At 34.4% G+C, this 105498-nt stretch overlaps 6 protein-coding genes and 4 long non-coding RNA genes across 11 annotated transcripts; 7 read left to right on the forward strand and 3 right to left on the reverse strand.

Annotated features, from left to right (window-relative positions):
• Positions 1 to 12097: 12097 nt before the first annotated feature.
• Positions 12098 to 17161, forward strand: LOC104649327 (uncharacterized). The gene is made up of 4 exons (XM_069289591.1): positions 12098 to 13548; positions 13718 to 14045; positions 14129 to 15266; positions 15354 to 17161. Exons 1-4 carry the CDS (start codon positions 12098 to 12100, stop codon positions 17159 to 17161), a joined length of 4725 nt encoding a protein of 1574 aa, XP_069145692.1.
• Positions 17162 to 26812: 9651 nt separating this feature from the next.
• On the forward strand, positions 26813 to 27467 carry LOC109121165 (glycine-rich cell wall structural protein-like). Its single transcript, XM_019215764.3, has one exon. It carries the CDS (start codon positions 26907 to 26909, stop codon positions 27249 to 27251), a length of 345 nt encoding a protein of 114 aa, XP_019071309.1. The 5' UTR covers positions 26813 to 26906; the 3' UTR covers positions 27252 to 27467.
• Positions 27468 to 33307: 5840 nt separating this feature from the next.
• LOC101264365 (glycine-rich cell wall structural protein 1-like) lies at positions 33308 to 33634 on the forward strand. The gene has a single exon (XM_019215765.3). The coding sequence runs from the start codon at positions 33308 to 33310 to the stop codon at positions 33632 to 33634; it is 327 nt and encodes a 108-aa protein (XP_019071310.1).
• Positions 33635 to 39656: 6022 nt separating this feature from the next.
• On the forward strand, positions 39657 to 40273 carry LOC138338208 (glycine-rich cell wall structural protein-like). Its single transcript, XM_069288954.1, has one exon. The coding sequence runs from the start codon at positions 39724 to 39726 to the stop codon at positions 40066 to 40068; it is 345 nt and encodes a 114-aa protein (XP_069145055.1). The 5' UTR covers positions 39657 to 39723; the 3' UTR covers positions 40069 to 40273.
• A 7353-nt stretch (positions 40274 to 47626) lies between these two features.
• LOC138338213 (uncharacterized) lies at positions 47627 to 51052 on the reverse strand. The gene is made up of 2 exons (XR_011211640.1): positions 50474 to 51052; positions 47627 to 47883 (listed from the first exon to the last, which is right to left on the reverse strand). It is a non-coding gene; the product is annotated as an uncharacterized lncRNA (long non-coding RNA).
• Positions 51053 to 61351: 10299 nt separating this feature from the next.
• On the reverse strand, positions 61352 to 64666 carry LOC112942173 (uncharacterized). Its single transcript, XR_003248205.2, has 2 exons — positions 63996 to 64666; positions 61352 to 61714 (listed from the first exon to the last, which is right to left on the reverse strand). It is a non-coding gene; the product is annotated as an uncharacterized lncRNA (long non-coding RNA).
• A 10759-nt stretch (positions 64667 to 75425) lies between these two features.
• LOC138338612 (uncharacterized) lies at positions 75426 to 77179 on the forward strand. The gene is made up of 4 exons (XM_069289592.1): positions 75426 to 75723; positions 75819 to 76109; positions 76440 to 76676; positions 76833 to 77179. Exons 1-4 carry the CDS (start codon positions 75426 to 75428, stop codon positions 77177 to 77179), a joined length of 1173 nt encoding a protein of 390 aa, XP_069145693.1.
• Positions 77180 to 86984: 9805 nt separating this feature from the next.
• Positions 86985 to 90672, forward strand: LOC112942116 (uncharacterized). Its single transcript, XR_003248066.2, has 2 exons — positions 86985 to 87137; positions 90250 to 90672. It is a non-coding gene; the product is annotated as an uncharacterized lncRNA (long non-coding RNA).
• Positions 90155 to 100572, reverse strand: LOC101264668 (transcription factor PIF1). 2 transcript variants are annotated; one of them, XM_004247061.5, is made up of 8 exons: positions 100211 to 100572; positions 99242 to 100124; positions 97102 to 97200; positions 96939 to 97004; positions 96767 to 96832; positions 91162 to 91548; positions 90661 to 90739; positions 90155 to 90531 (listed from the first exon to the last, which is right to left on the reverse strand). In XM_004247061.5, exons 1-8 carry the CDS (start codon positions 100297 to 100299, stop codon positions 90527 to 90529), a joined length of 1674 nt encoding a protein of 557 aa, XP_004247109.1. In that variant the 5' UTR covers positions 100300 to 100572; the 3' UTR covers positions 90155 to 90526. The 2 variants fall into 2 exon arrangements, with proteins under 2 accessions (XP_004247109.1, XP_069144842.1); XM_069288741.1 differs by having other exon boundaries at positions 90676 to 90739; positions 100211 to 100352.
• LOC138338109 (uncharacterized) lies at positions 99388 to 100868 on the forward strand. The gene is made up of 2 exons (XR_011211434.1): positions 99388 to 99525; positions 99625 to 100868. It is a non-coding gene; the product is annotated as an uncharacterized lncRNA (long non-coding RNA).
• The last annotated feature ends 4630 nt before the right edge of the window (positions 100869 to 105498 follow it).

Genomic DNA, 105498 nt, shown 5'->3' on the forward strand with positions numbered 1-105498 from the left:
AGGTGTTCATCTTGGCGGGTGTAGTTTTAACTGCAACCTTTTTTACAGTAATGAAGATTTTGTTGGAGAAATTGTTTCAGAGAGGTTCTCTGTATTGAGACATAAATTTTGCAAAGGAGATTATGGAGAGGAGAAGGAAGTTGTTGAAAATTAAGTGAAGAAAGTGGACAAATTTATTTTGTCAGAAATTCAGGCCAAGGTGGAGATTTGTTGGGTTATATTTGCCTTGATTTCTTACCATAAATAGGTTTTCCTTTTAGGAAAAGGTTTTGGATTGACTAATTCTTTTCTTGTAGGAAAAGGTTTAGGACTCTATAAATAGAGGAATGCACAATTTAGTCTTAACGACTTTGAGAGTTTTAGTTAGGGGGAGAATTTGTGGGTCACAAGCTTGATACGTTATCACTTGTGTAAACCTCCCATGTATTCTGAGTGAATTGGTTGAGGTTGTTTCTCTCTGTATTTTGTACTCTCATATTTATAGTGGATTGCTCATCTCCTTTGTGAACGTAGGTCGATTGACCGAACCACGTTAAATCTTTGTGTCTTTTGGTATATTTCTCATTGTCATCTTATTCGTGGTCTTTCGAGGTTTGCATTGCTAGCTTTCGCATTTACACCTTCTTATTTTCGATCCTAACACAAATAACTACGCCCATTATGATTGGTTAAGGACACTGTCTCCTCACCAACCACTGAGGTGACAACTTTCCAACTGTAGAGCATTTTGTCCAAGATGAACATACTCTACAGTAGAGCATTTTTGTAAGACTCCAAAAATGACTTAGGTGAACTAGAGTCTAACATGTTGATTTTGATGGTATAAGGTCCTAAATAGGTCTAATATATGGTATAGAGGTAGTAGCTAAAGTATTAGGTGCATTGGAAGTCAAACGTCAAGGGACGACTAAGTCGGTCGACGACTAAGCCACATATGCGCCTCATATATGGTTTTATATGATATTGAGTGATCCATGAGGTTTTAAGGTCTATAAATGATTTATTATAGCATGTATAGGAAGTTTATCGAGTTTCCTGGAGTTTGGAGGTCAAACGTCCAAGAACGTCCGTGATGTTCGAAAGATGTGCCTTGAAATGACCTTGTGTGTCTAGGTGTGTTTCGTCGAGTTTTACGTGTTAGTATTAGATTAAATTCATGTAAGAGGTGTTAAAATCATAGAATATTGTATTTGGGTTGGTAACGTCCGGAAAATTATCCCCAAGGACCATCCAAGGGTCCTTGAGGAAAAACCCAAACTCTATGTCAAGACTGTCCCAGGCAGCCCCAAACGACGGAGGCATCGACGGCTCGTAGACCAATCGACGCCCCGTCAATGGGTAGCATCGGTATAGACTTACTCTTGGGAGGAAGAAGGACCTTGATAAGTCTTTGACCCAACCAACGGATGGACAGGTCCACAAACGGTCTGTCGACTTACCACCGTCGTGGTCATGTCCCTGCAGGTAGTTTCACTACCAAGCTAGGGGTGAATCTGTAAATTCACCCCACTTCAAAAAATATACTTTGGCGGTTCCTAAGGGGTATATTGGGTATTTTAAATGTTTATATAAGTGTTAAACACATTGAAGACTTCATTCTTCAAAATCAAATTCCCAAAATCTCCATTGAAGTTCAAAGTGAAGGAACAACTTGGAGGTGACGTTTTGAGTGGAAATTCTTCATCAAAGTGAAGAATTATCATCATGGAGGCATGGATATTTATCCTTGAAACTCTCTTCATCAAGGAGCCCCAATTCTCAAGATGTTTTCAGATTTTCTAAAGTTTAATTGTCCAATTTCATGATTCTACCATGGGTTCTTGCATTAATGATTTCTAAACATTGAATAATGATTTAATTGATACTGTATTGATGATTTTAATCTAAGTTCCCTATGAACCCATGAATTGGATGAACCCTAGATTTTGACTATGTTATGGGTTATTTGATATTAACCTAATGTTGTTGAATTATAGTGTAGATTTCTATGAGCTTTCTAATGATGTAAGAATTGTGTTCAATTGATATTTAGGTTATCTTAGATTGTTGAATCTCTATTGAATTGACCTACTTTTATTGATTATCATAGTTTCTACATTGAATTATTGTTCATGGCCATTAGTAAGGGCCTTATGCTATTGAATTGGAGGAATTAGCATCAAGTTGAGGTGTTCAGGATGTTGAGGGGGTAAGATGTCCTATTTCTCTTATTTTGATGTTATTTATACTTCAATTATGTTTTAATTGGTATGGTCCACTTATGGTGGCGGTGTTATGTGAATTGTTGTGGCCTTGTCAACGTTACTTTATGCAATATGATGATCATGACCTTGTCGTCACTACTTGAAGTAATGTTGCTTTTTTGTGTAATTGATTATGTGAAGTATGATGATATATATCTACTTGTTAAGCAATGTGAAAGTATGTGTGATCTATTGATGTTATGTAGGTAATCATGTTAGACTATGACTATGAGCTTATATGTATAGTCTTAGATGTTTGATACATATTGTTCCTACTTGACTATATGAGTTATGATGGTTATATTGATAATGATATAGTAATGTATAGGATGACATTAAGAAGATATGGGTCATTCCTAAGTGCTTTAAAGAATGATATGCTATATGCAATAAAGTGAAAAAATGTAGTTTCTTGTTTGGTAGACTTGTGTCCCTTACTTGATATATGAATGAATGCTATGAGGTTGTTGACACCCAATTTTTGACCCACACTGGTATAAATTAATTATCGAGCTTCGTGAGTTTTTCAAATTGTTTAAGTTAATTAGTTTTATAAATCTTGCGAAAAAAATATAATAAATATATATATATATATATATGTGTGTGTGTGTGTGTGTGTATATATATATATATATATACATATATATGTATATGTATATATGTATATCTTAAGTTTAGAAAGTATTCTATTAAACTAGTTTACTTTAAATCACGACTATATTTTGAATCATTATTTTATAATTTAAATAGTTATGTTACTAAATAAATAGGCTCGTTAATAAATTTATACCAAATTCGTTTTTAAATCAATTGGCCATTAAATTTAACTCTTTTCCTTTAATCCTTTTTGAAGAACTAAATCCAGGCGGCCCATTTCTCTCCTTCTCCCAGCAGTCCATTCCCTTTACTTAATTCCCAGGCCCACCCGTTTTTCCCTCAGCCCAAACTAAAGTAAAGAACATCCCAAACTCCCAACCCATTAAATATTCTCATCCAACCCAACCCTTTAAAATTATAACCCGACCCAGAACCCGCTCCGACCCGACCCGAAGCCCTTTCCCCTTTCTTCCTCCCTCAGACCCCAAACGCGACTTACAGCAAGCAAAAAAAACGCAGCAATTAACAGACCCAAAAATGGAAACACGAACCCCCCACGCTCTCTCCCCCTCGCGTCTCTATCCCTCTCTCTCCCTCTCTCCCGCGCCCCCCTCACGCGTCCCCCTCACTCTCATCCTCTCTCCTACGCAGCTGCGCAACGGATCTTTGGAGCCGTTTCTCTTTCTGCAGATCGTACACTGGCAACTGTGAGGCTGGAGATTTTGTCCGTAGTGCCGAGATCGCGCCACGTAGCTCGCTAGTACCACGGAATCATCCTCACCCTTCACCTCGTCTCAAACTCCCTTCCCGCTCGAATCGTTTCGTATAAGATTTGAGGGTTTTGGGATTTTGAATTGGAATGGGCCTGAGTTGGGTTTCGTTCCAGCCCTTTTACCTTCAAGAACCCTAATCTCCTCTATAAATACCCCTCCGAAAAACGTTGAAGGGGTTGAAAATTTTTTTTTTGGAAATTTGGGGTGAGAACTTTATCAGCAAAGACTAAAATTCTGAAAAGCATTCCATTTGTCTTTCTTGTTTTATTTCCGAGGGCGTAAGGAAGAGAGGAATCGTATACATTTAGGTGTGAAATTTCGAAGAAGAGACTTCCGAAGGATCGAAGGTCTCAACTCTGTTCTCGCCGTTCACTGTTTCGTCCTAGTGCGTCGTTCTAGCATTGGTTTACGCTTGTTTCCGAAGTCGTGAAGTCGTCGCTTAGCCTGCTCGTCGGTTCCAGTCGCTGCTCGTAAACAGGTAACACCCATCTTGACTCTCGACTTCTAGTTGTATGTGTTGTTTACACTTTATTGTTTAGGTTGGTTTTAGCTGTTGTTGACTCGATGCACTGCAGAAACTGTTTGAAAGTTCGTGGTTATGTTGTTCCATTTCTGTTTGCTTACTGTTTTCCCCTTCCGAACACCCTCGTTCATGTTTGTTTTTGACGCGATGATTCCCTGCCACGAATAGCGTCTTCTCGAGTTACTAGTTCGAATCATTGTAGACGCCGCTGCTCGTCGACTGTTGTCCCTTTGTTTCCCCGCGAGTCAAGTGTATTTAGTTGTTATGTGTTAAGTCGCGTCCTGTTTTCGTTGCTAGATGAGATATCATATTTGTTGATTGTATCGTTCACTCTGTGAGTTTTTTGGTGTTGGTTCGGTGTTATTTTGAAGTGAAGTGGGCGTTTTAATCTCTGTCACATGTTAGCCGCGATATCGCTTTAAGGCTTGCCAAATTTATCTAGTATGATTGTTTCCATCGCTTTGTATACGAGTTGAGCTTAGATGCCATTTTACCTCGTGTGTGTGCTCTGTGATAGTTCTGTTTGGGTCTTGATTCTCTTTTCCTCCACCCCGAAATGGTTTTAATAGATGTTCAAGTGGGCCTGTATTTTTCATTTAGCCAATATGGTTTATCTTTTGCCTTAGCCTTCTCTTGTTCCGAGCTTGTTCCTTCTTTTACGTTCGAGAACGGTCTAATTTTGTAGAGTGTATAATGATTTTTTTTACCATAAGACGACTTGAATGCTTCTATTTCAGTATATATTGAATAAGTCTTAGGCTTAGTTGTTTCCTTTCAAAACTGCAACTCTCATTCTCTCATGCTTAGCCGTGCCTTTCTTTTTTTTGTGTTGTCTCTTTTTTAGCATCGTTTCTATCTGATTTTTGAGTTTGAGTTGTATGTTATCTGTTCTCACATGCGCCTAAGGTTTTAGAATCGACAAAGCCTAAAAGGGTTATATGCTTACAAGTGTTAAGTTACCTGTTAAATGTTAATTTTCTGTTTGTGTGCAAACAATCTTGGTCACTGTGTGTTTAAAAGTATTAAATCTGGCCTTAATTTTCCTTCAAAGTGGTTCACGCATGCAGAAACCTTTACTCATAGGAAAGTTAAAAGAATGGAACTTGTTAAAAAGATAATAATAAATAAATAAGTAAAACATAAATTTTAGCCCACATTGTGATTCTTGGAGTCGTGCTCAAAACATTTGTATGTATGTTACACCTGGAGTTTTGTTTCCTTTTTCTTCTATTCCCTTAGTGCTTATCATGAACTTCCCTCTAATCTATTGTTCAAGTATTATTTCATTAACAATGTCTGACGGATGTTAGTATTTTTATTATTTTATTTCCTCTCATAGATATTAACCACTTATCTTACTTTATGTGGCATGTAAAATCTGCTCGAGTTCTCCATGAACTCTCTCTCTCTGCATTTCGACAGAGTCGTAAAGACTCATAATTTTATCATCGAGTCAAACCTATAAGGCAAGCATATGAGGATCAAAGTTCCAAGAAGATTGAAGGAATTCGAAGGCGTCGGATTAGAATACCCTTTTTTTATTTTATATTTTTGCATTCTATTTGTAATGGACCTAAGCCCTCTTTTATTGTTATTTTTGTAGGTTTAGATTAGGACAGGTACGAAAGAAAAATGGGTCAAAAACCCAAAAGCAGGTGGGTCCAAGTTTCGGCCAAGGTGAACAGAAACCGAAAACTTGGACCCGAATCTCTCTCTCTCTCTCTCTCTTTATTATTTGCTTTACGCTTTTTACTTGAATGTTGTTAGTCTAGAATTAGGAAACTCCAACCTCATCGAACGTCTTTGTTTTATTAAGCTCAAGTAAAAAATATTTGAAACTTTGAAAGATAGATGTTTAAGTTAGGAAATCACTTAGAGTTAAAGTTTTAACTTCAATAAAATATTCTAAAAACAAATTGGAGAATTCGTTTAAAGTAAGTTTCTAATAAAGTTCTATAAACAAAAGAATTGCAAAAGTTAAAACAAAAATAGTCAAATATTGTTAATCGCCGGAAAACCGTAGTTAGCGGAGCGTCTTAGGTGCTTTAAACACCTTCCTAAGACGCTAATAGGAATTCCGAACTTCTTTAATATTTTCAATCGATTTTTTCTGTTATGTCTTTTGAAAATTAAAGTTTTCTTAATTTTCCTTAAAAATTAAGTGGCGACTCCTAAAAAGTCTAAAATAAAACAAACTCTTTTCGAAACCAATTTTTCGATAAAACAGAAATGGCGACTCCGCTGGGGATTTTGGAGGATTCTAACCTTAAGATTAACGTATTTGATTATTTGTGATTTATTGTTTAAGTGTTTAAATTATTTAGATTTTAACTGTTGCATGCATAACATACATGCTTCTGTCAAACGACACTTGTTACATTTTTTACTAAAGGACGATTATGCAGGTTCGCAGTCGTTCGTTAACCAAAAATCTTCTCGGGGCACCCTGACGAGTGTAGTTGACTACTTGATAGTCAACGATCGTTAATTGTCCCAGCCCAAGTAGTCCGCTTGGGTTACCCATTCCATTCTAAACACAACCCACTCTTAGTCAAACTAGGATAGAGCGAAACCAAATCCCGAAAAATAGCGCATTGGCCTAAGATGACCCGACACCCAAGGAGTGTTGGGCCCATTAGAAAAGTCCACCTTGAGTCCAAAGAGCCTACGGCTCGATTGGACGTTCATGTTTGTTGTTTAAATTTGAAGGATGTATTGCGTGTTTAACTAGTTGTTGTATCGGGGGGATTGAAAATTAACTAGTTGTATGTTTTTGTAGATGTCAAATCAATTCCTTCACTTCAAAATGGTCACCCAGGCACCCGACATTCTTCGAGTGTGGTGGGGCAATCTTAAGGAGTGTCAGAAGAGAGAAATCTCGATTTACTTAGGTCACCTACCTTCGATAATGAACTTCAAGGTATGACCCATGTTTATCGAGGTCATTACCCGATTTTGGGACGATAAGAAGATGGTCTTTCAATTTGGAGACGTCGAAATAACACCCACATTAGAATAGATCAAAGACTGCCTTGACTCGATTGGGACATGTGGCAAAAGATAAAACCTCCCGATCATCACATTCTCCTGCCAGATAGGCCAACCGAGGCTGAACTAAGAGACATATTATCCTTAGTGAATGCGAATTGGGTAGCGACTCACAACATTCCACTAATGAGGTTTTTCGAGAGGTGGGGGCACGACAATTATTTTAGACTGTTCCCGGATGAATTTCATGATCACAGTACTTGTAGGCAAACTCAAGCTATCGCTTTCTCTGCATGTCTTTTGGGAACTATGGTGTTCCCTAAAGACGAAGGAAAAAAGATCGACACACGGGTAGTAATGGTAGCAAATGCCATGTTCAGAGGAGTCGGCAGAAAGTCTGAAGAAAAGAAATACTACTGCTTGGCCCCAGTCATCTTGTCCGAAATTTATCGATCCTTGAGTCTGTGCAAGAACGGGTTCTCGTTTTTCCAAGGTTGCTATATCTTACTCCAATGGTGGTTGACAGAACATTTATGTAAAAGAGACAACCTCCAGCCATGGGAGTCGGCCGAACCGAGTCAAACAAGTCCTCTCGATAATTATGAGTTCTACTTGAGCATCCGTAAATTTCCAATTCACACCACCAGGGATGCGTGGGCAAGGGTATTTTATGATTTGAAAGAAGGAGATATACAGTGGGTATTACCGAGCTTCAAATCCCAGATGGTAGCAGCACAAGGGGCCAAACTCCCATTTTTAGTCCTTCCCGGCATCAGAGGGTTGCGTCCTTACAACCCGACGAGAGTGATGCGGCAATTTGGGAAAGTCCAAATCATACCCGTCCAAGGAGATGCCAACTCTTTCATAGTCGATTACAACGAGAAGGACAAGATACCTTTCGCTAAAATTATCCTCCAGGAATGGGCCGGACGTGTCAACATGAAGTGGGAGATTACCGAAGACAGGTATGGAGCTGGGTATATTGACGAATACAAGACATGGTTGCATAATGTTTTGCATGGTGTAGTGGATCCAACACCACGCACGGGTCGGAAAATCGAAGACGTGGAGACAAGGCTCCAGATTAATGCGTACCATTTTCAGCAAGAGTGGGACCGAAGGGAGCAGGAATTTCATAAGAAAGAACAGGAATTTCAACAAAAGGAGCAAGCGTACCAACTCCAGGAATTAGAAAATCAGAGACTTTTGGCGGTGACGTCACAAGAATTAGCTGACACAAGGACTTGTCTAACGCGTTTGGACACTATTCTGGATGAGCAGATGAACACCTTACGAGCCGTACCAACATCTTCGAAAGCTGCATTCGCTGAGCCATACGTGTTCACACGCAAGTGCATTATCCGAGAAGAAGTGGAGAAGGCCAGAAGAGGAGTTGGATCATCGACCTTTTGACTCCCCTGCGTGGGATTTATTTTATATATGTATTTGCACTACATCCCCTTCCCAAGATGTATCCCGTTTGATTTTGGTTGTGTAATGAACGCTATGACATCTAGTGAAATTTGTTTCGTGGGTAATATTACTTATTAAATGGCGCAATACATCCTTCAGATCGCTAGGCCTACCCTTGGCACAAAAGGGTCACATGCATGTTTAGGACACGATATATTTGTTTAAATGTTTGTGTGTTATGTTGCTTTGAATGAGGATATCATAGACCCACTCCTAGCCAAAATTCCAAAGAGTACACAGAAGTCACTATTCCAAATGTTCGACCAAATTCCCAAGTCTCAAGTTTCTCACGAAAAATCCATCTCCCATACCATAAATCCTAAATACCGTTCTATCATCTCAGGAAAGTTGAATCATCGCTATGGATAAAGGCAAGAACGTCCAGACGGAGCTCACTAAGGAGGAATTGTGAAGAAAGATCGAGCGGGTCACTCGAGAGATTCAGAAGGTTAAAGAGGAAGGACTCAAGGTAGAAATGACCACGACAATCTACAAAGCTGCGGTCACGACTTTGGATGAAGATCTGGCGTCGCAGATGAGAAGAAAGAAGGAGGTTGAAATGGAAACTGAAAGCCTAAGGAAAAGGTTGAACTTGCTTCGTTTGGAGATACACGAAGGAAAGGCGAGAGAAGCGAAGATAGATATTGAGACTGCCGTGTTGTCGGCCAGAAGTGCGGCACTCGACGAGGAATTGGCGACCCATAGCAACTTAAAGGGTGGAAAATACCTTGCCCGTGATCAGGGAGCAGATAATAGTGGCCTCAGTTGTGAGGTAATTGAGGGAGATGATGAAGAAGAAATCGTCTACAAGCCTCCATTTCCGACTGTCTGAAAGGAAAGGAATGACGCAGCCACAAGACAAGAAATCGCCAAAAGTTGTCTTCTAGAAATTTCAATGTTGTTTTTCAATTCCCTTGTAATCACAATGAAAGAATGAATGAAAATTTTCCATCCTAAAATCCGAACTACGTTGGGCCTAAATTCTCCCCGTGAGATACGTAGGCAGCCTTCCCGGCCCGGCCCCTATCACAGAAAATTTTCATTCTCCTCCATGTTTCGGAGATACGAAGATAAGATCAACGGGCATCGCACGATAGCTGCAAGAAGACCATAGCTCAACGTGATTCAACTTTACCGAAATAATGTCAAAACAAACAAATTCCTGTTTGTTCAAAATATATTTCCTTCCTCATTCGTGGGTTAAGATATCCTCAAACAAAGCGACTTGTATGTTTATCTGTTTTATGTGCGATATTATGCATTTTATACTCTGGATATGCACTAACAAATTTGCCTTTGAGTTGTTTTTACCTCTCAGGTACCTTTTACTGATCTGTGTCGATAAAGCTGGCAGATCACCCCTACTTCACCAAATCAAAAGGTCCCGCAGATTCCTTCCCCGGACCAAACGCAAATACAGACATGGGAGACGACAAAGAAAAGTCAGCCTCACGGACGTCGTGGTGGCTCAGCCTACCGCGGCAGAGTAGAATGAGCTTATTGCGCAGTTAATGCAACAGATAGCAGATCTGAGGGTAGAAATGCAGCAAAGGCAAGATACGCCTCCACCGGGGTTTGGCCCTAACTTTCTCGATGCAAGACCTCCTACGTACTTCCCCTCGTCCAACGCGGATCCTACTCAACACCGTCCATCGACACCCGTGCACAACCCGTCCGGGATAGATATGACCACCCAAAATCCCCAATACGCCTCAGTCTCCTATCAAACTCCCTCACCACTTCCAAACAATCCTCCACAAATGCCACCACATCCCCAAAATACTCAAGCAGCCCCACTACCCCAAAATCCTGCCGCCTTCAATTCCCAAACACCGCATCCCCACTTAAACCAAAATACCAATCCCTAAAATTATCCACAAAACTATCAAACCGCACAGAACGTCCCAAGCCCTTCCATAGCTCCACCCCTCCCCAAAAGAACCACTTTCCAAGTCCCTGTCCCGGCCGAGCATGAGGTGCACGGCTCCGAGTTGGACCATTATGAGGAGCAAGAAAGAGAGTGGAGGGCGAGGGAACAAGCGAAGGTAGACATAAAGGAGGAGATCAAGAGGGCAATGAGAGAATTGCAATGTACTCCAGACGTAGCCGGGTTAAGCTACGCAGAACTATGCATCCACCTAGACTTGAACCTACCTGAAGGGTTCAAGATCCCAAAGTTTGATACTTTCGGAGGGGTGGGCAACCCCATGGCACACCTAAGAGCGTACTGTGACCACCTCGTGGGAGTTGGCAAAGACGAAGCGTTGCTGATGAGGTTGTTCAGCTGAATCCTATGTGGTGAGGCCCTGGAGTGGTTCACGTCACATGAGACTCGACAGTGGCCCAGTTGGAGCGCACTGGCTAAGGATTTCATTGACAGATTTGCATACAACGTCAAGATAGTCCCTGATCGGTACTCCTTGGAGAAGATGAAGTAGAAACCCACAGAAAGCTATCGAGAGTTCGCGTACAAATGGAGGAAGGAGGCAGCGAGGGTGAGGCCTCCGATGACAGAGAAAGAGATTGTAGAGGTGTTCATACGGGTGCAGGAGCCCGAGTATTATGACAGAGTCATCTTATTAATCGGCGCCAAGTTCGCCGAGATAGTCAAGGTAGGTGAGACTATCGAAGATGGCCTGAAGTCGGGAAAGATAGCCCGGGTGTCTGCATCGCTTGGGTCTTCCGGACTGGTAAGGAAGAAAAGAGAGGAGGTTAACGCTATCTCACACGGAGGAAGAAAGGCCCCTAGAAGCTTACCACGTCCCCAAGGCCGCTCCAACCCTCCATCAAAGCCTCATCAAGCCTACCGTCCACAATCAAATCATTCCCGCCACTACAATGCTGCCCTCACTTATCTAGATCCCCATATATTGTCGTATCAGAACCCACCCCAAATTTCCCAAAACTTTCCCTCCGTATACCCAAACTACCCCCAAGCTTATCAAGTCCCTCCCCCTTATCACAATGTCGCTCCCAGCTGCGCTAATGTACAACCAAGTTATCGAGCGCCTTCTCCTGCATATCAAATACAAACCCCAGCATATCAAAGCTCCCATCCAAATTACCAAGCTCCAATGCCAAACTACCAAACAAAGCCCTACCCCAGAACCCAAGCTCCACGCCCAAATGCCCACAATTACCAACAAGTCCCTCCCCCTCAACAGAGCGGGTATAATTCCCCCCGCCCCAGGTTTGAGAAGAAGCCCTTTAGAAGCTTCACCGTGTTGGCTGAAAGCAGAACCAAGTTGTTCGAAAGATTGTTTGCGGTCGGATACATCCATCTCGTGGGGCCCAAGCCCGTGGATGTCAATTCCAGATTCTATAGACCGGAGCAGAGGTGCGCTTATCATTCCAACAGTGTTGGACATGATACAGAAGACTGTATCAATCTCAAGCACAAGATCCAGGACTTGATTGACTAGGAAGTGGTCTCCCTCCAGCCTGCGGCGCCAAATGTCAACACGAATCCATTGCCAAATCATGGGGGATGAAACGCCAACATGATAGAAATTGACGAAGACGGGCGTGAAGCCAAGAGAATTACTCCTGTTGTTCAGGAAGACTTGGAAAAGGCTGTCGCTTCTTTGAGCGTCAGGGAAAAGGGAGAGTTTGTCATTCTGGCACCTGCAAAGGCTGTTGCCTTGGTGCCCACAAAGACTCTCGCCAAGCCCAAGTTTGTTATTGAAACGGTCGTGGCTCAAGTCATGACCAGATCTGGAAGATGTTACACTCCTGACGAGCTTGCTCTCGGAGGACAAAAGAAAGATCATACCAAGAAACCGATCAGCGAAGCAGAAGCTCAGGAGTTCTGGAGGAGAATGCAGCCCAAGGACTACTCCATTGTCAAACACTTGGAGAAGACTCCAGCCCAGATTTCATTGTGGGCCCTATTGATGAGCTCCTGGTCACACAGACAGGCTTTGATGAAAGCCTTGGATAACACGTATGTGCCCTCAGGTACGAGCAGCGACAATGTAGCTGCTATGATTCACCGAGTCATTCAGGGACACCGCATCAGCTTCTGCGATGATGAACTGCCGGCCGAAGGGAAGGGCCAAAACAAAGCTCTACACATCACCGTGATATGCCGCGGAAAGATCGTCAACCGTGTTTTGATAGACGATGGATCTGGCCTGAACATATGCCCCTTGTCCACACTGAAGCAGCTGAGGTTTGACTTCGGAAAGTTGGAGCAAAATCAGGTCAATGTGAGAGCATTCGACGGTGTGCAGAGAGACACGTTGGGAGCTGTAAACCTGACCATCCAAATGGGCCCCATGGAGTTCGAGGCAAAATTCCAGGTGTTGGATATCGACACCAGCTATAACCTCCTTTTGGGTAGGCAATTCATTCACATGGCTGGATCCGTCCCCTCCACTCTCCACCAAATGATGAAACTGGTGTGGAAAAATGAAGAACTGGTTATTCAGGGTGAAAAGGGCCACTCAGGCAAGCAGGTGCCAATCTTAGACGAAACACCGCAAAATTTGGATTTTTACACGGTAGAGTTGGTAAATGCCACCGATGGGGGCTTGGCCCCACAAACTCCCATGCCGGCCGTGTACAGAATGATCGCCATGGTGATTCTACAGAGCGGATTCGAACCAGGTTTTGGATTAGGAAGGAATGCACAGGGGATCATCGAGCCAGTTCCGGTCCTTACTACAGGATCAAAGTATGGTTTGGGGTACATCCCTACAGATGATGATTTGAAGATAAAGAGGAAAAAGCACCAAGAGTTTACTAAGCCAATCCCGCCTCTCTATCAATCCTTTCCGGTCCAGGAGCATGTCGAGCCTGAAGACAACGGGGAAGGAATCTGTGGCCTTTTCAGGGAGATTAACGCTGTTATTGAGGAGGAGGTCGACCCAGCTGGCATTCGTGATGTGGAACCAGGGGAGATGTTGCAGAATTGGACTTCTACGCCAATCCTAATGTCCCGGACTCTTGGGTAGAAAGGACTTATTTCATGCATAGTAAAATCGGTGGTCGTCCAGAAGAGGCCCGAGACCCAAGTTCGCATTTTGTTTGATTTAAATGAAAGCCTCCTTATTTTGACTTTGTTTATTAAATTGCTTGTTATATGTTACTTTTCTAATTTTGTCTGTTTATGATTTCAGTAACGTAAGTTACAAGCCTGCCAATGTCACGTCATGTCATGAGCTAAACAAGCAAAATGAGGCAAATGACGATGAGGTTGACGACTACGAAGAAAGTGGGGAACCAGACCATGTTGCAGAAGAATTTCGACAGTTCGAGAATCTACATAAACCGAGTCTGGAGGAGACAGAAACGGTGAATTTGGGAGATTCAGAATGTGTCAAAGAGGTTAAGATCAGCACCCACCTGAATGAGACTCATAAGGAGAGCCTGGTTCATCTGCTTGCCGAATACAGGGATGTGTTCGTTTGGGAAGTCGTTGACATGCAAGGGTTGAGTACCGATGTCGTATCTCATAAGCTTCCTATCAACCAGGATTCGAACCGGTGAAACAAAAGACTCGGAAATTCAAGCCTGAATTGAGTTTGAAGATTAAGGAAGAAATCACCAAGCAGATAGAGTCTCGACTGGTAGAAGTAACGCAATACCCAACCTGGCTGGCCAATGTCGTTCCGATCGCCAAGAAAGATGGAAAAATCAGGATTTGTGTCGATTACAGAGATCTCAACAAGGCTAGTCCAAAGGATAATTTCCCGTTGCCGAATATCCATATTTTGATTGACAACTGTGCCAAACATGAGATGCAGTCATTTGTGGATTGTTACGCAGGTTATCACCAGATTTTGATGGACGAAGAAGATGCAGAGAAAACGGCCTTCATTACCCCTTTGGGGGTATATCACTACAGGGTGATGCTGTTCGGCCTCAAAAACGCCGGTGCCACTTACATGAGAGCCATGACGACTATATTTCATGACATGATTCACAAGGAAATTGAAGTGTACGTGGACGACGTCATAATCAAATCCCGCGAGAGTTCGGATCATTTGACGCACCTGAGAAAATTCTTTGAACGTTTGCATCGGTACAACTTGAAGCTAAACCCCGCCAAATGTGCTTTTGGAGTCCCAGCTGGGAAGTTGTTGGGGTTTATAGTCAGCAGAAAAGGTATTGAGCTCGACCCTTCCAAGATTAAAGCAATTCAAGAGTTGCCTCCGCCGAAGACGAGAAAAGAAGTGATGAGTTTCTTGGGGAGGTTAAACTATATCAGCCGGTTTATAGCACAATCAACAGTGGTATGTGAGCCCATTTTCAAGTTGTTGAAGAAAGACGCCCCAACTAAGTGGATTGAGGAGTGCCAGACCGCTTTCGACGCTATCAAGAGCTACTTGTCTAATCCACCAGTATTGGTTCCTCCACGAGAAGGGAGTCCTTTGCTACTGTATTTGTCGGTTTCAGATAGTGCATTTGGATGTGTACTGGGTCAACATGATGAGACAGGGAAGAAGGAAAGGGCTATCTACTACATCAGCAAGAAATTTACTCCGTACGAGTCTCGCTACACTTTGCTAGAGAGAACATGCTGTGCTCTGACGTGGCTTGCCCAGAAGCTGAGACACTTTTTGTCATCGTATACTACATATCTTGTCTCCAGAATGGATCCATTGAAGTATATTTTCCAGAAAGCGATGCCGACCGGGAAGTTAGCTAAATGGCAAATGCTGTTGAGTGAGTTTGACATCGTGTATGTGACTCAGAAAGCAATAAAGGCACAAGCTTTGGCTGATCATCCTGCGGAAAATCCCGTTGACGAAGAGTATGAACCTCTCAAGACATATTTTCATGATGAAGAAGTGTCATTTGTGGGTGAAGATATCTCTGAAGCTTATCCAGGTTGGAGATTATTCTTTGATGGAGCGGCGAATCACCAGGGTAAAGGTGTTGGAGCAGTCTTGGTATCAGAATCTGGTCAACACTATCCTATGGCAGCCAAACTGCGATTCAACTGCACAAACAACATGGCTGAGTACGAAGCTTGCATTCTCGGCTTGAAAATGGCCGTTGACATGAACGTTTACGAGTTACTGGTTATTGGAGATTCAGACCTCTTAATTCATCAGGTTCAAAGAGAATGGGCTGTGAAGAACCCGAAGATTGTACCTTACGTACAGTACGTACAAAATCTGTGCAAAAGGTTCCGCAAGATCGAATTCAGACATACTCCCAGAATACAGAATGAATTAGCTGATGCTCTTGCCACCATCGCTTCAATGATCAAACACCCGGATACTGATTACATCGACCCATTGGATATAGACTTGAAGGAACATCCAGTCCATTGTTCACATGTTGAATCAGAACCAGATGGTTTGCCTTGGTATTTCGACATAAAGAAGTACTTGGAGTCTGGAGCATATCCAGAAGACACTACATCTAATCAGAAGAAGTCGATACGTCGTATGGCCCTCAATTTCTTTCTGAATGGAGAAGTCCTGTATAGGAGAACTCCAGATCTGGGTCTTTTAAGATGTGTAGACGCTTCTGAAGCTGTGAGACTTATTGAACAGATGCATGCTGGAGTTTGTGGTACACACATGAACGGGCTTACTTTAGCAAGAAAGGTTCTTCGAGCCGGTTATTTCTGGATGACTATGGAGAACGACTGTTGCAAATTCGTGCAAAAATGCCACAAATGTCAAGTGCACGGCGATTTGATACGGGTGCCGCCTCACGAACTTAATGCTATGAGTTCACCTTGGCCATTTGTAGCTTGGGGAATGGATGTCATTGGTCCTATAGAGCCAACCGCTTCCAATGGGCATAGATTCATTTTGGTTGCCATTGATTATTTCACCAAGTGGGTGGAAGCAGCCTCTTACAAGTCGGTAACCAAGAAAGTGGTGGTTGATTTTGTCCGCAACAATTTGATATGCAGATTCAGAGTTCCAGAATCCATCATTACTGATAACGGTGCAAATCTCAACAGTCATCTGATGAAAGAGATATGTGAACAATTTAAGATTATTCACCGAAGGTCAACCGCTTATCGCCCTCAAATGAACGGAGCCGTAGAGGCCGCCAACAAGAACATCAAAAAGATTCTGAGGAAAATGATTGAGAAGCAGCGAGGTTGGCATGAAATGTTGCCATATGCTCTACTAGGTTATCGAACAACCGTCAGAACATCGACTGGGGCTACTCCATACTTGCTAGTATATGGAACCGAAGCAGTCGTACCTATTGAAGTCGAGATACCGTCACAAAGGATCATCCAAGAAGCTGAGTTAAGCAACGCTGAGTGGGTTAGCAAACGGATTGATCAACTAGCTTTGATTGATGAGAAGAGAATGATCGCTGTTTGCCATGGCCAGTTGTACAGACAGAGAATGACTCGCACTTTTCACAAAAGAGTAAGAGCCAGAAATTTTGAAGTTGGTCAGTTGGTCCTTAAGCGTATTTTTCCTCATCAAGACGAGTACAAAGGAAAGTTTGCACCAAACTGGCAAGGTCTGTACATGGTTCATAAAGTACTATCGGGTGGTGCTTTGGTCCTGTCAGAGATGGATGGTGTTGTATGGCCCAAGCCTATCAACTCAGATGCTGTCAAGAGATATTACGCTTGAAGTTTTGTTTTGCATTTTCTGTTATTTACTTGTAATCGTTCTGTTTGCTTGTATTTGTTCAATTTGAATTATTATCCCTCTTGTAACGAACTACGTCTGACCTGAATTCTCGAGAATGAGATACGTAGGCGGCCTATGTCGGCTTCGGTCATCCCATTTACCCTCTTTATTGTTTTTTTGTATCTGAACTACGTTCGACCTGAATTCTCAAGAATGAGATACGTAGGAGGCCTTTGTCGGCCTCGGTCGGTTTCTTTGTAAATTTTATTCTTGTTAACCTTTAAGGAGAACTACGTTTGACTTGATTCCTGCCTCAACGGGATACGTAGGCTCCACAAGGACTCGGTCATATGTCTCGTAAATACTATTTTCCCCTTCTACAATAGAAACTGGGATAGAATTTTTGAGAGGGACTCAAAAATTCTCCAGAAGGAACCTTCTCTTCAGCGGATCAAACTAAAGACATTTCGAATTTGCGACTGGGACAGAATTTTTGAGAAGATCTCAAAAATTCCGAGATCTTTTCGGTTACAATGGAAAGATGAGCAAAATACTAAACTGGGACAGAAATTTTGAGGATGGCCTCAAAATTTCATCATGGGTCTTCCCTACAAGTCCGGAATGCCTCTGAAATTCATTCAACAAGCGTCGGACTCAAAGAAGTTCGTTAAGCCTTAAATGACATGACTTGGCAGTGACTTTTTCGAGATACTATTTCTTAAAAATTTCTTCTTTCTCTTAAAAATTTCCCTTTTATATTTCATCTGTTTTGGCATAAGATATTTTCTTATCTATCAAGAGTCGGGAAATCTGGAAATCAACCGGAGATATCAAGACAAGGAGCAAACAACCGAAGGGATCGACACAGGTCAGTATGTTTAAAACTGACAATTTTTCTGTGGATGCAGGTTTATAGCTTTGCTTCGAAATCGACCGAATTCTTCCGACGGATGAATACGGAGAAGGAGAAAACTATCTCCAAAGCCAGTGATTTTATTGAAAGCAAGAAGCATTTCATATCGTTTATGCCAAGATGCTTGTGAATGTGTTTGTTTATTTCAAGCCATTCCCCAATATATGAAATTTACAAAGTGCCTGGCCATATTCAAAGGTGAATCAAATAGGAATCTCAGCGAAGATTTCACGATTTCTATAGAAGACGCTATTTGCATTGCTTTATCAAAGCAAGATGATTATTGTCGATCAAGACAATGCATTACCTCAGAAGAGACAGTTATGCAATTATTATTTTATCATTATCAATCAAGTCAATATATTATTTGGAGGTCGTCTAGTCGTTACTATCCACGGGGGCGATATAAATATTCATGCATAGCGGAATCATGCATCGCGGAATCATGCATAGCGGAATCATGCATCACGGAATCATGCATCGCTGGAAGTTGTGCATCACGAGAAGAATCCATGCCTCGTTGAAAATCATGCATCGCAGAAATCATGCATCGCGAGTCATTAATTATGCACGATGAGAAGATTTCATGCCTCGTCAAAATTTATACATCGCGAGAAGGCGGAATCATGCATAGCGGAATCATGCATCGCGGAATCATGCATTGTGGAAAATCATGCATTGCAGAAAATCATGCATCGCGGAAATCATGCATCGCGAGTCATCAATTATGCACAACGAGAAGATTTCATGCCTCGTCAAAATTTATACATCGCGAGAAGACTTCATACCTCGCTGGAATTTATGCATCACGAGAAGAATCCATGCCTCGTTGAAAATCATGCATCGCGGAAATCATGCATCGCGAGTCATTAATTATGCACGACGAGAAGACTTCATACCTCGCTGAAATTTATACATCGCGAGAAGACTTCATACCTCGCTGGAATTTATGCATCACGAGAAGAATTCATGCCTCGTTGAAAAGTCATGCATTGCAAAAATCATGCATTGCGAGTCAACAATTATACACGATGAGAAGGATTTATGCCTCGTCGAAATTTGCGCATTGCGAGAAGATTTTATTCCTCGCTGAAAGTTATGCATCGCGAGAAGATTCATATCTCGCGGGAATTTACGTATCGCGGGAATATATTCATGCCCCACAAGAGGACATACACGGAGAAAGAAAGAGCAGTATTTATCCATCGACCTCAACCACATTCTTTATTTCGATAAAAGAAAACATTAAGAAGAGCATCAAAGATAACGACAAAAGAGACATCAATATCGCATCAATATTTATTTATTTATTTTATCGTCAAACGAAGAGTGCACTAAAGATTTTATTTACAAAGCACAAGGCGTAAGATTTATTTGCTAGATATCAGATCGATCGAGTCAACGTCGAATATTGAGGAGAACGATGGAGTGTCGACATAGTAAAAAGACACTATCTCCCACCCTAATTGCATTCTTTAAGCTGACGAGTTTCATCTCAGTCTTTGTCGAGACATCCAAAAGGATGAATTCTCCAAAAAACCACAGGTGCGGACTACATCAAAAAGGATGCAGCACAACGTGGAACTTTTCTTAGCAGCGAACTGGGACATAGTCCGAAGAGGAATGTCAAACTCTTAGGACGCGAGCAGAGGAGCGACTTCCACCACAATCGAACCACCCTCTCGAGGCATGTCGGTCCTCCTTTAGTTCTGTCAGTTTCAGTCTCGCATCCGGAAGTATCGATTTATCGGAAGCAAGTTTTCAATCTGAGTGACAATGCGCCAAGAGCTTTGGAAATTATGTCCGTGTAAGTTCTTACCTATGGATGTGAAGAGCTCCACGTTCATTGTTAAGAAGTTACAAGCCTCTTTTGCATACTCGTTTAATTTGTCATTTGTCCAGAACCGAAGGTTATCTGGCATAATAGATATCCTTTTCCACTGATCGAGTCGAACTACACACAGCCTGATTCCGAAAAGTTTAAGAATATGTAGGCAAATTCAATGTTGAAACTCAGCTGTATTCCAACATTCGCTCTCGGATTCTATTCCCCGAGCATTTCGGCACCTTCATAATTCGGTGTCGAGGTGGCTTATGATTCTTCCAAAATCATGCGATAAATCAAGCTGATCGAACTACAAGTGGCCTGAATTCCCATATAGCCTGAGATATGTAGGAAACCCGTTTCAAGGGTTCGGCCATAATTCCTAATCCCTTTGTCGAATCCTTCCTTTAAAGCGAATGAGGTTGGCCAAAATTGGTTCGGTCAATTTCATTTTCCTCGAATTGCTTGCATCAATCCAAGTAAAATGAGGGACAGTTGTTCACACCCAATTTTTGACCCACGCTGGTATAAATTAATTATCGAACTTCGTGAATTTTTCAAATAGTTTAAGTTAATTAGTTTTATAAATCTTGCGGAAAAAATATAATATATATATATATATATGTATGTATATATATACATGTATATGTATATGTATATATGTATATCTTAAGTTTAGAAAGTATTCTATTAAACTAGTTTACTTTAAATCACGACTATATTTTGAATCATTATTTTATAATTTAAATAGTTATGTTACTAAATAAATAGGCTCGTTAATAAATTTATACCAAATTCGTTTTTAAATCAATTGGCCATTAAATTTAACTCTTTTCCTTTAATCCTTTTTGAAGAACTGAATCCAGGCGGCCCATTTCTCTCCTTCTCCCAGCAGTCCATTACCTTTACTTAATTCCCAGGCCCACCCGTTTTTCCCTCAGCCCAAACTAAAGTAAAGAACAGCCCAAACTCCCAACCCATTAAATATTCTCATCCAACCCAACCCTTTAAAATTATAACCCGACCCAGAACCCGCTCCGACCCGACACGAAGCCCTTTCCCCTTTCTTCCTCCCTCAGACCCCATACACGACTTACAGTAAGCAGAAAAAACGCTGTAATTAATAGACCTAAAAATGGAAACACGACCCCCCACGCTCTCTCCCCCTTGCGTCTCTATCCCTCTCTCTCCCTCTCTCCCGCGTCCCCCTCACACGTCCCCCTCACTCTCATCCTCTCTCCTACGCAACTCGCAACATCTCTTTGGAGCCGTTTATCTTTCTGCAGATCGTACGCTGGCAACTGTGAGGCTGAAGATTTTGTCCGTAGTGCCGAGATCACGCCACATAGCTCGCTAGTACCACAGAATCATCCTCACCCTCCACCTCGCCTCAAACTCCCTTCCCACTCGAATCGTTTCGTATAAGATTTGAGGGTTTTGGGATTTTGAATTTGAATGGGCCTGAGTTGGGTTTCGTTCCAGCCCTTTTACCTTCAAGAACCCTAATCTCCTCTATAAATACCCCCTCCGGAAAACGTTGAAGGGGTTGAAAAATTTTTTGTTTGGAAATTTGGGGTGAGAACTTTATCAGCAAAGACTAAAATTCTGAAAAGCATTCCGTTTGTCTTTCTTGTTTTATTTTTGAGGGCGTAAGGAAGAGAGGAATCGTATATATTTAGGTGTGAAATTTCGAAGAAGAGACTTCCGAAGGATCGAAGGTCTCAACTCTATTCTCGCCGTTCACTGTTTCGTCCTAGTGTGTCGTTCTAGTGTTGGTTTACGCTTGTTTCCGAAGTCATGAAGTCGTCGCTTAGCCTGCTCGTCGGTTCCAGTTGCTGCTCGTAAACAGGTAACACCCATCTTGACTCTCGACTTCTAGTTGTATCTGTTGTTTACACTTTATTGTTTAGGTTGGTTTTAGCTGTTGTTGACTCGATGCATTGCAGAAACTGTTTGAAAGTTCGTGGTTATGTTGTTCCATTTCTGTTTGCTTACTGTTTTTTCCCCTTCCGAACACCCTCGTTCATGTTTGTTTTTGACGCGATGATTCCCTGCCGCGAATAGCGTCTTCTCGAGTTACTAGTTCGAATCATTGTAGACGCCGCTGCTCGTCGACTGTTGTCCCTTTGTTTCCCCGCGAGTCAAGTGTATTTAGTTGTTATGTGTTAAGTCGCGTCCTGTTTTCGTTGCTAGATGAGAAATCATATTTGTTGATTGTATCGTTCGCTCTGTGAGTTTTTTGGTGTTGGTTCGGTGTTATTTTGAAGTGAAGTGGACGTTTTAATCTCTTTCACATGTTAGCCGCGATATCGCTTTAAGGCTTGCCAAATTTATCTAGTATGGTTGTTTCCATCGCTTTGTATATGAGTTGAGCTTAGATGCCATTTTACCTCGTATGTGTGCTCTGTGATAGTTCTGTTTGGGTCTTGATTCTCTTTTCCTCCGCCCCGAAATGGTTTTAATAGATGTTCAAGTGGGCCTGTATTTTTCATTTAGCCAATACGGTTTATCTTTTGCCTTAGCCTTCTCTTGTTCTGAGCTTGTTCCTTCTTTTACGTTCAATAACGGTCTAATTTTGTAGAGCGTGATGATTTTTTTTACCATAAGACGACTTGAATGCTTTTATTTCAGTATATATTGAATAAGTCTTAGGCTTAGTTGTTTCCTTTCAAAACTGCAACTCTCATTCTCTCATGCTTAGCCGTGCCTTTCTTTTTTTTGTGTTGTCTCTTTTTTAGCATCGTTTCTATCTGATTTTTGAGTTTGAGTTGTATGTTATCTGTTCTCACATGTGCCTAAGGGTTTAGAATCGACAAAGCCTAAAAGGGTTATATGCTTACAAGTGTTAAGTTACCTGTTAAATGTTAATTTTATGTTTGTGTGCAAACAATCTTGGTCACTGTGTGTTTAAAAGTATTAAATCTGGCCTTAATTTTCCTTCAAAGTGGTTCACGCATGCAGAAACCTTTACTCATAGGAAAGTTAAAAGAATGGAACTTGTTAAAAAGATAATAATAAATAAATAAGTAAAACATAATTTTTAGCCCACATTGTGATTCTTGGAGTCGTGCTCAAAACATTTGTATGTATGTTACACCTGGAGTTGTATTTCCTTTTTCTTCTATTCCCTTACTACTTATCATGAACTTCCCTCTAATCTATTGTTCAAGTATTATTTAATTAACAATGTCAGACGGATGTTAGTATTTTTATTATTTTATTTCCTCTCATAGATATTAACCACTTATCTTACTTTATGTGGCATGTAAAATCTGCTCGAGTTCTCCATGAACTCTCTCTCTCTGCATTTCGACAGAGTCGTAAAGACTCATAATTTTATCATCGAGTCAAACCTATAAGGCAAGCATATGAGGATCAAAGTTCCAAGAAGATTGAAGGAATTCGAAGGCGTCGGATTAGAATACCCTTTTTTTATTTTATATTTTTGCATTCTATTTGTAATGGGCCTAAGCCCTCTTTTATTCTTATTTTTGTATGTTTAGATTAGGACAGGTACGAAAGAAAAATGGGTCAAAAATCCAAAAGCAGGTGGGTCCAAGTTTCGGCCAAGGCGAACAGAAACCGAAAACTTAGACCCAAATCTCTCTCTCTCTCTCTCTCTCTTTATTATTTGCTTTACGCTTTTTACTTGAATGCTGTTAGTCTAGAATTAGGAATTTACAACCCCATCAAACGTCTTTGTTTTATTAAGCTCAAGTAAAAAATATTTGAAACTTTGAAAGATAGATGTTTAAGTTTGGAAATCGCTTAGAGTTAATGTTTTAACTTCAATAAAATATTCTAAAAAAAATTGGAGAATTCGCTTAAAGTAAGTTTCTAATAAAGTTCTATAAACAAAAGAATTGCAAAAGTTAAAACAAAAATAGTCAAATATTGTTAATCGCCGGAAAATCGTAGTTAGCGGAGCGTCTTAGGTGCTTTAAACACCTTCCTAAGACGCTAATAGGAATCCCGAACCCCTTTAATATTTTCAATCGATTTTTTCTGTTAAGTCTTTTGAAAATTAAAGTTTTCTTAATTTTCCTTAAAAATTAAGTGGCGACTCCTAGAAAGTCTAAAATAAAACAAACTCTTTTCGAAACCAATTTTTTGATAAAACAGAGATTATGATATGTCTTGACTAGGTAGGCTTAGTGCACCCTTGTAATGTACGAATGAAAGATATGTGAGACCCTAGAGGATTTTAAGAAGTTCATGTACGTGGTAAAGGTTATGTTATGAATGTTGAAGTCGAGAGTCGTAATGGTATCCTTCATGTATAGAAATGGTAGACTTAAGGTTAATTGTTGGAACAACATCATATTAATCGTTAGGAAAGTCATAATGATCTATCTTAGTCGTCGTTGGAAGGTAGCCCTAGTGGACCTCCTCGGTAGGGTGAATGTGATTGGGTTATGAACTAGATAAGGAACTCTGTTCATGTGATCCTTTAATGTCAATTACTCTATGAGAACCAAGGCTAGCACTGAGCAATTATGTAATGGGAAGTAACTCTACTTGAGAATGAGACTAGAGTACAATGTACCTCTACTTGAAAATGAGACTAAAGTACATAAAAGACCTACATACTCCTTAACCATGTGCCTACATGGGATGTGTCCTAGTTCTACCCTTGAAAGTAGAACACCCTCATCGGAGTAGGTCAGAACTCCGGATTCCATGTCTAGCTATCATGGTCTATGTCGGTTATTGCATATTCTCATCATGGGATACTTACTAGTACTATAGAAGTTCTATGAAGTTTAGGTGGTAGTATGGGACACTATCTAGACATTGCACAATAGGCTTTGAAGGTGTTAGTTAGAGTCCTAGGTCTTGTCCAAGATCATTACTTGAATTTCCTTCATGTGATGTATGAGTATTTATGAGTCTTTATGAACTAATGACTTATGTTATGGAGTATGTAAAAGGAATAAGTACCTATCTAGATTAGTTGAGGGTTGTCTAGTTGAGGTGTGAAGGGGGCATAGGAATGGTCAGTTCGTATCTTACCTAGATGAGTCTTAAGAATAAATCTAATTAGGGAAGATATTGATTATGGACATGATCCGAACTTAGGAAGTTTTAAGGATTATTTAGGTAGTCTTGAAGAGGTCAATCATGGACTTTATCTTCTTGATCTACTTAAGTAAGTTTTTTGATAGTCTTTGATGAGGAAATGTCATAGTGTCTGTATGTTGCTATATTTGATGTCTTGAAGTGTGTATGTGACTCATTATAAGTAATCTAAGGGTCGTTTAGGCACATCTAGAGAGGGTGTATATGCGATCTCTCTTTGGTGGCTTAAGTGAATCTTAGGATAGCTTTAAGTAAGAAGATTACATGATAAAGGGTGTCTTAAGTGAAGAATAAGCATCTTCACTGTGCAGTGAAATAATTCACTGTAACCGTCAAGGGTTCACTGTAAGGTGATCTCTAAAATATGATTTTTGGTTTAAATGTTATCTTATGTGATTCCAAGTTGTTAAATGTTCTTATGATTATAATATGATTTTTAAATGAAAAGATGCATATTTCCAATAAAAGTACGTTTTCATGATTTCTATGCATAATGTCATACTTAGTACATGTTGTTGTACTAATCCATGCTTTTATCTATCTTCTATATAGTTCTTGGTAGGTGAAGAGCTTTGAGAAGTAAAGACTTGGACTTAGAAGATCGTTCAAGAGAAGTTGAAGTATGTCTTCACTTGACTCGAGGGCTTATAATGTCTTTTATGTTTTCATTCAAAGTATTGTAATAGACTAAGTATTTCTATATTCGTATTTTGAAGTATGGGCCGCATCCCAGGTATTCTTGTGTCTTAAGATGATGAGTTTGAGACTTAGTATTTCCTATTACTTTTATATGAAAGAGATCTTGAAGACTATATTATGTTTTGTGAAAACTTTTAATTCCGCACTACTTTTCACTATGTTTATGCGATGAATGATATGAAAGGGCTTGTATAAGACCTCCGAGAGGTCGAGTACGCCGGTTACAATGAGATTGTACCCTAACTTCTAGGGTATGGTCTTGGGATGTGACAATTTTGTCCTGGACAAACATACTCTACAGAGGACCGGGTCCCTGCACTTGAGGAGATCAACAAAACTTAAAAGCATTAATACTTATTACCATAAGTTTGAAAAATTATTAAAATGCTCATAAGTCTGCATTATCATTTTAAAATGAAAATATCCATGAACAAATATAGAGGATAAGGCACAAGTACCCCCTAGACTATGCAGAAATCTCATAGATACACCTTAACTAAACTAAGATCCTATTACCCCCTCTCTCTCCTCCCAAACTCATTTTTTTGTAATTTTGTACACCTTTTCACTTATATGGCAAACTCCGTGATAATTGGCAACAGTGGTGCATGGTTGTGGATGGTGATTCACAGTGCTGATAACTGTGGGTCATGGATAAAAGTAGATAGAGTAGCAGTGAAATTTCATCTTTGTATAGATTCTTAAGTGAACAACTTAATGATACACAAATTTTGTTATAGATCTAATCGTTCGTTCTTATTCTTCAGACTTAATAATTAAGATTTGAACGGTTAAAATTCAGACTTTCAAAACAAATAGACTGAACCTTCATAGTGATTGTTTTCTCTTACACAAACAATATTTGCCTATACTATATATAAACACTTCTGAAAAAATATGACCTTCTACACTATCATATGTCAAATAGTCACTTATTATACCAAATATAAAATAAAATTGAGGAAAGAATTTTAATGGGAAAATATTTTTTTCCTTTGTCAAATAAACACAAGGTTTTCTTCAAAACTTCTTGAACCAGTGGTTACAAGATGTATATAGATAGAGGCATTGAATTCCATTTAATGTGTGTATTCATTCTTCCACCAACCCATTTTTTGCCTATAAAAAGAGACTCAAGGAAGCACCACTTCATCACTCATCACTCAACAAGTGTAAAGGCACATATAAGATAAAGAAAAGTAAGGTTATTTAGGCAATAATAGGAAGAAATGGCAAACAAGTTTTCCATACTTATCCTCTGTCTTGCTTTAGTAGTGGTTCATACCACAGCATCAAGAGACGTGCCAAGTGATAATGGTCTTTCTAACCAAAAGAATGTTTACGGAGGCGCTGGAGGTATCGGTGGCATTGGAAGCAATGGATTGCCTTTTGGTGGAGTTTTTAGTGGAGTAGGTGGGAATGTTGGTGGATTTGGTGCTGGAATTGGTGGTGGAGCTGGATTTGGTGGAGGAATGGGGGGTGGTGGACTAGGTAGTCTAGGAGGACTAGGTGGTGTTGGTGGCGGTGTTGGTGGTGGTGCTGGTGGTGGTGCAGGAAGTCTTCCACTTCCATAAAGCAGATTATTCATCATGTATCTAAAGTTTTAGTCTTATCTTTATTAGTTCAAGTTTGTTTCATGCATGTCGAGTTTGCTAGCTACTAGTGTGAGAAAAGAGTGATTTTGTTTTTCTTTTTTTGGTTGTTGATGTTTGGATTTATTCATATTTGTAATGTTACGTGATTTTTCCCATGTTCAATGAAATGTAAGTGTTATTGCACTTCTTTAATTTCTTTTTAAGTCTCGTGACCTTTTACTTTCTTTTGTTTACTTTGATATGGTTGATGTAGTAGTAGTATCTAGGTGCCCAGAAGGTGTAAAAAGATGTGGTTTGGCCGAGCTAACCACAAACACAACATAAATAACATGAAAATAATTATGTAGTCCAAAAAATAGCTGGTGACCGGAGGTCTTCCTGAACATAACAAATTGGATTAGATCTACAATCCATAAACAATTTTGAAATCTCTGCATGAAAAAAGGATAGACTATAGATCCAATGTAGTCATGATATGCATACTACATCAAGGGATAGTAAAGAGGATATTTAAGGCAAAGGAGAGTAACATGAAGTGACAATTATGGAAAAGTTTAGTACATGAAAGCTAATATATATATATACGCTAAATTGAGGGGTATTAGAGAAGACTAGTGTGTGATTAACAATGGAGCATTAAAATGAATTTTTTAAGAAAAAAAAAACAAAAAAACATTGCCATTAATGTGAATTACAAAAGAGGAAGGAGGACTTTACCTTGCCTTCTGAATGAGATTTGCATAATATATGAGCACAAACAGAAGCATCTAATTAAGGAGGTATAAAAAAATCATACTCACTTTTCTTTTTCAACTCTGAGGAGAGAAATTATCATTTTTCAATGTTCAGAAGGCCTCTAATTTGTCTTGGAATAGTGCTAGGTTGGAATGTTCATTATTCCACCACCTCTTGAATTTTCAACATATGAACCATCATAGTTCATTTTCACAAATTAAATAAGAGCAGGGGTTTCAATGACCTCACAGGTACAAAGCTAGTATCAGCTATGTTAAGTTTCATGAGCTTCAATAAATTTTCTCATGAGTTTTCAAGTAAATATATTCAGATTTGTAAGAAAAATTCTTCGACAATTGACATATGTTGAAAAATATGAGAGACATAGATGTAATGATGGAGGTTTTTTATTCCTCATATCTAGAGTTACACCTTGATCTCCACAGTTTTCACATTAAAATAGGAGGGAGAATTTCAACAACTTCTCCATTCCCGATTTCATACCAATTATGGTTCACTCGCAAGTTTGGGCTAGAAATTCATTTTCTTCATTAGAATATGAAATTGTGTTGTGAGATATTGGTGATGAGCAAACTTTGGATATTTGAAAATTTTTATTCCTTGCAAGATTGGCATAGGATGTTTGGGTGTATTCGGCCCCTTTATCTGCCAATGAAGAAGAATATTTTGCTTGAAATAGGGTTTGATTATAAATGATTAAAGGATTTCGGGTAACCTGATTTAGGAGCTCAAAGGGGTGGGAAGTGAGTAGAAAGAGTAAGAAACTCTGGATTTAGAGATGACATTGAGGACCGAGGTCCACGGTGAGGAACATGAGCTCTTCGGAATCTACTAAAAGGCTAAGCAACAGTAATTTTTTTTAAAAGAGAGAAGTATTTAATTTTCATCATGATCGATTGCATAAGTTTCATTCAATCAGTAAGAAAACAAATATGAAATAAAGAGTTCAATTCTATAAAACATATTTCGACAAAATTAATTTGCTTTAGTTTTATTATAGATGTACTTAATCATTAAGACTTAGAAAAAAAGTTTAATATCATTAATAAGTATTTTTGTGTGGATAATATTCACCATTATTCTATCCACAATTATCAACCATCATCACTAACCACCTCTGCCATCACAATCACCACCATTGTCAACCACTAGCTATTATCTATGACTACTACTAACCACTACCATTGCTAACTATTACTATCAGCTGCTACCACACTTACCTCCTCTATAATTATGATTATATATATCCATTTTCACCACTACCCCATCTCCCTAGCCACCACCACTATTACCACTATAGTCAATTCCCACTACTAATAAATTATGTCATCACAATTAGCACTGCTACCAACTATCACGTCATACACTCTTCAGTTATCATCAAGAGTACTGTCAAGTCCACATCCACCACAACTATCAACCACTTCACCACCATGACCAATCTCTACTACCATCGACTTCCGTCATCATAAGTAGAACACCCACCAACTATCACAAATACAGTACCAACCATTACACTTTCTTTGGTTATCACCATTAACACTGTTAACTACTAACATCAATCAATTTCATCATTATAACTATCAACACTATTACCATTCATCACCATTATGATAGTTATCACAATACCGACCACCTTCACCGTTACAACTGTCACCACCATCATTACTAATTTACTATACTAACAATAATTACTGTTATCAGCACCATCACTAGAGAGTATAAGTGTTTCATTTTTTATTAAATAATAATTCTATTTTTAAAATTTTATCTTAACCCATCGGTGGCCTCTTAAACTTGGCACGAAATTTCAGTTAGACACCTCAATTGTGCGATGTTTATTTTAGACATCTCATGTACGATATCGTTGTGTCATTTTCACACTTTTTCCTAATCAACAAATATATATAAGAGGTGTGTATTACACTCGCGAATGATGTATAAAGTGACAAATTAAACGATGATGTTTTTCATTTGTGTCAAAAACAATTCTTAGACAATAAATTTTGGGTAAAAATTAAAAAATAACCAATGAATTAATGACATGTGAATTTTTGCAATAACTTTTAAGAAAAATTAAGCCAATAAAATTCTCACGCCCACTCCCACCCCCACAACCTTCTTCTCCAAGCACCCTAGTCCATTTGCAGAAAATACCCCCACTCCACCCCGCCCATTTTGTAGAAATATTTATACACACACCGTTCTCTCCCCCCCCCCCCCCCCGAACTCCAACTTTCTTCTGGAAAAACATATGAGCAGATTCACAAGAAAAATTACTTCTATGTAAATATTTAAGTCTTTTGTGAAAGAATCTTATGAATTAATTTACTAAGTAAGTCTTGAAATGAGTATATTTCTAAATTTCTAAAACAATTTCCATCATTTTTCAATTGCTTATGGTAATATTTTGATTTACCATGGTTGGATGTTTGTGTTTCAGAACTGGTGGCTGGAGATGGAAAGAAGAAGAAAAGAATCAACTAAATAGGTTTTTCACGCGCGGTCAATGTGTGTATTACACTCACTAAGTCATGTATGCAAAAAGTGTTAAAATGACACAACAATTTTATATATTAGGTGTCTAATATGAACACTGCCCAGTTAAGGTGTCTAAGGCCTCATTTGTTGGCAATTAATGGAAATCTGAATTTTAATTATTCAATTCAGCCAATTAAGTACGTTTGGTTTTTAGGTCTGAATCTAAATGATTCATATTTAGCTCATTAAGTTCATTTGTTTTATTTTTTAAAAAAAAAAATCTTAATGGGTCTGAAGAGGTCTAAACGAATTAGATCTGTCGGAGATTCTTAACAACATTCAGACTCATTTGATAAGTTATCAAATAATAAATGGATAATGCACAAGTACCCCCTCAACCTATGCCCGAAATCTTAGAGACACACTTATACTATATAAAGGTCCTATTACCCCCTGAACTTATTTTACTTCTACCTCTTTTCGGCCTACGTGACACTATCTTGTGGGCCTAACACTGGTTGACTTTTTTTTTCAAACTAGTGTCACATAGGCTTAGAGACCACATCTTAATATCAGATTTAGAGACCACATCTTAATATTCAGATATGTATTCAGATCAAAACATCCAAATTTTAGTGCAAATCTTAATAACCTCTTAATCTTAATGAAAACAAATGAGGCCTAAGTGAAACTTTATGTCAAATTTAAGGAACTACCGATGGGTTAGACCATTAATTTTTATTTGATTTGTATTTTTATTATGTACGTATAAATAATATATGTACATTCAAATTTTTAAAAATAAACTATTTTAATTATTTAGTGTTTAGATATAATAATCACATCTTGATTATTCATATTCAGACTATTGAATCTTAATGAAAACGAGATCTAATTGAATCATATAATAGGTCACGTTCAATTAGCCACATAGGTGTGACCCCATATTCGACTTGCAGCAGTGGAATATAAGGTACTTGCAACAGTATATATTAAATTGATCTTTAATCATTATTTTTTTGGAAAAAAAATTATATTTTGAATTATCACTAATATTATTTGACTATCTTCTGTTATATTTTAAGGACACTAAAATCCTTGTCATCTAATTTTTGAAGTGTATATATACCATTTATATTAACGGAGAGATGCATGTCTCAATCTTAAAGACCTACCCAAAATTTATTGAATTTTTATCCGCAATTAAAGAGCCACCCAACAAATTCAAAACTCGACCCAAATAACTAAGATCCAACCGAAATTATAAGCCAAAATCTTCATATGCCCATTTCAAAAATAAAATTGATTTTAATTGAGCACTTTAAAGTCTATATTGATGAGAAGATTTAAGGTTTGTCAGAAATCTCAGTCAACTTGAACACTTTAATCTTTACCTAGGTCTATTTACATGACAGTTCAAGCAAGATACTCAGTCTTTTCACTCATCAACAATAACAAATCATTTCGAATCAAAGAAATGAGTTTTCCTACGTACAATACCCGATGGGTTTCTTCTCTTTTGCCGTTGCAGACGTCCAAATTTATTTTTGACCTTTTTGTGCGATTCCGTTCAAACTAAAATGTCTCATGAAATTTGATATAAGGTCTAATTTAGGGAATTAAATGGCTAATGAAAGTGAAGATTTTTGGGAATTTGAGTGTGGGTTTCAAGTTATTTGGGTGGGTTTTTGAATTTGTTGGGTGGGTCTTTTTATGATGGGTAAACTCAAATAAATTTCGGATAGGTTTTTATCATTATGACATGTGTTCTTTCGTTAGTTCAAAGGCTATATACACTTCAACATTTAAACCACAGGGGCATTAGTATGCTAAAAGTATGACAGAAGGTATTTAGATTCTATTTATAAAAGTTTATGATACATTTGTCCTTTTTTCCTTTTTTTTTTGTATATTTTTGATATCCTTCTTAGTGTTTCATATTCGTATTGATATTCAGCTAAATCCATATATACATGGATATGAATATGTTTTGTTAAAATTCTAGCTCCATACATATGTATGAATATGTTAGGTTGTTAGATTTAAGAAAAAAATAAATTAACCTTGGAAGAGTCTTGCTTTTGGTAGGTACCCGCCATATAATTAAACGCTCAGTTTTAATTCGTTAGGTTTGTGTAGTTGGAGCATGATAGGAAGAGTCATAATTATCATAGAATTCATGTTGCATAAGAAGGGAGGGATTAAGAATCTATTTGAATTAGAATTAAAAATTTATCAAACTTACTTTTAAGTTATTTTTTGCTTTAAGTGAATGCGATGCGATATCTTAACAAAAGCCAACAGCTTACTGGAAAAAGCATTTACTACTATGCTTCGAAGGGGTCTTCACTTATTAAAAATGGTCATTACCGATAATTAATTAACGACAATTACTTAATTATTGCTAAATATGTAATTTTTAGTGGCAATAAATATTTTTTGTACAAGTCCCTAAAGCGCTTAGGGATATTAGTGCTAATGACACTTAAGTAATGCTGATAAGTAAAGACTAATTTAGCACTCCTTATTAATGTCTTAATTTATTACCACTAATTCATCGTAGTGCTTCCTGATCACTCAAGAGAGCATTAGCTATCAGTTTTATTTCTACTATATGATCTCTGATGAACAATTGTTTTCAAGTATTTAAATGTTTGTATTAATTCTCCACCAACTCATTTTGTGCCTATAAAAAGAGACTCAAGGAAACACCAATATTTCATCACTACTCATCAAGTGTAAAGGCATATATAGGATAAAGAAAAGTAAAGTTATTTAGGCAATAAATATAGGAAGTGATGGCAAACAAGTTGTGCATAGTTATTCTTTGTCTTGCTTTAGTAGTGGTTCATGCCACAGCATCAAGAGACATGCCAAGTGACAATGGTCTTTATGACCAAAAGAATGTTTTCGTTGGCGCTGGTGGTATCGGTGGCATTGGCAGCAATGGCTTGCCTTTTGGTGGAGTTGTTAGTGGAGTAGGTGGGAATGTTGGTGGATTTGGTGCTGGAATTGGTGGTGGAGCTGGATTTGGTGGAGGAATGGGGGGTGGTGGACTAGGAGGACTAGGTGGTATTGGTGGCGATGTTGGTGGTGGTGGTGCAGGAAGTCTTCCACTTCCATGAAGACATGTTTTATTCTTATCTTTATTAGTTAAGTTTGTTTCATGCATGTTTGATCATGGTTAAGTTTGATAACTAACTAGTATGAGAAAAGAGTGATTTTTCTTCTTCTTATTTTTCGTTGTTGATGTTTGGTTTCATCCATATTGTAATGTGACATGATTTTTCCCATGTTCAATGAAATGTAATCTCTGTGAAAAAATTTTCTTATGGTTTGGTGGAACTGACACCACAAACATAGTACTAATAATGTATGAAAGAAATCGGGTAGTCTAAGAGCCTGTTTGGCTCAGCTTAAAAGCTGGTTAAACTGATTTAAAAGCTGGTTTTTGACTTATTTAGCTGTTTGGCTATACTCAAAACAACTTATTTTAAGTTAAAAAAAACTTATTTTAAGCCAAAAGTTAAAAGCTGGGGTAGGGGTGCTTTTTTATTTTTAGCTTATAAGTTGTTTTAAGTTGACCACATTTTTATCTTTTTGTGCTTAATATTTTTATACAATCTCCAAATTACCCATATAACCCTAACATTTCTTTCTTCCATTTTTCCCTTTTCACGTTTGACATAACAACTTCAACACTTTTATCCAAACGCATAACTGCTTATTTTAAAAATAAGTTTCAGCACTTTTAAAAATACTTTTTTAAAATTGCTTTTATTAAGCTCATCCAAACGGGCCCTAAAAATAGTTAGTGACATTGGATCCTCGACATAATTACTAAAATACTTTTAATATAATAATATATTTTAACATTGTTAATAAGAGAGAGAAAATAGCAATTTCAATACATTTGAATTTTGGTTGTCTATATTTGTTTCAAAAAATGATACTTTTTTTTTGTAACACTTTAATTTTAATTTTCATGTGGTATGTTTAAGATTACAAGATTAAAAAACATTTAATATATTTGACATAACATTAATTTAAAATCATAAGATTAATAAGTTCTCTTTCTTGTCTTATAGTCTGTTCCAAGGAAAATTAGATCATTCTTTTTTAAATGAGGGGTACATATTATTATAAATATGTTTCAATGCACGTGTTGAATATATAACTATTTTAAATATAAATGTATTATATCATTAGTGTATATAAATATACAATCTAATGATATTAAGAAGTTAATTAGTAGTGCTTTCATATATGTGTGTGTGAAGGTGTGTCATAAATGATAAAAAATATAAAATCATATTAAAAAGGATAATTAATCAAATGAAATATATTATTTAATTAAGAAATTCAAGATTAGTCATATTTTTAAATGAACACCAAAATCATAATCCAACCTCACTAAATCATGAATTGGACCGGATCGGTCCAAAGAATCTAGTTCATATTAATGATTTTATGAAGAATTTTTCTACGACAATCAAACCAAGCGTAATAATATCAATGAGGTGGTTGGTGTCTTATATATCCATCAATTGAAACATTAACTGAATCATATAATAGGTCACCTTCAATTAGCCACATAGCTACGTAGCCCTATATTCGACCCAAACCAACAGTAGAATATACAATACTAGCAACAGTATACAAAAATTCGTATTTATATACAAGTAATTTTTTTAAATTATCCTATTCAATGTCTACTTGTATTGAAATTCTATTATTATTAAAAAAATATGTTAAAATCCAATTAAATTCATACCTATATTTGAATATGTTTGGCTAAAATTTTGGCTCATTGCTGTTAGATTTATGAATAAAAATTAAGCTTAGAGGAGTTTTGATTTTGGTAGGTACCCACTTAAACGTTCAGTTTGAATTAGGGGAAGATATTTGGTTTTTGAGTCGCTTTTTATTAAATTTTGGTTTAATTTTTTAATTTTGGACTATGTGAAAATGTGTATCAAATATTAAATAAAATTTATTTGATTCGATTTGATTTTATCATTTAACATAGTTTGAATTTATTTGATTTGATGTTTTTACAACAATTTTCAGAGTAAACTAAAATAAATGAAAACAAAATCATGTTAAGTGATGATGGTCTCACCATAGAATAGTTATTGTGCTTAAAAAATATATTTGTCTTTCTCGAGAACATGTGTCACCAACGTATAGCTAAAGAGGAAAAAGGATGAAAATAGATTCCTTTAATTTGCACGATGTAGACAAAAATATGTTCTACCGGCTTCTCTTGGAAAGTAATACTCAAAGTCAACTATCTGAGTTTTAAATCTGTTTTATTCATGAATGATTCAATTATTAGTTGATATATATAATACAATATTTCTATGTTTAGAAAAAATTAATTCTTTACTGCATTGAAATTTTAAGATGTTATATCAAATTGAAAAATTAAAATATTTTTTAAAAATATTAATATCAAACTAAAAAATTAAAACTTCAAAATAATTAGATTCAATCAAATTTTTCGATATTTAGATTTACCTATCGAAGTGTAATCGGGGCATGATAAATAGGAAGAGTTGTAATTAGCAAAGGATTCATGGTGCACAAGAAGGGAGGAATTAAGTGGATGCAATTGTATTATCTTAGTTAATAGCCAGCAACTTACTGACAAAAGCATTTACTACTACCCTTTGAAGGTCTTACATTAGCTGTCATTTTTATTTCTTTGATCTCTGCAGAAGAAGAAAATGTCATTGGAGTTCAACTGTTTCCCACTACCCAATCATAAATTTCAAATGTTTAAATGCCTTTTAAATCGTTTTTATGGTGTTAGTTTCACAAATTAAGGGCAGTAAATGAATTAAGGGGTCGTTTCTATAGTGTTTTAGCAATGTTCATATTAGTTACTTCACATTTATATTAGTTATTTTAAAATTATTTCTTACATAATGTTTGATTTGATATATTGAAACATAAGAATTTGACTTGATGAGACGTTTGTTGAAAAATTAATTGAAGTTCATAAGAAACAATTTTATAACCTCTTTTGAGTTGTTGGATGTGAAAGAAAATGTCATTTCGAAGTCGGAGACATGAGAATGGTGAATCCTTTTATGGATCTGCGGGTGAAGCAAAGGAAAAATTTTATAAAATAATAAATTATTAATTATAATTAAATAATATAATCATAATTTGATTAATCCAAACACCTAGAAAATTATTATGATTCGTCTCTTTCTGAATTTTTTTATTATGACAAGGAAAATCCGAAGCCACTACACTTGAGGGTGTGCACAAGCTGAAACCTCCATTTCTATTTAATAGTTCGTAAATCACATAGCAAAGGTAACCCGCACCAGGCGACGAGCTCGATCCATGAACCCCTTGCTTTCGCTAGCAAGGAGTTTCAAACTTGAGACTGCCAACATGGAAATCCCAAACTCAAATCATTGGGCCACCCCGGCCCGAAGGATCCTCTCTCCTTGAATTTCTCGCTCGTCACTCTCATTTTCTTATTTCGCTATCTCTCCCTCGCCTCTCTCTCTCTCTCTTTATACAAACAAATGTATAAAATGTGTTTGTATTTAGATAAAGCGAAAGAAAACTATATATATACATATCTGATCGTTTTTCTCTCTCCCCAAAGAATCTCGCTCGCCACTCTCCTAGGTCTCGCTCGCCACTCTCACTTTATACATACATAAATGTATAAATTACGTTTGTGTTTGTATAACGCGGGAGAAATTGTATATACAAATACAAATACAAATGCAAATGCAAATTCAAAAACATATATTTTTATCCAATGCACTTATAATTATACAAATACTGATCTTCCCTGCCCGTTATCTTTTGTCTTTCTCTCTTTCTTGCTTTACACTAACACAAATGATATAATTGATTCTTTTGAATACGCATACCGAAATATATTATACAATTGTTTCTTTTGTATATGCATATTGAAATATACATAGTGATAGTCTTTGCAAACCTAAAGTTTATTATAAAACACAATTATACGACCTATAGCTACAAAATACAAATATGATTTTTATGTTTGCTAAACCTAAACCAATTTTTGTGATTAATAATTGATTTTACCATTATTTGTTTAATATTTTGTTTATTTTATTTGGAAATTGAAAAATTGGAAAGTGGAGTTGGAGAACATCTTTAAAGAAATTTGATAAAAAAAAAAACAGAAAATTAGAAGGAAAAAAAAAACAAGTGGTGTGAGATGACGCGGTGATTCCCACGTCAAATATTTGAAATACATCAATCATTCAAGAAATGACTTAAATATACAATTTATTTTATTAAATTTTTTAAATTTTCTGCCTTTTGAAAAAAAACCTTAAAAAATTCTTATATTTTTTTTATTCTTGTTATATCACTTAATGTGATGTATTAGTCGGAGCAATATGTTGAGACACTATGAATCAGGATAATTTGAAATGTATCTGAATTTTATCGAATTTAAAGAATTATTGTAATTTTGTAAAGAAATAAGAATATCAAGTAATTAACTCCTAACATTATAAAATTTACTAACTTTTATAATTATTCCTTTATCCAAGTATTATGTTTTGACATATTTCTCACATGTAAAATAAAAATGAATTATGTAAGTAGGTTCCAGAGAGGATCGATAGGCCGGTTGGCCAGTAATAACTACTCTAAGTAATTGACTTGACCATCTATTTAAATACAATACTTTCTTTTGACCTATACACCTTTCTGAAACATGACTAAAAACAAACTTCAAAATTTAATAATCAAAAGAAAGAAAACAAATAGACCCTCCCCACCCTAAAATAAGTATTTGTTTCAAATACTTTTTTATTTATAAAAAAAATATGCTATGAAGCTAGTGAAACTTTAAGAGAAAAGAGTAATCTAGATAAATACTCTTAATTATAATTAAAACGATCGTTTGATTTAGCTTATCCTGAGATTACTTATCGATTCACTATGTATATAGAATTACTTATGTTATCACTATAATATAATTAACTCGTGGGATAAGTTTTTCCAAATATGATAATAATAAGATATTAAAAAATTACCCCATTACTATTTTCTGATGGGAAAATTACGCTGTTAAGCAAACTTATACTACTTAATTACTCATTTTAGTTATAGTTTGCTATAATTATCATTCACGACTAACATTATACTTTAATTATGTGGGTTGACTTTGAGTTTGTATAATTAACCACGTTTGTATATGTATAATTCATCAGAATATAATGAATATACAATTATCTAACTGATATACATCTACAATTATCTAACTGGTGTACATATACGAATCACCTCTCTCCCACTCTTTGCCTTCTAATTTTGTTCATCTCTCTCCTCCCTATAACATGTATCAACGAATTGTAACTATGAAAGAGAATAATTAGACTATTTTTTAGTGACTATATATGAAAGTTCCTCAATAAAATAGTAGGCATTGTATAAAAATATTTATTTACAAAAATATCCACCACAATTGTGGTGAAAAAAAGTAAAAATATTTTTGAGGAGTAATTGTGTCTTTAACCATTTTAATGCATGCATTAAATCCTTTTGCATTACTAATACCTTGAAATCAATGGTATTAGTAATACATTTTTAATACAATAGAGTGTATATTAATTATACATAACAAGAAAAAGTATACCAAACAATGAACAACTAATACACAAAGCTAATACGTATATTATTTTTGCTAATAAACTCTACCAAACAACCCCTCGAGATTAAGGATGTCCAAAAGTTTAAAAGACAAACAATATAGATAAAGAGAGCGTTTATTACGGAAGAAAAATTTGAAAAACATTTCTTTAGTTAATTTGAAAATCTCAAAAATGTCTTTTCCATAAGTGTCAACTTCCTTTACTATCACCCCCAATTTATCTAAGATAATAATATTCTCTTTTTACCTATTAAAACTCAAAATAAGTTAGAAAATAGTTTATTTTATTAAAAAAATAAAAAATTGAGAAAAACATTTGTGTGGAAATATTTTTTTCATTGTGAAACAAAGTAAAGGTTTTCTCCAACTCCAGTAAATAGTAGCTACAAGCAAAGATGCATACAGATAGAGGCATTGAATTCCATTAAATGTGTGTATTCATTCCTCCACCAACCCATTTTTTGCCTATAAAAAGAGACTCATGGAAACACCACTTCATCACTACTCATCAAGTGTAGAGGCATAGGATTAAAAAAAATATAGGAAGTGATGGCAAACAAGTTGTGCATAGTTGTTCTTTGTCTTGCTTTGGTAGTAGTTCATACCACAGCCGCAAGAGACATGCCAAGTGACAATGGTCTTTATGACCAAAAGAATGTTTTCGTTGGCGCTGGAGGTATTGGTGGCATTGGAAGCAATGGATTGCCTTTTGGTGGAGTTGTTAGTGGAGTAGGTGGGAATGTTGGTGGATTTGGTGCTGGAATTGGTGGTGGAGCTGGATTTGGTGGAGGAATGGGGGGTGGTGGACTAGGTGGTCTAGGAGGATTAGGTGGCATTGGTGGCGGTGTTGGTGGTGGTGCTGGTGGTGGTGCAGGAAGTCTTCCACTTCCATGAAGATTAATATTAGTTGAAGTTTAATTTGTATCATGCATATTGTTTGGTTTTAGTATTATGGCTAGTGTGAGAAATTAAAAGAGTGATTTTTTTTTCTTTTCTTTTTGTTGCATGTTTGGTTTCATTCATAGTGTAATGTTATGTGTTTTTTCACGTGTTTAATGTAATGTAATTTGTTGCACTTGTAATGCTTTTTTCTCTCTCACTTTGCTTCTTTTAATTTTTTTACTTTAGTTCTGAAGTTTGATTTCGCTACTTAAACCTATCGCTGCAAAATAAAAACGTAACAACTCTTCTAGATATACACTAGCAGGCTTGCAACTTGAACTAGCCACAACAACTAACTCATCGTAATTCTGCGAATAAAAGATGAATAGAATAATATTTATTTAATTTTATTTCTATCTTGTGAAAATTAAAAAAATATATTTATAAAAAATTATTCGTTCATAAGAACAACTATAGAAGTAGAGCAAAAGAATTTTAATTTTGCGATTACAATGAATTATTGAAATATTAAATTTCTCCAAGAAAAAGTTTACTACTTTATATTTTTCACTATAAAGAGGGCATTCTGCTTAATTAATGGATATTATTTATTTTTCTTGACAAACATCTCAAATTAATCTCAATCTATATCAATTATTTCAACAACCACTTAAACATTTTATTCGTCCTTTAACAATAAATATATCACAAAAGGAGAACTACTTCCATACCCTACATCCACCTTGTCTCATTACCGTGTATCTTTTATAATAGGGTTAATTACACTAAATATTTCTGTAATATGACCCTATTTTGGATTCCTTCTATGTACTTTAGAATTAAACACTAAACATCCCCCTATTATTAAAAAATAATAATCATATTTACAGTACACTCTATGAGGTATAGCTATGAGGTATAGCTATAACTAAGGATGTGCTTGGTATGAAGGAAAATGTTTTCCTAGAAAATAAGTAAATATTTGATTTCTTTTTTTATGTTTGGTTGGTGAGTAAAATATATTTTAGTATTTGATTTTTGAATGAAAAATATTTTTGAAAAATATCTTTTATTTTTACTAGAGGTAGAAAATAATTTTTGAAGTTGATTTTTTTTTAAAAAAAATACAAACTTAAAATCTTTTTCGTGATAGGGGTGAGAGGTGGTGGGGTAGGGGGAAGGTTTGAGGGTAGGGGTGAAAAAAATAAAATTGTGTTTAAAATATTTTTTAAAAAACAAATTTAAATTTTTTTTTTGGTTTGGGGGGGGGGGGGGAGGGGGAGGCGAGGGTAGGGGTAAAAAAAGTATTTTTAAAGTTGAAAATATTTTTAAAAAACAAACTTAAATTATTTATTTTGGGATGGGGTTGGTAGGGGGTGAGTGGGAGGAGAGAGGTTTCGAGGGTAGGGGCGAAAAAAATAAAATTTTAAAGTTGAAAATATTTTTTTAAAAATATATTTAATTTCTTTTAGAGGTAGGGGTGGGTTGGAGGCTGGTAGGGGTTGGGTTGGACGCTGGTAGAGTGGAGTGGCCATGGTAGGGAGAGGTTGGAAGAGAGTTTTGGAAAATATTTTCCTTAAATTTTGAAGGTAAGTCATTTTCTTTAAATTTGAGATAAATTAGTTGATTTGAAAAACATTTTCCAAAACATTTGACCTAACCAAACATGAGAAAATTGAAAAATATTTTCCTTCCTACCAAACATACCCTAAGTATATTAAATTACTCCTATAATTATTACGAAAAGACAAATTAAATTATGAATACAATTTCCTTATGTATTTATTTTTTATGAAACTTCAAGAAGAGGATAAATATATTTGTTGAATTTTTTCACTCTCGCCTTTGATTTGAATTAAGAATAATATTTTTTTTTTGACTCCAATGAGGTAATTTGTGTTCATCTTCTATTGGGTAAATATACATACAAATTTTTAGGATCCGTTTAGCTATGTGATATGATATTATAATATGGAATCATGATATAATATCATAATATGAAATCATGAGATAAAACTGGAGTTTTGTTTGGACATGCGATATAAAATTTTAGTGTTGTATATTTTGTATAAACATAAAAGTTTCATAAGTTCTAGAACTATTAAATTAGCCACAACTATTTATTCAATCTTATCAAATAAACAAAAAATTATAAAATCACATAATAAATTATTCCAAATCTATTAGTTTTCACTTAAGTAATTGTTTCAATTTAACTTCAACCTATCTTCCACTTCTCATCAAAATATCTGAGTAAATATAAAACACTTTTCACGGGCTCTTCAAGATTTTGTTACTCAACAATCGAGAATTGTGAGCTAAAGTGAGTATATATTGGTGAGGATTATAAATTTTATGTTGGTGAGAATAATAAATTTTAAAAAGTAATGATGTCATTATAAATTTTATTTAGATGTAAAAAAAATGGTTAGTAGATATAAGTGTAGGGTTATTTTAACAAAATTTAAACTCATGAACAATTTTTATATTTAAATATCTCAAATCATGATATGGTATTCTCATATAATTCCAGATCATAATTTTTAAAGAATATAAAATCATATCTCAAAATATGAAATTACGAGATGAAATCAATATAAAATTATATATATAAAGATATCGTGATACTATATCACTATATATATCTATATGATATCGTATGATCAAATGCTTACTTAAACTCGACACTCAAACCCTCCTACATCATTATAAGTGTGCCTCTTAAGCACCTTAATTGATAGGAGCAATTGTCAAAAATATAATTTGTGTGCAGTTCACACACTTGTGACAAGGCATTATAAGCCACTAAGAAAATGACACATAGCTCTGAATTAAATATAAGCTTTTTGAGCTTTAAAAGAGCCTCAAAATTTTCGAAGTCTTGGAATTTTGGTTCTAGATTTGGTCTTTAGCTTCTTACATTTTGTAAAAATAGAAAATTGTGACTATTATTACTGCATTATCTTTTTTTTAAAAAAATAATTGTATACAAATCATTATATTGAGATGGTTTATTATGCCATTGGAGATGGTAAATAAGGTAGAAAAAGCTACGAAATGGAGCTCAATGGTGATGGAGGCAATAAATACAAATGTTTTCCATCCTATAATTTGTTATTAATTATTATTGCGGTGGCCATCATTTTCTCGAACCACAAAAAAATAATAAACTTTAACTTGTATAAACTTTAATCAATTGAATAAAGTAAATACATAAAATATATAAAGGTAAATATCACATGAAATTATTATATCATTTTGACCTTACCACATAATATTTATATGAAAATGAAAAGGGATCAATTATGTCTCAAAAAAATTGGATCCATAAATATCTAATTCGACCCATAGATAAACCTCTCTTTTAAATAAACCACCCAAACCTTTTTCAACATTTTTGTTTAATTTTTTTTGATAAATTTCAAAAATAAGTAATTGATTGATAAAAAATAGAAAAAATATCATAAAAATGAAAAATTAACGGAAAAAATTCACAAATAAATATAACTTATATTCAACAATTTTTTTTTATTTTTATTTTTTCGACAACCTGAAAATGAGTAATTGATTAATAAAAAATGTGATAAAATACAAAATTAATGCAAAAAATTCACAAATAAATATAGTAACCTTAAATTTAACAATTTCAATAAATTTTTTAATTTTTATTATTTTCTCAACAAATTCCGTAAATGAGTAATTTATAATAAAAAAGAAAAAAACATGAAAAAAAATTATATAATTTACACCAAAAATTCACAAATAATATAGTAACCTTAAATTTAAGAATTTCAATAATTTTTTAATTTTTTAAATAAATCTTAAAAATGAGTAATTGATTAATAAAAAAATAAGGAAAAATATGAAAAAATATAAAATTAATTTCAAAATTTCAAAAATAAATATAGTTACATTATATTCAACAATTTCAATAAATGTTTTTATTTTGAGTTTTTTTTCATATTTTTCCTATTTTTTATTAATCAATTACACATTTTCAGGATTTATCATAAAAAAATAAAAAATTATTGAATTTAAGGTTACTATATACATTTGTGAATTTTTGGCATTAATTCTATATTTTTTTTCATATTTTTTCTTAATAAATTACTCATTTTCGGAATTTGCCCAAAAAAATAAAAATTTTAAAAAGTTGTTGAAATTGTTGAATATAAGATTAATATATTTATTTGTGATGTTAATTTTATAATATTTTTCATATTTTTTATTAATCAATATCTCATTTTCGGGATTTACCAAAATAATAAAATTTTTAAACAAATTTATTGAAAATGGATCTGATAGTTTATTTAAAAGGGAGTCAATTTATGTGTTGAATTAGGTGTTAATGAGTCCGAATTTTTAGGGGCATAATGGATCCCTATCAATTTTCATATAAATGTCATGTAATAAGGTCAAAATAACATGACAATTTTATGTGACATTTAAAGAAATGAAAAATGAGTGGTATATGTCCAGTAGACCAACTAACGCTCATAAGGGCATATCTATCTCAAAAGTTGGATAACGAAAACATGAGTGCGTCAAACTTTAAATGGAGGGTATATCTAGACCTTTTGAAATAATTTTGGGACATATTTAATCATTTTTCCATCTTTGAATAAACCAATGAGTTCGAATTCGTGACTTATTTTTGATAAAAGAGGGCTTAACGTATAAAATTCACTAGCCTATTAAAAATAAATAATTTTTTCATGAAAAAATATACAGAGTATTTAAAAATTTTATACAAACAGCATAGTGTATATATCAAATTGTATAAAATATGTGTATATAAGTATCGATGATTCCATTTTTTGTTTAGTTTGTTTTTAACAAACCAAATAAAATTAAATATTATCAATGTACAAAGAATTAAATCGAAACCAAAACTAAAAAAAAAAATATTTATATACTTAAGATAATTCAATTTCGATTCAAATCAATTTTTAACCAAACACAAACACCCATTGACTCCAAACTTTCGTGTTATTTTGGAAGAAGAAAAAAAGAAAATACGTTATAGTTTCATAATTTTTAAAAGAAGAGAACTACAGCTTTTCAAATGAGTGTGTAATTGTTAGCAAGACCAAGAACCACCAACTTTATTGATTCCACTTGATTACTGCTCACCGTATTAATAAGTTCATAAATGAGTGCAACAACCACTTGTTTGAACCTATTTTTCACGCGTCTAACATGAACCTTCCTCAATAGTATCTAACTTTTTTTTTTATTAATATTTGAGTTCGGAGCTTAAATGACGAAAAAAATTGACAAAAATTCTAAAAGGACATATCACATTTTTTTAAATTAAAGGGGCAAACTCGCTAGGGGCAGTGATTTTGTTTTAATGTCGTTATTCCGTTAAACAATCAAAATCGCTGCTGACCTAGCGATTTTGTCCAAAAAAAATTTCCATTCTTTAAAAGAAAATCGCTGTCCATGCAACATTTTTGAGAAACATTTTTAAAAAAATTAAATCACTGCAATGGCAACGATTTTAGTAAAAAAAATTTAAATGACGACTTTGACGGAAAAGAATTTTTTTCTCTTTAAGTGATTTTCTATAAGCGAAAAGATAATAATAACTTACCTTCATTTTCACTATTTTTTTAAATCATTAATATGAATAGACAAAGGCTACTAAAAAGAAAAAAAAAGTTTAATGCTGCCCGAACAACGATTTACTTTTAAAAAATGAATTTTTTTTGGACAAAATCGGTAGTAGGTCAGCAATTTTAATTGTTTAACTGAGTAACGGAGTCAAATTAAAATTGCTACCCAACTAGCAATTTTGGCCCTTTGGTTAAGTTTTTTTTATATGCCTTTTTGAAATTTTTGTTATTTTTTTTTCCATTTAGGCTTCGGACTCATCAATATTCCATATTTAATTTTTAAAACTTCAAAATATAAGGGTTTGTTTAGTAACTTGTTAGAGTTATGCATGTATTAGTTATGTAGGATTTAGTTATGCGAGAAACGTCGAGGTGACTCAAAAATTAATCAATTACTTAAATTTTAAAAGAATTTAAAGAACAAAAGGATTTTAAAAGGAGTCGCCACCTAATTTTAGGAAAAACCTAGGAAACCAATTAAAATGATCCCTGAAACTGAGAAATTCTAGGTAAAGAGTTCAAGTTATTTTGAAAGGAAGGTTTTAGGCATCCTTCGAAATTCAAAATATGGGTCCCGACTAAATTTTCTTTTCAAATTAAATTGAGGAGGAAAATAAACAAATATACAAATATAATAAGCATACAATATGCACAAATAATAAAATAAAACAATAATAAAAAAAATCCTAAATTTTCCTAACGTCAATAATGTACACAATAATAAATAAAAAATATGATTCAAATTCCATTGAAATAGCTACAAGGGGAAGCGACTCCGAGTTATATGTAAACACATTAAGTAAAAGTGTTAGTAATAAATAAATAAAAATAAAAATAAATAAAATAAATAAATGAAAGTAAAACTCGTCTTATTAACATGGAAGACCTTGAAAATTGACGATAATTTCTTCATCGGTCAATTTTAACATATTGTATTTCCCAAACGCGAGATCATATCAAACAAAATGCATATTAATTTTAAACGGTGTGAAATAACAATGTAACAATAACAAAATATTAACGAGATAGTTTGCTGGAAAAACTTTACAAAATATGTAGAATTAATCTAAACAACTTATGAATAGTAATTTATTAATAAAAGTAAAGCCATAAACAGTAAATGAAATAAATGTAGAACTTATAGTCATCATAGAACTCAAAACAACTAAATAAATAAACAAAAAAATAAATGACATGTGAAATGATTAATCACTAACAAAAAAAATTAAAATAGAGAATCATAGAAAGGTAAATAAAATAAAAATAAGAAGAAGAGTTGCCACAAACATCATCTAACAATAAAATAATCTGTAAAATCATTAGTCAATTTTATGTTTTTTTTTTAAAATCAATTAGGAACAAATAAACTATAAAACATTGAAAACAACAAAAGAAAAAGGAAACAATGACGACAATGAACAATGACAACATCAACAAATATTATAAAAAAAAATTATAGCTAAACATCATTTGTAAAATAAAGTAATATTATAATCTAAACAAATTGAGTAATAAGAAACATTTCAATAATATCAAGCATGAAAATAGAGATACTTGAAAAAGTAGCTTTCATAATAAAATATTCGGAAAAGGGTCTAAAATATCCTAAAAGTATTGAAAATGGTACAAAATTATCCTCCATCCACATATTGGCTCCAAAATACATACCCTTGTCATCCACCTTTTGGTTCAAAATTGACTACTTATTTAACGGTTTTATATTTAAACTATTTAAATAATTTTTTAAAATACGGGGTGCTCAACTATTTGTTATAATTTAACTTATTAGTATAATATATGTATCAATCCATTATCCACCCATTACTATGTCACGACCCAAATCCGGGCCGCGACTGGCACCCACACTTACCCTCCTATGTGAGCGAACCAACCAATCTAAACCTTAACATTTCGATATAATATCAACAGAAAGTAATGCGGAAGACTTAAACTCATTAATAAAATCAATAACTATTATTATCCCAAAATCTGGAAGTCATCACCACAAGAACATCTATGATCAAATTACTAAACTAAGAGTATTCTAAGAAGCTAAAACAAATAAAAGCCAGTCCATGCCGAAAGTTCAAGGCATCAAGACATGAAGGAGAAGATCCAGTCCAAGCTAGAAGCATTAGCTCACCCTGAAGATCCGGTGTGACGAAGACTGGCTAGAGTTGCGGTTGAGTTGAAGACGATGACACGTTTGCTGCACTCCACAAATAACAAAGAAGAAAACAATAAAAGTAGGGGTCAGTACAAAACACGGGTACTGAGTAGATATCATCGGCCAACTCAAAATAGAAAACAGTATATATTAAGCAATATCATAAAATCAACTAATATCCTTAGCATGCAGCATTTACAGTTACCATAACCCTTGTTTACAACACCAAGCACATCAATGAGGACTCACGCCTCCTCATCATACTCATTTGAGAATTAGGTTCATTAGATTTGAATATATTATCATCTTTCAAGATTCATTATCTTTATTCCCCTTGTGTCGGTACGTGACACTCCGATCCTAATTCTATCCTGGTGTCGGAACGTGACACCCGATCCATATTCTATCCTGGTACCGGAACGTGGCACCCGATCCATATACTATCCTGGTGTCGAAACGTGACACCCGATCCATATACTATCCTGGTACCGGAACGTGGCACCCGATCCATATACTATCCTGGTGTCGGAACGTGACACCCGATCCATATACTATCCTGGTACCGGAACGTGGCACCCGATCCTCATATACTATCCTAGTACCGGAACGTGGCACCCGATCCCCTAATCTCACTACTTTCGTTCATCAAGCCTTCTTTTATACCAAAGCATCATCATTAACAAAGTAGATTAGGGTTTCTTTTTCAAGATTTAGGATTCAATAGCTTCATCATGCTTATTTTATCACAATTACATAATCACATTCATGCAAGCATACAATTAAGCATATAGAAGGGTTTACAATACTACCAATACATATCATTCGCTATTAAGAGTGTACTACGAATAGCATAAAAACCATAACCTACCTCCACCGAAGACTAGTGATCAAGCAAGAATTTCCCAAAGCCTTGTGTTTTTCCTCTTCGTTCGTCTCTCTCTATCGATTCTCCTTCCCTCTCTTTGTTCTTTCTATTCTCTTTATTCAAACCCTCTTTCTTTTACCCTAATTAGTATATAATTAAGAATAAAGATGGCAATAATAACCCACTAATTAACTTAAGGTTACCTCTTTTAACCCCAAGTAATTAGACTTATTAACATTAACCCTCTAACTTTATAATTAAAGTAGGAATAGTCCAAAACGTCCCTTAAAACGTATAAAGAAATCCGACCCAGACTGGGATTACGCAATCTGTGACGGCCCGTCGTGCCTGCGACGGTCCATCCTGCTGCTCCGTCACAGACTTCAGAGACTCAATTTCTCTGAAGGGTCTGTGACGGTCCGTCACACCTGTGACGGTCCGTCCTGCCATTCCGTTACGAAGTTCAGAGAGTCGATTTCAGTACCCAATTTTCAGATTTTCTAAGTGTTTTGAAACGAGACCCTGCGACGGTCCGTCGTGCCCATGACGGTCCGTCGTGCCCATGACGGTCCGTCGTGGGGTCCGTCGCCTCAGCCTGTTTTTTCCAGAAATAAAATCTGCTGCTCAAAACGACTAAACATGTCGTTACATACTAATTATCCTCTTAATAAACCGTCACATTATTAATGCAAGCTACTGCCAATTGATTGTTTTTAAAAATTATTGAAGTAAATTATCATACATTCAAGTGGCTAAATAAAAATCACCGATAAACTTAAAAGTCTGATTATGTTCATCTTAATTATTCTTACGTTTCAATTATGTGATGTTACTTCATAGGTAACTTTTTTTTCAAATATATTAAAGGTTTTAAAACAAATCTTAAATATTTAAAAATTATATTTAAAAAAAAGTGCATGAATTAATTCGGGATGTATTACTTGTTTACCTTTAATCATAAATTTTTAATTCAATCTTGAAAGAAAGTGTCGTCCTGAATAAGCGGCTCAACCTAAATTTAATTGGGGTTTCGATTCGGACTCGAATAATTTTGTATGTCATTTTAAGGAATCTATAATTTTAGTAGTGTTTATGACGATTTTGATATTATAATCGAATCATTGATTGAATAAGGTTTAGTTAGTAATGAGTGGGTAGTGGATTGATTTATAAATTATATTAATAAATTAAAATTATAATCAATAGTTGAACTCCAAGTATTTTAAAAAATATTTAAAGAGTTAAATTTTAAAACAATTAAAAAGTGGTCAATTTTGAACCCAAAGGTGGATGACAAGGGTATTTTGGAGCCAACAGGTGGATGAAAAGGGCATTTTGGAGCCAATAGGTGGATGGAGGGTAATTTTGTACCATTTTCAATACTTTAAGGGTATTTTAGGCCCTTTTCCGTAAAATATTTAGTCATCCAAAAAAATAGAATTATAACTAAAGCTAATTAAAATATAAAATAAAAAATAAAAAATAAAAATAGAATTATAACTAAAGCTAATTTGTTTTAAAAGAATTATAACTAAAGCTTAACCAACAAAACATGTGATAGAGTTCACTGAATATGACATTCTTCCGGCTATATCTAAAATAGTACTAACAACTATAAGCAATTTAGCAGCAAATAACAAGAAATTAAAGATGATCGCAGTCCCAAAAGCAATCCAACAGTACAAAGGAAAGAAGAAAAAAATCATCAAGCTTCAAATTATTAAACAGAAAGATATTAAAAAGAAAATGGGATAGAGAGTACTATACACTGTTTATGGTTTCATGGTAGTTTGGAGCTTTAAGCTGGTCGGATTTGTTGGAAATGTGAACCCGAATAGATCTGGTCGTCCTTACAGTGGTCACCGCTTGTTATTTCTCCGTAAGAAGAAGGACGTGAATGGAGGTGTTGGGCAAGATCTGGAAGGTGTTTGGGTGATTTTGTTGGTTGTTTCAGCTACTTGTTTGATGGTTGTTTCAGCTGGTGTTTCGTCACAGCCACAAGGAAAGAGGAAAAACAATAGCTTGAGTGTTTTGGGTGGTTCGTTTAGCTATTTAGGGTCAGGAATTTCACCCAAAACGGCAGAATGGAAGTGGTTGTTGTGGGTTGTGTGAGCTGGTTTCTGCTCATCTTAGGCTGGTGGTTTTGGTGTTCAAAGAGAGGAGAAGATGAAACAAAAGGTTGGTGGTTTATCTTTGGTGGTGGCAAGCTGATCGGAAAAAGAAAAGAGATGACAATAGGGTTTGGGCAGTGGTTGATGTTCACCGGTAGGAAGCAATGAGGTTTTGGGTTGTTTGCAAAAAACAGAAGAGGGTTTTGGGGGGTGGTAGTTCGCCAGATTCTAACATACACATTGAAAAAAATAAGAAACTTTTTTATTCATAAAAATCTGAAAATTCACCCTTAAAACATTATATTTACCCCCCACCATTTTTGACCTAATAGAGCCCTAAATAGAGTATTGTTATACTATTTACCTAAATTATGGGCTCAACATTGAGGCCAAAAAATTATTGGCTCATAAAATTGTATTCTTATTTGAATAAATTTTAAACTATGCAAAATATCAAAATGAATATTAACCGATGTAACAAACAAAAATGAATATTAAAAAACATATAATGAATGTAACTAATGACATTAAAAAAAAATAATTTTAATACTACCTAATAAAAATATTCATATTTTGATAAATAAGGATAGTTATCGATAAACCTATTTAAGACTATAAAAATGATTATTTGAACAATTAAATTAATAAAGTCACGAATAATGAAAGTGTTAGGCCAAAATTGAGTGTCAATGGCTGTCCCTTTCGTTAGATATGATTGATGAAAGAAATCGTGGACATCAAAAATTGACAAATCCAAGTTTGACCGAACACATGATCTTTTTTATAAAAATGTGATTGATATGTCGTGGAAGTCAATCCCGAACTTTCCTCCAAAAGGTTCCACGCTGTGATGTGTCCTTGTTGAAGTAGTTCCCACCTGTGTTTCAACTGAGAATGCATTCTCTATGATGTTCTCGAAAAAACAAAGATGAAAATCGTTAGTAGAGACAGAATGAAAGAAAAAGATAGCATCTCTTATGATAAGACAAATGAAGATGATCCATCGGTATGATATGGATACATGTCCATTTGTAGGAAAAATGAATATGATGATCCATCGGCAGGATTTTGAATGTATGTCCATCGGTAGGACGAATGAAAAAATATGATTCATCGAGAGAACAAAAAATAAAAAATAAAAAAATGATCCATCGCTAGAATGAAATAAAAGGTGATCCATTTGTAGGATCCAAATGTATGTCCATCGATAGGACGAATGAGAAAAGATGATCCATTGGTAGGATTTTAGATGTATGTCCTTCGGTAGGACGAATGAAAAAGATTATCCATCGGTAGGAATTTAAATGTATGTTTATCGGTAGGACAAATGAAAATATTATCCATCGGTAGGATTTTCAATGTATGTCTATTGATAGGATGAATGAAAAAAACGTGATCTATCGGTAGAATTTTGAGTGTATGTCCATCGATAGGACGAATAAGAATTCTTTAGACGCAAGTCTCCTCTACTTGAACGTGTAATATATAGGGTGCACATCCTTCACCTTTAAATAGATGCGAATTAAATGCAAATATCTTTCAACGCAAGTTGTCATCGACTTGAACGTTGAATAGACAGGGTGCACATCCTTCACCTCCGAATAAATACTACTTAAATGCAAATATCTTCCAGCGCAAGTTTCCACCGACTTGAACATTTAATAGATAGGGTGCACATCCTTCACCTTTGAATAGATGCGACTTAAATGCAAATATCTTTCAACACAAGTTTCCACCGACTTGAACGTTGAAAAGATAGGATGCATATCCTTCACCTCCAAATCGATGCGACTTAAATACAAATATCTTTCAAGGCAAGTTTCCATCGACTTAAACATTTCACCACCGAATATATGCGACTTAAATGCAAACACTTTCAAAGCAAGTTTCCACCGACTTGAATGTTGAAAAGATAGGATTCACATCATTCACCTCTGAATAGATGCGACTTAAATGCAAATATCTTTCAACGCAAGTTTCCACCGACTTGAACGTTGAAAAGATATGGTGCACATACTTCACTTTCGAATAGATGCGACTTAAATGCAAATATCTTTCAACGTAAGCTTTCATCAACTTGACCATTGAATAGATAGGGTGCACATCCTTCACCTCTGAATAGATGCGACTATGAAAAATGCATTGACCCTTCTGATAAATTAAAAATGCATGACCTTTTTGGTAAATAAAAAATTCAATGACCCTCTTGGAAAATAAAAATGTGTTGACCTTCTCAGTATATAAAAACTTGCAATGACCCTCTTGGCAAAAAAAATGCAATGACCTCGTCAGTAAATAAGAACATGCAATAGCCCTCTCGACAAATAAAAAATAAATTAAAAAAATATAATGAAAATGCAAATGATGGATGACCCAATGATTTTCCACTGTTACGAGGTGGATGGCTCGACGATTGTCCAACTGTAACGAGGTGGATGACTCAACGATTTTTCAACTGTAACGAGGTGGATGGATCGATGATTGTCTTGAAAGTTTCATCGCCCCAATGCTTTCACCTATTCTTGTACTTGAAAAAAACAATTAGTAGACACAATGTCACCTTAGCTAACGACTTAATTAAGAAATCTTGAGAAAAGATTTTTTAAAAGAGAATGTGTACAAAAGCATGACCACTTTAACACATGTGAGCAATCAATATTTTACTCTTGACCTTTTTATGTTTATTGTGACTCAAATTTTATTGAGGATTTGTACGAGGAGCTACTGGTTTCCATGACAACGTTGAAGATTTGCAAGTTGACTTTGAGCTTCAAGTGCTGAAGAATTTTTGAAGTTGTTATCAAGCTTCTCACAGTATTTATTAAAATATTTTAGGTCTTCCTCAAAAATTCTGTCCCAGTTAAACTTTTGGAAAATCTCAAAAATGACCTTAAATCTTGACTTGCTGAAGATAACACATTGTTTATTACAAGGAGAAATAAAAATCATACGGGGTATATGACCAAGCCGTCGTGGCGCCTACATATCCTGTTGAGTCAGGAATCAGGTCAAATGTAGTTCTACTTCTGTTGATGATGAATTCTGCAAAGAATCAAAGAGATTATCAGTAGAAAATGCACAATATGAACATGATAAAATATGAAAATGATATTCCTTGCTATATTCAAATTGTAAAGATAAGATATATCACATTTTTGGGACGGACAACCCCATGAAGTAAAATAGGACTCTCACACATACAAGATTAACCTAATGCCACTTTTTACAATAAACAACTTAAAAAGGCAATTTCTTCTTCTTCTTTTTTCTTTTTTAAATGGAAAAACTCTAAAAAAATGAAATAAAAAAAAATATTAAAGAGTGGATGCTTGCTCACTTTTTTTTTTGAAAAAAATAAAGAATGTGATGAGATAGTTAAATCTTGACTATAATTGGTACCAACAATTAGGATTGTAGGTAAATCTCTCATTCTCTTTTCTTTTTGTCTTTTTCTAATTGAGATTGAATTCAAGGTAATCTCCACATATTCAAGAGGTACCTCAAACATACTTAAGGATCAACAAGATTCATTCATCTTACTTCAAACATAAGTTTTCAATTGTACTAATCCTCATGTTTCAAGAGCCCTCACGACAAAGACTGGTCCAATTTCACACATATTTAAAATATTTGATTTTAGGACATTTCTCAAAGTGTACTCACACTCAGAATAATGTTCAATGCATACAACTATAATACCATATGCTTGACCCTTATGTAAATCTCCACTAATATGAGAACATTTGGAATGAGATCATGTAAGGCTTGTCATTGGCTTGTAATGTAGGCTTGGGCATGGGTATGATATTCATTTGGGATAAGAGTGACTTAATTCCTCCTTGAGCGTCACACTGAATTTATGCCCTTAATGATTGATATGTCTTTGGCGTCAGATCCTCTTCATTGTCCTCCCCTTTTTCGACTTCTTTTGAATTCTCATTTTTTTGGAGTTTTTCCATTCTTATTCTTTTTTCACCCCCTTTGTTTCTACTTCTTTTGAATACTTGTTTCTTACAGGTTTTCTTTTATTTCACATATTCCTTTCGACTTTTTTTAAGTCCTCATTTCTTAGATCTCTTCTTTTATTTCACTCATTTCTTTTGAATTTTTCTTCTATTTTGTTGGAGTATTTTTTTCTTGTCTTTCACTAACCATGTAGGGGTATTTTTGTCTTTGTATATTTATTTCAACTTTTCTTTCTTTCTTTCTTTCTTTTTCTTTTTCTACAAGCCCTTTATTTGCTTCCTTGACTTTGGAAGACTCGATATGTTTGCTTTTAGAAATATCAAACAAGGATCTTCTCTTATAATTTGCACATTCTTGGTGCACTCAAGAAGGTTGGGCTAAGAGAGGGATAGTGCATGTAAGCACTCCAAAGGGTAATGGCTAAAATGTGGTTGTTCAAAAAAAAAATTTAGGCTCAAAATGGAAAAACTAGGATTAATATCATTTGGTAAGCTTTACAAGGAACAATTGGGTCAAAAAAGGCCTACATTCCTCTAACTTATCGTAACTTGAACTAACTAGGAATAAGCTATGAAACCAAGAATAATCAGTTCTGGAAATAAGTAGGGAAATTTGGAAAAAATTTCCAGCTTTCAAATGTGAGTTTTGATCATTTTTAAACGGCCATACTTTCCATATTAGGAGTATTTTGGATGATTTCTATGGTTGGATATCTCTTGGGAGGATCTTTCCAATGCCGCTGAGTTTGCGAAAATTCGATGTCGTATGAGGAAGATATGTCTTTCAGAAGTTGGGCTGTTGAGATGAGAAAAAACCAATCCAAATTTTAGCAAGGGTAAAGTTATCTTTTCACTCTAGTATTTCCTAATTCGTTTCTAGTTTACATTAGGGACAAAACCAAGTCTCAAATCAGTTTTAGAAAAAGTAAGAACGCTTAAGGATTGGGAGAAAAAAGAAGGGGAAGATCAAGAATTGTCCAAGAACGTTAAGATCGTTGAGTGGATTTCGTCGGGGTGATTCCTATCGAGGTATGTAAGATCATTCGGTGTTGTGTCCTTTCACCCACACCCAATTTGTTTCAATTCAACAAAATAAAAGAGCATATGGAATGATGAATATGAGAATTCTTGATGAAAAATTGTGAAATTCTTGTTGGTTGAATTGTAGTTCATATCTAGTAGATTTGATCCATGTTTCTGGACGATTTTTGAGTCTAATCTGTTGAGTAATGAGGTATTTAGTTATCCTAAGTATTTGGGGTGAGATCCATGGAAGTTTAGGAGGTTTAGAGATAAAAAATGGAGAAGAAAAGTCAAAAATCCCGTCTGACAACCCCTAGGGCGTCGCGCCTACCAGAGCCCCTCCGGATAGTCTTTGTTTGACAGACCCTGGTGCACCGCGCCAACCAGAGCGCCTCAGACAAGAGTCTGTCCATCAGGCTGTGGCACTGCGCGCCTCTCAAAGCACCAAGGTCACCTTGAGACCCCGTTCTTTCCCTATTTTTTTGTACTAGTTCTTAAGTGATGTACCTATCATTCCTAGTTGATTCCAACACTCTAAAGTACATATAAACATCATGAAATCATCCACAAACGAAAGATCATGATCTTTGAATCTATAATTATATTCAAGGGAAGTTAGAATCAAGGTTAAGAAAGTTAAGAAGTCAAGTCCAAATCTATGAAGTGAGTTAATGTAATGTTTTTCAAAGTTCTTAGAGTCTTACTTAAACGTTTTTAATTTCATTTTAAGTGTCAAGTTCAAGCTAAGGAAAAGATTAAAGGTTCACTTCATTTCTCAAAAGGTATAAGGGAGCTAAGTATTCCCTAGGAAGTTATAAATGTTTTTACATTTAAGTCAAGAGGAAACTAAGAGTTTGAGAAGAGTTTTTATTTTGAATAAAAAAGGGAAACATTGATTCCACGATGAGCTTTTTAAAGCTAAAAGAGTTGAGCAAGTTATCATAACTCATAGGAAAGAGACTATTTTAAAAGCATGAGCTAAAGTATATTTTGGGAGTAGTATTGACCATCGATGTGGGGATAAAAGTTCAGATTAACTCAAGTCTCCATGTAAACTATATAGACATCATGGGTAATAACAAGTCATACTTTTTAGATGATGACGTAAGTTAGCTAGTGGATCTAGTTAGTTGAGGATGTCTTATGCGATGACAAAGTATAAGACAGTTTTGGCAGCACGGGCGACGATGTATTACCACTTAGGCTCATAGTAGTGGTTGTTGATTTTAGGCATATTTATATGCCTAGGTAGTCGATAATGACCCATATTTTAGTATGATTGAGGAAAATCTTTAGTTATTACCTTGATTTTGTGGTTATTTGTGTTGATCAAACACTTATACTCATGATTAGTAATTTAATGAATTCTCGAAGAATTTGGAGCTTGTGCAAAGAAAAATAAGGAGAAGAGACGAATGTGAAAAAAATGACTAAGCATTGAAGCACCTAGGCGAGGCACACTGGCATGGGCGCCGCGCCAGGGCTAGTCACTTAGAGACATTTTTGAGGCGCTCTGTATGGCGCGTCACGCCAAAGCTCTACACGCAGAAAAGGTCTCTAGGCGCGATGAAGGTGCACTGTGCTAGGATGTGCAGAGTATTAGATGCTGCTAGCCGCGCATCCTCACAAGAATTCCGAATTTTCCAAGTTTTAAACATTAAATGGGAATTCTAATTTGAATAGGATTTGTATTAAACTTTATCTACTACTATAAATAGATCCTAGGACTGCCATTGTGAGGGGTCAATCTTTGTTTAGTGTACAAGGGCAAGAATTAAGTTTGTAATCATCTTAATTCTTCTATTTTACATATTCATTTTAGAACAATTATTATTTCTTCAATAGTATGAGTATGAGTAGCTAAATTCCCTAGTTCTAGGCTGCAACTGCGAATCGATTGTTGAATATTTGAAGCTTTATGGATTAATCTTTGGTTGTCAATTCAAATTACTTTTATATTTTTGTTTTACTATTTCTTAACTGGCCATCTAGGAACAAATTTAGTGTCTAACCTCGAATTTATCATAGGAGAGGTTAGATAGATCAGAGAATATAGAGAGCTCGGTCAGCCCATTAACTTGAGGCGATTCGTGTTCAGGAGTGAGCCCAAAAGACGAACACCTTGCTTGGTTATAAAATAGGATGAAATATAAATGTTTGTCAGTTTGTTTATTTATCCCCGCCAAAAATGTAGTTAGATAGCTAACTGGGGTAGGAGGCGAGAGGTGCTTAACCCGGATCATATTATCAACCCTATAAACCAGTAATTTGACTATTGAAGTTTGATTTAAGTCAATATTATGATGCATGACATTCGTAATATGCCGTAGCTCTGGAATTCCTTTTAATCTTGCCTGAAACATTACATCAAAGTCATTCAATATTGTTTACATTAAATTCAATTCATAAAAGTTTTAGTTAATCATAAAACATTCAACCTGCGAAATAGTTAATTTTCTCTTTAGTTGTGGAACTATGTGTGGATATAAGTTGATCATAAGTACCTTGGTAACGATAACTCGTTACAAAAGAAATTATATTACTTGCACGATCACTTACACTTGATTGTATACTAGGGAGCAATAATTTTCGATTAGAGAAACTCCCATATAAATTGTATTACTTTCATATATACAAAAGTTGAGTTTAATATTGTTTTATCTTTAATGAGCTAAGTGTTTACATTGTTTTACCAATTTTATATACATTGCATATGTCTTTATTGCTTTATATTGAGTTGTTATCTTGTGAGTCAAGTAGAGCCAAGGTAAGTTGACCCTTAATCCGTTTCAAGCTTTATAGATGTATTTAGCATTCTAACTTGCATACTCGTACATTCAATATACTGATGCCACTTGGCCTGCATTGTCTTATAATGTTGATGCAGGTAACCAGGATTATCACACAACGCTTCATTGATCCCCTTCGAGCTCCAAAGTTAGTGGTGAACCTCCTTGCATTCTGTAGGACATCTTTTTCATTTGCTTTACTAGTTTAGTTCATTAATATGTTGTGGGGTTAGTCCCCAACATCCATCTCAGTCGATTTAAAGACTTCATAGACAACTAGTAGTTCAGTAGTCTTTACGTTTCATTTTTATGTTAAAGACTTGAGTTGACATTTTGGCCAGTTTGAATGTTTAAACTTTTAAAACATTTCAGATAGTATTACTGTGCAGTTCAATTAAGTTCTTTCATACTAAAGTATGATTATTGTCTTCCGCTGAGTTAAGTAAGTTAGGCTAATGGTTTGATCAAGGCTAGAAATGGTCATCGAATGCCGACCACGTCTAGGGTGTAGGCTCCGGACGTGACAAATTCTTTCTCAAACCAAACATTACTCAAGATTTTGCCTTGATAACATTCAGGACAAGTTCTAGATCAACAGCGCGATACAATTGAATTTTGATCTAAATCTCACCACACAATGCACATGAAACATAAAGTTAATTTTATTCTTATATTGAATATATGCAAGAGAATTTTCAAGCATCACAAAAGTATAATTGAGAGGTACCAAAAAAATCAACGGTCTACCACAAATTCAGTCCTCTCCATCATATCAAATATTTTTACACGGTCCTAACTGCGTTGGTCCCAAATGAGTTGAAGACATGACTCTTACGATATACGCACAATGTTTTTTAAAGAATAAATATCGAACCCAAAAAGATCTGCCTACATATCTCATTGATATGTAAATTAGGTGTGCTTAGTTCACACAGATATGACTTTGAAAATATAAATAAATTATTTTATTCTTTTTCTTTTTTGGGTTTAAAAGAATGAATACCGCACCCATGAAGAGCTGCCTACGTATCTCATCAAAATGAGAATCAGATTCTCATAGTTCGTGCAGATAAGATTTTGAAAATATGCACACAATATTACTCATTATTTTTTTTTTGAAAAGGGTCAAAATTGCCCCTAAACAATGTGAAATAGATCACTTATACCCTTCGTTATATTTTGGGATAAAAAATGCCCCTGTTGTTATCCTAAGAGACCACATATACCCTCAAAAGTTAACACCCCATATTTTTATGGGAAAGTTTCACATATAGCAAATAAAAAATTCATATTTGTATGCTATAATAAAGTTTGCACAATTGCGCTTCATAACAAACATATAACTGTATAATTCGCTATACATATACAACTGTATAATTCACTGACCTAAATTGTATAATTCGCTGGCCTCGCTATACATATACAACTGTATGATTCGTTGGCCTAAATTGTATAATTTGCTGGCCTATTTCGCTGCAATTGTATAATTTGCTGGCCCATTTCGCTGCAATATGTGTATAAAATTTGTTTTGCATACAATTGAATCGAAGTAAAATATTTGTATATTGTATAATTATAAGTGTATAGGAAGAAAATATATGTTTTTCTCTCGCTTTATACAAAAGCAGAAACACAATTTATACACTTATGTTGTATAAAACGAGAGAAAATTGTATTTCAATGCAATTGTATAATTTGCTGACCTTTTTTGCTGCAATATTTGTATAAAATTTGCATTTGTGTACAATTGAATCGAAGTAAAATGTGTCTAAATTGTATAATTAAGTGTATAGCATGAAGATATATATTTTTGCATGTGTATAAATAATTTTCTCTCGCTTTATACAAAACAAAAACACAATTTATACACTTCTGTTGTACAAAGTGAGAGAGGCGAGCTGAGGGAGAATGGCGAGCGAGAGTTTTAGGAGAGAAGCGACTGACAAACATTGGCAAACGTTTGCTATGAGGTACAATTAAATCAAACAGTAGCTACTCCATTTATTTTTGGTTATTAGTTTGCTATTATATACAATTATTCCTTTTTTATTAACTTTACAAGCCACGTGAGACCAATCCATCCACGTAAGCATTGTCAACTAGGATTCACTACAAAAGAACTAGACATTTAGCGACGACAATAGTCGCCACAAAAGCCTGAGAAATCATCATTAAAAGTTTTTAACATTAAATTCTAATTTTGTGTTTTTTTTCTTCATTGATTTTAAAAAACAAAAATGATATCGATTTAATAGAAGTTTGAAGACATTGTATGTTTTATTTTTATGTTATATGTAAACGTAAAAAATGTACAATGATGAAATGTATAGTAGAAGATGTGAATCCAGAAGTAATTTTCATGATTTTTCACAATAATATCGAGTGTTTTTAATATTGATATTGCAAGTTATTTATTTTAGAAAATTAGGTTGTAATCAAAAATTAATTATCTATTTTTTTGTTGAAAAATAAGTTTTACTAGCGAATGGTTGTTGGAGCCTTAGTTGTCATTAAAAATCACTCATAACCTTTAGTGACAATATTTTAGGATTTTGTGGAAACTTTGTCGCCACTAAAGGTCAAGTACTTTTGTAATATATCTTAGTTGACAATGCTTAGGTGGAGGGATTAGTTCCATATGGCATGTCACATCACTAAAAAATTGGGTTGTTAACTCTTAAGAGTATTTATGGTCTCCAAGGGTAACCACGAGGATATCTTTGATCCCAAAATGTAATGGAAGATGTAAGTGGTCTATTTTGCATAGTTCAGGGGCAATTTAACCCTTTTCCCTTATTTTTTTTACTATTCAAAAAATGTATACTGAACCCAAGAAAGGTTGCCTACGTATCTCATTAAAATGAGAATCAGGTACGCGTAGTTCATTCAAATATGACATAAAACATTTAAAAATTTAGACAAACTCGGAGCGAATCCTTGTGTCCTCTTAACTGTCGACCTTTGTAGTTTCTGTTGAATGTGGTCTATTATTTTTTTTATATTAACCACATGTTGTTGTAGTCTTTTTGAAATGTCTCTTGGAACTGTGTCTTCTACTAATTATTTACGAAAATTACGCATTGTTATTACCATCCCCAACTATTATCTGGGACGATTTTCCTACAAAAATATAAGAAATTGTGAAAGTTAGGCCATAATAATAATAAAAAATAAATAAAATAAAGAAATGTAACTTCATAGTCAGGACTCCCCTAATTTGTCTCTTTGACTTGAGATTAATGTCTTATTAAATACGAAGACTCAATTTCGTGAATCCTTTTGTCTTACGCAACTTCAGACAAACAATTACTTCTAGATTCTTACATATATCAAAAACTCAAAAGGTAAAAGTGTTAATTTTTGTTCATAATGAATAATGCAAAACATCATACAAAGAATCAATAAAAAAATATTATTTTGATTGAAGACAAACTCAATTATATACATCACATAATATACAAGCAATTATTGCACTATACAAATGTGACCCTTTTATGCTAAGGGCAGACCTATCAATTTAAATGATGTATTACGATATTTGACAACTAACAATTGTCCCCCAAAAAACTTAGTACAATTCTATGAATAATTCAAATAGAATTACAAAATAAGGGGAAAAAATACAAATAATCAGTCCCACACATGTGAACAATCATAAACTAGGCCTTTTGTGGAAAATATTTCCTCTTTAACTTATTATTATCTCTAATGCTAACACCTTTGGATAAAATGATAACTTGATCCCTCTTCGACTCGATTAAACTATTAAGTTCCCTACCCCGAGTGACAATGATTTGCCAAATATCGTATACATCCTTCAAATTTAAACACATACGTATGATTTGTCTTTTATTGATCAATAGCTCAAATAGACACAAGGTGGACCTCCAATGGGCCAACACGCCTTGGGTGTTGGGTCAACTAAATTCAAAATGCTCTAAATTCGGGATTTGGTTTAATTCTACCCTAGTTAACTTGGAGTGACTTTTGAAAGGAAACCCAAGTAAACAACGAAAGCTGAAATTTACGACAACCATTGGACGCATAATGAACCAATAAATTGTCGATCATTCCGAAAAAGATTGAGTATAAAAAAGTTCAATCGCGATTCCGTAAAACCATCCTTTAATATATTATACATACGATAGAAATATGCCATGAAGTGCAATGAACGTATACATACAATAAAATGAATAATAAATGAACAACAAGTATAATATACAAATAATCAACAAAATATACAAAATATAAGGTATAACACAATAAATTAAAATACTCCTCAATTTGAAAATAATGAATTAATATTGGTTAGAACCTCCATATCCCAGTGGAGTCGCCATTCTGTTTACATCCCTACTTTATTCAAATATGGAGAAATATTGTGGTGACTCAAAAAATAATAAATTAATTAAATTTTAAAAGAATTTAAAGCATAAACGAATTTTAAAAAGTGTCACCACCTAATTTTAGGAAAAAAAACAAGGAAATCAATTAAAGTGACCTACGAAATCGGAAAATTCTAGGTAATGGGTTCAACTTATTTCGAAGAGAAGATGTTAGGCATCTTTCGCAATCCAAAATATAGGTCCCGACTAAATTCTTTTTTTTTCCAAATTGATGAGGAAATTAAACAAATATAATAAACGCACAATATGCACAAATAATAAAATAAAATAATAATAAAAAATATCCTAATTTTTTCTAACGTCAATAATATACACAATAATAAATATAAAAAATATGATTCAAATTCCATTGAAATAGCTTCAATTGAAAGCAACACCGGCGTACCAGTAAACACATTTAGTAAAAGTGTTAGCAATAAATAAATATAAATAAATAAAAATAAAATACGTCTTATTAACATGGAAAGTCTTGATGATTGACGGTAATTTCTTCATTCGGCAGATTTTAACATATTGTATTTCCTAAACGCAAGATCATATCAAACAAAATGCATATTAATTTTAAACGATGTGAAATAACAATGAAACAACAAAGAAATATTAAAGAGATAGTTTGCTGGAAAAACTTTACAAAATATGTAGACTTAATCTAAACCATTTAAGAATAGTAATTTATTAATAAAATTGAATTCATAAACAATAAATGAAATAAACGAAGAATTTATAGTCATCATAGAACCCAAAACAACTAAATAAACAAACAAAAAAATAAATGACATTTGATGGAGTTCACTGAATGTGACATTCTTTCGGCCAGATCTAAAATAATACTAATGACAATAAGCCATTCTACAACAAATAATAAGAAATCAAAAATAATCATAGTCTAAAATGCAGCCCAACAATACAAAAGAAAGAAGAAAATAATTTATCAAGCTTTAAACTATTTAACAGTAAATTTATTAAAAAGAAAAATGGAAAAGAGAGTACAGTACACTGTTTATGGTGTCATGGTGGTTTGGAGCTTTCTGTTCGTTGGGTTTGCTGGAAATGTGAACCCGAATAGATCTGGTCGTCCTCACAGTGGTCATCACTTGTTATTTCTCCGTCGGAAGAAGGTGGGGAATGGGGGTGTTGGGCAAGATCTGGGAGGTGTTTGGGTGATTTTGTTGGTTGTTTCAGCTACTTGTTTGATGATTGTTTCAGCTGGTGTTTTGTCGCAGCCACAAGGAAAGAGGAAAAACAATAGCTTGAGTGTTCTGGGTGGTTTGATTAGCTGTTTGGGGTTGGGTATTTCGCCGGAAACGGCGGAAATGAAAGTGGTTGTTGTGGGTTGAGCGATGGTTGTGTGAGTTAGTTTCTGCTCATCTTTGGCTGGTGGTTTTGGTGTTCAAAGAGAGGAGAAGATGAAACAAAAGGGTTGATGGTTTATCTTTGGCGGTGACAGACTGATCGAAAAAAGAAAAGAGATGACAATGGGGTTTTGGCAGTGGTTGATGTTCATTGGTAAGAAGCAATGAGGTTGTGAGTTGTTTGCAAAGAAGTGAAAGGGTTTTGGTTGGTGGTAGTTTTCCAGATTCACGCATACTCATCGGAAAAAAAAGAAACTTTTTTATTCTTAAAATATGAAAATTCACCCTCAAAACCTAATATTTGCCCCCCACCATTTTTGACGTAATAGAGCTCTAAATAGAGTATTGTTATACAATGGGCCTAAATCATGAACTCAACATTTAGACCGAAATATTATGGAATAATTACTAGAATATACACCTTTAGTTTATATATTCACCATATTTCCCTACTATTTTAAAAAGATACAAAAATCCCTATTTCTCCCCAAATCAAAAACTACCGATACATTATTTTTTAGAATTCCAAACCATTACATTTCACCCCTAAATTTACTCCTCTATTTACTTCACAATCTTATCCTTCAATAACCAAACCCAATTTTCACTCCTAAATTTTCTCCGCCATATTTTCAACCGTTCCATCTTCTTAATTTTGAATTTCAAACTTGTTCTCTCTCTCCCATATTCTCCTCAACCAATTTCAAAGTTCGAAATAGATAAATTTTCATCTTCAAATTTTTCTTTCTTTTTTTCTTTCTAATACTTCATGGATCATCCGTCATTTAGTATTGCGATTACCCAAATAGTTACATTAAACACTAATTAAATCTCTATTTGTGAAGAATCTAAAGTGGAAGAAAACGAGTCTAAGAGCTTGCAATAATCTTCTAAAGTTTCAAGAAATTAAAAAAAAAACATGCAAAAACACCCAAGAAGAGAGGTAGAAAGAATGTCGTCTCCATTTCCAGATCTGCACCACCATCAGTATATTTTTTTTTTGTAATTTTTGTATTCACATGTAATGAGTTTTGTGTAATAGTAGAAACATTTTTCTAAATAATTTTTTATATATATATTATTCTTCATTTGATACACAAAACTCTAAATTTTGGTATATTTTGATTATTCTTACTACTAATGTATCAAGAAGTTAAAATGAAAAAAAAAATAAGTTATAACTGTTGATATTTATCATTAATTTACAAAATGTTGATTTTATGTATCATTCATCTTACTAGATAAAGCATATTTGGTCATTTTTTTGTTGTGAAAAGTGTATGAAAGTTTAAAGTTCAAATTAGAGGATTACATGTATGTATCAGAACAACATAATGTTTCATCAGTTGGCTTATTGTTTCTATTAAATATCAATTTGACTGATTTATAATCTGTAGTTACAATTATGTATCAAGTACAATTTTACTTTTTTTTTGTATCATATTAAAACTTATTATTTCTATTAAGTATCAATTTGACTGATCTATAATTTATAGTTAGAATTATGTATCAATTACAATTTACATTTTTATGTATCATATTAAAGCTTATTATTTCTATCAAGTATAAATTTGACTGATTTATAATCTGTAGTTAGAATTATGTATCAAGTACAGTTTTACATTTTTATGTTTTATATTAAAGCTTATTATTTATATTAAGTATCAACATCATTTTTTTCAATTGCAGAATATGAATTATGTAGTTAAATAGATGCAAAACATTCCTTTAAGTTTGACTCTATTTACAATTGAATATCTCAAGAGACTTAGCTTTGTTAATAGGGGATAAGGGTATCCAATTATTTATGGTAGTGGGTTATTTGAAAAGACAGAGAGAACTGATTGGACAGCTTTGAACGCATATAAAGACAAGAAAATCGAAGAACTTTTGGGTCCGCAATATTCGTTTGATGTGGAGTTTGCTCAAGATATCTCAAAAGCGATAGCCTGTCAGTATTGTATCATTTTTTCTCTATTATTTTTGTATCTAATTCATTCTTATCATTAATCTTCTTGTTTTTGTAGTGATTGTGAAATGTTAGCTGCATTTGCGAAATTTTTGAATGACGAAATCAACATGTGAGATAATAGTTTTGACGTGACTATCTTCGCAAAAGATATGTTGTTGTTATGGAAGTATGATCTCGACAAGGCCAATTTTGGATATGTTAGCGACAATGATGATCCTCCAAGATTGAAGAATGACTTAAAATCAGCAGATGAAAATGAACTTGTTAATGTAGGCTAGTTAGTTTTCTGTGTTCCTGTTCACAGACATATGTTGATGCTTATTTGTATTTTGGAGATCAAATAGTGTATTGGAGTATTTATTACCCTTACAATAATATAGTATTAAATTTGGAAGAGTTAAAATTATTTATTTTCGATTTTGATTTTCTGTTTAGTTCAGTTAGGAATTCAGAAAATTATATATCCAAAAAGTATGATAATAATGACGTTATTGTATGAGATATCTATTATAATAGTTACATTAATGAAATTTTATCACTAAAAATATCATATTAATGTATCTGATATTTTTGATACATATCATTAGAATTTTGTAAATAATTATTATGTACATGATACAAAAATGATTACCAAATAACAAATTTGTTTGTATCACAAATCGTGATATTATATTTTACACTAGATACATGCTAGTTATTTCTAAAAAAATTAAATATATTTTGTACAAATCACAACAATTGATATATTAAGTAATATGATTTATCAAGAAAGAATTTTATATATATTACACACAATAATTTGGTCTTCTAATATGAAAATTTATTAAGTATCTAAACATGTGATACTATATTGCTAAACTTAATACAATTAGTAAATATTTTGCGTCTTGTTTCTTATACCTTTGGGTAAAAATCTCAGCAATTAACAAAAATTAAATTTTGATGTAAACGTTATAAAAATTAAAGTATCAGATACATAAATATAAAATTAACTTTTGACAACTTTTAACAAATAAAAATTATAGAACATATTGATAAACGTTTCAATTCAATTTATTGTACCAAAATCTCTGTGTAACAGTGGTAACAAATGCTACACTTTGAGAATTATTAAACATGAAATATCCATGATACTCCGAAAACATAATCATCAAGAATTTTTTTTTTAAAAAAAGTACATGTTCTTCTATTGTAACCTTCTTGTCCAATTGTCCACAACAATTTGTGTTTGCGATTAGCTTTTCATCTGCATTTTTCTTTCCTTTTTTCCTTGATCTACCAGACCTTTTTTTGTATCTTGGTGGCAAGACAACCTCTTTCAAAACACTTTTCAGAATTGTCCAATCACTTTTGTCCGGCTTGGCTAATGCAACAGGTTTATTTCTACGTACAACTTCACTCCCATATCATTCCTGATTATCATCGGAGATGAATTACCTTCTATAATATATCAGATGATAACATTTTTTTTTCAATTATCAATATTCAATTCAATTGCAATGACTGAAATAAGATTCATATGTAAAATATTTTCCCCAATCACTATCCAATCACTTTTGTATCACTCGTATCTAACCTCACTCTCTCATATTCCTGAATGCCTTAACAAGATTGGAATATTCATAACGAATCTTCACAAAATCGCCTTCAAAGAAAATTATAAACCTCGTTTCTGAAACTTTTTTGGGAGGAACAAAGATAAACAATTCTAATTCTCTTAGTATTTTATATTGACTAAAACTGTTTGAAACAAATAAATTAAGGTGTAATTTAGGGGATTAGTAACGATAGCGACTTTTAGGGGTTTAGTAATAATTTCAATTTTTAATCCTCACTTTACGCATTACACTGTTAAACCTAAACCAAATATAATGTATCATACATCATAATATGTATCTGAAACTTACTAAAAATATGGGATTTTTTGTAATTTATAAAAGAGTAGGGATAGAAGGTAATTTATATTTTACACTGTGTGATTTGTATAATTTTTACAAATATTATTGGCTGATAAAATTGTATTCGTACTTGAATATATTTTTTAACTGTGCAAAATATCAAATGAATATTAACCGCTGTTACGAATAAAATGAATATTAGAAAAAAAATATAATGAACGTAACTAATGACATGTAAAAATGTAGTTTTAATATTATCTAATAAAAATCCAATTTTTGATAAATAAGGATAGTTATCGATAAACTTATTTAAAACTATAAAAATGATTATTTGAACTATTAAATGAATAAAGTCACGAATGATGAAAATGTTAGGCCAAAATTGAGCGTCAATATTAGTTATGCAAAGTTCAGTTATGTATGTATTAGTTATGCAGAGTTTAGTGATGCAGGTATTAGTTATAGGATTTAGTTATGTAGGTAATATTTAGTTACGTAGAGATTACATTACATTAATAATTAACTATTGAATATTGATTTTAATATAAATTAATATTAATATATATTATTTACAAATAAAATATGTAAGCAAATAGTATAAATTCTCCCTTAAAAAAAGAAAATTTCTCAATACTTGACTAATAATTCTATGTTTTTTCTCTTTGTTTTTTAATGTTTAAAACTTATAAAAAATAAAATATTATTAATCAAGTAAATTATACTATCCTATTTTATAGTGTAAATAAATTATTATCAATATGATGCATATGTTGTTTCAACAGTTTTAGTATATCAAATTTATAAATATTATATAAATTCACGTTCTAAAAAAATATAAATACATGATAATTAAATATGTGAATATATTTAGTATATCTAATGCAAATATATAATTAGCATATGCACTATCAAAATAATGCATTCCTATTCGTAATACTAATAAATATTTTTTTGATTCTAAATGAAAATAAATAGAAAGTTGTTTGTATAAAAAAATAAGAAATGAAAATAGTTGGAAAAATAGAATAGTTATGTAAATTTTTTAGTAAAAAAGATTTTAAAACAAATTAATAGGGATAAATGTGTAATTTATCTTTCTAATACATGTATAACTAATATCCACATAACATATTCCACCTTCTATCGTGCATAACTTATACATAGATTTCGTCATAAGTTATGTAGTTATTAATTATGTAGGATTACAAAAAAGGTAACCTAACACCTTTAATCATTTAGAAATTTATTTAAATATAAATGTATTAAATAATTTATATTATATTAAATTTATATTAATCCAATTAAATATTATGGATTAACATAATTAATTTAATTATTTAAATTCAGATAAATATGAATTTAACTAAAGTCTGCTCCATAAAGCCCATATGATATTTCACTTAAATCTTATTGGTCGAAGGGAGTAATGTTCCAATCGCAATTCCTCTATTCTAAAATTATAAATAGGGGTCTCATAATTCAGAAAAGAGGACCAAAAATTTTAAAAGAAGCTTGATAAAGTTCGTGGATCAAAAGCTGTAGATTTCTCTAAAAGCTCAAGAATTCAAGCATTCAAGTTTCAAGAACTATCAAGATCAAGAATGATAAAGATCAAAAACGATCAAGATCAAGACCGTCGGATTCAAGATCAAGCTCAAAGCCCTTGGATTCAACTAAAAGTCAAGATCAAGATAAAGTTCAAGTTCATATTCAAGATCAAGATAAAGTTCAACATAAAGTCAACTCCAAGTTCAAGTTCAAGCCCAAGATCAAGATCAAGATAAATCCCAAGTTCAATATCAAGCTTTAAAGCCCTTGAATTTATATTTGAAAAGGCGAATTTAGAGGAATCATAGAGATTGTAACACTCGTATTTGAAATAATAAATTGATTGTTGCTATAGTTTTCCCTTCCTGATTGTTGTTTTCTCGACGTGAATTTTATCGTCTACAAATTCTGGCACGCCTAGTGGGACAATTTCTACCTCTCATATCAACTTTAAATGCCATAAAGAACATTGAGATGACTTCCATGAAGAACAACTCTCAATCAAATGCCTCTAAGTCCACTTGCTCCAAGTTCTCTACTAAAGTTGAAGACATTCTGGGTGTTACCTTTGGAAGTTTTGGAGCTGTTACAAGGATAAAAGTTGTTGAGCTAGGATAACAAACGCTTCAAGTGTCATCCGCGTCAACTCCAATTTTTGGGTCTGCAACTCCAAGATGATCAACTTCCTCTACAAATGTTTTAGAAGGGGAAAGTACTGTTGCTGAAAAAATCAAGAAGACCTTATCTCTACTTGAGCAATCTGGTTCCAAGAACTCTACGACAAGGAAGAGCTGTGATTCAACTGGTGAATTATATCCTCGTGCATCATGTAACGTGAGTCCACTGAAGATCAACTTACACGATAATCCATGTTACTCTCCTACATCTCGAATGATCATGCAAACAATGGTGACTGCTGCTTCTTTCCCTAAGGAACAACTTTCAAAGTTGTCAAAGTTGGTTGAAGGATTGATAAATCATGTACAACACCAAAATTCTAGAATCGATAAGTTGATGGATCGAGTGTTAGGAATTTTAGATGGAGAAATGAGTCATGTTCCTAGAAAATGTGTTGAAGTTCAAGAGGTTGGAGATCCTGCAAAGAAGGCACTGCTTGTTACTGAGATGCCATTTTCATCCGAAGGAATGATCCTACTCGATCGCTTGAAGGAGTTCATTGAAGGGACTATCAAAGATAAGTATGAAGTCTCTACAAAGTCCTCTCATATGTATGTCAAGCGATACACTGCAAGAATTGATAACTTAAAAATGCCTGCTGGTTATCAACCTCCCAAGTTTCAACAATTTGAGGGCAAAGGAAATCCAAAGAAACACGTTGCATACTTCGTGGAAACATGTATGGAGACCACCTTGTCAAGCAGTTTGTCCGCTCTTTAAAGGGAAATGCCTTTGATTGGTATACAGATCTCGAGCCCAATTCTATCAATAGTTGGGAACAACTAGAGCACGAGTTTCTCAATCGCTTCTATAGCACAAGGCGTACAGTGAGTATAGTAGAACTCACGAATATTCGCCAAAGAAAGGATGAACTAGTCATAGATTTTATAAATCGGTGGAGGAATGCGAGCCTGAATTGCAAGGATAGGCTTAGTGAAACTTCTGCGATAGAAATGTGTATTCAAGGGATGCATTGGAAGATTCTTTACATCTTACAAGGAATAAAGCCAAAGTACTTCAAAGATCTCGCTACTCGTGCCCATGATTTGGAGTTGATCATGTCCTCCATTGGGAAAGATGTGAATTTTTTCCATGATCCTTGCAAAGGAAGAGAAAAGCAAGAGACCAAGAGAAGATGGAGCAAATTTGTGCCCAGAAGTGACAACAAAGAATCCATGAATGTTAATTTGTCGCCTGCGAAGTTTAATACGAAGGAGGGCATAAAGCAAAAAGTGAGAATAAATCTTCAAGCACGTTCTAACCAAAAGTCGACCCTAAGAGAGATGCAAGAAAAGGAATACCCCTTCTTGGATTTTGACATTTCTGATAGTTTTGATGAGTTAGTAGAGTTAAAGCTCATTGAGTTGTCGGAGATGAAGTAACCTGATAAAGCTGGTAAAGTTGATGACCCAAATTATTGCAAGTATCATAGACTTGTAAGTCATCCTCTTGAAAAATGTTTTCTCTTCAAGGATAAAGTGATGTGATTGGTTAGAGAAAAGAAGATTGTCCTTGATGATGAGAAATCTAATTCTAACCAAATCTCTGTCACATTCGGCTCACTCGATCCGGTCCAAATATGTGTCTCTAAAAAGCATAAAGATGACTCATTTGAAAAGAGCAATCTCAAGTTGATACAAATGCTGATGAAGGTTGGATTCTTGTGACACGAAAGGATTCATTACATCAACCAATTAGACAGAAGATGGTGAAAAAACTAGGGAAGCAAAAATCAATCAATCGCTCAAAGAAGGCAAAAGTAGAAGTGCATCACTACCAGAAACCCTGATATCCTGTAACTCTAGAGAAATTATTGCCAAGTTGGTTGCGCACAAAGTCTACTCAAGAAAATATCGAGGGATCATGCTTTAATGCCGATAAAGAAGAAATAACAAAGGTGGCTCCAACTGGCCAAGAAGAAGGAACAACGACAGAAGCCTCACCGAAAGTGTCTCCTAGTAGCAAAAAAAAGGCAACAAGAGAAATCTCGTCAACAATCTCTCTTTCATCTTCTGAAGAGTCTATTGAACATTCTTCTCAAGAAGCATATGTATGTGATACAAAAATCACATTCAGAAATGATGATTTTCTATTTGGTGAAACATTACATAACCGTCCTCTGTATATGGTGATCACGTGCTAGAGAAGAAGATAAATAGAATATTAGCAGATGAAGGATCTAGAGTCAACATTATGCCTATCCACACATTAAAGGAACTCGACATTGCGACTGAAGAACTTAATTAAAGTCGTTTATTGATACAAGGGTTTTATCAAGGGGGCAAGGTCTTTAGGCTCTATTAAATTAGAAATTCAAACGGAAGATTTGCAATCAAGCGCATGGATGCACGACATCTATGCAAAGACCTCATACAATATATTGCTTGGTAGGCCTTGGGTAAATGAGAATAAGATCGTCTCATCTTCTTACTGTCAATGTTTGAAGTATCTTGAAGGCAGAATTGAAAGGAAGATTGTTGCGGATAATAATCCTTTCACCAAAGCTGAGACACATTTTGTTGATGCAAAATTCTATTTAAAGGGTTATGTTGTTAAAGAGGCAAAACCCAATTACGTCAAATCAACCAAATATGAAAAGATCATGAGCAAAAGAGTTGATCCGGACACTGAAAAGGCCAAAGTTGACACTAAAGAACTTTGTCCTAATCTTACTGAAGGGAAGATCATGTCTCTAAAGAAGAAACTGACTTCTGGACTTTGCTATGTTCCAAAAGTAAAGAAAGAAGAAGTCAAATCATCTCACCATCAAGAATATATATTAAGAGGACTAATCTTCCTATCAGACAGATTGATGCAATAACCTTGTCTTCAAAACTACCAGGAAAAACAATCACTCAAAGTCAGGTGCGAGTTATGGCGCTACCTGTGAAACGCACAAGTGAAGGTTTTGATCCTAATGCTTACAAGTTATTTGTGCAGGCCAGAAACAACCCAAATAAGCCATCAGTGTTAGGGAAACTCCCATCAGAAGATAAAACTAGACAGGCATGTGAAGGATTAGGCTATAACCAACCACCACCGGTTCACATCTCCATAATAAGGGCAACCAATAATCATATAACTTTTGAAGATGATGTCACTGCTCCCAATAACAGGCCTTTCGTCTTTGATCGACTTAGGGAAGCGAATGCAAGAACTTCTATGTTTGAGAGGTTAGTTCCATAGAAGAAAAATCACAAAAATCTAAGAATTTATTTAAAAGTTACAAGGCCTACTTCACATTTAATTGAAAGTACTTTAGAAGTTTGATCCATTCTAAAATGAGGCAATGAGTAAAGCTTGTAGTTTCATGTAAAGAGGAACTCAAGGCAACAGTTCAAACAGTGGTTTACACTAAGGAGCGCGAGGAAGATTAAGAAAGTGTAGGTTCGTCAAATCATGTTACAATCCAAAGTGAGTATGATTCTTTGCCTCAAATGAAGATTGATGAAGAGTTAGAAGATATTGTCTTGTGTTGTCATATATCTGTCAATGATAATGATCCTTTGGAAAAGGAAGATGCTGGAGATGCTCCACCGGAACTTGAAGAAGGAGTAAAGACTATCATAGATCCTTTGAAAGAAGTTAACCTTGGCACTGATGAACACCCAAGGCGACTTACTTGAGTGCTTTTCTAGAAGTTGATGAAAAAGTTGCTTATATAAACATACTCAAAGAATATAGGGATATCTTCCCTTGGAATTATAAAGAAATGCCTGGATAGAATCCTAAAGTAGCGGTTCATCAGTTAGCAGTCGAAAATGGGGCTCATCCTGTTAAGCAAGCTCAAAGACGTTTTAGGCCAGATTTGGTTCCTTTGATCGAAAATGAAGTTAACAAACTCATTGAGGCAGACGTTATTTGTGAGGTCAAATATCTTATATGAACTTTAAGTATTGTTCCAGTGAGGAAGAAGAATGGTCAAATTCAAGTTTGTGTTAACTTTAGAGATCTAAATAACACATGCCTTAAATATGAGTTTTCTCTTCCAATTCCAGAGTTGATGATTGATGCCACCACTGGTTGTGAGGAGATGTCGTTCATGGATGGATCTTCTGGCTATAATCAAATGTGCATGGCACCAAAGGATAAAGAACTCACCGTATTTCGCAGCCTAGAAGGTATTTATTGCTACAAGGTGATGCCATTTGGCTTAAAGAATGCTGGTGCCACATATCAAAGGGTTATGCAAAATATTTTTGATGACTTTCTCCATAAAAATGTTGAATGTTATGTTGATGACTTGGTGGTAAAATCGATAAAGAGGGGTGATCATTTGAAAGACTTAAGAATGGTGTTTGAGCTGCTTCGAAGATATCAACTAAGGATGAATCCATTGAAGTGTGCCTTTGGAGTTACTTCTGGAAAGTTCCTTGGTTTCACTGTGAGACACCGGGGAATTGAAATCGATCAAGCAAAAGTTGATGCAATATCAAAGATGCCAGAGCCTCGAAATATTTATGAGTCAAAAGTCTTCAAGGAAAGCTAGATTACTTGAGGAGGTTCATCTCAAATCTAGCAGGACGATGACAACCATTTGGTCACCTCATTAAGAAAGGTTCTCTTTTTAATTGGGATGAAACATGTAGCGATGCCTTTAAAAGTATCATTTTGGCAGCCCCTATACTTGGAAAGCCACTGATACTCTATATTGCAGTAGAAGAAAGGTCCATAGGAGCCTTGTTAGCTCAAGAGAATAGTGAAAGCAAAGAAAACTCTCTTTACTACTAAAGTAGAATGATGACACCAAATGAGTTGAAATATTCGCCAATTGTAAAATTGTGTTTGGAACTAGTCTTCTCAATTCAAAAAATGAAGCATTATTTTTAAGCTCATGTTGTTCCTCTTATTTCTAGAGCAAATTTCATCAAGTTTATTATGTCAAAACATATCCTTAGTCACCGAGTAAGATGGTACATCCAATTTTAATAGTTTGAGATCGTGTACATCCCTCAAAAGGCTGTAAAAGGACAAGCAATGGCGGATTTCTTAGCAGACCATCCTATACCGAATGATCGTGAGTTAACTGATGAGCTTCCCAATGAAGATGGGATGTTAATTGAAGTGCAATCTCCTTGGAAAATGTACTTTGATGGGGCTGGACATCGTGGCAGAGCTGGTGCTGGCGTGGTGTTCATCACTTCGCAAGAAGAGATTCTACCATTCTCTTTTACTTTGAAACAATGTTGCTCTAATAATGTCGATGAATACCAAGCATTGATAATTGGACTTGAAATGGACGTCGACATGAATCAATTACATTTACAAGTCTTTGGTGACTCTAAATTGGTGATTAATCAACTCTATGGAAGTTATGAGGTGAAGAAGCATGAATTGCGCCCTTATCATGATTTGCTCAAAATTTGATAGGATGGACAGGAGATGTAACCCTTCAACATGTTTGTAGAATCGAGAATAAGAGAGCTGATGCATTGGCTGCTCTAGCTTCAATGCTAACCCTTCCTGATCAAACACAAGAAATTGTCTGTAAAAAATGGACAGTACCACCGCCAAATGAGGAAGAATATATTGAAAATGATCTTGATTATATTGTCTCTGTTGCTGAAGCCGTAAAAGAATATTGGAGACAATCTATTGTTGACTACATGTGCTATGGGATACTTCCAGAAAATCCAAGGAGAAGGACTGACATACGTCATCGTGCACCTCACTTCCTTTAATACAAGGACACATCATATAGAAGATCATTTAAGGGTGTGCTATTACGATGTTTGGGAGAGAAAGAAGTGATTCAAGCTTTGCAAGAAGCACATTCAAGAGTATGTTGATCACATCAATCTGGACCAAAACTTCACTTTCACATAAAGATGATTGGATATTACTGACCAACCATGGTGGAGGACTGCTTAAGTTATACTCGGAGGTGCGATGTTTGTCAATTTTATGCGAATTTCAGTCATTAGACGCCCGAAGTATTGCACCCAACCATGGCATCTTGAGCATTTGATGCTTGGGGACTGAATGTTGTAGGACCACCACCAAAGTCTTCTGGTGGACACTTGCACATCTTGGCTGCAACAAATTATTTCTCAAAGTGGGCTGACGTTGTCGCCCTTAAGGAAGTGAATAAAGAAAATGTTGTAAATTTTATCCAAGTAAATATCATCTATCGCTTTGGTATCCCTCGCTACATAATAACTGACAATGGAAAGCCATTTGATAACAAGTTAATGAACAAGATTTATGATTTTTTTGGCTTCAAGCAGCGTAAATCTTCTATGTATCATGCTGCCGAGAAAGTTGTCTCCAAGTCCAAACGAGATTGACATGAAAGAATGGAGAAAGCTTTGTGAGCATATACAACGACATACCGCACTCCAACTCAAGCAACACCATATTCAATTGCTTTTGGAGTTGAAACAGTCTTGCCACTTGAGCATCAAATATCTTCCTTGAAACTTGCTATTCAAGAAGGACTCACTGAAGAAGAAAATGCTCGACTGCGTCTTGCTGAGTTAGAAGCACTTGATGAAAAGAGTCTAGAAGCCCAACAAAACCTTGAATGTTATCAAGCTCGTCTATCTCGTGCTTTCAATAAGAAGGTTCGCTTGAGGTGTTTCGAAGTTGGAGACCAAGTTCTCATAGTAATAAGACCCATCATTACTTCGCATAATCTGGTGGCAAATTTACCTCAAAGTGAGATGGACCATATGTCGTACAAGAAGCATATTCAAATGGTGCTTACAAGCTTGTTGATGTTGATGGCTTAAGAATCAATCTTATTAACACCAAATTCCTAAAGAGGTACTACCCTTGAAGTAAGATGATGCTCCTTAAGGTACGAGCCTAAAATGCATGTCACTCCTAGCCCGCAAGACTATAAACTCTGTACGGCATAACCAAAAAAAACTCAATTCCCCAGAACTACGTTGTGACTTGATCCTCTTCACTGAGGTACGTAGGCGCTTAGAACCATATACTAAGTTGAGTTGCAAGAGTGTAAAAAAAATGCATATTCCCACTTAGATGTCACATGATTATTAAAAATATAAGTATTTTGTTTTATCTTTTGTCTCATCAAAATGTTAGACTTGTACGACGTATTGATTGGTCAATAGATAGGGGCAAACCCTTATAAAGTATCAGTTTCTTTAATAACATACTTGAAGTTTCTTTAAATTCACACAAGTTTACAAATTGAAGACTTCAAATCTTCCAAGTTTGAAAGCTGAATTCTTCAAAGTATGCAAAATAAAGTCTTCGAAGTCTCCAAGTTTGTGAATTTAAGACTTCAAATCTTCCAAGTTTGAAAGCTGAATTCTTCAATGTATGCAAAATAAAGTCTTCGAAGTCTCCATGTTTGCAACTTGGAATCCTTAAATCCACAAGTTAAAGTCTTCAAGCTTGGAAGTTCAAATCTTTAAGCTTACAAGTTGAAATCTTCAAATTCAATAAGTTTGCAAGTTAAAATCTTCGAATTCTTGTGCTACATTTGCAAGCTTTGATGCAGAAGCTTAAAGGAATGCTGAACTTTTTTATTGGCGTAAACGTGGACGTAGGTTGGATTGTTCAAATTTTAAACAAAAAGATAAAGAGCAAGTTGAAGAATGCGACTAAAGACATGTATAATGTTGGATATAATATGAAACAAAAGAAAACATTATCCTAAAAGAATGTCTAGCATATCAATCAAACTCTAAAAGAATTAAACAAATAAATAAAATCTAATCCAAGCATAGTTTGTAATTGATCAACTCTTGACGTATAGCCTCTAGATTCTCTTTCTTTTGATCTAGATCACTCTTAAAATCCGCGTCAAAGCATGCATCAAATTCCTGGGTTGCAAATGAGGTTGCTAGCTTGTCTTCTTGAACTTTCTCATCGGCATCTATCAAAAGGACTTGCAAATCTTGTGCTCTTTTGCACAATGCTCTTATCTCTTTCTTCATATCACCAAATAATTGACGAAGGGAGGACGCCTCCTCAACTTTATCTTGATCCCCAAACATAGAATTTGTAAGACGTTCTCCCGCTGCTACAAACAACTGTTTTCTGGCGCTTTCTACATCTATATCATGAAGGGTTGATCGTGCTTGATCATATGAAGCAGCAAAATCAAAGAAAGAGTTCAATAAAGTTTTCAAGAGTGAAACATCCATGTCTTGCAGTCTAACTCTTTGATGATTACTTGAATTTCATCTCTAAGAGAAGAAGCAGAATTTTTGTCACTTCTTGAAAGCTTGCCTTTAATGACTTTTCAAAGAGCAGCTTCCCATTAAATACAGACATAGCAGATGGCGGATGCTTCCATTCTTCATATCCAAAATCATCTATAACCTCATTGCGGGAGACATGAGGTGACCCTTTTTCCACTTGAGTCATAGAAAGTGGTTTTATCAAATCTAAATGAGATATGGATTCACCACAATTTTGTGACTCCTCTTGTTGTGGAGTCGTAAAATGGTTCTCCTACAAAAAAAATGAAGGAATAAATAAATAAATAAAAAGTACTAAGTTATTAGAGCAAGTGTCTTAACCACACCTTATTGAGAGAGGCTGTTATAGTTCTTGAAGAACTGCTTGCATTATCACAAGGCTCAACCACGGGTGGGGTAGCATCATCTAATACCCATAATCTCCTAAAAAAGACTTCATTGCTACTACTTTCACTCTCACCTTTAAGCAATCTCTTGGAAACATAAGCGGCTTGAGTAGGTGTATTTCTTTTTTATGCTACCAAAGGCAATTGATACTTCATTTTACATTTCCGGGGTGTCTTAACACCCAAAAGAAAAGGCACGCCATCATTAAAGACCTCATTATTTACTTCCCCAGAACCCTCTAAATGTATGACGGGAATTGGTTGAGCAGCATCCACTAAAGCTTGCAAATAATCATCAAGAAATTTCCCATGAGTTTTCTTCCACCAAGCTTTATAGTCAGATCCAAAAGACTTACCCACATTAGGTGTGATTGAAGGAAAAGTTGCTCTTGATGCAGATCGTCTCATAGCGCAAATACGCCAGAACGTAAGACCCTTGTTCAAGGAGGCACTACGAATATCATTCTTCATGATATCAGAGATGTTTTGGTACCAAATTGATGACTGAAGCGATGTGGACTACATGGTTCAATAATGAATGAATCTCTACATCAAAGAGGAAGATAGTTAAAGCGAATACTCATGAATTAACTTGACTCCAACTCTGGTGCACAATCATTATCCGCATGAAAGTAAGGGTACGTCTTATCCAACATAGTAGATGTCTAACTCACATTCTCCCCACCATGAATGAGTTTTCTCGCATCAATGTTATCAAATAACTTGCACCACCCTCTCCAGAATATATTACAACAGTAGGAATAAATGGGCCATCAGGAAATGCATAATGAGTCTTGAAGTAATTAACAAGCCAACCATAAACATAGTGGATGGGGAAGTACACTTTAATTTGATCAAGTTGAGGTAAAGAGGATATCTTATTTAAACCATTGTAATTGCTAGCTAATACCATAATTGCAAGATTAATATTCCTCCTGCACATCTTCAAGCTTTCCATCTTGAAATTCCCCGGACGTACAAACTCACCCTCTTTATTGGAAAGGACGAAAGCACACAACCAACAAGACAAAAAAGCATCTAGATATGTTTCATCTGTTTTGTCATCTCTCACTCTAAGTCCAGAGAACACCCTTTCTTCAGCATGTGACCACCTTCTTGTATCAGGTAAGTTCCCACTAGGATTATGGGTAGATTCGGGGCGAGAAGAGTTCTTTTCCTCCCTCGGTGGAGCAGCTTCATACCTCTGAGGTTTCTTACACCAAAAGCTTATCCACTTGCTATAGGATACTTCTTAACTAATCCCCCAAAGATGATGTAATGCCCCTAATAAATATTCACAAATCTGAGGAATGTACTTGGTCCTCTTTTCATCATAAACCATAAGTTCTTTGGCCTCAGGCACTATTTTCTCATAAAGTGAACCCGAAATAGGCAAACCCCCAAGAATATGTAAGTCCCATAGAGAAATAGATAATTCTCCGACAGATGTAAGAAGTGTATTGGTTTTTGGACACCAAGCCTCAAAAAACTCTTGAAAAATGTATGAGTTACGGTCATAAGTGAATAAAGATGCATAAACAACATCATAAATTTGGGTTGTAACCAGTACCTCTTGGCTTCTACCAAGTATATCCTCAGTCCATTCCCAATACCCTGGAATATGATGATATTCTCCCTCAACTACCATTGTGTTCCCGCATCGTATTTCACCTTGAATTATGCGACACCCTAAACTTGGAAGAGGAGTTGCAATGTAGCGTGGTGATGATCTGGCGCTTGAAGAGACCACAACTTGAGTAGATTATTGGAAGTATGAGTATGCATCGACTTCCAATTCGCCATATGAAATAGATTTTCCAAAGAAGGCCATGGATTTGCATATCGACCAACTAGTGGAGCATGAGTCAAAAATCGTGTTTTCTCTCTCCCTTCATTAGTCTCAACTATAAGATGCCCAAGTCTGGTGGACAGAGAAATGTATTCCTAAAAAGTTGTCATTTCTTCAAACTGCAAGGTATAAAAGGAGGTCGTTAGCAACAAACTTAGGCATATAATAGATATAAAAAAGTTGTCATTATCAATAAAGCTCTTTGTTATTCTTAAGGAGGGGATTTGCATCTATCCGCTTCCTTAAGAACACCATGAAGTTACCTTTCTTAAGGCGAAGATTTTCATGTATCCGCTTTCGCCTTAAGATTACCATGAAGTTACCTTTCTTAAGGCGGGGATTTTCATCTATCCGCTTTCGCCTTAAGAATACCATGAAGTTACCTTTCTTAAGGTGAAGATTTACATCTATCCGTTTTCGCCTTAAGAATACCGTGAATTTACCCTTCTTAAGGCGGGGATTTACATCTATCCGCTTTCACCTTAAGAATACCATGAAGTTACCTTTCTTAAGGCGGAGATTTACATCTAACCGCATTCGCCTTAAGAATACCATAAAGTTACCCTTCTTAAGGCAGGGATTTATATCTATCCTCTTTCGCCTTAAGAATAAATAAAGTTACCCTTCTTAAGGAGGGATTTATACAGGAGCAGCTCATGCATATTTTTGGCTTAAAGCAAAAAATCAAACGGGGCCCTAAATTTGAACTGTTAATAACTTTTATATAATTGATTTCTTCATTCATGAAAAACTTACTTTTTTAAAAAAAATAGTATTCAATATATGTTAAAAAATAATACCTTATAACCTACTATTATTAAAAATAAGGCCCCTTAAATTTGGGGGCCTAAGGTATATATTTTTTTAACACTGTCGAGCCACCCCTGAATTTATAACTATTCTTTTTCGTCTTAAGAATATCATAGTTACCCTTCTTAAGGTGGGGATTTATATATATCCTGTTTCGTCTTAACAATACCATAAATTTACCTTTCTTAGGATGGGAATATGTATCCTCTCTTCACACCTCAAAATAAAGCTCTTGTATTGTGACTCTCCATCGTGTAGCCTCAGTGAAACATAAATGTTGCTTCATGCGATTTTTATTAGATAATTTACTAGATACTTCAACAAGCCTTGTCTTCAATCATAACATATGTGTACTTCGACAAGATTTGAAGCAGAGGCATTTGTAATCAATTAAAAATTCATTTAAATATAAATGTATTAAATAATTCAGATTATATTAATTTATATTAATCCAAATAAATATTATGGATTAATATAATTAATTTATTATTTAAATTTAGATAGATATGAATTTAATTAAAGTCCGCTCCATAAATTTCATATGATATTTCACTTAAATCTGATTGGTCGAAGGGAGTCTTGTTCCAATCACAACTCCTCTATTCTAAAACTATAAATAGAGGTCTCATAATTCAGAAAAGAGGACCAACAATTTTAACAAGAAGATAGAGAAAGCTTGTGGGTCAAAGCTGCAGATTTCTCTACAAGTTCAAGAATTCAATCATTCAAGTTTCGAGAACGATCAAGATCGAGAACGATAAAGATCAAGATCGTCGAATTCAAGATCAAACTCGAAGCCCTTGGATTCAACTAGAAGTCAAGATCAAGTTAAAGTTAAAGTTCAAGTTCAAGTTCAAGATCAAGATAAAGTTCAACATAAAGTTCAACTCCAAGTTCAAGTTCAAGTCCAAGATCAAGATCAAGATAGAGATTAAGATCAAGATAAATTTCAAGTGCAAGATCAAGCTTTAAAGCCCTTGAATTTATATTTGTAAAGGAGAATTCAGAGGAATCATAGAGAATTTATCACTAGCATTTGAAATAATAAATTGATTGTTGCTATAATTTTTTGTTCCTGATTATTGTTTTCTCGACGTGAATTTTATTATCTACAACAGCGTATTAAATTAATACATGAATAACTATTATACAATATTTAGAACTTATCAACCAAACATAGTATAAGTCACTTTGACTTTTCAACCTAATAAAAAACTTTTTACCAAACATAATAAAACAAATACAATGTTTTATACATGAACAACATGCCCTCTTATACCATAACCAAACAGCCTGTAAAAGTATAAGAAATTGCGAGGGGAAATCACGGACACACATTGATATAGTTACTCGTAGATTTGATTATTAGCAGTTAATTATATTCGCTTATAAGTTAATCAAATATAAAATGAAGACATTAAAAAAATAAAGAAAGTCATATAAAGCAATAGAGCTATGAAACTATAGGTTTTTTCTCTTTAACCAAGAAAGTTTGAGTGTGATGGGTTTGAGATCCGGAGACGTTTCAGAATATAATTTTTTTGTCGAAAATACGTAAAATATAGAGAGCTTAGAGCACAAGAATATCAATATATTTCATTAGTACCGTTTAGTAACTATTACAAAACTGCTAAAAATAACGGACGTCATCGCACCAAAAAGCGACGAACGGCGTCGCCCCAAAAAGCGTGTCATATGTCACACAGTTCGTCTATTTTTAATAAAAATTATTTTTTAAAAAATTATTTTACAAAAAGCAAAGGACGATATCTCCTAGTGCGTCACTTTTTTCTGCAGATTTTTGCGTCAAATATATATATAATTAATAATTATTTATTTAATATATATATAGATAGATAGTAATTGTCCATCGCTTTTAATTAAAAATAATTATATATAAATTTAACAATAGTCACGCGGCCATCGCTTTCGAAATATTCTATTTTACTAATTATTTTTTTATGAAAGTGATGGGCAACATCTTTATGTCTGTTGCTTTTTGGTCAAATATTTTAAATAAGCGACGGATAGGGTCTCTGTGTCCGTCACGTTTTGGTCAAAATGTTCGATTAACTATTTAATGAAAAGCAATGGACTTAGAGATGTTGTCTGTTACTTTTCATTAAATATATGTCCCCCCCCCCCCCCCTTGTTCATTTGTCACATTCTCTTCTCTCCTTCTTCACTCCGTCACTGATGTCCCTCCGCCTATTGTGGCTGCCGGTAAGAGTCGTGAGGAGTTGTCGCCGCGAGCTTCACCTGTCGAAGCTGTCGCCACCACCTCCTTCCCCTCTCTCTTCATCTCTCCTTCTCCTTTTAAGGTTGAGTTTTCTTTATAAACAAAATTCAATTTGAACTATATTTGATGTTGTTTGTTATTAGATTATAATTAGTTTATTAATTTTGTGTTTATTGATTGTTAGTTTAAATTATGAATTATTATTTAGTGAATGAATTGAAAATTTTAATGTTAGGGTTATTTTGAATTAGGATATCTTAGGATTTGTTTGAATTTGAGTATTTCTTGAGTTAATTAGTTTAATTTTGGGATTGTAGGATTAGTTTGAATTAAGGTATTTAAGGAGTTGTTTGAATTTGGGTATTATTTGAGTTAGTTTGATTTTTGGATTTTAGGACTAACTAGAGTTTCAATTATTATTGAGATTTTAGGTGTAATAGTTTGAATTTGAGATTAGAAATAGTTAGCTAGTTTGAGTTTAGAATTTTAGCACTAGTTAGATTTTGTGATTTTAGGACTTGTTTGAATTTTTAATTTCAAGATTAGTTTTAATATTAAATTTAGGACTAGTTCAAATTATATTTGAGATTTATGACTAATAGTTTGAATTTGAAATTTTAAAAGTCACTTGAATTTGAGATTTTAAAGATTTGATTTACAACTTAATTAGAACTTATAACTAATTATAACTTGAATTTACTATAATTTGAACTTAATTAGGAATATGAAATTGAAATTTTGTTTACCTTAATTAATTAGAATTTTATTTCTATTCTTATTAGAACTTGGATTTTATTTGAATTTAATTAGAATTTTAAAGTATTTGAAAATCTTATTGACCTTAATTAATTTGAACTTAATATACTGATCAACAGTAGGGTTGGATGTTGCCTCATGTATTTGATGATTTGCGTTTGTATTGAAACACAAATAAGTTTAAGGCAATGTCTGAACAAGCCAAAAAGGCTAGAGGTAAAGGGTTGCTCGTTGCACACAGGGGTGCAAAGACCGCTGAAACAATTACAAGAGAGATTGTGAGTTCAAATTCAAATTTTTAATCAAATAATTAGTTACCTTGATTTTTATATATCGTTCTAAATTTTGAATTTTTATTTGTAGGAAAAATAATTGAGGTGCACTCCCATTGAACCGGAGGTTTTCAAGAACACTCAGGTAAAGAAGAAAAAATGAGTCGGATCTGGATGTGTGGATCGAGTAAAGGGCCGAATGAACTTTTTAAAGTTATTTAATGAATGATATATATTAATAGTGATTATATTTATAATATGTATATTATATTGATGTCAATTTTTATATTTAATATGAGGAATGAGTTACATTAGTACATCGCTGAGAATCTAGATAGTTAGGTTCAAATGACACATGAACTGTCCACCAAAATTTGGACAGAGAACGTAGAGGGACACAAAAGGGTAAAGTCTATGGTCTATGATATTGAAACGATGTAAGAAAACTCTAGTCAAACTTAGAAGGTATTAGATCGTCAAGTCAAATCGAGACACTTGATTGTGTTCAGATTGTTGCTATGTTGGCTCAAATAGCGCAACTTACATGGCACTAGCAGAGTCAACGGAAAAGAGTAGCTGAACGACAAAGCATGAGTGCGACCCTTCAAGAAATCAAAGAACAAGTATTGAACCTCGCTCGTCGGCTTACTACGTCTTCCCCTGCCGAGGACACCGATGACGACAGTGACGAGGATTATGATTTTGTACATCGCACTCCATAGTTTAGGTCTTTTTTATGAACTTTTTAAAACTAATTTTGAATAACTTTATAAGTTTTTGTTGTGATTTAGATGTTTTTGAAAATTGAATTAAGTTTGATGTTTTATATGTTGTGTGATGTTTAGATTGTTGTTTGATTGAGCTGATGAATATGAATTGAATTGAATTGATATGCATTTGCAAGTGGGTAGCAGAAATTGCAAGATTCTGCTGTCAAAAAATTGCAGAAAAAACGACACATAGGATGATTTTGTCAGTTATTTTTTTTGCATTATTTTTTTAAAAATAAACCCTGAAAAGCGACGGACACGGTCCTTTAGTCCGTCGCTTTTCTGGATATTTTTAAAAATTATTTTTAAAGTGATGAACAATGTTCTTTAGTCTGTCGCTTTACTGAGATTTTTAAAATATAAATTTCTACAAAGCGATGGACAATGTCCTTTAATCCATCGCAATTATGGGATTTTTAAAATATTAATTTCCAGAAAAGCGAGGGACTGCTTCGCTTATTGAAAATAAATAAATAAAAATATAAAAGAAGCGACAGACTGTGTCGTTTTTCTTTGGAAAAATAATCAAAACGCATTGCAGTTCGTCATTTTTTAACGACGTTGTCCGTCGCTTTTTGAAAAGCGTCGAGCCAAAAAGCGACAAACATAACTGCACCATTTGTCAATCGATTTTGACCATAAAAGCGACACAATCCGTCGCTTTTGACCGCCGTTTTTGACAGTTTCTTAGTGATGAATGTCCAATGCACAGTTGTGTTATAACTATTAATTATAGATAACAAAGTCATACATCAATCAAAAGAAAAGTTTCACTTGAGCCCTAAAGTAATATATTCAATTTTCTTATTCCGCGTGAAAATATCGTTAGTTATACTAACTAATATCTCTATGTTACTTATGTGATAACAAACACATATATCTAGCATATTTTTCCTTTGCCACATCATCGGCAAACAATCCTTTCCACTCTATGGGAAACAAGTTTCTGGCTTTTTTACGATGATGGTCATTTTACGATTTCAGTAATAAGTCGGGATTGAGATTCATCGAACACACCTTCAAAACTGTCAATTCATCACTCTTTAAATATCCTTGATTCATTATATATGTCACGTGTCTATCATTCGTCCTACCATATATGGTGGACAAGCTAAATATTTTACCCAATGTAGATACTTCCTTCATTTTTTGAATCAACTATGATAAAAAATTGAAAAATTCCCCAAAGACTATGTGTGACTTGGCTATTGGTTCAAGAAATGCCTCTTCGCCCAAGACAAGTATTAATACCCTTTTCTCACTTAAAAATTAAAGTTAATAACATCCTTCATTTTCGTTTGTCAAGTATTGTAAGAGATGAAGGGGAATGTCAAACATCATTCTTATAAGCGGGAGACGCCAATCACCGGAAGATGAACTTTCACGGTGTGAACTTTGACACGCGAATTTTGCTTATTATCAAGGAAAGGGTATGTCATCTCTCTATCATTAAATTTGTTGTCGTGGTTGGAAATCAAGATTGCACAACATTGTTTTGGAAAAAAACAGAGGCTACTTTGGTAAAACATAATTGGAGAAATCAAAAGATGAAAAATCTGAAGTTGAGTTCAATAATAAATAAATAAATAAAACTATAGCAATGTAGAAGGAATTTGGATTTTGCTATAGTTTTTATATTTCTATCAAATCAAACCAAGCAAAAAAGAATAACTACCAGTTTGGTTATTGTCGATTTGGTTCAATTTTTCTGATTTGTTCGATTTGGAAGTACTAATTCTTTTGAGAACGTATATATCTCGATAGACACAAAAACAATCTACAAAAAGGCTAGTATTGGTTCAGTCAAGCAATTAAATTGTATTAGAGTTATCATTACACAAACAAAGTGATTCATTTAAGAAAAAGGATAACTATTTTATGTATACAGTAGGTAAAGACTAAAATGAATATTGATGGACTTGGATTTGAGATTGTTATACTTGGGCTAAAGTGTTGTGCTTGAGAAAATGATAAAGTTTCACAAAATATTTTTAATTTATTTGTGAATAATATAAAATAATTATAAAATTTATATTTCTAATTTATTGGTTCGGTTTGGTTATTTTACGGTTGTTTTTTTAGTAAAACCAAACCAAATAGTTGAAAGTCAAGAGGGGGAGGGGGTGAATTAAAATTCCCTTAAGTCGACTTCCTGCTCTGGTAAGTCGACTCACCTGCACGTTAGTAAAACAGATAAACAGTAATAATAACTTATAGTAAGTAAATAACACAGAATGATTTTAAACTCGTTTGGATCATTGATGTGGTGCCTGGTCCAGTCCCATTGGGCTACAAGGGCTTCCTTAAGAGCTTGTTGAGAACTTGAGTGTTACAGAATGTTACGATTAAGAGTCCATCTGATATGCAAATCAGACCTTCTTCTCTGACACAACCTCTACTTGTATAATTTACACTCGGATCTTTCTTTTTCTTTTCTTTACAATTGTTCACTCAAAGGTGTACATAGTTTATAAAAGATAAAAGAAGATTACAATATAAGTTCAAGTAAAGTGCGTGATTTTCTTGGTCTTCTGAGGTCTTCATTTATAGGCTGAATATTAAGGCGTAGTTTAGCTCTATTTGGAAAACCCAAGGGAGTTTCCTTTGATCAAGGCTTTTGTAATGATATTTTGATTGAGCAAGATTTCATTTGATTTGCTTCGACATGCCAAGTTAATTTCTGCCTTGAATCAGAAGTTGGCTAGTTGTCATCTGCTAATTTCTTTTGATCTTGTTTAATTCTTTTTTCATGTGAGAATCTGCTTCCTTTGTTTGTGCAACTGCTTCCTTTGTTAAAGCGATTTTCCTTCCAGTCGTGAGATTAGAATTTTCGTGATTGGTTAGTTAATCACTGTTGATACTCCTTTCCATTGATACTTTGTTTTTTCTTTTTGAAGTTCAGTATCCATAGTGACTGAATTGTCCCTCATTTCTTGCGATGTGATTTGTTCGGTTTAGGATGTCCTTGATTGAGTCGATTTAGTTGATTTGCATTAATGCAGTAAATCGTTTTCTCTGCTTTCCTTTGCTAGTTTGATCTTCTCCTTAAAATATCACTAATTGTCTTTACTTCTGGCTTGATTCATGGTTTTCTCTTTTTCTTGTTGATTCTAATTTGATCTCTGCCCAAGTGTGCGAATGTTTTGTCTATTTTAAAGTTTCCTTGCAGTGTTGATCAGTCATATGTTCCTTTCCTTATTTGGTCCTTAAATTGATGTCTTCCATTCCAGTGCAGCTTAGACAATTACTCTTTTCCTTCTTGAAGCCACTTTTGTTTTGGACTTTTCTTTCTTGATTTTGTTGGATCTTGTCTGATCAGCAGATCTTGGTCCTCAACGATTTGCTTCTTCATCTTGCTTAACTTGGTTGGCTTCATTTATTTCCTTGTCTGGTCAGCATATTTTGAATCTTTGACTTAATTGTAAGAATCAAAATATATTGCTTTCCATGTTGGATCTCCATGATTGCGAGAATTGTGACTAGTGTCTTAATTGTCATTCATCATAATTTACATAACATTAAGAAGCTAACAATAGTATCAACTTTCAAAATTTTAAAAATCAAACCCAACCAAACTAAATCGAATATCAATTTTTTTTAATCGGTTTGATTCGGATTGCGGTTTGGTTTGGTTGTTAACCATAACACTGAACCACCCTATTTCTAATTTCAAAAAAATCAAACGGTATGCAATTTTAATTTTTTCCACAACGAGCTATGAATTTTACTATAAGCGCGTAAGTATTGGCGATAAAAAAATGGCTAACTTCAATAAATAGGGAAAGTATGAAGCAACGACTTAAGGAAAGAAGGATATTTTAGAACATGTGAGGTAATAATGGGATCCCTAAATTTGACTATGAATTGAGGGAAGTCTTTTAGAGAGTTTTCTTCCATGGTAATTTGAACAAAATCATTGACAACTTAACGATTTCCAAGTAGTTGACTCGTTAATTGGAAAACTACCATATTGAATGAGATCTCTTTGGAGCAAATTTTAATCCCTTTTGAATTCCAAAGGAAAGTGAATATTCTTTTTTGGTTCAAATGTTGTAATCAATTTTTTTCTTCTTATTCCTTGTGATACAATGTTGCACTAAGAAAAGGTGATTACTTGGTAAGACCCTTCTATTTCAAATATACATGTAGGTTACTTGCAAATAGTGGCCTAGATAGAATGCAACAACAAGAAATAACTACTATTGAAGCCACAAAAATTAGAACACATCCGTGAATATTTCAAGTCTCATCGTCAAGTTTCGACAGGTCTACACGTGAATAAATCTCGAAGATACAAATTTTATTGGGTTAACTTCATAGAGGAAGATTGAATTTAATTCATATTCATTTAGGTTAATTAATTAATTTGGACTTTACGCATTTTGGAGGGAAAAAAGTGGCTCATTTTGATAGCATATGTTGCCTTGCACAAATTAGTAGAGAGATATCAGTAATACAGTCAATGCATACCTCATTTTGGTGCATCAGAGACTGAGAATTATCATGAATATGTTTATGATCATCATTCATCAATTTCTGCAGCAGTTAAAAGGGGCAGCAGACAGATGAATTTGGGGTTAAGAAGAATCATAAGCCAGGAAATGGTTGAAGATCACATATGCCGTTGAAACACTGGCCTCAAATTATATCCGCATATGCCACATGGAAATGCGATTTCAGGGCCACAATATGTAAAAGCAAAATGGATACTCTAGTAATAATTACAAGTTAGTGATGCTATATTTGTATCAACCTGCACTTGATGTTCCTCTTACGCTACAAAATTTAGTTTCTGGCAAACGTTCTCGCTTCCAGCTAGTTAACCTGCAAATAGATAACAACTCAATGAGGTTTAAATTTTAATTCTCTCTTTCTCCAGTTTGTTGTATAGAACCAACACGGTATGGCATATATATTATAAATAAACAATTAAGATCTGAAGGGTAAGCTTGCCAGATTGATGATTGCCTGGATTTCCAACTTCTTTGCTGCTGCCGGATTTACTATTACTGGGCTGTTCTACTGCCTGATTCTGCATTTAAAAGCCAAGTTTTATAAAATGACAGATCACTAGAGAAAACATATACATCACATTGAAAGGAAAGGAGGAACATGCTTGGACTGTTTCAAGCTGCAATCATCCTATAGACACTCATTTAAGTAAAAACTCAATTTGGCAAGTTTCATAGAAGAAGCAAGAGTATCTGTTTCGTTTGGAGAATAAATTTAATCTAGCAACACAATCTTCTGTGAAGTGCTATTGACCAATAAGGCAATGACCAAGGTGAAAACAAATCGTCATCACAAGATGCAAAGAGTAAACTTGTTGTCTGTGGTCTCTACATGGACATAGATATCATGATAAGCAACAAGTAGATTTGTTCATTATGTCGACTATATTGACATAGTCGCTATGAAATGAGTTAAGGACCAAGTAGAAGAGGAAGGGCTTGCCTGCGGTAATGCAACTTGCGCTTGCTGGAGACCAAAAAACTGCTGATATGGATCACTAAAATTCGGAAGTCTTGGCTGGTTCGAATTATGTGAAACAAGTGAATTTAGCATTGGATCTGGCTGACTTGAGGCTTGCATTCTGGATGGATCTGGTACTGGAACTGGTGGCAAATGAAATTGAGGGATAGAAAATCTAGGACCCATTTGTGCTGCTGCAGCTGCATTCTGCATCGCTGTACCTGGTAATAGAGGTGGATATGGCACCATTGGCCTGTTCATGCCAATATCCATCCCCATCCCCATACCCATGCCCATTCCCATTGGCGGCATGTACGGCTGCATTCCAGGATACATCATCGGGACCATGCCACATCCCATGGACATCATCTGTAGACAAACAGATTTGATCAAACTACACTCCAATGCGAGTACAAATCCATTTCAAGACAATAACAAACAGGAGTACATGGCTTCATCAACAACTCAGTTCAGCATGCATATTAAACAACCAGAGATTAGTCGAGTAACTCCAATAAACTTCCTTGTCACTGAACAAATGTACACCAGCTCAGACAAAGTCTGAGCTGGAAACGCAGGTAAATAAGGAGAATAATGAACTTTATTTTTGACAAGCAAGGAATGTCACTTTTGGAAGAGGAGGTTAAAGGCAGTGAGAATATGATCAGTGATCCTTAAATATTCACGACGTAACATTGAAGATGTACATTGGTCTATTTTATCTATATATTCAAATACACTAAGGTGAAAGATATAGGTTTAGTGTTTCAGCGAAGGAGTTACATTTCCATTCACGTCCAACTGAAATTCAATAATAACACTTGAGCACCTTCATGGAATTTGAAGTGTGCTACAAACAAATTAAGCACTTAAATGCACATATTACAAGGTGAACTGCTCTTTTATGAGCAATGATGGAACTAGGAAAGAATTAACACTATAAAGATTATTGTTGCCTCATCTAACTCAACCCCAAAAGCTAACTCATAGGGAGGATTACCTAGTCCATATGAGCATATCAGCAGTCCATTCCCAACCAACTTGGACTTTAACCCACTCTAACTCCTTATACACCCAGGTCCATCTAGAGTGTGGATCAGATGCCCAAATGGGAATGGACTTGACTCTTACAACATGTAATCAGATGGAGAGATTATCTTATTCCAAAAGGTAAGCACGAAGAAATACAATAGATTGTTTGTTAACTTAGGAAAGAGATAGAAGTTGATTCCTACAAATCTGCTTTCTAAAAATGGCTATGTACTTTAGAGGAATAAAAGTCTATATACATTCTGTTAGGATCGGAAATAAGCAGGTGTAAACGCGGAAGCTAGCAAAGCAAACCTCGAGAGACCACGAATAAGAAGACAACGAGAAATATACCAAAAGACACAAAGATTTAACGTGGTTCGGTCAATCGACCTACGTCAACAAAGGAGATAAGCAATCCGCTATAAATATGAGAGTACAAAATACAGATGGAAACAACCTCCACCAATTCACTCAGAATACATGGGAGGTTCACACAAGTGATAACGTATCAAGCTTGTGACCCACAAATTCTCCCTCTAACCAAAACTCTCAAAGCCCTTAAGACTACGTTGTGAATGCTAATTAAGTTAGAAGGAACATGCCTCTATTTATAGAGTCCTAAACCTTTTCCTACAAGAAAAGGATTAGTCAATCCAAAACCTTTTTTTTACAAGGAAAACCTACTTATGGTAAGAAATTTAGGGCAAATAAAACCCAACAAATCTCCCCCTTGGCCTGAATTTCTGACAAAATAAATTTGTCCACCTTCTTGACTTAATTTTCAACAACTTGCTTCTCCTCTCCATAATCTCCTTTGCAAAATTTATATCTCAACACAAAGAATCCCTCTGAAACAATTTCTCCAACAAAATCTTCATTACTGTCAAAAAGGTTACTGCTAGAACTACACCGCCAAGATGAACACATCTTTCTAACCTGGTTCAATCATCGATTATCGAACCACTGAACCTGACTCCGTCATTGAATCTGGACCTGATACCACTTGTTAGGACCGAAAATAAGCAGGTGTAAACGCGGAAGCTAGCAAAGCAAACCTCGAGAGACCACGAGTAAGAAGACAACGAGAAATATACCAAAAGACACAGAGATTTAACGTGGTTCGGTCAATCGACCTACGTCAACAAAGGAGATGAGCAATCCACTATAAATATGAGAGTACAGAATACAGAGGGAAACAACCTCAACCAATTCACTCAGAATACATGGGAGGTTCACACAAGTGATAACGTATCAAACTTGTGACCCACAAATTCTCCATCTAACCAAAACTCTCAAAGACCTTAAGACTACATTGTGAATGCTGATTAAGTTAGAAGGAACATGTCTCTATTTATAGAGTCCTAAACCTTTTCCTACAAGAAAAGGATTAGTTGATCCAAAATCTTTTCCTACAAGTAAAACCTATTTATGGTAAGAAATTTAGGCAAATAAAACCCAACAAATCTCTCCCTTGGCCTAAATTTCTGACAAAATAAATTTGTCCACCTTCTTGACTTAATCTTCAACAACTTGCTTCTCCTCTCCATGATCTCCATTGCAAAATTTATGTCTCAACACAAAGAATCTCTCTGAAACAATTTCTCCAACAAAATCTTCATTACTGTCAAAAAGGTTACTGCTAGAACTACACCGCCAAGATGAACACATCTTTCTAACCTGGTTCAATCATCGATTATCGAACCACTAAACCTGACTCCATCATTGAATCTGGCTCTGATACCACTTGTTAGGATCGAAAATAAGCAGGTGTAAATGCGGAAGCTAGCAAAGCAAACCTCGAGAGACCACGAGTAAGAAGACAACGAGAAATATACCAAAAGACACAAAGATTTAACGTGGTTCGGTCAATCGACCTACGTCAACAAAGGAGATGAGCAATCCACTATAAATATGAGAGTACAGAATACAGATGGAAACAACCTCAACCAATTCACTCAGAATACATGGGAGGTTCACACAAGTGATAGTGTAACAAACTTGTGACCCACAAATTCTCCCTCTAACCAAAACTCTCAAAGCCCTTAAGACTACATTGTGAATGCTAATTAAGTTAGAAGGAACATGCCTCTATTTATAGAGTCCTAAACCTTTTCCTACAAGAAAAGGATTAGTCAATCCAAAACCTTTTCCTACAAGGAAAACCTATTTATGGTAAGAAATTTAGTGCAAATAAAACCCAACACATTCTATACCATATTAAGATATGATAATTAAACCTAACTCAACCCCAAATGTTAGCTTAGGAGGGGAAGATTATCCAAATCCATATAAGCAGATTATCAGTCTATCACCCAACCATTACAGGACTTTAACCCACTCTAACACCCCTTCACACCCCAACCAAATTGGAGCGCAATCCAGGTGCCCAACGGGGATGAATTTGGTTCAAATACCATGTAATCAGATGGAGCAAGTTATCTTATTCCAAAAGGTTACCAATGAATAAATACGATAGATGGTTTGCTAACTTAGGAAAGAGATAGAAGACGATTCCACAAACCTGCTATCTAAATACAGTTATGTACTTCACCGGAATGAAGTCTATATACATTCTATATCATATAAAGATATGAAACCTAAGTCTAACTCAACTTAAGACTGCCTAAATCCATATAAGCAGACCGTCAATCCATTCCCCAACCATTGCGAGACATTAACCCACTCGAACACCCCTTCACGCTCTGACCCAACTAGAACATGGACCGGGAGTCCAAACAGGGAAGGACCTCACTCACTACCATGTAATCAGATGGAAGAAGTTATCTTGTTCCAAAAGATAAGCAATGAATATATACAATAGATTGTTTGCTAACTTAGGAAAATATAGAAGATGATACCTACAATTGATCTGCTACATAAATATGGCTATTAACTTTGCTAGAAATGAAGTCTATTTACATTCTATATCATGTAAAGATTAAACATTTTGACCTAATTCAACCTCAAAAGTTTTAGCTTATGCGGAGAGGACTGTCCAAGTACATATAGGCAGACTTCACTCCATCACCCAACTAATATGGGACTTTGACCCACTCCAGCAAACACTAATGGAGCCCAAAAGTGTTTTTCCAAGCAGTTTTTAGGGAAGAAACGTTGGATGCCCTAAAGTGGCCCAGCTTAGTTATCCCAGCCCTTAGTAAGGAAGCATTAAACATTGGTCATTCTTATATATAGAAGATGAAGAAGAAGACCATGAAAATAACACCACGGGTTGTAGAATTAACTTAATTAGTGTAGAAACTAAAAGTTTTAGCTAATAAAGAATGGTGATTAGTTGTTCTATTAGTTATAAAAAGGGGATTATTTCGTTTATTAGAATTATTTGTTTCCTCCTTCAACAAAAAGCAAATGTAATCTTTTAGCAGTATATATTTGGAAACTAAATAGTAGTGTCGTTATGTAGTGGAAGTAAATATACTGTATACATACATTATGGAATCAATAGAAAAAATGGAAGCATAGACTTTCATATTCAAAATGATGGTAGGAACACCCCCACCCCCCACACACACATATGTGTTTAAATACTTAAAATATATGAAAAGCGTAATGCAATTAGATGCATAGGAAAAACGTGTGAAGTAATGACAAGATGAGATTTGGTTCCATTAGGACAATTAAACTAAAAAATAGAATAACACTGTAGTACTTAATTAACATGCAGGTTCTTAAAATCTAGACAGTATTGCAAATACTGCATTAGAATCATCCAGGTATTGCTACATGATTAGAATCATCCAGGTATTGCTACATGATTAGAATCATCCAGGTATTGCTACATGAATTACAAATACTGGTAATTCAGATTTGATATTTCTTAGATATTATATGATTGTCTTATTAGACAGTTCTTTATTTGAGTATGTGTAGTGCTATGAGATAAGGATATTCTGACCGACCCCAACTGGCTCTCTGAGTAGCCGTAACTACTTCCTACTAATACTGTAAACAAGAAAAAGTGTGTTATACAAAAAGTGTTTTTATACAAAATGTTGTTGACTTACTCATAACTTACTAAGAGCATGTTTGGGTTGGTTTTTGACTGATGACTTAAAAGTCACAAGTTTGCTTATTTTTATGATTTTTCCGTTAAAGCAAGTGCTTTAAAGCACTTCTTTTTAATCCAAACACTCTTAAAAGCTATTTTAGCCTAAAAGCACTTAAAATAAGCATATCCAAACGGGCTACAAAAAAGAAAAGATAGGACTTGACCACATACAAACATTAAAATAAAGCAATGAATAGTGACTTGCAGACAATGAAAGAATGTAATATTTACATAAAAAAAAGTTCTAAATATTTAATATCTTGACTTTCTATTATTTATATTTGAGATGCAGGCATTAAGAGACTGAGGTTCTTTAAGTGTAAAATTATCCAAATTTCTGGTGTTTAAGCCAAATAAGTTATAGGACTACAATAAACTATTCCCTCTTCGTGAAGAACTATCAAATACTTTACTATGAAGAAATTGAATAAGAAGGGTTGGAATGTATGAAGAGGCAATACATGAAAAGGATGTTAATAAATGTACCTGCACTTGCAATTGTAGTGATTTCAAATACTCAATTGCCTCATCAAGCATTGAAGCTTTGTCCGTCTGAAATTCAACAAAAGATTAAGTTAAATATATTAATATACGAAGAGGAGAGTAAACTATATATATGTTCTCTATATTGTAGAGAATTCAAAGAAGAGGCCAAAACCTTGTTACAGCGTGGTATGAGTTCCTGCAGGGCCTTCATCTTCTCATTTATTCTGTCTCTACGTCTCTGTGGTGATTGGAGCATTCGCATGTTGATTAACAGTCAAACGACAAAAACAGTTAAATTATCTAAACCCTCAAATCAACAACTGCACAACACATACCCTTTCTGAAAGATTATGGACCTCCGCAGCACGAGATCTCTTTGTGGATGTTGAACCGCGTGCTTGCTTTTTCGTATCAGGAGACTCAAATTCAGCATCCTAGGGAAATTGAGACATAAGTTAATGAAGCATTAATAGTAAGAGTCATCAGAATCTATTAATGAGAAGCAGAATCTCAATGATCAAAGATAAGATTTATGGTAACATCCGGACTGCTTCACAGGTTATGCAGTTACATATAATGTAGCAACCTCAACAAAAAGGAAAGAATTTGTTCTCAGCTTCCGGAGTTTCTTGTCGTTCTCCCACAAGACAACACATCAGGAAAGTTGAGTTTGACAATCATACAACAGAAAAGTTCACGTGATCTCCCAAAAAGTAAGATCGTGTATACCATTCTGGTGAGGAAGATAAAAGTGGCCAGCAATTGCCAGTGTCCCTTCATCACCACCACTTTGAAATTTTCTTTCTTCCACCTTCTGGTAGTTCTTACAGTTATACATCAATAGACCATGAGATTTTCCAAGTGCTCCTGAGTTTTCGATTGCTCCCACTCGTCGGTAGCCTTAGAATTAGACTTAAATGTACCACACTTCCTTTCTTTACTTCATTTAAGTTTTCTTCTTTTCTTATCGCAAAAAAGAATTCTGCTTGAAACAAATTATTGATCCTCTCCGAGGAACAAATTGATTTAGAAGTAACTTGCAGGTTGACCCGGTGCAATATGGAATGCTGTCTAAAAACTAAGGTGTCAGGAGAAGTAGCAAAGAACTATGAGGTGGGTTTCATCTGATGTAAACATTATGGTACTGAGGTATATATACATCTTGTTCAAACAGTTATCAACTCATATTCAGGTCCTTAATGGGAATTATATGTTCTAAGAGTGTTGAGAAAATGAGATGCTTCTTGATTGTTTTGAGAACTCGCTTGGAAAAGAGATTTTACTCTTTGTCCACTCAAAGTTGTCTCCTAAAAACCAACTACCACCGCTCTGATTTATTATGTGAAACTTGCAAGTATCCAGTATACAGTAGCAAATACAGAATTCAAAGGCAAATAAGATGTGTTTGGTATGGAGGAGAACATTTGCGCTAACTCATGAGTTTGGTATGGAACAAACACAGTTATTCACAAGTCAAATATCCTAACTATCACTCCATTTGTATTAAAATAGATATCGATGTTGAGTTGCCTACATATATTTTGCCAACTCAGCATCGAGGTACTTTTTACTATGGTAGGAAATGATAGTTTTAATAAATAGAGATCAATGAATAGTTGAAGCATGGAAGTGTATGCATTTACTGTTTTACCATTAACTCATTTTATTTAAGGTGGAAGGGTCAACAATGCCTAACTAGTATTCGAAAGTCTAGCACATCCATGACCCTGCGTTATATATATACAGGAAAAAGAATTGGAACTCCTTAAAATTATCTAGTTTAAATTTTTTATTTAATTATTAATAACATAGCTTCATATGTATAGAAATCACACGACAAGTTTAAAGTTAATAGTTCTAGGGATAATTTTTTTATACTTCTTATCCACTACAGAAAATGAAATTCACTAAGGAAGTAGACATTTTTTAAAAAAAAAAAAAAATTATCCTCATATGAAACTGTGATTTTAAGACTGTCAGAAAATTCAGCACAATATAAGATAAGCTGATTTCAGAAAACATTCCCAAGGAGATCATATACAGCGCCCCTCTTCTTTAACGCAGAAAAAGGGACAAAAATAAGTCCAAATACTCCAGTGACCTTTGCTAGAAAACAGGGGTCAATAAAAGAAAAAAATATATATTTTCGAAAGGTTCTAGAGTCTTCTTATTAATTTTAACCACTAATACTAGATGTTTCCTTCCTTTTCACCTCATAACTAAAAACAGTATAAAAACTTTATTTTATGGTTAGTTGATCCGCCACGTGTCCTGAATAACAGCCACAAAATTGCCGGCTCGAAGCCACGTCAGGTCACGTCACAAACCGGTGACGTAGCAAAGAAAAATCCCTCGTAACGCTAAAATGCACCGTCAGTTAGATATTCTTGCGAGCCACGAAAAACGACAGCGACTGTGATAGACAGGTGCAAGTTATTGGGAATTACAAGTGAAGAAAACAACATTACTGCTCACCTCATTCTGACCTTCGTCCTCCATTTCTCTCCCTTTCCGTTTCCGATCATCCGCTGCTGCCGTTGCCGTTGGTGCCGCCCCCTTATGCGACGGTGCTGGTGCTGGTGCTGGTGGTTCGGCACTGGCGCTTACACTATTTCCTGAGCCACCCGGAGATGACGTCATTGAAATATCACATGTAGTCGTCGGTTCCCTAATTGCCGTTGACGCTGTCGCAGTTCCGGTGCTGCCGTTTACTGTACTACATCCTACATTTCCGCCGGGTACTGCTACCACATTATCAGGTATGAGTGTAACTCTAGATTCCTGCCCTGTAATTGGAGTTACGTTTGAATCCACGACCGTTGAATCTCTTGGTGACTTGCTTAAGTTAGCCTGACCAGGTTCTAGCCTTGCTTTAGGCAATCGCGAGAAGTGTCCGAAGTTCTGGAATCGATTTGAATTTTCTGTGACGGTGCGCCTAGAAGGAGGTATAGGCGGTCGAGGAGCCGTTCCGATCGGCGCTGCAGGCGATGGTTGTGGCGGAGGTGGACGGATCTCAAACGTAGACGTACGGTTTTCTCGTGGCAGCGCGGCGGTGGTGAAGGTAGAAGTGGGCGTGGGATATAGGAGATCGGAGTAGAGATCACGTTCGAAGGAGGGGTCATCGAGTGGGTAATGAAGCCACGAGGCCATCTCGTCCTCCTGCATAAACAGATGATGTGGAGTAGTTTCCTCTACATGACGGATCTCTCTACTGACAGCTTGGTCAGAGGGAATAACCGCATCACCACCACCTCCACTGCCGTTACCGATGTGAGGTTTCTTAAGAGATCTTTGATTTTGACTCTGCATAACCACTTGACCATTTTGCCACAGTAGTTCCATGATTTCCTCTTCCGCCCTATGAAACCAACAAACAAAGATTCTCTTCCACTTCAAAATCACAAATCATAAAACCTTTCATTCAAATGATTAAAAAAAACTTACATTGCGGACTTCTTAGTTCTGGTAATACCAGAAGAAGCAGGAAGAGAGAAGTCATCATCCATATCAAAATCAGGAACAGAATGATTCATCGTGACGTAGGCAGCTCAAATCTCCCAAAAAAAAAAAGCAAAAATAATTCAAAATTGGTCAGGCACAGCCGCAAGAAGCAGTCCCAAACTCACCATAACACTGGAGCTTATTAGCTCCGCCCATAAATCAAAAGCTCACACACAGAAAAGGCTGCTACTGTTAAAAGCGTCTTTAACAACCTCCGAGTTAGCTGAAAGTAGCTTTTTGAAACCCTTTTACTGTTATTGTGTGGTTTAAATAAGGAGAGACGACTGACGATGGATTGAGTAGCAGAGAGCAAAGCAAGAAGTTGGGCAATTTTGGGTATGAATACTTTCCTCTTTCTTTCTATTCTTTCCTTTCTTGGTTTTTGCCTTTATTGTTAACGTCCTTTTGCAAAGAGAGATAAGGTCCCTTCTCTCCCCTCTCTCTCTCTCCTCACCTTGCCTTTAATCTTCGAATAAAAATAAAAGAAGAAGACGAAATTTATTTTTGTAACTATTGCATCGGACACAGTTCTTTCACTGTCATTATAAACACATTTCCCCACCTGTTTCAATCAAGCAGCTTATCATCAATTACTACTAAACTACTCCTACTATTTCCTCCCAGCTCGAGTCTTTTACATTTTTGCCCTAACAGAACTTTATATATTGTTTAGAAATATTTGATTTTTTTGCGCAAACATGAATTGTGACGTAGTGATTGACCTCCTTCATTGTTAATCACTAATCTCAAATTCGAGTTTTGAATATGAAATTATTTTAGTTAAAATGTCATCTACTAATGGATTATGTAGTATGTGACTTAGATTTAGTTCATATTCCAATATATATACAGGCATCAAATATCAAATTGAGAAACCAAAATTTTTTTTCCTGCCCATAATTAGCGAGGGTATAAATGTTTAGTAAAACAGTAGTTTTGAACTCATCTCTTTGGGTCTAAATATTATACTCTTGGTCAATTATTTTGAGAAAATGTGTAACACATACGTAATTATTTTTGAGAAAATGTGACACACAGACATAATAATTTTGAGAAATGTGAATAGAACATGGAAAGTTTGCATTTTATTAACTTTGTTGTGTGACTACAAATTAGGTTGTGATCATACAAATTTCATGTGTCGATTGGTATTAACATCTTTTCTTTTTTTTAAAAAAAGGACTTTGATTAAAAAACAATTTTTGATGTGTTTGACTTTTATAGAAAAAAACTTCTACTTGTTTGGTTTTTGGTTTTTGAAAGCGTTAAATTGTAAAATTAATAAGGGAAAATTGTATAAAATAGCAAACTAATAACCTAAATTAAATTGAATAGCTAGGGTTTGATTTAATTGTGCTCTATAACAAACATTGACAAAAATTTGCCAGGCGTCTCTCTCCCAGAAGTCTCGCTCGCCACTCTCTCATTCTCGCCTCTCTTGCTTTATACACAGAAGTGTATAATTTCTGTTTCTGTTTTGTATAAAGCGAGAGAAAATTGTATATACACATGCAAAAATGTATATCTTCATGTTATACACTTAATTATATAATTTACAAACATTTTACTTCAAATATTGCAGAGAAAAAGGCCAAAGAATTATACAATTGCGAATTATACAATTGCAGTGAAATACAATTTTTTCTAGTTTTATACAACAGAAGTGTATATATTGTGTTTCTGTTTTTGTATAAAGCGGGAAAAACATATATCTTCTTGCTATACACTTATAATTATGCAATATACATACATTTTAATTCGATTCAACTGTATGTAAAGCTAATTATACAATTGCAGTGAAATAGGCCAGCGAATTATACACTTTTATATGTATAGCGAATTATACAGTTTTTATGTTTGTTATGGAGCGCAATTATGTAAAGTTTGTTATATTATACAAATATAATTTTTTTATTTGCTATATGTGAAAGTTACCCAATTAATAATTCTTCTTAATTGATTATGAAAGCATATAAGAACTGCTTAATAACATCATTTGTTGCTTTGTCTTGGTTGGGGCCCGCCAAAATTACCTTACGTACGGTTATATCTGCAACAATTATTGGTTAATAAGATAAAGATAGAGCTGATAGAGACATAGTAGTAATAATTAATAATATATGAATTCATATTTGGATAATTTGGGATTTCCAATTAACACGTAGTATTATTTTTATAATATATGTACAAATACTTTAATGATTAGAACATAAGTCCATCTATCACCAAAAAAGAATATGATAATCTATGTTATACAGTTGCAATCTTATGTAATTAATTTTGCATAAAATAATGTGTTAAGTACATGTTTAAGATACACTTAATTTATGTTACTTAAAAAATTACACTTTAATTAATCAACAAAAGTTAAAAGTAGTGATTGTTTCAGTATAATATATCATTATCCATTGTGGATCCTCCGAATATTAAAAGCGGACTGGGCGTGAGCGATAAGCAGTCCACAATTTTTTATTTAACAAAAATAGGTTTAAAAGATCTGAAACTTTTTAAAAAAGTATATCTAATTAATAGTTTGATTTAAAAATATTTGTATGCTAATGATTATGCTTTTCTTGTCGCTGAAATGAGTAAAAGAAATTATTTTTAAAATAAATTTATTTAAAAAATTTTAAAATGCGAGCATGTCGTATTCTTAATAATAATATTACTGTTAAAGAACTTAATTCTTGCTTCTTATTTTTAAAATCACCTTACCTAAAATATTTTCTAATTTTTTTATTTTTAACAATAAAATAGAATAATTTAATATATCTTTTTAACTAATAACCTAGTCTTACAAATAAGAATGTAGAAAATCTATCACTGCTTTTTATTTCAAATAACAATAAAGATTTTTAATAAAATAAAAAATATTTTAATTTCTTTCGAATCGACATTGTAAGACTAAATTATTATTATTTTCGTCTACTATTAATTGTCATACTTTTCATTGTAAGAGTCTATAAAACTTTTACTAACATGTTGATATGCGGAAAATTGTAATGTATAATACTTTTCATATGATTTTTGAATATCTAAATTTTTTTGCTTAAAATATTAAATTAATGTAATATAATTTAACTTTGAAAATTAGTCGATTTCTGAAAAATGTAACATGACAAATAAAAGTGGATTAAGTTTTGGAATTTCTCATTGTTTAAGAATAAAGTATCTTTTTATCATTTTCCGTTAATTTAATTTAATTAATTAAGGCCACATAAGCCGGAAATGACATGGTCTCCGATTTAACATGGCCCAAAAGATTTTAAATTAAAGATGGCTTGGAGTCAAAACGTTAATCTATAGTATACTATTTATGGAGTCCGTCTATTTAAAGTAATTACTATATTGATCTCTCGTTTGTTGACATCTAGATCTCATATTTTTGTATGGTTTAACTACCTATCACTTATTTTATTTTAGTATTTTTTAGTTTCTCCTTAAGAACTTTCATCATTTTATTATCTTGATAATTTAGACTTGCTATCCTAATTTGGATCCTTTAGTTATCTTAGAATAAAAAGTGCTACTGCCTTTTTTGTTAGTGTTTTTTTAATTGTCATAGATATGAATATTTTCTTTTTGAATTCTTTAGCTAGGTGGTCCTAAGAATGTAAGGTACCCCTTGGTGGTGCTAAAGCATAATTCTTACTACATGTCTAAGTATATCGAATATTAGATGCACTGGAGATATTGAGAACGATAGTGCTCTAAGAACAGAATATATATCTCTTTAATTTGAAGCTGATATATCAAAATGATTTATCTACTTGTTGGATAACGCAAGAAATAACCACTTATTTTTATGAGGAATGATATAGTATAATTTACACATTATGGATATAATAAGAAACACGTTATATTAAGGCCTCGTTTTGATATGATTTGGAATTGTAGTTTCTTATACAAGCTTACAGAATGAATAAAAGTTTATAATAAATATATGTGTTATCACAAGGTCATTCTGAAAAATACAATATTGATCAATCAAACTTTAATTAAAAAAAAAAGAAAAAAAGAGGGTGGGGTGGTGTGGGGGGGAGGAGGGGGGTTGATTGACTGTAAAACGCTGCGACTTCACTTTAGACTATGAGTTGCTGTAAGTCAATGTATAGTTAACTTTACATTTTTTGCGACTAGATATTCTTTGCTCACTTGTTTTCCAACTTCTAAAGTGAATAAAGGTGATGGCTCAGTTCCTGGGGTTGATGTACACTTGAGCATATACATAAACCAAAAACATTGGATTAGATTATTCATCGATATGTATTTATACACACTATTATTGCTCTGTACTATTAGCATAGAATAAGAAATATGGATATTTGGGGCGGAACATGATGCGAAAAAGCGAACGGTGAGAATTGAGATGATTTAGGTATGTGAAGAGGAGATATATATGCTCCAAAGTAGAGGTGTGGGAGATTGTTTATGGATGGTTTTAAGATGGGTAGAGGTAGACTGAAAAAGTATTGGAGAGAGGTGATCATTGGACAAGACATGAAATAGTTTCTGTTTAGCAAGGACATGACTTTAGATAGGAGGATATGGTAGACACAAATTAGGACAGAAAGTTAGTATGTATGTAGTCGTGCTTCGTCTTGTTTTCCCTTCATGTTAGCAGTCGTTGTATTGCTCTTGTAGTTTCTTTTCCTTCAATTTTTGTTATGCTGTTTTTTATATATCGATTATCGTATCATTTATTGTAGTTTTTATTACATTACTATCTATTATTTTTATTATTATTTGATGTTTCTTGTACTTTCATTACTTCTTTTTCGAGATTATTTTAGACTATTTTGCTTAAGTTGATGGATTATTGGAAATAAGATATCTACCCTTGTCGGACTTACCCTTGATATGTTGTTCATTATTGTGAATCACTCAAGAGAAGTAAAATATTATGGACTTGGAAATAGATTTTTTTATAATACCAACTAACTCATCTTTTGTTTACATTTGAAATAGTCGGTTGATAGATATTATCAATAATTATAAATATATTTATCACCTTGTTGTTTACAAAATATAAATTTATAGGTTAAGTTTTACTTCGTTTACAGAATTTGAAATCACAAATTTTGAAATTTACTTTTAAAGAATTTTGAAATTTTGTATAGGTTTCATAAATAAATATTATGATGATAACATGCCGTCAAGTCCTATTACCAAACGCCTGCTTAATGAAATGAGCAAATTACGGAGTTGCTCTCATTTCAGAAAACTATTCT

Source organism: Solanum lycopersicum, chromosome 9 (assembly GCF_036512215.1).
Source record: "Solanum lycopersicum chromosome 9, SLM_r2.1".
In the NCBI taxonomy this organism is placed as follows: Eukaryota; Viridiplantae; Streptophyta; class Magnoliopsida; order Solanales; family Solanaceae; genus Solanum; species Solanum lycopersicum.

Coding starts and splice junctions, on each gene's coding strand:
- LOC104649327 (XM_069289591.1), top strand. CDS start 12,098: ATGATAGAAATTGACGAAGACGGGCGTGAAGCCAAGAGAATTACTCCT. Junction 13,549..13,717: donor CTAATGTCCCGGACTCTTGG/GTAGAAAGGACT, acceptor TTATGATTTCAG/TAACGTAAGTTACAAGCCTG. Junction 15,267..15,353: donor TAAATGGCAAATGCTGTTGA/GTGAGTTTGACA, acceptor CCGTTGACGAAG/AGTATGAACCTCTCAAGACA.
- LOC109121165 (XM_019215764.3), top strand. CDS start 26,907: ATGGCAAACAAGTTTTCCATACTTATCCTCTGTCTTGCTTTAGTAGTG.
- LOC101264365 (XM_019215765.3), top strand. CDS start 33,308: ATGGCAAACAAGTTGTGCATAGTTATTCTTTGTCTTGCTTTAGTAGTG.
- LOC138338208 (XM_069288954.1), top strand. CDS start 39,724: ATGGCAAACAAGTTGTGCATAGTTGTTCTTTGTCTTGCTTTGGTAGTA.
- LOC138338612 (XM_069289592.1), top strand. CDS start 75,426: ATGGCGGATTTCTTAGCAGACCATCCTATACCGAATGATCGTGAGTTA. Junction 76,110..76,439: donor AAGGACTGACATACGTCATC/GTGCACCTCACT, acceptor TGAATGTTGTAG/GACCACCACCAAAGTCTTCT. Junction 76,677..76,832: donor TTTTTTTGGCTTCAAGCAGC/GTAAATCTTCTA, acceptor GAGTTGAAACAG/TCTTGCCACTTGAGCATCAA.
- LOC101264668 (XM_004247061.5), bottom strand. CDS start 100,299: ATGAATCATTCTGTTCCTGATTTTGATATGGATGATGACTTCTCTCTT. Junction 97,201..99,241: donor AGGACGAAGGTCAGAATGAG/GTGAGCAGTAAT, acceptor CAATTTCCCTAG/GATGCTGAATTTGAGTCTCC. Junction 96,833..96,938: donor TCATACCACGCTGTAACAAG/GTTTTGGCCTCT, acceptor GTTGAATTTCAG/ACGGACAAAGCTTCAATGCT.